General features: G+C 41.9%; 2 protein-coding genes and 1 pseudogene across 2 annotated transcripts; 1 reads left to right on the forward strand and 2 right to left on the reverse strand.

Moving 5' to 3' along the window:
• Window positions 1–3,121: 3,121 nt before the first annotated feature.
• On the forward strand, window positions 3,122–105,055 carry EIF2AK4 (eukaryotic translation initiation factor 2 alpha kinase 4). Its single transcript, XM_045822521.1, has 39 exons — window positions 3,122–3,386; window positions 17,695–17,807; window positions 21,091–21,193; window positions 25,693–25,845; window positions 27,837–27,917; window positions 29,059–29,207; window positions 33,000–33,115; window positions 37,783–37,940; window positions 39,081–39,616; window positions 46,678–46,784; window positions 47,690–47,847; window positions 50,737–51,176; window positions 51,898–51,967; window positions 54,615–54,698; window positions 57,049–57,171; window positions 59,083–59,187; window positions 61,084–61,141; window positions 61,906–61,985; window positions 64,558–64,659; window positions 66,422–66,475; window positions 70,175–70,411; window positions 71,665–71,740; window positions 72,414–72,535; window positions 75,331–75,380; window positions 76,357–76,525; window positions 77,809–77,925; window positions 79,397–79,462; window positions 82,191–82,361; window positions 82,756–82,890; window positions 84,616–84,723; window positions 85,354–85,482; window positions 87,937–88,023; window positions 96,230–96,342; window positions 99,202–99,260; window positions 100,203–100,300; window positions 101,058–101,126; window positions 101,611–101,655; window positions 103,650–103,768; window positions 104,831–105,055. Exons 1-39 carry the CDS (start codon window positions 3,243–3,245, stop codon window positions 104,886–104,888), a joined length of 4,962 nt encoding a protein of 1,653 aa, XP_045678477.1. The 5' UTR covers window positions 3,122–3,242; the 3' UTR covers window positions 104,889–105,055.
• A 440-nt stretch (window positions 105,056–105,495) lies between these two features.
• On the reverse strand, window positions 105,496–108,945 carry SRP14 (signal recognition particle 14). Its single transcript, XM_045822522.1, has 5 exons — window positions 108,850–108,945; window positions 108,634–108,706; window positions 108,007–108,119; window positions 106,614–106,646; window positions 105,496–105,884 (listed from the first exon to the last, which is right to left on the reverse strand). Exons 1-5 carry the CDS (start codon window positions 108,871–108,873, stop codon window positions 105,795–105,797), a joined length of 333 nt encoding a protein of 110 aa, XP_045678478.1. The 5' UTR covers window positions 108,874–108,945; the 3' UTR covers window positions 105,496–105,794.
• A 2,466-nt stretch (window positions 108,946–111,411) lies between these two features.
• Window positions 111,412–112,512, reverse strand: LOC123808604 (annotated as a pseudogene).
• Window positions 112,513–124,364: the final 11,852 nt, after the last annotated feature.

Consider the following 124,364-nt stretch of genomic DNA (forward strand, 5'->3'; position numbering starts at 1 on the left):
GCTTTTTGTAAAATGCTGTTAAGAGAATGGAAAGGCAAGCCACAAACTGGGAGAAAATCTTTACAAATCACACATCTGAAAAAGGAGTTAATACCAGAATATATAAATAATTCTCAAAACTCAATAAGAAAATAAACAACTTAATTTTTAAAATGGCAAAAGATTTGAACAGAAGATATATTAATGGAAAATAAGCACATGAAAAAATGCTCAACATCATTAATTATTAGGGAAATGTAAATTAAGACACAATAAGATACTACTACACACCTATTACAACATTTAAAATATAAAAGACTCCCCTGGCTGGTGTGGTTCAGTGGATTGAGTACTGGCCTGTAAACCAAAGGGTTTTGGGTTCAATTCCCAGTCAGGGCACATGCCTGGGTTTCGGGCCAGGTCCCCAGTTGGGGGCTTGCAAGAGACAACCACACATTGATGTTTCTCTCCCTCTTTTTCACCTTCCTTTGCCCTAAAAATAAATAAATGAAATCTTAAAAAACATAAAATTTAAAAGACTGACAATACCAATTCCCAGCAAGGATGTAGAGTAACTAGAACTTTCATGAACTGGTAGGAATATAAGAACTTTGGAAAACAGTTTGTCAGTTTCTTTTGTTGTGCAATTTTGACTTCGAAATAGTATTAAACTTCATAAAAGTTACAAGAATCATCCAAACAATTCTCATATATCCTTCACCTAAATTCTCCAATGGTTGACATTATACACTTGACTTACCATAATCACTATTATCTGGATCATTTATAAGCTAATTATATATGTAATGTCTATTACACTGAAGGCTACAGTGGAAATTGTCTAATAAGGACAATTTTCTATATGATCACAGCACAATCATAAATTTAATTTCCATTAGGAAATTAAAATGATATAATACTGCCATTTAATCCACAGATCTGTCCTTCCTTCAGATATTGCTGATTGTCTTTATAATGTCCTTTATAGGTCCAGCATCCAGTATAGAGTCTAATTTTAGACAAATGGAGAACTTGGTACTCCAAGTTCTCCATTATAGATTGGGTATTAAATAATACTCAGTAATTGTTACATTTTTAAGCTGTAAGAGTGATATTATGTTATGTTTATAAAAAGTCTTTACCTGTTAGAGATACATACTTAAGTATTTATAGAAAAAAATGATACAGTGTTTGAGATTTTCTTTGAGATTCGCTACCAAGGAAGTGGAAGGAGGGAAAGAAATGAAATAAGACTGGAAAGACACCTAATTATTGAAGCTGAATGATGAATACAGGGTTTATTATAATATTTCCTCTACTTTTATGTATGTTGGAAAATTTCCATAGTTAGAGGTTTTTTTTTAAGATTTTATTTATCCATTTTTTAGAGAGGGAAGGAAGGGAGAAAGAAAGAGAGAGAGAAACATCAATGTGCGGTTGCTGGGGGCCGTGGCCTGCAACCCAGGCATGTGCCCTGACTGGGAATTGAACCTGCGATGCTTTGGTTCGCAGCCCACGCTCAATCCACTAAGCTACGCCAGCCAGGGCCATAGTTAGAGTTTTTAAAGAAATAGACCAATGGGGACATTGGAGGATTTAAAGGATTGGGCTGATATGATCATACATGTGATTTAGAAACATTACTCTGGCTGCAGTAGGAAGCATGGCTTAGATTGGGGCAAGAATGAAGACTGGTTTTCCAGCCACTGAAGTCTTCTAGGGAAGAGGTGATGGCGGCCTGAACTAAGTGGCTATAGGATGGAGTGAATTGGATGCATTGAAGAAATGGTGACCATCTGGATGTGCGAGTTGAGAGAAAGGGAATTCAGGGTCACACTTACCTGGCTTGGGCCAATTTGGGGTGAGTGGTGCCATTTATCTAGACAGGGATCACTGGAAAAAGAATATGTCCATGGAGACAAGAAGACAGTTTGAGGAGGCCTTGAGGCAAACTAGTGCATTTGTGTTATCTGGCCAGAACTGAGTGAATAAATGACAGCAAGATACCCAAATAATCATTAATTAGCAAATAGTATAGGGGTAAGCAAAGCAGACAGAGGAAATGTCACTTAAACCTAACTTGAGGTAATATGATTATTCTACATCACCAATTTTTCAGTACGCTGCAAGAGGCACATGGGTGTGCCTTAAGAATTTTTAAAACTTGCAATACCTGGCTATTTAGTCAGGGCACTGACCTCTTTTCCTTCAAATTGTCGGATAAAAACATGACAACAGCCAACACAATAGCCATCCAGTGTGAATGAATCAAAATTATACCCATTTTTGTCAGATAAGGAAAAAGTTATTTCTTTTTCAGTGTGCCTCAGAATTTTAGTAATTAGTTTATATGTGCCATGAGGATTAAAAGGTTGAAAATGCCTGTTCTAAATGAACATGTAGCCTTATATTAAGTGACTGAAGCTGAGGTGGAATGACAATGTCTAGTAGATAGGTTACTTTATAAACTCAAAAGAGACATGATTAGAGGCAGAATATTACAGAAAGATCCCTAAACTCACATTCAGTAAACTGGGCATGGAACAAAATTGTTTTCATGGGACCGTAGCTCATGAAGATGCCTGAGTAAAAGGACATCTTTCGGGTTGAAAGACAACTTTTCGGTTGAAAAGACATCTTTCAGTTAAAGGTGGTGATGTAGGGACAGAGAACATGCATAGGATGTTGAATCCATGGTTTAAGGGAATGAGTTTGGGGCCACAAAATTGGGGTAAAGGGGGTAGTAGCCCTGACTTTTACTTCTGGTAGACTTGTCGGAAAGTTGGTGAGCCAGTAAGAGACTTGAAAACCCATCCAAGTCTGCCCTTGAAGATTTTCCTCTCAACACCCAAGCCACGGTGAAGGAATTCCAGCAGGCATTTTTGAAGAGACTTATTTCGTGAAAACGATACCATTTGGCGTTATCATTCCATCCTAATTGATTTGATTTCCAACGTTTCTGCAAATTCCTTTCTCCCACATTTCCTGAGCAAAGCGTTCCAAAGCTTCGCTCCCTAGCTCCGGCTTCCGGAGCGGGTAGAACCAGCTCCGGGCACAGCGCCCCGCCCCCAGCACAGCGCCCCGCCCCAGAACCCACCACGCGTGCAGCCCCGCCCACTGACTGCTCCGCCTGGGAGCCGCGTCTCCAGCCCTCCCACCGCGCCGCGCGGCGCCCCGCCTTCGGGCCAGTCCCGAGTCAGGGTCCCGGGTCCGGACCCACTGCAGCCAAAGTAGGCCCCTCTTTCTTGGACCTCCCGGTTGCAATGGCTGGGGGTCGTGGGACTCGCGGGCGCCGGCGGGAGGAGCCGCCGGAGAGCTATCTGCAGCGACAAGACCACGAGCTGCAGGCCCTAGAGTCCATCTATGGCGCCGACTTCCAGGACCTACGGCCGGACGCGTGCGGACCGGTAGGAACGTGGCTCGGGGAGTCCCGTCTGGCTTGCTGCGGCCCAGCCTCCATCGGCTGAACCTCCCTGGGCAGGCCCGTCCCGGCCTTGCCGGAGCCCAGCCGCCCGCCCGCTTTAGGATTCTGCAGTCCCTTCGGCCCTGCCAATTCCACCCACGCTCACTTTTTGTCCTTTCAGCTGCTCAGCGGGTGTCCAGATCCCCCACCTGGAGACCCGAATTCTTCCACAGCCTTTTCTGCAAGTCGGCTCCTCTTACCTAGCACTGTTTCTCATCCCCTCTGACACCCTGTAACATCCCTGCTTCCTTCCAGTCTTCTCCTTTTCCCCTGAAAGTCCTTGAGTTTGATACAACAGCGCATTCAAAGGGATTCATTGCAACTTTGTTCTTGGAACGCTTCTTGGGCGTTTGCACAGACCTTAACTGATGCCCTCAATCAAAATTATCTTCAAGTCTCACCCTCCCGTGTGTTCACAACTGTAAAGCACGTATTCGCCAGTTTACTTCCCAGGCATGCTCGCTGTGTTTTCGGATACGGAGGAATTTTCCTGTACCTTCCTCTAAGGCACTTAGCAAAGAGTATATAATACATTCATCTTAGCTGTAATGGAGAGGCTTCGTGCTGAGTCTAGACCTTTTTAAATGATATTTGGTTTAAAATATTACTTTCCTTTTTGTCTGGAGGTAAGGTAAGGCACACTATAAGCTGCTGATACTAACAGCCCCACCCCACCCCCATCCTTGAGTTATCAAACTATTACGTCTCTGAATATTATTTAAAAGGTAGTTCTTCCTTTGTGTGCTTTCAGTTCTGACATTTCACAACATCTTTCGGCACAACTTTATCTACACATCCAGTATTTCCTCCATAAATAGCATCTTGGTTCAGGGCATTGGGAATACAGCTCCAAACAAAAGACTAAAAACCCTGCCCTCAGGAAACTTACTTTTGTAGTACTTAATTTCAAGACTTATTTTTAATCTGAAATGTAAATATTCCCTTTATCCATGCTTATAATGAAATAGTAACAATTTTCTGGTAATCTGGTAATTTTTGTGTTCCTAGACATTGAGAACCAGGAAGTAGGCCCAGTAAACAGCCAAAACAGGTGTCACACCTGGCCTCACTGCAAAGGCCCTAAAAATTTCCTTCAGAGCTAGTTTGTTTACTTTATGCATGGTTAGTTATCTAGTCCTAAGACTGCAGAAAAACAGAAAGGAGAAAGGAGCTGCCGTAAGCAGGTATGCCAATAATCCCAGAATTGATAGCTCGTGGCCTTCATCACAAGACTAAACAAAGCCAAACAAAAGCTATAAAAGTCAGGCAGAATAATTTGAATAGCTGTCTGTGGCCCATGGTGTACAGGGCAAATAGCCTCAACATTTTTATAGGCCCAACAGGCAAATAATTGATGGTCATAAGTATGAATCAGAGTGTAGTCATTCAGCAAGTGCTTATTATCACCTGCTATTTGCAGTCTTCAGGCAAAGGTTATGCAGCCACAATCCTTTATCCAAAACTTTTGAGACCTGATGGGTTTCACAGTTCAGAAGTAAACTTGCATTCACGTTCACTTGTGCACATTCCATGCCTTATCTAACACTTCCCTCGGTGTGTGGTTCAGCAGCATCCAAAATCAACTAAATGTGCAACCTGGGTAAATAAAGACTGTTAATAATAGCCTTGTGTCATCAGTTCAGGTCAAATCTTCTGCCAGTAAATTCAGGTCAGAATTTACTGACCTGAATAAGCTTAAGTTTTTTTTTTAACTTCTTAAGTTTTTTAAGCTTTTTGGGGAATGTGTTATAATGCAAATTGCAGTTCAGTAGCATATGTATATCATTTATAAATAACTAAATATTTTGGAAGTGAGCGCTAAAAATTATTTTGCATGCTAAAAAAATTTGGATGCCACTAGTTTAAAATATAATTTTCTATCGAGTTGTGCACTTATTATTAATTTAACTATCTTGGCTAATTTTCCATGTCATCAAAGGGTCTGCTCATTTTTAATTTGATAGCTATTGCAAACTTCCAGGAGGTTGCTTCTGTCTTACAGCCCACCAGGCATGTGTGAGAGTAGTTTTTGTACAATTTCAGCAACATTGTAGATGTCAGACTTTTTCATCTTTGCCAGTAAGTAGATGAAACATTTTTATTTCTCAATGATTCATTATGTAGGCTACCTTTGTTTGTAAGCAATGGATTTTTCTTTTTCTATGCACTGTTTTTTCATGTTCTTTGGTTCACTTTTTCCACTGTGTTGTATATTTTCTTATTCATGTGTGAGCTATTTATATGTTAATAAAATTAGCATTTTGGATTATATATTGTACATATTTTTCCCTGATTTTGTGCATTTTGATATTTATGTAATCAATGCAATTTTTTAAAACTTTAATATAGTCAAAATAACCAATTTTTTGTTTTTTGGTACCCGTAGATCTTTTTTCCTAGAAAATATTTTCCTGCTCCACTTTTACCAAAAAATGAATTCTTTCGGGGTTTTTTTCCCTAAAGATTTAATTAATTAATTTATTTTTAGAGAGAGGAGAAGGGAGGAAGAAAGAGAGGGAGAGAAACATCAGTGTGCAGTTGCCTCTTGCAAGCTCCCAACTGGGGACCTGGCCTGCAACCCAGAGATGTGCTCTGACTGGGAATCGAACCAGCGACCCTTTGGTTTACAGGCCAATACTCAATCCACTGAGCCACACCAGTCAGGGCTGAGGTTTTCTTTTAATTTTTTCATGACTTTATTTTTAAACTTTCATCAAATAAGTATAGAAATAGTTTTTTAAAAAAGTTCCTAGGCCCTGGCTGGCTAGCTCAGTCATCCCAACATGCCAAGGTTGCAGTTTTTGTCCCCAGTCAGAGCACATACAAGAAACAACCAATGAATGTACAAATAAGTGGAAAAACAAAGGGATGCTTCTGTCTCTCTCCCTTGCCCACTCTCTTTCTCTCTGTCGCCCTCACCCTCTAAAATCAATCCATTGAAAAATTAGAAAAAAATTTTCTAAAGTTCTTAGCTCTATGTGTGCATTTAGGCCAACTCCTCCCACCACCAACTAGCCAGTTAAACTACACCAATGGGTTGGGTTTTTTGGCTTTTTTAATTTTTTATTTTTTCCCTTACTATAGCCCTCCCCTTACCCAAAGGCAATACATTCCAAAACTCCCAATAGATGCTTGTAACTGTAATACTACCAAACCATATATATACTATGTTTTTTTCTTGTACATTCCTATGATAAAGTTTATTTTATAAATTAGGCACAGTCAGAGATTAATAATAATAACTAATAATAAAATAGAACAGTTATAACAATGTGCTATAGTAAAAGTTATGTGAATGTGGTCTTTATCTCTGGAAATATATGACTGTACTGCACTCACCCTCGTGAGGATGTGAGATGCTAGAATGCCTACATGATGGGATGAAGTGTGCTGAGATGAAGTGAGATGAATGATGCAGCCATTGTGACAGAGCTTCAGGCTACTGTTGCTCTTCTGGTAAGATGTCAGAAGGAGAATCATCCGCTTGGGTGATGCTGGGTCATCAAGCCACGAGGATGTCAATGGTTGAGCATCCTTGATAGTTGGACGGGATCATAGCTGACTGTAGGTCATTGAAACTACGAAAAATGTAACTGCAGATAAGGGGGGGATTGCTGTACTAATCTGACATGCCACCTTCATGTTAATATGGGACTGTGGTAGGATCCATGTGGCTGTTCAAACCTGCATGCCCAGTGCTGGGTAAAAAATGCTCAAAATTCATTATTGAATGAAATAATTCCCAAATGGGTATTTGGGTCTGTTGTTGACTCTCTCTTCTACCCCATTAAGCTATTTAAGCACTGCCACCACTTTGCTTTAATTATTACAAATTTATAATTAGCCTTAGTATTTACTGTGGTCACCCTTTACTTTACAGAATTTTCCTGACTAGTTTTACTTTAGTTTTTCCATAAAAGCTTTGGAATCAACTTGCATCAAACTTGCATCAATTTTCTAAATTGTTCAAAAATCATTTAGCATTTTTATTGGAATGATGTTACATGTATTTAATTTGGGGAGAAATCAGATTCTGAATATTTTTTCTTTAATTTAAAAATTTAAAAATATAATTACATATAATATTATGGTAGTTTTAGATGATTAGGCATTTATATAATTTACAAAGTGATTACCCTGATAAGTCTAGTGCCCATCTGACACCTTACATAGTTATTACAGTATTATTGACTGTAGTGTACTAAGATGTACTTTACATCCCCATGACTATTTTTATTATAGACATTTTATACATCTTAGTCCCTTCTTCTTTTCCAGATTCTGAGTATTCTAATGTTTGTTTAAAATGGAGCCTTAGGTTATTAAACTTTTTAAACAAGCCTATCATTGTTTAAAAATTCTCACCAGCTCGCAATCAGATGGTAAATGAACTTGATGATTTTTACAAGATCAGTTACAGAAAGTATTTTCAGAAAAGGAGATGGGGGTAATCAGTGAATAAAGCATTTAACATAAAAATCAGAGAAAGACAAATATCATATGATCTCTCTTATATGCGAAATCCGAAACAAACAAAATTCATAGATTGAATGACTGGTGGTTGGAGGGTGGGTGAACTATGAGGTTAAATAAGTTAAATTTTAAAAATATAAAATCTAGAGGAATGTTAGCTAATTTCCATTTTCTGAGCTTTTACTATCTATCATTTTTGGTTTTGATATCTTCACAAACTTAAAACCAAAGGTTTGCCCAGTTTACCCAGCGTGCTCATTCCTCCATTTGTTATGCAGTGATCCCTCACCTATCGCCAGAGTTACGTTCCAGAGACCCCTGTGATAGGTGAAAATCCACAAAGTAGTGGCATTATATTTATGTTATTACTTATATATATTTCAAAGCTTTATAAGCCCTTCCCACACTCCTATAAACCTTTCCGACACTCTTATAAACACTTCATATGTTCTTAAACACTTTCTACACTCTTAAACGTACATAATTTTAACAACATATAAAATTCTATATGGGTACTCACCAGGGAAGTATACAGTTGTCCCTCGCTGTATCGCAGTTCACTTATTGTGGCTTGATATAAGTGAACCGCGATATAGCGAGGGATGACTGTGGTTTCATACAGACTAGTTTCTTCCCTGCAGTCGTTACAGAATATGAGATCTGAAGCAGCTGAGAAACAATAGGTCATCTTGTCATCAAAATTTAAGGAAGATATGATTATGATTAGCAGAATCCTATGTAACAATTCTATTCTAGGCCAAACATATAAAAGTGGTTTGAATTGTATAACTTTTAAAATATATATAATTGTGGTAAAGAACACATAAAATTTACCATCTTCACCATTTTTAAGAGTGCATTTTAGTAGTGTTAAGTGTACTTACACTGTGTGCAAGGAAAAATTGTGTTGGTATTTTTAATTTCCCAAACCTCATCCTCACTCTGCTGATTATCTTGTAAACAGGTGAAGTTTAATCACGGGCTGTCATTAACCCTTATACTTTAGCTTTGGAACCAAAAAATTTGCTGCTGTGTGGAATGGCTGATAAAATTCTAAGTTTTTAGTAGTCATATTCTTCATTTCAGTACTTTGAGCAGAAATAGACACATCCTTAAACCAGTCGATTTTGTTGGGCATGAGTGTTAGGAAGTGCCTGAGGAAAGCACAGCCATGCTGAGCAGCAGGGGTGTGGAACAGCATGTGCCCCCACAGAGGGTTGCACTGTGCCAGTGTTCCTGACCTGCTGGGGGTGACGCAAGATCCTTAGGGTTTGTTTCTTGAAGAGCTAATAATGAGTTCCAAATGATCACTACCTCTCTTGTGTTTCAGGACTGAGTTTACATTACTCTTCTACTTTTTATATGCTTGAGGATTTATTGGGCTATTTTATTATTGTTCAGGAGAGTACCAGCTTCATGATCTCATTAAGAAGTGAATTTAGCCCTGGCTGATGTGGCTCAGTGGATGGAGCACCAGCCTGCCAACTAAAGGGTCGAAGGTTTGGTTCTCAGTCGGAGCACGTGCCTGGGTTGCAGGCCAGATCCCCAGTGGAGGGCATTCGAGAAGCAACCACACATTGATGTTTCTCTCCTCCTCTTTCTCTCTCCTTTCTCCTCTCTCTAAAAATAAATAAAATCTTAAAAAAAAGAAGTGAATTTAACTTATATCTCACTGTAGCATGATACGGCCTTCTCTCCATTATTACTTTTTATGTGGCTTGCATGTCATTTGCATTTTCAGTCTTTAAAACTTTTTTCCTCATGTAGGATTTTGTATATTTTGGAGCTGATACATCTACATTGTGTTTTCTTCTCTTTAGGTGCTCCAAAAAATTTTTGATTACTCCTTATTTCGTGTTTATTTGTTTGCACATATTTCAGGAATTATCTTCTTATGCAGGTTAAGTTAAAGATTTTATCAGTACTGACTTCTGATGACTGGTTTTCTTTAAAACATTTTATTGATTATGCTATTACTGTTGTTCCATTTTCTTCCCTTTATTCCCCTCTATACCCCCTTCCACACACATTCTCCCCCATCTAGTTCATGTCCATGTGTCATAAGTTCTTTAGCTTCTACATTTCCCATACTATTCTTACTCTCCCCCTGTCTATTTTCTATCTACCATCTATGCTACTTATTCTCCATACCTTTTCCCCCTCTCTCCTCCTCCCACTCCCCTGTTGTAACCTTCCATGTGATCTCGATTTCTGTGACTCTGTTCCTGTTCTAGTTGTTTACTTAGTTTTTTGTTTGTTTTGTTTTAGGTGTGGTTGTTAATAATTGCTAGTTTGCTGTCCTTTTACTGTATACGTCTTTTATCTTCTTTTTCTTAGATAAGTCCCTTTAACGTTTCATATAATAGGGGCTTGGTGATGATGAACTCCTTTAACTTGACCTTATCTGGGAAGCACTTTATCTGCCCTTCCATTCTAAATGAAAGCTTTGCTGGATAGAGCAATCTTGGATGTAGGTCCTTGCCTTTCATGACTTGGAAGACTTCTTTCCAGCCCCTTCTTGCATGTAAGGTCTCTTTTGAGAAATCAGCTGACAGTCTGATGGGAACTCCTTTGTAGGTAACTCTCTCCTTTTGTCTCGCTGCTTCTAAGATTTTCTCCTTATCTTTATCTTAGGTAATGTAATTATGATATGCCTTGGTGTGTTCCTCCATGGGTCCAACTTCTTTGGGACTCTCTGGGCTTCCTGGACTTCCTGGAAGTATATTTCCTTTGCCAGATTGGGGAAGTTCTCCTTTATTGTTTGTTCAAATAACTTTTCCACTTGTTGCTCTTCCTCTTCTCCTTCTGGCACCCCTATAATTCAGATGTTGGAACGTTTCAAGATGTCCTAGAGGTTCCTAAGCCTCTCCTCATTTTTTTTGAATTCTTGTTTCTTCATTCTTTTCTGGTTGAATGTTTCTTTCTTCCTTCTGGTCCACACTGTTGATTTGAGTCCCATTTTCCTTCCCATCACTATTGGTTCCCTGTACCTTTTCCTTTATTTCACTTAGCATAGCCTTCATTTTTTCATCTAATTTGCAACCAAATTCAACCAATTCTGTGAGCATCCTGATCACCAGTGCTTTGAACTGTGCATCTGATAGGTTGGCTGTCTCTTCATCGCTTAGTTCTATTATTTCTGGAGCTTTGATCTGTTCTTTCATTTGGGCCATTTTTTTTGTCTTGATGTGCCTGTTACGTAGTGAGGGGCGGAGCCTTAGGTGTTCACCTGATTGGGGCAACCCCGTTGCTGGGTTGTGATGCTATATGTGGGGAAAGGGTCTGAGAGGGGACAATGGCGCTTGCTCTGCTCTCTGATGGATTTCAGCCACTTACCCTACTTCCCACAAGCAAACTGGGCCCTTCTGGTGCTGATTCCCATATGGGTGGGTTTGTGTACATTCTAGGATCCTGTGGGTCTCTCCAGTGAACTCTCCTGTGAGACTGGGAGTTTCTCCCGGCACCTCAACCCCCACAGATGTTTTCAGTCAGTGTTTTGAGGCTTTATTTCCCCGTGCTGGGACCCTGGGTTGTGTGGTCTGCCTCACTCCCCAGTTTCACCTGGTTTATCTATGCGTGAATGTGGGACCGCCTGGTCAGCCAGCCACCTTGCGCACTGCACCCCTCCACAGTCCGCCACCTCACTGGGTGTGCCAGCTGCCACCTTGCATGCCTCGGGTCCGCCAGCCACTGCTTTGCTGCGACCCCTCTCTGCCCAGCTGCCCGACTGTGCCCCTCCTACTGGTCTGGAAGAATGTGTCTACTTTAACTCCTTGGTTGTCAGACTTCCCTACAGTTCAATTTTCTGTCAGTACTGATTGTTTTATGTTTCTAAATTGTTGTCCTTCTTTAGGTTGTGCGAGGAGGTACAGTGTGTCTACCTACACCTCCATCTTGGCGGGGAGTCTGATCACTAGTTATCTTCTAAACCCGTGAAGTAGGCCCTGCCCCACCCTGCTCCCCAGCACATCTTGGTTGTTAAATCATTTTTAATCAAGTTATGTTCAACTCCAGGAGTCCTTGACTAATGCTTGGTGTTCTAAACATGTTTTACATAAAAGCTTCTTCACATATTGGGGAGCCTCTCAGTTTGCTTGAGGAAAATCTGACAAATATTCTGTTTATCTCTAACATCAGTGTTCCCTGTTCCCCGCCCCAGGGAGCCTGTATTGCTTAGGATTAAGTTCAGCAACATATGGCAGAAAACTACGAAGTTTGCTTTTTTGCATTTAAAAGTCTGGCATTTTCTAAATTGCTGTTCCACAATCCTTAATGTGCCCTTTATGGTATAAAATGGCTGTCTGAACTCCAACCATCACATCTGTATTCCAGGCACCTGGAAGGAAACAGGAATTAAGAAGTGGCACGTGTTAGTTCATCTTAGTGGCCAGAAATTAACCTAATGGAATGGCTACACTGTAGCTATGCTTAGATCTGATAAACCTATCCAGTTAAAAAATGAGTTCTGTTGATAAGAAACATCAACCAGTGATCGATGATCATTGGAATCAAGTCACTGCCATCAAGAATCTACAATTTGGGGTGTAGTGAAGAAGGAAACTTTTTTCAGTGCAAAATAGCTCAGTTGTGATACAGTACTGCTGTGGAAGCGGCACAGCTATGAGGCAGCCCTGGGGCCAGGGCCCTCTCCAGCTAGGCTGGTCTGCTCTGGTGAGACACCTTGTGAAACACAGCCCACAGTCCTCTGTGGAAAGCAGAAGTATGCTCTCAGAGTTAGCGAGGAGCTGACTTTTACAGACAAAAGTCCCTGCCCCTGGTCCCTGGCTGGTCTGCCCTCATGCAAATGACTCATAGTCCTTGCAACTTGATTGATCCAAAAGACACTTTCCTGATTGCTCAAAATGGAGCTGCTCTGATTGGTCAGTGAAGATGTTGCTGAGACTATAGCTACATAGCCTCAATTGGATTGGGCAAGCCTCAGTCAGTCCTGTTGGTTGAAACAGAATTCCAGAAACTCCTTTATAAGTTCTCACTCAAATGGTAGAAACACTCATAGTTCAGGCATGCAGTTCGGTGCAAACGGGGCTCAGTGCAGTCTTCTTCATGAAGTGCAGTTTGCATGAGATTCCCCTTTGTAGAAATGGCTGCTAGGTTCTGCTTTTTAAAAATTTGAGCCTAGTTAGCCACCAAGAGCCCTTCTTAGATATCTTCTTTCTTAGGATCCACAGAAATAAAGGAAGAAGGAATGGATAGTAGGGAAAACCCTTCCTCTTCCCTAAAAGTTTGACTGGATGTTACCTTGGCTCACCACAGTTATCACTGCTGTCCTGTTGGTGTTGCTCTACTGTGGAAGTAGTTGGAACACTGGGCCTGCCTGGTGTTATATGGCTGGTCCAACCCGGGAGTGTTTGCAGGATTCTAACTGCTTTTGGGGGCCCCAGTGTTCTATGTGCAGTGTTCTCCCTGGTGGTTCCAGGGGCTGGCTGAGAGAGGCCTCCTTCCCTGAGGGCTGCCAGCAATTCTTAACTAGTTTCATGGTGCTTTATTAAGCATTCCCTTTAGTAAAAGTATCTTCAGAATGTGTAGTCCCTGCTTCCTGTTCCAGGGACTCTGACCATAAAGTGAAGTACTCCTGTACCCGGCCTTTACCATTTCTTAAGGAGGTTAGTTACATTCAGATATATTCTTTCTTCACATCCTAAATTAAGACTAAAGAAAATGTTACAATAGATTTATTATCTTATAAGTGCAGAGGTAACTCACTTCCTACGTGTTACAAATTTGTTTCCTTACTGGATCCAAGAAAGATCTATCCTTTGTTTTGCATTAGTAGTTGCTACTTGTACAGCTTGCTGATAATTACAGTTATCCTATTTACATGATTCTTGGTCCTTCCAACTATAGAAGGCTAGCCCAGCTTTGTTGCTTCAAAAACAGAAGAGCTGCCATTTTTCCTAGGTGGTGTGCTTGCATTTTAACATTTTGGCGTACCTCTTTCACATTGGACTTGTCAAGTCTTGAATATTTTACTTTAAGAAGACCCACCTGTATGGCATTCCCCTCATTGTCTTACCTTATTTCTTTTGCCTCTTTTAAGCTACCAGTTGATATAGATTTAGATCAATATTCTCATTTGTTCAGAAGTGAAGTTTTCACTGGTCAGTAGCCAAATGAGAAAATGAAAGGCAGAATAATGTATAAGTGAAGATATATTAGTGTAAGATAAGTTGACCCTTCTTAAGATAAGCCCGAGCTCTACTCTATTTTTGTACTTCCTCCTACTTTTATCTCTAAAATATTCTGTATCTTATAAAGTAAAGCGGGAACAAAAAATATTTTCTTGACAAAATTTAAATTGGCAATCATAATGTATCTCCAAAATTTGTGGCCCATGAAATGAGAAAGCCTGTGAAGATTTGATAGTAAGGAGAAAACACCAATAAAATTTTGGTTGAAGCTGTCTAACTGGCCTTTCTCTCAGCTTTCACATTTCTAAAGTGGAGATATGTGACCTCTCTGCTTCACTGGATTGTTGTTAGAAAATGAATACCAATAACACAGCAAAGACTGTTGGTAGGATTTACTTCAGAATAATCCAAGTGGTGTTTGGAGGTAAGGACAACATATAGGTACACAAGACTGGCCCTAAATGGGTAATTGTTGAAACTGTCTGGTGAGGGGGAGGGGAGTTGCGTGGTGTTCATTATATTGTCATCAGCTTTTGTTTGCAAATTTCCAGAATAAAAAGTTTTTCTTAAAGTGAGGCTATTTAAGGAGACTGGCCAAGGCAATAGTCTTTCCTTTTCTTTATAGCAACTAAAATGCTTCCTATGCTAAAGTCTCCCTAACATATAAAGCAGATAACAGTTGGCCTGCCCTGGTTGGAGGGGGACCAGGAGGCCTGGAGCCCTGTTAGTTTGGTCTCGCCCTTGTCACTTTCAGGTGACTAAGAGGAAACCCCCCAGGCTCTACCTGCCTTTTTTTCTCATGCTCTCCTGCCTTTCCAGAAGAGGAGCTGCATCACCTGTCAAATACCAGAGCCCAGTTTGTCTCTGTCGTGCCCGGCATCCATCACCTTCTGCCCCCTGGACTTTTCCACTTCAGATCCTAATTTTGTCCCTTTTCTACTCTTCATAACATTTCCAACTTCCTCACATGTTCTAGTGTCTCCCATCTTCAAAACAGAGCAAAAGAAATTTCCCCTCTAATTTCACATTCCCCTTGTCTATGGCCCCATTCTCTGTTCCCACTAATGCCTAAACCCAAACCTCCTTGAAGGAGCTGTCTGTCTAGACTTGCCGTGTTCTCTTCCTCACCTAGCGTTTGCTCCTCATCACACTAGGATTTGCATTCAGTGCTCACAGAACCCACACTTGTGATCACCAGCAAATCCCTGTGTTACCCCAGCACTGGATGCTGTCTGTCCTCATCCTGCTCAGCCTGAAGGAGCATCTGTGACAAGACACTTTCCTTTTGTTTTCCTCCCTTGAGGCTTTACCTCAAGTCCACCTTTTTCTCCTTTGCTACCAACATAAGCTGCATTGTTTTAATAGCTTTTGACTTCTTCTCTTACTCTTCCCTGTTTATTCTTTACTCAGCCACCTACGTGATCCTTTAAAATACATGCTAGGTTATATCATTCCCATCTTAAAACCCTAACAAATATTTTACCTGGTTGACAAGGCCCTCTGTGATCTAGCTGTTCCCTATCACACCTGCCTCACCTGGCCTCCCCCATCTCTCCTGTGTTCCAGACACTGGTCTCCTTTTGCTTTCTTGGAATACACCAATCTCTTCCTTGCTTGGAGTCTCTTTACATGCTTTTCTCTTGTCTGGAATGCCTGGTCTCTGGCTTGTCTCAGCTCAAGTGGAGCCATGCAAATAAGTTTTCCTTATGAAGCGTGGGAAGGTCTTCCCACGTCCAAGCATGTTCCCTCCCACCCACCACCAGGAGTTCTGTCTAAGTAGAGTGTAGGGGAGACAAAACTTCACCTCTGTCCTCTTAGGACAGATTGTTACCCATACAAAGGAAGCCCCACAGGAAAATGAAGACCCAAAGAACTGTCTGGGCCTTAAGTGTTTATATAGTAGGCTGAACAAAGAGAGGCAGTTGTGGAAAAGTAACTAAAATATATGGGGAGACTAAAGGCAAAGAAGAGTTATTTTAACAAGGTCTGTTTGTACAGAACTCTCTTGGCCTCAATTCCCTTTCTCTGGTGATAAGAATGTTCCTTCCTTCCTGGTATAAGAGGGCATCTTTCCTGTGGGAGTTTTATCTCCTGCTTTCAGGATGAAAAGAGGAGGTCAGAGTGCACTTCTTGTACCTGCAGGTTTCAAGCACCGTTAGCTCAAGATAATCTTTATGCCAAAGTGGAAATATTTTGGGGTGGTCCATTCTGTCACCCATCAAGGGCTTCACACTATCTCCTCAATAGCACTTTCTAAACTTGTACTTACATATATACTGTTTGGGTTTTCCCACCATGACAACTAGAAGCACGTCTGTCTTTTCTCACCTCTGTGTGTCACTGGTGTCTGACAGAGGCGTGATGGGCAAACGGCGGGTGGAAGGCCTCGCGGGTCATGGACGCTCACCCCTCCCCAGGACCATGCTCGCAGGCCTGTCCTGTCCTGGAGTCTTACCACAGCTTTTATCAAGGATTGTTATAAAGCCATATGAAAACCGAGCTTACCTATTTTGTACACATAGTTGGTGAAAACTTTATCATGTCATTTAGGGCATCACATATAAGATTCATGTTATAAATTTCTGCTACAGTGTAGTGTTGTGAAGTACTTTGTTGCCCCTAAAAGAATTTTTATGCTGTGTGTGTGTGTGTGTGTGTGTGAGAGAGAGAGAGAGAGAGAGAGAGAGAGAGAGAGACATGTGAGATGATGTCACATAGGTCTTTTTGCCCTGGTTGTCTGGACATTCTAAGACAAAGTTAAGACAACAACAGTCACACAAGTCAGGATTGGCCGATGAAGAAAGACACAGGTTTGGGTGTCAAAGCTGAATTTGAATTCCAGCCTTGTTGCTGTGTATCTATAGACAAGAAGCTGAAACTCTCCGAGCCCAAGCTGCCCCCTCTGTAAATGGAGACAGCACAGGGTTGGTAAAGAGCGTGGGCTACACGAGTAGATATTCTTTCCTCAGCCTCCCTCTTCCCATATTATATAGATAATATAAGCCACCTCAAATTTTTTTTTGGAAAAAGTGTACTTACTACATTAAAGAACAAGAGGGTATTTAATTATCTGGTGAAAAGCAGTGGGTTGAAAGAATTTTAGATGAGCTCTCAGATTTACATGTCAAGGTTTTCACTTATTCTCAGTGTTCTCCTCGTAAGTGAAATATCCTCTGACCCACTTGTCTGAACATCTTCTTCTCCCCACCACCGTGTTCCATTACTCTGCCAGATTTTCTTCACAGCACTCACGGCTGTTGGAAAGTGTTCGTGTTATACTTTGTATCATGTAGTTGTATCCGAGGGTGTGTATTAAGTTACCTCCATGCTCCCAGCCTCCAGGACAGCACCCAGACACAGCTGCACTCAGGAACGCTTGAGTGAAAGGAAGCTGCATGGAACATTTTGGTTCAGTCATTAGGTAACTTTGAAAAGGAAAATGCATTCTCTCTGGCACAGGTTTTATTTTAAAACTATGCTTTAGGCAAATATGACCAAACACTATATCAGATATAATTACATGTAATATTTTAAAAAGTAGAACTTCTGAGCTAAGATCATTGTCTTAATTGTTAATGATTGGCTCTCTAGATTTAAACAGTAATAATTTTTTTCTTTTTTTTCTTTTAGGTCAAAGAGCCCCCTGAAATCAATTTAGTTCTGTACCCTCAGGGCCTGGCAGGTGAAGAAGTATATGTAAAAGTGGAATTGAGGGTTAAATGCCCACCAACCTATCCAGATGTGTGAGTACATTGTAAATAGCTGTGATGTGATTTTACTTCTCTGTTTTGACCACATGGAAACAGGTTGAAATCAATGGTATTTTCTCTTTCCTGCCACCAGTCCTTTAAAATTTCATTTCCTATCACTTGTAGTTCATTAGAACTATCAACAGTAGACATTTTCATAAAGCCTATCTCATGTTAAGTCTGCTTCTAGTTGTAGGATAGTCAATACAGATACTAATATTTGCTTAGTAACTGTTTGCTGCTTCTGCTACATTAACTTTCATTTGCTTAATTCTTCATAAAGTGAGAAGAGGAACAATCTAGAAGAAAAGGATAAAGTCATGGTAACTTGTGTGCTTAGTTGTGAAGTATGATCAGCATTAGGAATTGGAGTAGCCTTCTGAGCCCAATGGGACTTTACTCCCTGGAGTAAAGGAGGATTTAGAGTCGCCCTGCAAGGCATGAAGCTTCTCTGGCCCCTCCCCCCTAATGCCAGGAGTATTCTCCCACCAGTGAGAGAACCATAAAACCCACATATGTCCAAACTGCTCCTGAAAGTGATACCACCTCTAGTTGAGAACCACTGATAGAGCAAATGCATTAGCAATTAGGACTCGAGGGTTTTTTTTCTGAGTTATCTTGTACATTTTTTTTAATTTTTAAAAAGATTTTATTTATTTTTAGAGAGGGAAGGGAGGGAGAGAGAAAGAGAGAAACATCAATGTGTGGTTGCTGGGGGTCATGGCCTGCAACCCAGGCATGTACCCTGACTGGGAATCGAACCTGCAACACTTTGGTTCGCAGCCCACACTCAATCCACTGAGCTACACCAGCCAGGGCTTGTCTTGTACATTTCATGTAATCTTTCCCCCAGACATTCCCCATGGAAAGGCAGATTGGCCTGGATGATGTTATTGTGCAGGGTACCAGTGAAGGAAAGTGACAAATAAAATGAAGCACTGCCTTTTACAGAGGGTGGTACTTATAGAATTCGTTATCCTAAGAGGTGATGGAGGATCTGAAAATGTAGATAGATCAAGATGAGCTCCCTGAAATTAGTAACCCTCTTTTGCCCCCAACACAGTACCCACAGTAGATAAGTAGGTGTGCTGAAAGTTAATTAATGAATTGATTAAAGGGCAGTTAAAGTTATGAAAGCATAGGACAAGAATAGGGCAGTGCCTCTCTACGTTTTATTTTTCCTGACACCAAGTAGGTAGGGTCTTCTGACACCAGCTTTGTATCCAGAAATTCATTTCACTTCTGATACAGTTTATTCGTAGTTACCACAGACCCCATGGGTTAAGGCTTAATCCCACAAGGCTTCAAATGCCAGTTGCAGCTACCAATATTTCTGATCAACTGGCTATAAATTTTCAGGTTCCCAGGAACTCCCTACTCAGGTTCAATAATTTCCTAGAACAAGCTCACAGAACTCAGAAAGGAAGTTTACCTACTACTGTCAGTTTATTATAAAGGGTGCAACTTAGGAACAGCCACATAGAGAAGACACATAGGCAAGAAGTGTGGAAGGGGCATGAAGCTTCTCTGTCCTCTGGACATCAACAGATGTTGCCTGGGGGACATAGTCACCCTGATTGAGAACCACTGCACTAGGGAACTATTCAAGCAAATCTTGATGTGTCTGCTTGGTAAAAATATTATGGGATGGTCTTTTTAAAAAGCAACATGGAGTCCTGGCCATGTGGGCTCGGTTGGAGCATTGTCCTGCACACCAAAATGTTGTGAATTCTGTGTGCGGCCGGGGCACACATCTAGGCTGCAAGTTCAGTCTCTGGTCAGGAGGCAACTGATTGATGTTTGTCTCTCGCACTGATGTCTTCCCCCGTCCCTCGCTCTCTTCCTCTCTGAAATCAATAAATATATCCTCAGGTGAGGATTAAAAGGACAACAACATGGGAATGTTCATAAAAAGTAAGAAAATAAACATTATAATATCAGCCACATAAAATTATAAATTATGTGGCAGCAGCATAAAGAGAACGTTGGAGAGTTTTTAAAAAATTTAATTAGTGTTGTGGATGAAGTTTTCACCATTCTGTTAATATTGCTGTATAATGACTGCTTAATTTAGAAAATAGTAATAATTATGTAAGCCTCGACTTGAGGAACACCCCTGTCCTTTCAGACTACATGGTGTAGAAACCTTCCCTTTCTGCAAAAGAGTCGTCGATGCCACTGTGCGAGAACCCTGAGTTAGACAGACCACGCAGAGACTCAAGGCTACATGGTGTTGTTATTCTTTTTCTCATATACACAAAGTACTTCCTCGCAGATTTCCTTCTGTCCCAGTGGATACTGATTGCAGCAACCCATTATAACTGAAGCATTGAGAGAACTCATAGATAAGGAGTACTCAGAATTACTCAGAAATGCTTGGTAGGAGGTAGAGAGTCATTTTCGGTTCAGTAAAATCAAATAAAGCCTACTTAATCTTGGGAGTCTGGTGTTGGATGTCTATTGGTTGGGAATGAAAGGAAGCCTGAGGGCTGGCATGTACTTCCCGTGAGTAAACGGTACGGAGTCTTACTCATGCTCTATAAGGATGAAGAGGAGTATAAGGCAGCCATATTTGGAAGAGGCAGAGTTTGCAGAGTGTGCAGGACTAGATTTACACGTGAGTGAGTGAGTATTTTTCCACCTCATTTACAGTCAGAGTGAGTAACTGGACACAGCCTGTCGTGAGAATATGAGCCAGATCATTGTGGCTCCATGTGGCCCCATTATTCTCATCCTGCTGTATGCCAGAGCTCACAGACTAGAACAAGCACTTGCTCCTTTGCAGGCGAGCTGTCAGAGCTGGGTTCATTGATGTGGGTGCAAGCCAGGGTCAAGCATTACCATGCAAGGTGGTGCGTGCTTACACTACTAGACTGGAGTCACACACAGAACTAGAGTGATTTTTTTTTAAAGGCAGTAAAATAGTAGTCGATGAGAAAATTTTTAGTCAATTTGTAAAGCTGAAATCAGAGATAGAGGAGTTGGGTAGATACAGGGATCAAGCCCCAATAAGTCTGATTATCTTGGGGAGCAAGGCACCTAGGAGGCCACACACCAACAACTGGCCAGCCCACTCGCTCCCTACGGCCTGCAGGTAAATCAGTGATGAGCACTGTGTCAGCTGAGTGTAGCTGAAATCCTTTTGAGATGGGGGAATTGTAGCTGGGCTAACAGAGAGAGGTTTACAAACAAGCCCTGTATGAAATCCCTTGGAATTTAGCAAATGTTAATGCAAAGAGGCTACACTTTCTAAAGTAACTCTTTTTTTCTTTTCCAGAGTGCCTGAAATAGAGTTAAAGAATGCCAAAGGCCTGTCAAATGAAAGTGTTAATTTGTTAAAATCCCGCCTGGATGAGGTGGCCAAAAAGCATTGTGGAGAGGTAAGATTTGTCTGGAATTATAAGAGGACAGTAAAAGTCTCAACACGTTTACCAGTGTTTGCCCTCCTGCCTTTTCTTTGGCTTAAAGGTTTTTCCATTGTACCTTAAATTCAATTTTGACTAGAATGTTTTGTTTCGTATTGATATCTGCAATAGAGAACATTGCTATTTGTATTTCTTTAATTTATAGTATTTATGTACTACAAATTGTAGAATGTATATACATAGTATTATTAATGCTTAAGAATCTGCCCTGGCTGGTGTGGCCCAGTGGATTGAGTGCTGGTCTGTGAACCAAAGGGTCGCCAGTTCAATTCCCAGTCAGGTCACGTGCCTGGGTTGCAGGCCAGGTCCCCAGTGCGGGGTGTGCAAGAGGCAACCACCCATTGATGTTTCTCTCCCTCTCTCTCTCCCTCCCTTCCCCTTTCACTAAAATTAAATAAATAAAATCTTTTAAAAAAATCTTTCTAAAAACAGTTCATATGAATCTGGCCATACTTTTTAAACACTTTGGACCTGGCACCATGACTTGATCTTGATTTGAACCTTTATATTATTGGAGAATGTTTACAGATAAGTGATTTCTAACCAAACTTTGCCACTTCTCCTGTTTCCGTATCAGAAGAACTAATTAATTGTTTCCCTTGTCAATAATTAGCAACATACTTTAATCCTTCAATGTCTCCTCTCCACCCGAGCATTCACACTTGGTTCAGTGCCAGTTATTCCTTAGTCCTCCGCACATCAGGGTCTGCCCGAGGTCTCCCACACACCTCTATGCAGTCATGCATTGATGGACACTCAGCTGTCTCCCTGTCTTTGGGCTCTTGTAAGTAATGCTGCAGTAATGTGGGAGTGTAGATATCTCTTCAAGATTCCATCTTCATTTCCTTTGGATGTATACTGAGAAGTGAGGTTGCTGCCATGATATGGTAGTTCTAGTCTTTTTTTTTTTTTTTTTTTTTCCCCAGAAATCTCTATACTGGTTTCCATAGTGTATAAACTGGTTTACATTCCCACCCACAGTGGACAAGGGTTCCCTTTCTCCACATCCTTGCCAACACTTGTCTTTTTGATTACAGCCCTTCTAAGAGGTGTGAGGTGATAATACATTGAGGTTTTGATTTGTATTTCCCTGATGATTAGTGATGTTGAGCATTTGTTGGCCATTTGTATGTCCTCTTTGGGAAAATGTCTATTGAGTTCCTCTGCCCTTATTATGATTTTCTTGGTTTGGGGGGGTTAGGGGGAGAGAGAGAGAAGAAATATTGATTTGTTGTTCCACTTATTGATGCATTCATTGGTTGATTCTTGTGTGTCCCCTGACTGGGGATTGAACCTGCAGTTTTGGTGGATCAGGATAATGCTCTAACCAACTGAGCCACTTGGCCAGGGCTCCTCTGCCCATTTTTTAAAAATCAGATTATTTGTGTTTTTCTTTTGAGTTGTGTGAGTTTTTTATATATTTTGGATATTAACCCCTATCAGATACATGATTTGCAAATATTTTCTCCTGTCTGCAGGTTGTCTTTTTGTTTTGTTGATAGCTGCTTTTGCTGTGGAGAAGCCTTTTAATTTAATATAGTCCTGCTTGTTTATTTTTGCTTTTGCTGCCTTTTAAAAAATGTATTTTAAATTATACTTTTTATTTTGAGTTTATTGAAGATTCATGTGCAGTTGTAAGAAATAATACCGAGAGACCCCATGTACCCTTTACTTATTTTGCCCAGTGGTAACAGTTTTCAAAACTGTAGTACAGCATCATAATCAAAATACTGGCACTGACATTGAGTGCAGCAGCAGAATAGCCCTGTCACCACAGGGATCCCTCATGTCACCCTTTCATAGCCGCCCCCTACACCCACCTGCACCCTCTCATTGCCACCTGACAACTGCTGATCTGTTCTCAAGTCCTGTAGTTTTCTCATTTCAAGGAAATTATATGAGTACAGTCATACAGTACGTAACCTTTGGGATCAGCTCTGTTCTAACTCAGCATAATTTTCTGTAGATTCATACAGATTGTTGCATGTGTCAGTAGTTCTTCATTTTTGTTCTGAGTAGCATCCTGTGGTGGAGTATTTCATGGCACCGCTAGTCATTTACCATCCACCAGGTGAAAAAAATCTGGACTTCCAGTTTGGGGCTATTGAAAATAAAACTGTTATAAATATTCATGAACAAGTTTTTATGTGAACATAAGTTTATTTTTCTTGAACAAATGCCCAGGAGTGAAATTGTGGGTGTGCATGTTCAGTTTTTTATGAAAATGCCAAGCTTTTCCAGATTGGTGGTACCCCTGTCCAGTCCCACCAGCAATATGTAAGTGGTCCAGTTTCTTTGCATCTTGTCAGTATTTCATGTTGTCATTTTTTAACTGCTCAGAGAGATGTTGTGATGCTTAATACTGTGTGTGAACTTGGCTAGCCCACAGTAACCAGATATTTGGCCAAACATTATTCTATATATTTTTGTGTAGGTATTTTTTTAGATGAGATTAACATTTAAATCTGTAGACTTTGAGTTAAGCTGATTACCCTCTAAAACGTGGGTCATGTCTCACCCAATCAGTTGAGGGCTTAAAGAGAAAAAGACTGGCCTCCCTAGAAGAGGGAATTGTCCAGAGATGGATGGTCTTTGGGCTGGACCTGCAGCATTAACCCTTCACCGCCAGCCTACTTCGCAGATATTAGACTTGCCAGGCTCTATAACTCTATATTCGCATGAACAAATTCCTTAAAAAATCTCTCACCCTGGCTTATGTAGCTCAGTGGATTGAGCACAGGCCTGTGAACCAAAGGGTGACCGGTTCAATTCTTGGTCAGGGCACATGCCTGGGTTGTGGGCCAGGTGCCCACTATGGGGAACGTGAGAGGCAGCCACACATTGATGTTTCTCTCCTTATCTTTCTCCCTCCCTTCCCCTCTTTCTAAAAACAAATAAATAAAATCTTTTAAAAAATCTCTGTCTCCCCCCCCCCTTTAAACAAACACCCGCCACCCCCACCCCATGTGCAGGAGCACACACACAGAGTTTCTCTGTAGAACTCTGACCAATACGGGTGTGTATTGTGAGAGCGAGAGCGGCTATTGTAACTAAGGGCAGGAGAGGCCTCTGATAAGGTGACATTTGAGCAGAAGCTGAGGGAAGTGAGGCAATGAACCATGTAGATGAGGGGGAGGGAGAGGGACAATTGCCAGTTTTGAAAGTGGTTCTTGTTTTTACCTGGTATTATATATTTTATCAGATTTGTTTATGTAGAAAGTGCTAGTAAATTAAACAGATTGGCAAAAGAAAGACCCTCCACCACTTGTCTCCTAGCTCCTTTCTGGTATCGAAATGATTTCTCTTTGACATAATAGGAACTACCTACTTTTCCTAGCTTTTCTTAAAAGAGCTTTTCTTAAAATGACTTGCCTCCTAGATTCTAGACTAGTGTTTCTCAACTGTAAATTGAAGTATATCCAGTGAGTGCCACAGCTTCTGTCATACTAAAAAACATATTAATTTCCCCCAACAATAGCTGTGCTTTCTTTGCATTTACTCCCTGAGAAAAAGGTAAACACTAAGCCAGTTAACTTTATATTCTTGTGTACCATGACTTCTGTCAGTATTTACCACCGTGTTAAGTCCCTTTAGAAAATGCTGTAAACTTACAATGGAAATAAGAATTTTTAAGTTGCTTTTCTGTATGACTGAAGAAAAAGAAATCTCAGTGTGGTGCTCCTCATGTGCAGAAGGAGCTTGGCACTCTCAGCCTCTTCAGGGTTGGGGCGGTCAGTCACTGTGGGGTCCCAGAAACCCCGTTCCACTGATGTCCCAGCCCGGGCGTGACTTAGGACTCCCAGGAGCAGGGGAAGTGGCTTCCTGTGGCCACAGAAAGACTGTCTGAGGGGGGGCCTTGTTCCTTCAGGTACCGTCTGAATGCCTCCCTAAGTGGAAATAAAGTGCTTTCTAGGTATTGATCAGCCTCCTCCTGGCCCATTACTAGCAGGGAGATAATGAGGACTTTAAATATCTGCTTCCGAACCCCCAGTAGAATTACTTTCGGTGTGTGGTATGGACAGATGAAAGCTCTGATGTTAGCAGTGATTATTGCCTGCTCTTGTCTTTATTATTATTGTCTGGGTAGACAGGTTTTCTAGTTATGAAGTTAGCTTTTTACTTTTATTCAGTCTTAAACATTTTATCAAATTATTTGTACAGAAAAATATTTTATCAGATTTATTGTACAGAAAATGCCAATCAGTGGAATAGGACTACAAAAGACAAGTGAAGCTTTTCATTTTGGTGATTTGTCTTGATGGCAATGCAATGAGGTGAGTCCGTGAAAGCCTTTCCTGCTGCGATTGCAGCGCGCACTTCACTCAGAAGTGTCTTATCAAAGTGAATCTCACTATTGCAAGTGGCTGGGTGCCTGCTTGTTTTCTGTAGTCTCTGCTTTGCACCCCGTCTTCCATTGTTTGACCATTGGTGGTTATTTTCATCTACTTGTTTAGGTGATGATATTCGAACTGGCTTACCACGTGCAGTTGTTTCTCAGCGAACATAACAAGCCCCCTCCCAAGTCGTTTCATGAAGAAATGCTGGAAAGGCGGGCTCAGGAGGAGCAGCAGAGGCTGTTAGAGGCCAAGCGGAAAGAAGAGCAGGAGGTGAGACCCTTGTCACCACGGGCGGCCGGCCCAGACAGCTGTGAGCTTCTGTAGGTCGTGACTCTGTCTCTACCTACACATCTCTCTGTATTTCAGTTTTGCTCATATTTGATTGAAGAACTATGGATTCGTAGTGAGAGGACTGGCCCTAAAGTAACTGAGAAATTCTGTGAGCAGTTCCCTCTCAACAAACATCAGTGCTGCCCCTAGACCCCTTAGTCCAGGTCTTTAAATAAAAGAAAAGAAAAAAGAAGACAGTCTACCCAAGCTTCCTGTGATCTGTCTGCACTTTGTAAAGCTGTGCAGGAGCTCACTGAGTTTTAGAGGCTATTTCTTTTCTCTTTTTGGAATAAGAATCTCTTACCCAAATGAGTAGTAAAAGGCAGATATTGAACTTTTTTTATGTTCACTAACCATTTGTAATTTAATTTGCATAATGATGTACATACCTGTTATTTATTTATTTAATGTATTTATTTTTTTTTAATCCTCACCCGAGGATATGTTTATCGATTTTAGAGAGAGAGAAATATCAATGTAAGAGAAACATCAATCTGTTGCCTGCCTTACGTGCCCTGACTAGGAATAAATCCCGCAACATTTCGGTGTATGGGATAACGCTCCAACCAACTAAGGCACCTGGCCAGTGTCATTCCTGTGTTATTTTAAGAATCCTTTAATCAGCCCTGGCTGTTGTGGCTCAGTGGATTGAGTGCTGGCCTGTGAACCACAGGGTCACAGGTTCTATTCCCAGTCAGGGCACATGGCCTGGGTTGTAAGCTAGGTCTCCAGTAGGGGGTATGCGAGAGGCAACCACACATTGATGTTTCTCTCCCTCTCTCTCTCCCTCCCTTCCCCTCTCTCTAAAAATAAAATAAATAAAATCTTTTTGAAAAAATCAATTGATCAGAGTCAATTTATACATCTAAATTTCCTTTTCAATTTTTAACTTGGTGAAGCTTTCCAGTTTTTTTCCCATAGATCTTACAGTTACTTCTAGGATTTTGTTTTTCCTGCTTTTCTTAGGTCTTCCTTCTGGTTCTTTTTTGTTTTTCTTGCTTCATTTTGATCATCCTGTGTTTATATTAACACTCTCTTGGTGAACCCCATTAATTTTGTTACTGCTTATCTCCTATTTCATTGTATAGCCTCATTACCATTTAGAATTTAAAGCTCCTTGTCATCACAGTTTTTTACTAAGGCACATTTTTATTAGAAAATAGTGAATATTTAGCTAATAGTTTTGTTTTAGTGTAATGCTATAGCTACCTATAACTTTTGGGTTTTGTTTTTTTGTGGGTTTTTTTTTTTTCATTTTGTATTATTGCTGTTGCAGTTTTTGGTGAGTGTTTTAATGGTTTTAATATTACAACCTTGAATTTTAGGGGACTCATAAAAACATATTATTTTTCCCTACCTACATTCAGACCCAGCTGAGCAATAGATGCATGAGTCAATGGGATGGAGACCAAAACACCACTTTCAATACTGAGGGCGCTGATTAGAGAATTCAGCCTGATAATCTGTGGCTGTGGTGGTGGCGCCTGTGCCACCCTGGGTCCAGGCACGGAGGACAGCTCGGCCCAGCTCCACCAAGTCGGCCCCGGACCCCAGGGTGCAGAGCAGGCACAAGTGCGTGTTCTCCAGTGACAGGCGGACATCAAACAGGACGGGCTAAGTCAAGTGTGGGGGACGTGGGAGGGCCACAGTGTTGCTGTAGTGAAAGTCCCTCCACGTGGAAACACAAGGAGTGAGGGGCAAACGTCCGTCCCCACACAGTCTTCACACCCATTTAAACGGGAATGCTGCTGCATAGGAACTGTGAGAACACTGACGGAGCTGCAGTTTGTACTAAGGCGCCATAGATTCGGGTCTCTTAGGAAAACACAGGTTGATTTTTTTTTAATTCACAAGAGTTTTTATAATTTCAGAATTTATATGTTGTAGAGGTTTCAAAGACTGGCATTTGATACCACTATGATTTCTTTCAGCAACGTGAAATCCTTCATGAGATTCAGAGAAGGAAAGAAGAGATCAAAGAAGAGAAAAAAAGGAAAGAAATGGCCAAACAGGTACTCTGTCAAGTCTACCATACTAAAATCATTGACATTTTGCTAAACATAAAATCTTTTTTATTGCCATCGATGATATTTTCTTCTCCTGGTGTAACTATCAGTATGAAGCGTAAAATGAAACACTAAAAGAATCCCAAACAGAAAGCAAAACTTAGAATTGTACATTATTTGTAGATGATTTAGGCTTATGTAGCTATGGTAGTTTATCCAGTGAGTTGAGGGAGAGAAGAAATTGAAACTTCGATAATTAACCCAGATGGAATTCTTAACATTTTGAAGATAACCCAATTTTTTCATACTGAAGAGTGAATGGAAACCATAAGGCTCTGCTGGAGATTTCATTCAGTGATGGAAAAGAAGGATTTAACAGAGCAGGCTTAAAAAGCAGTGGCGAAAAAGGATAACATCCTTTTTCCTATGTTTTCCCTGTATTTTTCCTGTGTCCTGCTCCATCAAAAAGCCAGCCATACATGTTGGGAGAAATCGAGAGGAAACTTCACTTGTTCTGTTTTCTGGAATTCGGGCAGTTACCTTACAGGAAACTGTGAGGTGGAGGGGAGGACACACTGATGGAGAGTAAGCAGCACTTGGCTCAAAGCTTCGGCTTTTTTACGGCCAAGTTCTGTGACCTTTAGAGGACAGTCTCTGTGGCTTATTTTCCTCATCCCTTAAAATGGGACTTACAGTGCCTCCCTTTCTGTCTCCCATAATTATTCCCACAGATGAATATACCACCTTCTGAAAGTACACGGCCGTGTACAGATGTAAGATGGTGTCACTGTTTCTGCTGGCTCTCCTGTGTTACGTCTGATCTGCTTTCCCATCTGCCACCCTGCCCTTTGAAAGCCTTCTTCTGTTCATTTCCTCTTGCTCTTCTTTCTAGCTTTTTAATGCATATTCTAAGATTCTAGCATTTTCATTTTAAATTCATATTCTGTTGAAACTTAATCTGACTTCTATTTCCTGACCCAGTCCATATTCAGACATTAAATTTTTAAAAGCTGAGTACAACGTCGTAACACTTGAAAGCATTCAGTTTAAATAAAATGCGTACTCTACTGAACTCATAATTATGTACCTTAACAGTCTTCCATTTATGATGTACATCTAAAGTAGGTTTTACTTTTCTTTTTTCTAGGAACGTTTGGAAATTGCTAGTTTTTCAAACCAAAATCACACCCCCGGGAAGGACCCAGGAGGACACAGAACAGCGGCCATTCTCCACGGAGGCTCTCCCGACTTTGTGGGAAATGGCAGACATCGGGCCGGCTCCTCTGGGAGGTCTAAGTAAGTCCTTGAGATTTCTGATCTGGAAGAATGAAAGATGTAGCAGGAATAAAACAACTTGTAGTGAAATTTTTGAATTTTCAGATAGCTGTTTCAATAACTTTTCAAAGCCTACATAAATATACAAGATGGGGCAAAAGTAGGTTATAGTTGTCCATATGGAAAATAATACAGTAATTAATAAATAATACAAGAATGAACTGTGTTTCACATAGTCACAACTGTAAACCTACTTTTGACCCACCCTGTATTTGTCAGCAGTATGAAACAAAATTTTCATTGGTTTTAACGTTTTCTAAACATCTTTAATTAAACCAGTTTTATTGCTTATTCACTTTTATAACAGACTCTCACATTTCACAGTCTCACCTCTAGTACAGTTTGATCTGACCTTTAATGATCTAACTATTCAATAAGTAATTTAAAATTGTTTCTTCCATCAGTCATCATCCAGTCAAATTTCACACCGTGTTTGTCTTCAGTCCATAACTCTGGGGGCTCCACCGCAGATGTGGGGGATGCCCCAGAGTGGGTGCGGTGTAGAAAGTTCCGCACCTGGGAATGTTGGCCCTGGTTCATTGTCAGGGGTCCCGGGCTTCCTTGTCCTTGCCCGTGGGCTCCTGGTTTGTTCCCGGTCACGAGAAGTCACATGAGAGATACTATGTGCTTCTTTCTCCACATCCTTTTCCACTGAAAAGTTGAGACTTCCCTAAATATCTCCTGTGACCCCTTGTGGATCAGAAGGAAATCTTAGTACAGAATCCACTTACGAGTGGGTCGGTGATTAAGTAGAGTAGGTATGATAATTCACTTCTTTATGTGTTTAAACTTTTGAGAATCTAACCAGCACTTTTAAAACCAACACTTTTCTTCTATGGAAAGTAACATTTTAGGTACCAAACTAAAGACTTACATAAACTTTCAGGTTATAGTTTGTTTATAAGAAGGAACCATTTCAGTTCTTTCCCGAATTACCAACTTTAAGAAAAAAATGAGCCTAGAAATTGTATGGATATTGATGTTTAACCACCCACTGTTAGGGTAAGCCACACTTTCTCTTGAATACTATTTCTGGTAATAATTCTAAAATTATCACTCCTTACACCTATTTAGATTAATTTTTCTATTTGGGTTCCAATAGGCAACATAGTTTGATATTGTCAGAGCATCTTGCTAAGAATTACTTAACAACTTTCTATTGTGTTAGAATCAGTGAAATAAATCAATGCTATGAAAAAGTCTTTTTGGATATATAAAAAACAGTTTTATAAGTTTAAACATTTCCTTTTTTGTGGCTAACTATAAATAATGCATCTAAGATTAGACTTGCTTTTAAGATCCAAGATCATTTTCAGGTTTACTCGGGGGGGTATGGAAAGTTCCCTCCCCCCTTGTCATAGTTAGAACAACTTGTAACGTTATACTTGCAGAGTGATACTTGTATGTCTCGGACAGGAAAACACTCCATTATCATTCCAGAAGGAACATGAAAGAGTTTTCATCTATTGTTTGCCAGAGTATTGCACGTACCTACATGTGTTTCTGCCATTATGTTGACTCTTGGCCTGGTAAAGAATGAAACTTTCTTAAAGTGTAATTCATGTGCTCTATTTGTTAAGAAATAAAATGTCCTTGATACACCAAAGTACCTAATGATATACTCTTGATTTTGTTTCTTTCTGTTAATTGGCCTTTATGGATTAGAAAGTCAAAGGAAATAAGCAAAGTGCTCTATTTTTTTTTTTGTTTATTTTTCTTCTAAAAAGCAAATGCGTACACATCTTACAGGTGAAAACAGGAGACATCAGTGACGTTGGTTTTTATCTCACTATTCCTCCTTTTCAAACTCAGTGCAATTTACTTTGATCCTTCGGGACTGTTCCTGCTGCCAGTCTGTCCTAGGTGGCATGTATGACATTGCTGTTTTCTTGGAACTTTCACTTTTATTTTAATCCTAATAATCCTAAATTGTATCTTTTCTTATTAGCACTCTCAACAGTCTCGTTGTGTTTGCACTTAACAGTCAGACAGAGTGATTAGTATTCTAAAACACCTTGAAAGCAGGCGTTTACACACTGTAAACTAAAGGACGTAAAGATGCCCTAGACTAAAATGACTGTTAGTTGGAGAGGGTAGAGGCTCTTCTGGATAATTTATGTTAATAAGTCTAATTTAAATCGTTGTGTTTATTCTTTTCTCCATAAATTTCAGTGTGCCCCTAGTAGCACAAATAAGTTTAGAAATAGAATGTTTTAGTCATTCTCTGGTGTTCAGAATATGTGGACACATGAAACTCATATCAAAGTAGGTCTTGTCAGCAGTAGTGTGGGGAAAGGGAAGATGTGTAGGATTGGGGGAGGAGAGACCAGTTAGTAATGGAGTATTGCATGTGCCCAGGAAAGAACTGGAGATGACCTCAATAGGGCGGGGAAATGGAGAGGATGGTGTGTGGGGATCAGTTAGATGCAGGAGGTCTAGGAGCCCAGGGAGACTCACATTTTTGACTCGAGACAGAATGGATGGCTACACCATGAACCAAAATAAAAGAACCAAGGGGAAAAGTCAGCTTGAGAGTGGTTGGGAGGGAGGTGGCAGTTTTATTGACATTTCAGTAGTATGAGGAGTAAGTAGAAGGGGCAGAAGTGGAGACAGCTAGTGTGAAAGTATGAAAACAACAAGAGGAGTGGGGTGCAGGGTTGAGGGGGGAGAGTGTAGAGATGAGAGAGATGGATAAGGGAGGGGAAGAAGCTAACCTAGAGGGTGGATTGGACATATAGGAGAGGGGAACAGCCAGTGGACCTAGATCCCAGAGGAGACTGTAGGAAGTGGAGATGAGACCAGCATAGCTGACTTCCTTGAAGTCTGGGAAAAAGAAACAATGGTATAGATTCCAAGTAACATTGTAGGTGGAACAAGAGAAAGGATGGGCTTCATTTCTCATTGCCTCATGTTCTCTGCAAAGGTAGAAGTCAAGACCGTGCTTAGAATGAGAGGGCTGCTTTATGGAGATTTATCCATCTGCCTCATCAGAGCATTTCTTACAAGTGTCCAGTTCTGACCATCAAGGGCGCTCTCCCTGGCCTCTTTCTGCAACCCTTTCCCCTAGTTTATTCATTACTTTTGCTTTATAATCTGGCTTCCCAGCTGTTGATTCCCACCCAGAGGGAAATGAAAAGTAGAAAAGAGAAAGAGAGGAGGAGGAGTTGGGCTTTCAGTATTTTAGGGAAGTAATGGAGGGGAGCGGCAGAGTATCTCTCAAAGAGAAAGAATGAGCATTCAGTGATTGGGTGCCCAGTTGGAGACCAGGAACTTGTAGTGCTCCAAACCGCCCTGTTTTCCACCTTTCTCCAGATGTGCACGTGCATCTGGAGTGAAGAGATGGCGGGGTCAATGTAGATTGAGTGGAATCACTGCAGACCTGCTGTGATGATGGCAATGTTCTATATTGATGCTCTCCAATACGGTAGCTACTAGCCTCTTGTGGCTACTGAGTACCTAAATATGACTGCTGTGGTTGAAGAACTGAATGTTTAATTTAATTTAAATTTAGCTAGCTAAATTTAAATGTGGCTAATGGCTACCATATCAGACAGCACAGATCTAGACTTGGGAGTTTGTAGAATACATGTGGAGAAAACCTCAGTGAGGAGTCAGGGAGTTGAACAACTTACCCATTAGAAACTTAAGCTCAATTTCCAGTAGAGACATATGTTAGGCTGTGAAAAGGCTAGTAAACAGGAGAAAATGGGGGCAAGAAGTTGAAAAAAATAATCGTTCAAATTTACTTTGCAGGCGAGAGCGTCAGTATTCTGTATGTAGTAGCGAAGATTCTCCTGGTTCTTGTGAAGTCCTGTATTTCTCTATGAGCAGTCCTGACCAGCTAATGGTGCACAAAGGAAAATGTATTGGTGAGTAAACTGGCTAAATTCATTTAAATTTTCTAGTGACTGAAGTTGATCGTGAAGGAACACAGCATCTAAACTGTGCGTTCCCAGGAGACCTGTAAGCCAACAGTTGGTCATTCTAGCTCCCATTCCTAATGACCAGAATGAGGAGTTACTCTGACTTCCCCTTCTATAAGATGTAAATTAATGTTATAAAATGTAAATTAATCTAGGTGCTTGGAAATATTGTTAGCAGAAAGATAAAGTTTGTCATCATTGTAATTAGTCGAGCTTTTTGAAACTAAAAATGATTGAAATATTATGAGTAGAATTTTTGCATCATGTGCATTATTCCTGATGAAACACATGTAACAAAATGAGTTCTAATGCCTGTGACCTTTTTAAAAATTTTTTTTCAATTAGATTTGACGTACAATATTATATTAGTTTCACTAATGCCTGTGATCTTTAATGACCAAGTCCTATTAAGCTGATATCCATCTGCTTAGCATTTTCCCACTAGGCATGTTGTATCTGACAAGGAAAACCACTTTATTTTCTAGTGTCTTACTCAGCAGTTTGGTCTACTGATTGACAACTGTCTGGAGTGAAGCTGGTGCAGCAGTTTGGGATTCAGATTGTTTATATGTAAATCAAGTTTTCAGTGTCTACTCTTTTGCCTTAAGCATAGTTCATCTTTTATGAGCCATACAGATATAGCCACTAAGTGGTGTAAGAATTACATGCACATACATAATTAATTTGACAAATAATTTTAATATTTATATATATTTTTTAAACTTTTTTTAAGATTTTATTTATTTATTTTTAGAGAGGGAAGGGAGGGAGGAAGAGAGAGAGAGAGAAACATCAACGTGTGGTTGCTGGGGGTCATGGCCTGCAACCCAGGCATGTATCCCTACTGGGAATCGAACCTGCGACACTTTTGTTTGCAGCCCAAGCTCAATCCACTGAGCTATGCCAGCCAGGAATATTTATATATTTTTTAATTATAAGAAAAATTTTATTTAGAAAGTTACAAAGGTGGCAGAAGTGAGCTAGCTGTCTGTGTAGACTTAGGAATCAAGTTATAGCTCCAAGGGCCCTTGGAGCTTAGGAGAGAGAAAGGCAAAGATAAAACGCCTGGGGGAAGAAGACAGAGAGGGGAAAGGCATGGGCGTTCTTCCCAAGAGGGAGAACACGTCTAATTTTTAATTCCATGAATATTCTTATCAGAGCTAACACATAACCACATTATCTAAATCAAGTTTGCTTTTTTTTTTTTTTCATTGTCTTTTTCCCTTCCTCTTTAAGGAGAGACAAATAAGCAGAGGAGCTGCCATGAAGCAGGCAGCAGGTGGAGGGAGAAGAAACCAAATATCTGAATAGTCTATGAACTAGACATTTAACCTTGGCTGCCTGGATGCAGCCTGGCTGTACAAGATTCTGCACATACACAGAGCCTGCCCTGTTCAGACAAAGCAGCCATTTGGGCAGGTTCAAGACCTTGGTAGAGGTGAATAGCTTTGGTCTTGAGACTGTCCTTGACTTAGGGCAACATAAAACTCACTACTTTTAATAATCTGAGGTGATCAGGAAGGGAAATTAATCTAACTACTTACTACCTTAACTTGATCCTATTGATTCTCATTAGACAGATCCACCTTAGTTAATAGCCTCATCAAGAGACACATTTGAAATCTGAAATTTTTTTTATAAAACAACTATATAAATTACTAGGGTGGGTGCCAAAAAACGTGGAATTATCTTCTGAAGGGCGGGCCCCTTGTAGTACAGGCTTCCGCCACTAGGTGAGTATTCTAGGAACCCATCTGTATCAGTGTACCAGCTGGTGTTGTTGTGAGAGACTACGTTTGGCTTCAGTGAATTTTTTTTGAAGATTCTTTCAACACCTTTGCCCATTTCATGATGGGGGATTCACAAGAGCACCTGCCCACACCATGCTGAGTGTTCAGCAGTTTTTGACAAAAAAAAAAAAAAAAAAGGTGTGACCCCCACACTCCACCCTCCCTTTTCAACATTCACCTGATCTTGCCCCAAGTGACTTTTTTTGTTTCCCTGGATGAAAAAAGTCCTCAAAGGGAAATGTTTTGCCCAATGTGGAAGAAGTGAAACAAAAACCAGCAGAAGCACTAAAAGGCCTCAAAATTTACATGTTCAAAATCTGTTTTGAGCAGTGGAAGAAACGTTTCAATAGGTATATCGCACCGCAGGGAGAGTACTTTGAAGGTAACCAAAGTTTAAACATGTAAATAAATACACAATATTCTATAAATAAATTCCAGGTTTTGGGGGGTCCCCCTTGTATTTATTTTGTTTTTTCACAATAGGTCTAGATTTTAAAATGTCCTAATTTTCTGTGAAATGTTTTTATGAAAGATCAACTAATTAACATTTTTCAGTTCAAAGCAGTTAGAACTTTCTTTTGAATAAAGCACAATAGAGACTATAAGTGATGATCATTGTTAGCATATAATCAAATCAGAGTTCCTTTGGTAAGGTATTTTCCTTCAGCCTCATTGCAGCGTGTTCTTTTGTCTCTTTTATTATCCCCACCATGCAAAAGCAACAGGAAGAGGATGTCAATAATAAAATTATAATACCAGAAAAAAAAACACAGCAATTATGAAATACTCACCTGGTCCCAGTTGGGGAGAGAAATATTGCAAGGCATTGTACTGCATAATGCACATATGTAGTTATGCTTTATGTAAATAAGATCATACTCTATCTCATAAACATTTGATATCTGTCACCTGTGTGTGCTGCTTACATTGTGCATTGCACAGGTTGCCTCCTTTGGTTGAGAAATTTTCAGACATCAAGGTATTTTCCCCTTAGCCTAAAAACATCAGGGTGTTTATAACTAGCATAACAGATCATTTCAATTAAATTTTCTTAAATTGTCAGCATTTCTATGAAGTAAAAGCTGCTTCTCAGATAAAAAGTCTAGATGAGCTAGTTTAGCCACATTTCTCCAAAGTATTTTTTGCTGAGGCCAGTATGTCCTACATGTACAGGTTACTTCACTTTTCATTTTTTTTAGTGGAAAAGAACTATTACTGTTTCTTTGAATAATCTTTTCATTATGAAGACAATGTGGCATCATGGGAAACTATTATTTATATAATAAGAGAAAAAGACAGAACACTGTGTATCAGTGGGATTGATCACTGTGTTCTCAGCTGGGATTGGCCTTGTCCTCTGGGGGACATTGGGTGATGTTGAAGACATTTTTGATGGTTGAGACTAGGGTGGGGGTGCTATTGGCAACTCATGGGTGGAGGTCAGAGGTGCTGCTAAACACCTTGCAGTGCACAAGACAACCTCCCTCTAAAAAGGTTTATCTGGTCCAAAATGTCACTGGTGTCAAAGACGAGAAATCCTGTTATATATGCTACAATTTGGTAAAGCAGGAGGCAGAAAAGAGTAGAGGGAAGTAGAATAAGACAAACTGATGATATTGTGGATGATGTTTTCTTTCATTTCTAATTTTTTGGTAATTTTCTATTATAGTCTTTAATGAAAACATAGATTTTAATGTGTGGCACAGAGCTACAGTCAGTAATATCATAGTAACTCTGCACAGTGGTGGATGGTCACTAGGCTCGTCACGGTGAACACATTGCAGGGTACACAGATGTCTTCATCACTATGCTGTGTGCCCAGAACTAATGTCATATGCCAACTATAGTTTAATTAAGAATGTTTTTTTTTAAAGGTCAAGAGGGGTTTTTTTTTTAGATTTTATTTATTTATTTTTAGAGAGGGGAGGGAGGGAAAGAGGGAAGGAGAGAGAGGGAGAGGGAGAGACAGAGAGACAGAGAGACAGAGAGACAGAGAAACAGAAACAATCAATGTACCGGTTGTTGGGGGCCGTGGCCTGCAACCTAGGCATGTGCCCTGACTGGGAATCAAACCTGTGACACTTTGGTTCGCAGCCCTCATTCAATCCACTGAGCTACACCAGCCAGGTAAGAATTTAAAAAAAAAAAATACAGATTTTTATAAGAAAATCTTTGGTGTTACAGAAATTTAGCTCTCCAGGTGTTATACAAGTGAAAGCCATATGTCTATTACTAAATAAATGTATGTCTCTTTCTAGATTCAAAGTTAAACTATCATTTCTGGTTCCTTCCCTAGAAACTGTTAACCAGTTTTGTATTTACTGAATATATTCAGATTTTGTGTTTAGGAAATCACTGATGTTTTCAAATTTCTGGGTTACTAAGACCTGTTTACACTGTGCAATCTCATGTACGTTGATGGAGCAAGCTGGGTGGAACGTCCTCTTTCCACATTCCTCCTGTCACATTAGCTAGTGTTCAGCTGGGTAAGGGCACACTACCTCACCGAAGGGCCACCATCAGAGGTGACCTGGCTATGAGAGTAACACTATGAATCCTGGCTCCTAGTAGAAAGCATTCGTCAGATACTAAGATCTCACTATTGATTATTGTCCCTTTGTAGTAATTAATATTTGGGGGCTTAGAGTATATTGTTAAATATTAAAACTTAGTTACAAAAGAGCATACGTTATATGAGGTCCTATTTTTTGTAAATAGCACATGGCACCCAATGGTGAATGAATGTGTGTGTGTATCCTCTTTCTTAAATCTGCACAGAAAATGTACCAGTGAGAGTTAATTATATTTTCTTTTAATGTACAGCCTATGACGAACAGCTTGGAAAACTAGTTTACAATGCTTTGGAAACAGCCAGTGGCAGCTTTGTCTTGTTGTATGAGTGGGTCCTTCAGTGGCAGAAAAAAATTGGTCCTTTCCTTACCAGTCAAGAAAAAGAGAAGATTGATAAGTGCAAAAAGCAGGTAGGCATCCAAGAGGGCTCACAGAGCCCTCCCAAGCTTTAGGAGATGACAAACAAACTGCTCTGATGTTTTGATTTGATTGGCTAGTAAAGATGATCAGAACCGTGTGCGGTCTATTTAACCTCAGGGATGGTGGGGGACCAGCGCCTTCCTTACCAGTTTCCTCAGCTTCTTGCTGCTCTTTCAGAGCTTGCACAGTGTGGTCCAGACTTTTGCAGCTGCTTTTTTAACCTCCTTTCTCGGCCTCTGTGATGGCGTTAATAGCCATCTCTCCAACTGGGAGTAAATAGTATGTCATAATCATGGCTTTTGTAACCTTTAGAAATATTGCTTAAAAACTGAATTCCAGGAGAGTGGAGAGTTTTAGAGTTAATTTATAATACTGAGTTTAAGGAGAATATTTACTTGTTACATAATAAAAAATTTTAAAAATAGGTAGGTAGGTAAAACTTTGTGTTTAGATTGTACATGTATTTCTGATAGAAGAGACACTGGAAGTAAATATACTGAAATTGTAACACTTGTCTTTGGGTGGTGACCACATAGATAATTTGTTGTTTCTTTCTTTTGTGAGTTTTTTTTTTCTTTTGTATTAGTACTTACTAAAATTTTGATAGTGAATCTTTATAATCAGAAAGAGTTATTTTAAAATTAATATTTCTTTTTTTCTGGTGGCCTCATTGCAAAATAAATGTTAAAAGCTCTTCACTAATTTTATTGTATTTGTGATTTATTTTTTAATTTTTATTTATTGATTTGAGAGAAAGAGAAAGCCATTAGTTTGTTGTTCCACTTACTCATGCACTCACTGGTTGACTCTTGTTTGCGCCCTGGCTGGACATGGAGCCCGCAACCTTGGCGGATCAGGACAACGCTCTGAACAACTGAGCTGCCCAGCCAAGGCTAATTTTATAGTATTTGCACACTAGGTTTTGAGTTCAGAGAAGATGAGAATTAACTAAATTTTTCCCGTCTTTATGAACTACAAGGTTTACCAAATGGTTTAGGGGAGGGGTCAGTTTAGGGTATATTCCTCCTCTTATCCTTTAAAAGTACATTTTCTATTAAATATTTCACTTTTTGAAGTGCAACACCAGTTAATGCTGATCAACCCAATATTACCATTTTTTTCCTTATCAGATTCAAGGTGCAGAAACAGAATTCAACTCACTGGTAAAACTGAGCCATCCCAATATAGTACGCTACTTTGCAATGAATCTCAAAGAGCAAGACAACTCCATCGTGGTGCACATTTTGGTGGAGCACTTTAATGGGGTCTCCCTTGCTGCACACCTGAGCCACTCGGGCCCCATCCCTGTGCATCAGCTTCGCAGGTATGCCGCTCAGCTCTTGTCAGGCCTCGACTATTTGCACAGCAATTCTGTGGTACACAAGGTTCTCAGTACATCGAATGTCTTGGTGGACACAGAGGGCACAGTCAAGATTACGGACTACAGCATTTCTAAGCGCCTAGCAGACATTTGCAAGGAGGATGTGTTTGAACAAACCCGAGTTCGCTTTAGTGACAGTGCCCTGCCTTATAAAACAGGGAAGAAAGGGGATGTTTGGCATCTTGGCCTTTTGCTGCTCTCCCTCAGCCAAGGACAAGAATGTGGAGAGTACCCTGTGACCATCCCTAATGACTTACCTGCTGACTTTCAAGACTTTCTAAAGAAGTGAGTATCACTGAGAATTTATTAATTGCACTTTACTTTTGTACTTTTATTGTATTTTGATGCTAAACATCCTTTTTTTAAGATTTTATTTATTTATTTTGAGAGAGGGAGGAAGGGGAGGAGAAAGAGAGGGAGAAAAACAACAAACATTGTGTGGTTGCCTCTCCTGTGCCCCCTACTGAGGACCTAGCTCACAACCCAGGCATGTGCCCAGACTTGGAATCGAACCAGTGACCCTTTGGTTTACAGGCTGGCACTCAATCCACTGACCCACACTAGCCAGGGCTAAACATCTTCATATGTATAAGCTAAAGAGTGAGGAACAAGATTAGAATTAATTCTTTGTTCTCCCAATCCCTTCCCAGACACATATGTTCTCTTTTCTTCCTTGTGTTTATTGTTCCCTTAACTCCCACATTCTCCTAAATTCACTTGGGCTCAATAATAGATTTTCAGACTGCATTTTGGGGACTGTCTGTATGCTGTAGGGAGGAAGTGAATAGGGATGGCTTCGTGGGAAATGCCCCAGGTATTCCAAATGGAAGAGCCTCTCTGTCTGCCTTTGATTCTGGTTCCTAATGGGTCAAAGGCAAGGCCTCATGTTTAGAAAACAGCTGTGGGAGAGTAATTCTGCCTGTTCTTCTTAACCATTCTTCTTCATTAGCAATATCTTGTTCAGTCAAGCCCTAGAATACAAATGCTTCCTTTCTCTAGCCAGACGGTTTCCGACACCTGTGAATTACAGGTACACATTTGACCACAGAGCCAAGTTTTATCTACTTTGAGAGAATCCTTGCTGAGAAGTTTTCCTCTGACTTACAGTCTTTGTGAGGTCCTTCCATTCAGTGTTGTCTAGGTTAGCCCTTCCTCTGTTCTCAGTCCAAGTCACACCTAGGTACTCTGTTTCTGGATTAAATGGGAAGTAAGATCCCTTAAGTTGGGTTTTTCTAGATACTCTTCTAGTCCAACTTTCCAGCAAGTTAACCTGCACTGGTTTTGTTCCTTTCTAACAATCTCTCTTACTTCTCTCCTTATTTCTTTTTCCCAACCATTCATTTTAATTCATTTCACTTACCACCTACATTTCTTTCCTTTTACTCTTCACATTTCTTTTCCTATTTCCATCTATCCCAACTGCCATTTGACCTAATCCATGCTGTTATTTCCTGTCACCCATTATTTTACCCATTATAAAGTGAAAATAGCTGCACTTCCCTTTAAATAAGATAGTTTCTGTGTAGTGCAAAATAGAAGTGGTTGTGATGTACGTACAGTTGTGGAAAGGGGCCAGCTTTGATTCTTATGCTGTATTTTCTCCTTAAAGTATATAAACAGCTGAAGATTGCTAAAGAAATCTTTTATGACTTCTATTAAATGCACTAAAACTTTAAAAATATTTATTTAAATGTACCCTGATGATGCAGTTGGCCAAAATTACATCAAAAGAATTGTGGTAATAGAATCACTGACAGAAAGACTCATTTCACTCTTCAAAATGGCAGCTTTAGCTGTCTGTCTTTCTTCATTAGTCAAGAATAATTTAGTGAAGGTTAGCAATAACATCATGTATTTCTAAAAACAACACTGGGAAGTTTAAGTAGAACACACTTTTTACATTAAATGGCAAAAGGACAGACTCAGTAGCTAACTTTCCTAGTTCTTTTCTTAGAGAATAGCTCTACGCACTGTCAGTTTTGAACTTGAGCTCTACACTATTTCTTATTCAGTTAACATGATTGTCCTTTAGAATGTTTTGTACATTTCTCTCTCTTCCTAGAGTGGTTTGATAGACTGCTCAGTTAAGGACAGCACAGTACTTTTTTTTTTTTTTTACCACATTTGCTCTCCAGCCCCCTGTTAACAACAAAAACAACAAAAATTCACAACTCAAGAATATCAACATTTCATTTGTAGTTATATTTTTGCTTATTGGTGAACATCCTTGGGAGAAGAGTTTTGTGTCAGATCAGTCTCTGTGGTAATGTAACCGGAAAAGACACCGGTGTTCGGGCTGCCTGTCACTACCAAATCCAATAAGCAATGACTGTGATTGAATCTTTTGTAGGTGCTTTATTCAGATGGCCGGCGATCCCAGAAGATGGCGGGTTCATACCCTAACAAACCATATTGCTCTTTCTTTCCCAGCCAGATCTTTTATAAGGGGGTTGGGGGAGGGCAAACAAGGTGTCAGCGAAAGCCTTTGAAATTCAACAGTTGCCTCCAAGGGGAAAGGGTAGTGGCTTGCTTCTTCCTGGTACAGACTGTCTCCAAGAGGTCATCTGCTTATTCTCAGGCTCCAGGATAGACCTTATCTGTAGTTACTGAAACAAAAACTTAACATACACATTACTTGCTAGATTTATGACTATTTACCTTAAGCTAAAGTTTCCCAAGTCTTAAGCCCCTATCAGTAGGAAAGAGCCCAGGCTGTGGAAGCAGATGGCTGGGTTCACATCCCACCTCTGCCCCTTGTGGTCTGAGTGACTTAAACGCCCCACCCTACCCTGCCTTCCTCCCTGTAAAATGAGGATAATAGGAAGATTAAATGAACTCACACCTGCAAAGTGCTTCCAGCAGTACCTAGGCCTGGAAGCGGTGCTGAGTCCAGTTTTATCTCCATTCTCAGTAGTGCGAACTATGGACCTAAAGTATCTTTCCAGGCATTTCCTCCCTTTTGATTCAAAGCTTGACCAAGCATTTGCCTCCGCCACTTACGGCTCCTATGAAGCCAAAATTAGTGGCTCAGAGAATTCCATCTTTTTAGCTGAGATCTCAGTGTCTCTAAAAATCAAAGATACAATTATTTCTAGGTAGGCTTTATAATTTTCTTCATTCAGATTTATTGTGATGTCAAACACATTACTATGATAGCTGAATTAGAATTGATAAGGTACTTCAGAAACCCAACAAGGCATGTATAGAGCTGTTCACTGCAGCATTTTTGTACCCATGAAAAATTGGAAATAGTTAAATGTCCAGCAATAAGAGAATGTGTAAATAAGTTCTGGTAAATTCAAAAAGATTTCTAAGTACTGGCTTAGAGAGATCTCTAAGACACATAGTGTGATGTGATTTGTAATGAGAACTATATATTAGGTCTTTGTTTCTGTTTCTGGCTTAGAGCTCCTAAACCCTTAGAATTTAAGTGCGGACAGCAGCAAAGGTGTCTCTTGTTATGTTAATAGCATGGCTTTTGGCAACACCTACTAAGACTAGGCACTGGTTGCTAGGAGAACCAACCAACCACATTATTGGAGGGTTGGAACTTTCAGCTCCACCCACCCCCATCCACCTCCCTGACCTCTGGGAAGGGGTGAGGGGCTGGAGGTTGAGTCCATCACCAGTGGGCAGTTATTTAATCAGTCAGGCCTCTGTAGCGAGCCCTCCACAAAAACCCAGAGGGCTGGACTTCAGAGAACACGTGGAGGTGCTGGAAAAGTGAGAGTGTGGTGTCTGCAGAGGGCGTGGAAGTTCCTCGCCCTTCTGATGTACCCGACCCTGTGCATCTCTTCCATTTGGCTGTTCCTGAGTTATGTCTTCTTGTAATAAACCAGTAGTGTAGTAAGTGAAATGTTTGAGTTCTATAGGCCTCTTTAGCAAATTAAGCAAACCCAGTTAGGTCATTGGAACCTCTGATCTATAGCCGAAAGGTCAGAAGCTCAGGTGACAACGTGGGCTTGTAGTTGACATCTAAAGTACAGTTTGGGGACACAGTCTTATAAGACTGAGCCCTTCATTGCCAGTGAAAATCAGGCTCTTCCTTCCATGGGATCTCGAGAAAAGCATTTCACGGACCCGTGCATGGAGATTGTGGTGTGACAAGGTTTATTCGGGTGGAAAGCGGCCCTGTGACCCATCTCCATCTCTTGCCATGGAAAAAGTCCAGCCGTGTCCGCAGCAAGGCCAAAACAAAGGCCAGTGTCCAGAGTGTCTGGTTCATATTAAAGCTTAGTCCTTTGGAGCCCACGTGGTCTGCTGCGGGCCCCCTGGCTGCTGGACCCACACGGTTATGTGTGCTCTGGGCGAGAGAGAGGTTGCGAGAAAGAACGGGGCCTGTAGGGGTCACCTAGAGACAGAGAACACTTCTTTGTTCCCCTGGGATTATATACCTTGGGCTTGGGAAAGACCAGAAGCTTTTTCAAAATAACCCATCAACTTCCCAAGTTTTCAAGGACTTCTAACTGACAGGCCTGTTACAGTCAAGCACCCCACTCTCTATCTTCCAACAGTCTGGTACCAGAGGGTGGCCAGTGCGCCTGGGGAGATTTCCGGTGCTCCTGGGATAACTCTAACTCTCCTCTCAAAGCAGTCCCCTGCAGGGTGTGAGTGAGTCTGTGATGGCTATAGTTTCCTGGCTAAGCAAGCAGCTTATGCTCCCCAGTTTATTAAGCTCAATATCTAATTCTCTTTGCTCTCTTTCTTATTTATTTTTTTTGGCTTTTAAAAAATATTATTTTTCATCACCATTTATCCTCCCTATACCCTTTCCCACTCCCACCCCTCACCCCTGCAATTTCTCTCTTTCTTATTAATGACTAGTTAACTACCTATGGTAACACTTTAACCTGTGGGATCTGATCCTCTCTCCAGGTAAATAGTGTCAGAGTTGAATATAGGACACCCAGCTAGTGTTGGAGAATTACTTGTTGGTGAGGACACCCCCCCACCACTACTACCTCCACAGTGGAATTGGGTGCAGAATATTTTAGGTGGTCAAAAGATAAAAGCAAATTGAAGAACTATATGTATATAGGATGATGTCATTTAAAAAAATCAAAATCCACAAAACACTATATTTTGTTTGGATAGTTATCAAAGACTTTATCATTATCAGTAATGTTTTCATAGTATTTGCAAGGAGAAGATATTCATGTTTTGCTGACAAAATTAAAAATTAATTTTAAATTTAGGGGAAAATATAGTATCTTACCCAAATGCTTTATCACCATCTTTTTTTCACTTTCAGTCTATTAAATAGGAATGCTTCGAGCCCTGGCTGGCGTAGCTCAGTGGATTGAGTGTGGGCTGGGAACCAAAGTGTCCCAGGTTCGATTCCCAGCCAGGGTACATTCTTGGGTTGCAGGCCATAACCCCCAGCAACCGCACATTGATGTCTCTCCCTCCCTCCCTCTCTCTCTCTCTCTCTCTCCCTCCCTCCCTTCTCTCCCTAAAAATAAATAAAAATCTTTTTAAAAAAATAGGAATGCTTTACTTTTTAGTGCTATGATATAAAAAATAAAATATTACCATTTATGATAGTTGCTGTCACCACTTTATATAGACATAAATTTTAAGTCCAGAATTTAGAATGATAGTTGATTCTTTTAAATGCATTATTTATAATTAGGGTCAAGTGCTACCAAGTGGTGCTACTTGGGTCATTTGTGACAAAAGCCAAGCAGCTGAGATTGGTTAGAGCAGTGGTTCTCAGACTTCATCTGCATCGAAACCACCCAGAGAGCGCGTTGACACACAGATTGCTGCCCAGACTCCCAGCGCTGCTGATCTGCTAGGACTGCCTTAGAGTAGAACTTGTAGTTCTAACCAATTTCCAGGTGATGCTGACACTGATGCTGCTATTCAGCGACCCCAGTTTGAGAACCCCAAGGTTAAAGGTGTGGCTTGTTTTCATTCATCAAGAAACGGAAATAAACAGTAAGTTAATAAGTTCAAGGAATGAGAATTAAAAGAAAGTATGTGATAAAGAGTGGGACTTTTACAAAGTAGTTCTTAAACAGCTTCATACCATGGTGAACAGGCTTTAGGTAAAGTTTACCACATTGGGCCCCAGCCCGACATCAGCTGTCCAGTTTGCTTATCCTTCAGAAAACTGTGTGACTAGGGCCTGGAAAGGCTTGGTTCAGCATGACAAGTCATTGAACTACCAATGGGAGTGAAAATTCATGGTGTACTTATGCTGTCTTGGGTGGTTTAAAACTTGCTCTATGAGGGTAAGTCTTTTTGCCTCTGGAGACTAGAGTAGGGCCCCCTTATTCAAGGGGGATACATTCCAAGACCCCCAAGGAGGCCTGAAACCACAGACAGTACCAAACAAATCCTATGTATACTGTTTTTTCCTATACATACATACTCATGGTAGTTCAATGTATAAATTAGGAGCAGTAAGAGATTAGCAACAATAATTATTAATAACATAGAACAGTTATAACAATATACTGTAATAAAAGTTACGTGAATGAGGTCTTTCTCTCAAAATATCTCATTGTACTGTACTCACCCTTCTTGTCATCATGTGACGTGACAGTTACAGTGCCTACGTGATCAGGTGAAGCGAGGTGAGTGATGTTGGCATAGTGACGCAACAGTAGGCTTCTGTTGTGTTTGGAGGCCACAAGGAAAGAAAATAAGTGTTACTTGAACATAAGCACCATCGGTGTGATAAACAAGATGGATACGAAGTGGCTGACAGGCAGGTGGTGTGTGTGCTGGTCAAAGGGCTGATCCACCGAGCAGAATGCTGAGACATTTTATCATGTTGTTCAGAATGGTGTGCACTTTAAAACTTAAAGTTGTTTATTTCCAGAATTCTTCATTTAATGCTTTCAGACCACAGTTGACCGTGGGTAACTGAAATTGTGGAAAGTAAAATTGTGGATAAGGAGGGGGGCTACTATATTTTTTGTTTTAATTCCCCACTTACACCAGGCCTGGTGCTCAACATGTAAATCCTGCAAGAAAGTTTATTTACTTTTAAAATTTTTTTGTTGATTGATTTAGAGAGAGGGGGAAGGAAGAAGGAAACATCAATTGTTGTTCCACTTATTTATGCATTTATTGGTTGATTCTTGTATGTACCCTGACTAGGGATTGAAGCCACAACCTTTGACATATCAGGAGACACTGTAACCAACTGAGCTACCTGGCCAGGGCCCTGCAGGAAAGTGTATTCATTTAAATTTGCTTCTGAGTACAATTTGGTCCATAAGTAACATGAATTCTCTAATGCATATTTTTTAAAAAATAAACCCATAGTCAAATGCCTTGGATTAACTACCTTAGCATTTATGTGTCGCTGAGATTCTTTCTTTCCTCTCACTGAGGTGTGTGTGCCTGGATGACAAGGAAAGATGGAGTCCTCAGCAGCTGTTGCAACATAGCTTTATAAATCCTCAGCCAAAAATGCCTTTACTGGAACCAAGTCCTGAAGGTGAGTCTTCTACCTTTCTTTCATGATACCCTGCTGGAGATAAATTATTTTGAAAGTACATATAAACTTAAAACTGGAAGGGACTACATGAATCACTTGATTTTACCTGTTTTATGCTGAGCTGTGCACAAATCCATTCATTTAATGTGTCCTGCGTGCCTGGAACTTTTTTCACCATCCTGGCTTTTCCAGCCTCTGCTGATGGAGTATTCACTGGTGTAGCCTCTCTCAGTGTTCATTTACCCTTCTTGTCCTGTCGCCCTTACTACCAGGTAACCGGGTTTCCCTGCTGCTACTTCAGTAGCATCTTGAGGGACATCAGTAGAGATTGGGATGGACCAGAAGACCCGGGTTTGGGTTCTGGCTCTGTTGTCCAGTCATTTCCTTCTCTCTGTCTCAGTTACCTATACCTGTAAACTTGGGCTAATTATATATTTCTTCCTCCATCAAAGAGGACAAGGTGAGAAAAGTATTAAAAGGTCCGCCAGGTAAGAAGTAGACTTTTTCAAACTACTGTTTGGGGCTCCTTCTAGCACTTGAATTGTTGTTGGATATTGCAGCTCTTCCTGTATTTTAATGCCTCATTTGCCTCTTGCCTTTTTTAAAAAATATATATTTTATCGATTATGCTATTACAGTTGTCCCAGTTTTTCCCCCTTTGCCCCCCTCCACCTGGTACCCCAGTTCCCTCCAGCAGTCCCTTTCCTTAGTTCATGTCCATGGGTCATGCATATCATTCTTTGGCTACTCCGTTTCATACACTGTTCTTAACATTCCCCTGTCTGTTTTGTACCTACTGATTTGTACTTCTTAATCCGTACACCTTTTCCCCCATTCCCTCCTAGTTGTGCAAGGAGGCAAATTGTGTCTTGACCAGAAGTCTCTTGCCTTTTGTTTTATCTCAGACTCTGCAGGACAAGATTACGCTGAGACTGTTATTCCTCGAAACCAGCTGCCCAGTGCTGCATTCTTCAGTGAGACACAGAGACAGTTTTCCCGCTATTTCATTGAGTTTGAAGAATTACAACTTCTTGGCAAAGGAGCTTTTGGAGCTGTCATCAAGGTGTGATACAGAGTTGTCCCCAGTACCTTTTAGAGCTTCTACTCTGTTTCATTTCTGCAGATGTGTGGACTTCTATTTTTAGAGCAGGGAGAGAGGTGAATTTGATGATTTGAAACTATGATCATCTTGACCTTCATGGAATTAAAGGCTTTATTTCAAGTTATACTAAGCACATTAAGAACACATCATTCTTGCCCTGGCTGGCATAGCTCAGTGGATTGAGCCCGGGCTGCAAACCAAAGCATCGCAGGTTCGATTCCCAGTCAGGACACATGCCTGGGTTGCAGGCCATGGCCCCCAGCAACCGCACATTGATGTTCCTCTCTCTCTCTTTCTCCCTCCCTTCCCTCTCTAAAAATAAATAAATAAATAATAAAATCTTTTTTAAAAATAAAGTAAAAAAAAAACAACACATCATTCTTCTTCCCATGGTTGATGCAGTGCACTAATGTGAAAACCACATATTGTGACAGCCCAGGTGGAGTTGAGGCCTTTACATGAAGAACATTTTTGTGTGCTTTTGTGCAGAAAGAAAATTTTTCTCTTTTTTTTTTCCATTTCCTCAGAGTTGCTGTAGATAAAAGGGATGCAAGGTTAGAACTAAAATACAATTCCAACTGCGAAATGGCCCCACATGGTCTTGGTAGTTTTTATTTTCCAGCTCTTATTGAGGGAGAAATTAGTGACACATTAAGGTATGCTGTCTTTCCTTCTTCATGCCAGACTGTTTGGGTGACTTCTATTATTATCTGCCCCTTGATAAAGTATTTTCAGCTCTTTCTATATAACTTAAGTATTTTGCTCAAATTTAGGAGACCCAGATTAATATCATAGTATTAAATTCATATAGATATATGTTATCCACACTTAAGGAAGAGTCCACCATCAGTAGGGCTTATGTTTATTTAGTGTTATAAGGAAGCATTACTAGTGTTACTGTGGAAGGTCTTTTACACCAAAAAAAGAATTGAATTAGATTTTCTGTGGTAACCAAGGACAGAAAGACCATCTTAAGCAAATTTTCCAAAAGGGTGTTTCAGTGTAGGAAATTTTCAACTTGAACTTTTCATTCTTGAACTTGTAGATGTTACATTTAGGAAATTAAATAGATACACTGGAGACAGATATTCTGATCAGGTCATCACAGTTATCTTCAAGAGAAGTGAATGATTAAAGCATGTAGTATCCTTCTAGCTCAAACTATATTTTGATGAAATCCTTTAACTTTTTTATATTTTAGATTCTTGGATGCAAAACATGAAACTTCATTCCTCATAAGTACTTAAAAATTATTTGTAAGCTCTCATAACAAAAACATAAGCCCCTAATTTTTTTTCCCTGTAGTTTCTCCCTATGAGAACCCATAGCCCATATGCCCCATTTCTGTTTGCAAGTTAGGGCAGGGCAGTCCGCTCAGTGGTCTGGCATTTTGTTGGCATTTAGACCCATTACCGTTGATGCACTTTCCATTCAAATAAGTGAGTTCCTAGGAGTTTTCTTACAGCAAGCTCCATTCCCTAGTCATTGATTCATAATATATGATGTGTACAGAGATAGGAGGTTGAAAGACAATGCTAAGATTTCCCGCTATGCTCTGTGCTGTTCCTGTGACAGGAAAAGGACAGAGGGCTATGGTTTCTAGAGCACTTTCCTTCTTTCAGGCTGTGTGGCAGGTGGCCTACACACATCTTTTAATCTTGTGACATTCTTATGAGTAGATATTAGTTCCATTTTCCAGATTAGGGAACTGAGGCTCAGAACAGTTATGTAACTTGCTCAAGATAACTTATATCCACTAAAAGATGAAAGCATGTTTATTTTACTTGAAAGCATGTGTTCTTGCAACTGTTCCCACAAAAACAAAAAGAGGTCATCTGAAACTCAATTTTATAGTATTGCTTTCTCATTCTGAGTAGTTTTCCAGTCATCTAATTGTAACTTAGGAGCCAAACACAAGAATGATGTGCTCTTTTGTCTTGTGTAATCAACTAGTTTCTCCCTCTGCCCATGGCCAAATTGTTGCTTTTCATTACCTCAACTGGCCTGCAGGGTTAGATCTAGAATATTCTAGTGAATGGAATTTTATAAAAGGTCCTCTTTTTTTTACTTGTATTTCTCTTATATTTGTATTTTACTGTGTTCCTAATGATATTGTTCTAGTTTCAGTACGTATCAGTGGTAAGTCTTCAGTCTTTATAACAGAGTCAGTGGGCTGCCACAAATGTGTTGATATTTTACCAGCTGCTGTCACTTCCTGAGCACCTCCCTCTGCGCAGCCTTGTTGCAGGTGCTTTGTTCCCCTAGTCTTGTTTAACCTTTACAGTGCCCCTCTGAGGTTAAGGGAAGTGGTGTAGACAGCATTTTGTAGGTGAGAAAATTAAGTTTCAAGGAAATTTAGCGTAAGTTCACACAGCTTTGTAAGTTGAGAATTAGAGTTTTCATTTAGGTCTGTTGAAATTTTGGAGTTTAGTTTGTGTTTAGTGACTTTAAATGTAAAAAAAATAGAGAAACTAAAATCTAATGAAACCTTACACTAACTTCACAAAATAATTTTTTAAAACAAAGTTAAGAAAACAACAGGGTTTACTTAGAAATTTAGATATCAGATGTGATACTGGAAACCCCAGGATGTAATTGTCAACAAAGTTAATGGTTAAAATGGAGATTGTTTTTCCCAGGGGCTCTTAGCAAGTTAAATACATCTAGTTTGGGGTGAGATATTTTCTAAGTTTTTGGCCGTCAAGACTTTTTTCAGCTTAAGAGTCCCACACTGTATCTGTTGGTTTTCACCGAGAATTCCAGGTTCTCCCTGGAGGCGCTGTGGATGCCAGTCTGCAGATGGTTCTGAGCTACTGGCAGTACTAGGGCCCCTCCCCTTCCACACTGCAGGTGCAGAACAAGCTGGACGGCTGCTGCTACGCAGTGAAGCGCATCCCCATCAACCCCGCCAGCAAGCACTTCCGCAGGATCAAGGGCGAGGTGACGCTGCTGTCCCGCCTACACCATGAGAACATCGTGCGCTACTACAATGCCTGGATTGAGAGACACGAGCGGCCGGCAGGCCCAGGCACTTTGCCCAACAACACGGGGCCCCAGGCCCGGGATGGCCGAGCTGTGCCCGGGCTGCAGGTGGGCGATGGTGACACGGACGCCCCCAACAGCGTGGAGGCCGCAGCGCCACCGCCCATCCTCACCAGCTCAGTGGAGTGGAGCACATCGGGCGAGCGCTCAGCCAGCGCCCGCTTCCCCGCCACAGGCCAGGGCTCTAGCAGCGACGAGGACGATGATGAGGAGGATGAGCATGGCGGTGTCTTCTCGCAGTCGTTCCTGTAAGAGCACAGCGCTCAACAGCGTGCTGCCTGGGCCTGCCCCCAAATTAATCACCCCTGAGCCCACCCCAGGGAAGAGGGGATTCAGTAGAAATCCAGTCCAGTGTACCACATTAAAAAACAAAATATCACACCCACTTTTATAGAGTAACCAAATGCATCCCAACAAGTTTCCCCCCATTGCTGTAGTTCCAAAATCCAAGCCCCCAGAGAAAGGAAAAATAGAAATTTCTTCCAATACCTCATCTTAATACATTTAATGGAATTCTTTAAAGGTCATTTTTTTTAGATGAGGGCTTCCAGCTCTGGAATACTGAATAACTAGTTTGGCATCTTGGTAACAGAGCCAACCACAGCCCCAGGAAAGGTTACCACACCAATGATTACGATCTTAAACTATAGTTATCTCAGAATCCACCCCAGTCATTTAATTTCATGACTTTATTTCATTGTATCCAGTTGGATACAGTTTATCATAATTCTTATCTATTAACTTTTTTCAGAAAATTTATTCAGGCCAATTTTTATTTGAATCAAGTGTTCTGTATTTCCTGTATTGAGGAAACACGAATCAGCATTGAATTGTGGACAGAGTCGTGCCTGCAGGGTCACGGCACCATGTCTCTAGCCTCTTTGCTTTCTTGTCATTAACCAGTGTTGATTTTCAAAATTATGAAAGGAATTTTGGTTTCTTTTATATTTTTCTACTTCTCTTTTTAAGACCTGCTTCAGATTCTGAAAGTGATATCATCTTTGACAATGAAGATGAGAACAGTAAAAGCCAGAATCAGGTAAAATGTATAAATAGAAATTACACCACATTTTATTCATCGTGGGGCGGGTAGGTAAGAACAGTAATGTTTGATGTTATAAACTGCAGGTAAAATATTAACACCTTAACCTGATATGCAACTATAGAAAACTTCCACTTAAAAATATTATTTAAAATATATGCTATTCACATGTTTATTTATAGGACTTAATTTATCCATCTAATAAAGCGTGCCTACTTACCCTGACCAGCATGGTTCAATTGGTTGGGCATTGTACCCCAAAGTGAGGAACCGCCAGTTTGATTCCCAGTTGGGGCACCTGCCTGGGCTATAGTTTTGTCCCCGAGGCATGTGCTGGAGGCAGCCGATTGATGTTTCTCTTTCACACTGGTGTTTCTCTCCGTCTCCTTCTCCCTCCCATCCGTTCTCTCTAAAAATAAATTAATAAAGTCTTTAAAAGTAAAAAAAATGCTTTTCATTTATTTTCTTTCTTTTATTTAATTGATTCTAGAGGGAGGGGAAAGGAGGGAGAAAAATGCTGATGTGAGAGAGAAACATCAGTTGGCTGCCTCTTGAGCGTGCCCTAACCGGGGACAGAACCTGCAACCCAGGCATGTGCCCTGATGAGGAATTGGACTGGCACCCTTTCAGTTTGCAGGGCAATAGCCAACCAATGAAAGCCACACTGGCCAGGGTAAAATATGCCTGCTTTTAGAAAAGAGAAGTGAATTGATACCTTGTGTTTAATCTTGATTTCTTATTTTCATAATCCATCTCCTAGAACAGTGTTTTACCACTGAGCCATGATCCTGTAACAGGTTATGAAATGAGTTTCGAGGATCACAACCGGCTTTATTTTATTCTTAATGTTTTAGAGAGGAGTACGGGATACTAAAATTTATCACACTAAGGGTAAATTCTGTGGAACTTTTCTCTCATGAGTATGTGTACTTAGTGTGATATAAAATATGTTTATCTCTTCATGTGGATCGTGGTCCTAAAAGTTTGAAAAACACTACTCTAGTCCTTGAACTCCACTCAGTTCTGTTCTTCCCTCTGCCCAGGCCAGCAGAGCCCCCTGAGGCTGGTGCATGGATGGAGTCCAGAGTGAAGCTTTGTAACCATGGGGCTGTCAGTTGTTGATGCAGAGAAGCATTCTGCATCTGGGGGATGAATGCGATGTTTATTGTCAGAAATAAAAATATAGTCATTAATAATTATAAAGGACATTCATAGTAGATTTTTTAAAGTCTACATGTAGATTCTATTAGATAAGCAGTTAAATTGATTTGAAGGATGTTTTAATGCATTAGCCAATGTTTTTATAAGTACTTTCCTATTAAAATCACCCTTAAAAAATTAAATGAAATTAAAAACAAGCCAGATAGCATATGTTAGATATCAAATGAGAGATAAAGAGGTAATAAAAGAACTCAACAGAGGGAGGAATATGATTTGGGACTTGAATAAAGTATGAAATAAAAATATTACTAAAATATGGTGTCAGATGGGTATGAGATTTATCGAGATAATCACTATTAAGTTATGTAATGCATAATCAGCAGGGTGTACACCTGAAACTAACATAATAATGTATGTCAACTGTAATTGAAAATACAAAATGATTAAAAATACTAATTTTTTAAAAATCACCCTTAAAATCACCCTCTTGATTTAAATTTATAAACTGTAAATATAACCAGGAAAAATCATATAAATGCTCCAAACTGCTAGAGCAAACCTTCTTTGACTTTAGCATCAGTTATGCATTTATTTATTATTAGGGCACCAAATTGACAATCCTGGTTTTGCTCCACTAAAGGCACTATCCCAGGGGCATTCTAATTAATGGGGAGTAATCCCTAGAGTATATAAATGATTCAAAAGCAGGATCTGGTTGTTTCCAGAGCAAAGTTATTTTCCTTTGACAAGGGAAAAGACATTGAAAAATGCTTCCACACACATACAAAAAATTGTACACTAGGAATGGTCAAACGCTGTTTAATGCTTTTTCTATACCTGGGTGTGGAGTGGGGCAGCATTTAAATACATCTATGAGAAAAATGATTTTTTGAAAAAAGGGACATGAGTTAGAAAATGAGTTGTAGGGGACGGACTGGCCATGCGGAAAGTAGTCAAGAGGATCAGTTGCTGTCAGTGGCAATGCTTGTCTGCCAGAGTGGGGCCTAGATGGCAGAATGTTCTTTGGTCATGTGATCCATCTAAATGGTTTTAGCCCAAGATGAATTTCTAATCTTCTGTTTCCAAAGGAAGGTGTTCCAGTAAAACTGAAGTCTTACAGTGTTAGCCCGTACATTCTGCTTTCAGTGGAAAGATATTAATGGTATGAAGGAATTGGCATGGAATCTCTGTACATTGCACACCTTTAATGCCTACCTGTTTTCTGCTTTCCCTATCAGTTTTGTACAGTGACAGACCTAGTGACCATACAGTAGATTCAGATGATAGCAAAATTGCCTTTTGAATGCTGTACACAGCTCAAGGACAGTGGCTGTGCTGTGTTCTGCCCATTGATCTTCCCTCTAAGGCAAAAATAGGAATGGCCTTGTGCTCGGTGGGGCCAGGTGCAAAAGACTTGTTATGATAATGACCTTGTTTAATGTTAGCCCCCATGTTGAGTTCTTGTGTGCTCCTCTTGGTTTAGGATGAAGACTGCAATGGAAACAGCAGTTGCCATGAAAGTGAGCCATCGGCCACCACTGAAGCTGTGCACTACCTCTACATTCAGGTGGGGCACTGGCGTGTGGCTGGGAGACCAGTAGGGGCTGGTGGGCACACTTCAGGAGACTAAAGCACAACAAGGGGCAGAACAGGACACAGTGGCACTACCAAAGATGAATTGTCCGGAGAAGATTGTAGCTGGGAGGCCCTTTCCCTCGGCCTCCCACTGCTGCTTTCCTGGACCATAGCAGGGACGGCATAGGGCTCCAGACTCAGGCTGTCGTTTGTGTTCACATCATGGATCTGCCAGCCACAGCTGTGTGAGCTCGGGCAAGGCTCTCAGCATTCTGCACCTCAGGTTCCCATCTGTAAATTAAATAATAACTATTTGAGTGACTTGTGGAGCTTAAATGAAATCATATATGTGAAGTAATTAAATCACATCTAAGTTCCATAAATACTAGACTGAAGGTAAGAAATCCACTTTATCTAACAAGTTGGATCTGAACAAGTTAGGTATGAGCCCCACACATCCTTGTGTGCAGAAGAACAACTAACATGGCTTTAGGCAAACTGGCTTGTCCTCGAACCTCTGGGGCACAAGAGCCGCAGGCAGATCAGTTGCAATGAAGCATCACTAAAGGGAAGCCTATCAGCTTTGGCCTGCTCCCACACCTGAGGGGCGGCATCCTGGACAGTGGTGAGCTCTGCCAGCAGAGGGACAGCCACAGACCAAAGAGGAAAACTTGCCTCTACCCCAAGCAAGCAGGAATGTGGCTCATTATTAGTATTTTAAGTCACATCTGCAAGTAGGCAGATCTTCTAATGTGAGATAGGTACAGTACTGTGTGGATGATAAGTTTGATAGTTTTCAGACAAGTACAATGTTTCAAGAGAGACTAGCTAGGTGGTTGCTTTCCTGGGATCAGAGCTGGTTTTTGGTATTCCTTAGCAGAAACATCTTTGAGATGCTGCTCACACACACGATAAAGCATTTCTCTCCCAAACCACTAACTACTCAGTAGGCGTCATATGCCATTACTCTCTAAACAATTAGGAGACAGAAGTAGAAGAGATGTGTCTGACGTGTGGCAGGATGGTGGCGTTGGAGTCAGAGGCCCTCGTGAGGCCTGGAGGATGAGTCAGAATTTGTAGATGGTTATTCTGATCGTGAGAGGATAGTCCTCTCATTTAAAATGAGATGTTCCTCTGCCCTGGCTGGTGCAGTTCAGTTGGTTGGAACATCATTCCATACACCAAAAGGTTGGGGGTTTGATTCCTGGGCAGGGCACATGCCTAGGTTGCAGGTTCCATCCCCATTTGGGATGTGCATGGGAAGCATCCAGTCTCTTTCCCTTCTCCTCTCTTGGACATCAATAAACGTATTTTAATTTTTTTTAATATGTTCTTTAAAAAAATAAAAATCCTCCCTCATGAGAAATCTCAACTCTGGCACTCGCTTGAAACATAGTCTACTTTCATACATTGAATGTTACATGTTGATTTAAGATTTAAATGATACTGCATTGTTTTCTGATAAATCCATACACTTAAGGGGTAAAATAGAGCCCTTTCTGGAATATTTTTGTGTTTTATTCTGGACTTGAAGGTCACTGTCATTAATTTACTATACAAATGAGAAAGGCTAATGACATCATTAGGTTAATTAGCTCTTCTGGGTTTTTTTAACATTTTATTTATTGCCTTGCCTGCTGTGGCTCAGTGGATTGGGTGCCATCCTGTGAACTGAAAGGTCTCCAGTTCAATTCCCAGTCAGGGTACATGCCTGGGTCATGAGCCAGGTCCCTGGTTGGAGGCGTGCGAGAGGCAACCAAGAGATATTTCTTTCTCCCCTTTTCTCCCTCCATTCCCCTCTCTCTAAAAATAAATAAAAATCTTTTTTGAAAAAAGATTTATTTTTTAAAACATCAATCAGTTGCTCCTCACATATCCCCAACCAGGGACCTGGCCCACAACCCAGGCATGTGCCCTGACTGGGAATCAAACTGGTAAACTTTCAGTTTGTGGATGGTGCCCAACCCATTGAGCCACACTGGTCAGAAGTAATTAGTCCTTCTTGAAAATTTGGGTTTAGAAACAGTCTTGTACAACAAATAAAATTCTTCTTCTCATTTTATGTATTATTTGTGACAGATTTTTAAATGAGTAAGTTATTTTTTAAATGAACAGTAATATGAAAAATTGGTTATATTAGGATGCTAAGATTATCATACTTTCTTTCCCAATTTTTTTAATACTCTTGGTTTCTTTTTTCAATTAAAAAAAAAAAGCCTTTCCCATAACGATTTGAAATCTATGGTACATGATTTAAAATTAAAGGATTACATTCATTGCAGTCGTCCCCCTTAACTGAAACTCCGTATAATGAAGCCTGCCTGGTTTGCCCTTGTCCGCAGATGGAGTACTGTGAGAAGAGCACTTTACGTGACACCATCGACCAGGGACTGTATCAAGACACCACCAGACTCTGGAGGCTTTTTCGAGAGATTCTGGATGGATTGGCTTATATCCATGAGAAAGTAAACTTTACAGCATTTCTTTAAACTTATCTTTATATAAAATTCAGGACCAATGACAACTGTAATTGAACAATAATAAAATAATTTTTTAAAAATACAAAAAAAATTAGGACTGAAAAAATAATATAAGATTGGAGAAAAACAGGGAAAATTGTGGGTATATTGTAATAATCTATTTTTATAGGAACTAGAACAATGTGTCAAAAGACAAGAAAATAGTACAAAATATTAAAGTTAAAAGGAAATATTGAAGGTTAAAACAAGGATCAGCAAACCATGGCCCACAGGTCAAATCTGGCCCACCTTGTGTACAGCCTGGCCTATGAGCCTAGAGTGACTTTTCACATTTTTAAGTGGTTAGAAAAAATCAAAAGAATAATATTTCACGACACGTGGAAATTCTGTGAAATTCACATTTCACTGCCCATCAGTAAGTGTTACTAAAACAGGGCCATGCTCATTCGTTTACATCTTGCCTGGCTGTTTTTGTGCCACCACTGTGGAGTTGAGGGGTTGCAACAGAGATTCTATGGCCTATAAAGTCTAAAATATTTACTTTCTAGCCCTTTGGGAGAAAAGTTTGCCAGCCCCTGAGTTAGCAGGAAACACGTGAACAAGTGTGGAGTGAGTGAGAGGACGATTCCTAGAGCGGGTCAGAACAACGTGAGGGTGTGATTGACACGTGCCGGGTTATTTGACTCTGACTCCGTGCCAGCCTTCTGGGAATGTGGAGAAACCAGAAAGTCACGTGGTAGGGACAGACACGAGACCTCTTGAGCAAGGATATGGTTATGTGGATAGAGATGAGACTTTTTGAGTAAGATGGTTTGCCACATGTATAAAATGCCATTTTAGAGCTAGAAATTGCTGTTACATGTAAATGCTAATGGGTCTAACTTCAGGGTGAAACATGGCTTACTTTTTAAAAAATGGAATTGTCCATTGCATATTAGCCAGTGTAAATATGTTTTTTCCTTTGCCTCAATTTTCTTTAACCTCAAAATAGTTAAACTGTGCCATATTTTTCTACTAAAAAGCCAGGGCTGTAATTTATACATGTTTACTTTATAAATGATTTTGTGGAAGCAGAATTTGCAAGACTGGAAATAAAAATGAGTTCTAATGAGGCCCACTAGAACTCTGCTACTGTAATATCATCCTGGGTCCTACAGCTGTGCCATGGCTCTCTTCTCCTGATCTAATTTGCTCAGTGCCTCCCAGTCATTTGTTGGGTGTCTAATATTGTGCTACACCCAGAAATACGGAGAGGCATGGGTGTATGACAAGCCCCACACTTGAGAAGGACTTCTTGTATTTTGAGGGAGCCATAATTTACTTTCGAGTAAAGGTAAAAGAGATCACATGATGTGTTTTAATTATCTCTTACACTATAGAACCTGAAACGATACTCACTGTGAGAATGCCATTAGGAAGGGGAGAAAGCACGTTCGTGTAACAAATAATCATTGAGCTCCTTCCTTGTGTGCTGGGGATGGGAAGCTGGATGTTAGAGTTACTGTGGAAGGCTTCATGAATGAGTTGGCACTTGTAAATGTTGGTACAATTCAAGTGGGTGGAGGACAGCCAGAATTTCCCAGCAGGGGAAAGTGTGAAGAAAGGAGTAGAAGAAGGAATGAAACCAGTGTGCGTCTGTCTCCCTGACCAGAGCAGGGATCTTGTGATGCAGCAGAGAGAAATAAAATAGTGAGCCTGGTGGAGAGGGCCTTGCAGGTAAACTGGGAGGTTGTGGCAAGGTCATTGATAGGATAGTGGAGAGACACTGCAGAAGGTGAACAGTGTGGACCAGTACGGTCTGTGGGAGAAGACGCATCCAATTTTGTCACTGGGTTGCCTTTCAAATTAGGGAACAGGTATAACTATAAACTTGATTTCTTTGCTCTCTTCTGTCAGGGAATGATTCACCGGGATTTGAAACCTGTCAACATTTTTTTGGATTCCGACGACCATGTAAAAATAGGTGATTTCGGTTTGGCGACAGACCACCTACCCTTGGCTGTGAGTATTTTTTTAATTAGACTGTGCCTGAAAGTGGACCTGCATGTCTCGATGATCATGAAAGTGTTAGAAGGCAGGACAGGAATGAGTTCACTGAACTCTGCTGTGTGATCCCCAGGAGATGGGACAGGTCGAAAGGGGTGAGCTGCACATGATCTTCTATGCTTTGCAATTGAGAATATATTTTAGTGAGTGCACTCCACTTGAGGGACATAATTTAGGACATAATCATGTTGATATTTAGGTGAAAGGCATATATAATACTTTATGTAATAATTTGTATTTTGGTCTGTCACACAAGTACTGGGCTAGATGCTTTGCACTTGAGGGGCTTAGTTCGTTTATAAAATAAGGCTCCAAAAACAAAACACCACTCCTAGACAACATATAATCCACAGCTATTTCTTCTGCACAGCATTGTAGAGCAGTCCTTTAATATATAAAGCTAGAATAATGTGAAATGAGCAAAATAGTGATGTGAGTAAAAGATGAGAAAATTTACACATGGCTATGAGAATCAAGAAAGGCTCAATTCTATATAAAGAAAACAGCATTTCAAATGTGCCTGAAAGGATGGGTGGGAGTCCAGCAGACCAAGCTTGAGCACACAGCGTGGTGACGCCAGGGTAGGGGGTTCCAGCAAAACAGCATAAGCAAAGGCCCTGGACCGAGCAGACACGACTGTTTGAAGGCCAGTGTGTCGTCTGGTTGGTTGAAACGATGAGGTGTAGGGGAGCAGTGAGAGAGGATGCTGGAAGGTTGGGGGTCTTGTAGGTCGCAGACCTTGAGAGCCAGAGAAGAGTTTTACTTGGCATTGGAAGCCCAAGTTACTAAGTGTCAAAAATCTGTGGTAAATGCCATGAATTCTAAGGGTGGTCAGAGAAAATAAAACAGGATTTGGATGAATGGTAAATAATCCATTTGGATAAATGGTGAATAGAAGCTAAATCCGCAGGAGAGGTTAGAAGGAGCAGAGAGGGAGGATATGAAAGCAGGTCAAGTAAGAACATGCACCTGACCAGAACAGAGCATTCTGAAGAGTGCTAAGACCCAGGAAGGGCTAAGTGATGGGGACCATGATCCCCAAACTAAAGAATTTAACTTGCTTTCTGGGAAGCTTATAAAGTGAGGCCAATAAGAGCGCAGTGCTGGAGGCCCACTGACCTGGGCTAGAATCCTGTCTCTGCCACTTCTCTGTGGTGTGACATTGGGCAAGTTGGTTAACCTCTCAATAACTCACATGTAAAAGTTGCCTAATACTAGTACCTACTTCAGACAGCTGTCAGCAGGATAAAATAAGGACACCGGTCAAGCACCTGGTCAGTGCCTGGCACTGAGAATGTTAAAGCCATTAGTATTGGTGATGGTGCTTGTAATAGCAACCTATGGAGTGATGTCAGCAAAATAGTGATTTAGGGTAATATATGAGTCGGCACTGTGGCAGATATCATGGAAGAAGGTGAGGCTACTTAAGAGGTGTCAGCAGTGATAGTGGAGTAGATTTGGTGACCAGCCTCTAGGAAAGACAAGTAAAAATTGACCCAGGTAAATGGGAAAGTTAGAAAGTGAGGCAGTGGTGGTTGTTAATATATTCTCACTCTTCCTAGTAAATAGGTTGTTTTGGCATTTGCTTCTATATAAGCTGCCAGGGTTTCTGCCACAGAGAAAGAGTTCTATAGTGAATTGCCCTTCTTTTTGATCCTAATGGGTTTTTGGTAAGCTCCGCATTAGTGGGCTTACTAAACAAAAATATTTAAAGATTTAAAAAAAAATCATTATAATTATGCTGGTTTCTGTGTGATATTCTTCATTCAGTCTTCATTTAGAAATGGATAGGACATTCCTATGGAATAATACAACATTTTAATGTGATATTTGGCTTACTTTTATTTTTAGGCTGACGGCAAACAAGATGATGCATCAGGAGATCATTTAATTAAATCAGACCCTTCAGGTAAATCAGTATATTTAATTTGTGTATTAAAAAACAGATCGTGAATTTTTTTTCTCTCATTTTTTTACATATAAAAAGTTATACGCATATAGTGTATGTAGCATGAGGACTTCAGAGAGATATATACACCCATGAAACCGTCACCATCATTTATGTTATAAACATCCATCACCTCCAAAAGTTTTCACTTGCCCTTTTATTTAGAATTATTTTATTATTACTTATTTCTTTATTTAGTTTGTGATAAGAACACTTAACATCTACCCTCTTAAGAAAATTTTAAGTATACAATATAGTATAAAATTTCTTAATCTGAAACCTGTTTTTCATTTGTAAAGATATTATCCTAAAGCAAATTATAATTATTCATTAAATTCACAAAATTGTGAAAATGCTTTAATTATTTCTTCCTTTTCATTGTATCAGTTTTTCTTCAGCAAGCCAGGAAATCAAAGCTTCAGTTAGATTAACTGGCTCCCGGGGCAGTTACACTTTGTCTGACCCCACGTGGTAATGTGAGGCTGCCTCACGACCGGGGCCGGCACGTCCCTGTCTGGCACTGCCTCTCCTCTGGAGAGGGCATGGCCGATGTGGCTTAGTGTTAATCACTGTGTGAAATGCACACTGCTGCTTCCTGTGAATAGTGTGAACAATGAACAGATCATGCCTCACTCTTAAGGAACTTTCTCTTTCTTCTTAATAAAAATTTGCCTTATCCCTGAGCCCTGTCACTGGAAAGCCTTCCCTTGCCTTCTTCCACACAGGTCACCTGACTGGGATGGTCGGCACTGCTCTGTATGTAAGCCCAGAGGTCCAAGGAAGCACCAAATCTGCGTACAACCAGGTAAAGGGCAAGCTTTGAGGGGAGAAGAAAAGGTGTCAAGAGTGAGACAGTAGTAAGAACATCAAGGTCACTGCATTTGAGATTTAGTTCCCAGCTGAAATAGCCATGAACATTTATTCACTTGATATGTATCCATGTGTACATTGAGTGACCACATGGACAGGACATGTGTTGCCCAAGTATGGTGACTAAGCTGGCACAGAGCTGTGGAGAGTTAGTCCCTTCATCCATTCCAAGAGGACTTGAACTAACCTGGGTCCAGCCAGGCCCCAGAAATGCAAGGAGTGAGGTAGTCAAGTAAAAGACAAATGTCTTCTTCCAACCCGCAAGGAGCTTATCCAGTGAGAGGTAAGAAGAAAAGGAGTCCAGTGACCAGAGAACAATAGGGACATCATCTTTAGATTAGACCAGAGAAAGCTTTTCTAAGACAATGACTTTTAGGATAGAAGAGGGAAACGCCATATAAAGTTGGAGTCTGGAGCATGCCTGGGAAGAAAAAAGAGTGAGGCAGAAGGAGCAAGCATGAAGAGAGGACACCTGGTGCTAGCGTGGCACATTTAAGGCAGTCAAAAAGAAGGTCTGTGTGTCTACAGTGTGATGAGCAATGGGAGAGGGGCATGAAGTGAAGCGGGAAAGGAAGGCAGGGGTCGGTCATCCAGGGCCAACTTAACGATGACGAGGAATGTGCACAGGGAGACCCTGAAGGACCCTGAGGAAGGGTTCACTTCAGCTGCTGCTGGAGGCTTTGGAGAAGTCCAGGGGGAGCAGCTGATAGCCGGAAGCAGAGTGGCAGCAAGTGAGGTGGGGAGAAGCAGCAGGTAAGAGATGCATTTGGGGGAATTGACAGGTTTTCCTCATGAAGTGGATTTGGGTGAGGAAAGGGAAGGAAAACAGGACACTGCTCAGGTTTCTGAGCAGCTGAGGGAAGGGAGGATGGATGAGATGAGATGAGGAAACCTGAGAAAAGACATGGGGAGAAGGAGGAAATGATGGCAGGAAAATTTCGTCTGAGACATGTTATGATAAGTTTGAAATGCCTCATGAGAAAGTCAACTGGAGATGTCCAGTAGGTTGTGAGGGACTCAAGGCCGAGAAAGGTCAGAGTCAGGTACAAAATTTGAGTCATCAGCACACAGATGAGATGTAAAACCATGAGACTGGATGAAATCACTGAGGGCAAGAGTGCAGAGCTAAATTTTAAACATATGTTAGGCAGGCAATTCACATCAAAGCATATTTTTAGGTTTGTAGTGGAAACACAAGCCTGGGTTTTGGCTCCAACAGGGAGCGCTGGGCAGCAACAGGAAGGTGGGACAACCCTCAAATACGCATGGGGAGTGAGGGTGTGTGGAGACGCACGTGCACGCACTGGGCGTGGGAAGGGCCTTCAGTGTCATCTTTCTGAGTACAGTGTGGAATAGCGTGAGGAAAGCCTCAAAAGGCCTCCACCCTTTGGCCCAGCAGTTCCACCTTTTGAAATGCACCCGAAGGAAACAGCTGGGGACGGTCCAAAAAGATCGCTATAAGAGGCACTCTCCATAGTATTATTTATAACTGAAAAATGACTGAAGTGCTTAGAAATAGGGCACTGGTTAAATAAATTATGGAACTTCCATATAATTGAATACTGTATGACATTATAATCATATTTTAGAAGCTTGTTTTAGAAAAGTGATACAGTATTTAAAAATATTCTCACCATATTAAGGGAATAGAAGTTACACAGAGCATCACGGTTCTAGTCTCAAGAGTGTGTGCATTTTTGAAAGCACAGAATGGGTGAATCTTAGACGGCACTAGTGACGCTCCTTGAGCAGTCTGATTGCAGCACTTGCTGTTTGCTTTGTGGTGCTTTTTTGTACATTCCACATTTTCTACAGCGAACATGTGTAGGAAATGCCACAGTAAATGTGTGGGTTTTTTTAAGACTTCTGAGGTTACTGGTTATAGACAGGCTCTCCTGCTACTCCTTGAATCCAAATTCATTCCAGAGTTCTTCTGGAAAGTGGCTTCTGTGCCTGGGTGCCGTTGCCATGTGTCGGCTGTGGAGTGTTATCTGCCCCCTGGCAGCTCCCAGTCTGACACTGCACTGACTTGACCTTTCTCTTTTTTACTTGCACTTCAATATTTTGTTAAGGTTTCTCACGTGGTCTTTCTGTTGTGCCATTCCTCTGCCTCGTTGGTATGACTTGGCAATGAATAGTTGATCTTTGCTATTAGCTACAGATTTTGGTCTGTTTCCTTTTTGAGACTAGTAGAAATGCAAAACAAATTCTTACGACAAATCTTGGTTGTCCTTGCTCTTTAGTAATTATTCTCCATGGTTGACCAGTGGCTATCTATGTCTGTTACAATTAATTTTCAAGGAAAATGTTGAGAAGTCATGCCAAATATTTAATCTCATCTGTATTTTATACCTTTACTGCTTTAGAAGAAATTTTTTTCCTATCTAATTAGCTTGTTTTTCAGTTATAAAAACTTTAATTCCAATTAACAGTGCTCGTGAGATAATTCCCTAGTAAATAACACTTCAGATTAAGGCTCTCTAAATACAATTCTTTTTTCTCCCCAGAAAGTGGATCTCTTCAGCCTGGGAATCATCTTCTTTGAGATGTCCTATCACCCCATGGCTACGGCCTCAGAAAGGATCTTTGTTCTCAACCAACTCAGAGATGTATGTATCAGATGCTTTAGTGCATCAGTTTCCAGTAACCTGAATCTTAGCATGGACATCAGAATTCAATGCAGAGTATTTTTCTGGTATTTATAATACAGAAGTGATACTGCTATAATTTTCTATATTTCTAATAAATAGAAATCTATCTCTTACCTCCAGTAATGAGAAGCTCCTCACTTTTGTTTATTTTTAGAAATCCTACTTGGAGAAATTGCTAGGTTATAGTTTGGGGGGCGGTTAACTCTTGAGAAACTTATTTTTTAATTTAACTTTTTAAAAGATTTTATTTATTTTTAGAGAGAGGAAGGGAGAAAGAGAGGGAGAGAAACGTCAATGTGTGACAGAAACATTGATCACGCACACCCAACTGGGGACTGGCCTGCAACCCAGGCATGTGCCCTGACTGAGAATCGAACCAGCGACCTCCTGTTTCACAGGCTGACACTCAGCCACTGAGCCAGCCACACCAGCCAGGGCTATTTCTAATTTTAAAACAAAGGAGGAATCTAAGAATTTGTAAATAAAATCAATACAGTTACATTAGTGAGGATAGGTTATAAGGCTAATGGATATTTAGTTCTAGAAATTAAAGGTTCTGCCTGGTGCCTAAAGAAAACACTGTGTCCAGAAATTAAAAGGGCTCTGGGGAAAATATCAGCCACTTGAACTTTTCCCCAATGAAATTTTCATTTGTGTTCTTGGTATCGATCCTTGCCTCTGTTATTGCCCAAACTAAAAAGGGATATGTTAACAATGTGTGAGGTCAAGGGTACTCATTCAAAAAAACATGAAGATGAAAGTGGAGAGTAAGGTTCGCCTGAGAGTGATTTAGATTTACATAGTTATGGGCAAGAGATATTAAGAGTTTTTTCTCTTCCTTCCTGAGCAGAGCAAAACCGTGTTTTGGAAAACTCTAGAAGAATTTTACTGCCAGTGTAGCATGGACAGCTGTGTTCATAAAGTAGCGGAGTAAATAAAGTGATTGCTGTGCCCTCCCCTTGACTTGAAATGGTCTTAGAGAATTAGGCCTTCGATGAAGTGCCTTTCTTTAGTCAAAATTCATGTTTGTTCCCTCATTTCAAGAACATCTAAACTGTCAAGTTGATGTTATGATTAGGGTCTTATTTATCAGAAGGATGAGAACTTCTGGGGAAGTAGATATTTCAGTTTATGTTTTTCTCTTACTCTGTGTTCATGGTGTGGTGTTTTTGCATTTTTTTCATCTGGAGTTTAATAAAGCTACTTTGCCCTTCTGTGAAACCATTAGATTTTTAAATACTTTGTCCTCAGATAAGGTACTTTCTATCACCTAAGCTGTCATTTAGGAAAAGTTTGCATTAAAATAATATGTATGGCCCTGGCTGGTGTGGCTGAGTGGATTGAGCTCTGGCCTGCAAACCAAAGGGTCACCGGATCGATTCCCAGTCAGGGCACGTGCCTGGGTTGTGGGCCAGGTCCCCAGTAGGGGGTGCGTGACAGGCAACTACACATTGATGTTTCTTTCCCTTTCTTTTTCTTCCCTTCTCCTCTCTCTAAAAATAAATAAATAAAATCTTTTTTTAAATAATTAAAAAATAAAAATAAAAAAATACTATGTATGTACTTGGAAGAATGGGCATTGGGTTTCAAGAGACACCTCAGTCTTCCCCAGTTGGCAGATTTTCATTTCTGTATTTGATTCTTCTTATCTCTAGTGAATAAATGCTTCAACTGTGGCAGTCTGCCAAACACTTGCTGATTGAATGTAATATTTTTTTAGGCCACTCCACCTAAGTTTCCAGAAGACTTCGATGATGGAGAGCATACAAAGCAGGTAATTTTCTGATACTTTAAATACTGTCTTCACTCTTGGGTTTTAATTACTGTTTTTCTTATTTTTTTTCAATTAGTGATCTTCTGCCACTCATTCTCTTGTATCCTGGGAATAACATGGAGAGAAAAAAATCAAAAGATAAAGCACTTAAAATGTTACTAGACTTGAAATACATTATAAAAATGCCAAGGACTGGCACAGTTAACGAACTACAGGGTGCTCTTGTGTGGTTCATTGTGCTTTTGAAGTGCTATTTAGAACCTTGCCACAGCTGTTGAAAAAGATAGAATGCTTATATAGCTTATTGTTTTAGAGAAAGCTTGGGACTTTAAGAAAAGAAAAATAATTTAAAACTATAATATTGTTTCGTTTTGTGGTTCAAGTAGCTCGGATTGTAAAGGGCAGACTGGACAGTCTGAAGTTACAGATTTTTAAAGCAAAATGATTCCTCCTGCATGCTATAAATATCTGAGTATGTGTGCATATGTAATTTGTCATAGGTTCATATTGTCATCCAGTCAATATGAAAGAATAATTAGAAAATTGATGTATTATACTTCTGGCATGTATTTCTTCTTAGTTGGTTGTCTCAGTGAAGCATTCATGGTCACTCACTCTTATCATATGGATGTTTATCCCTTAAACTGACCTTTCTTAACAATTATAATCATGGTAAAATTCCTTCTTTAAGTAACAGTCATGCGTCACGTAACTGTTTGGGTCAGCAAAGGACTACGTATACAACAGCGGTCTCATTAAGACTAATGGAGCTGAAAAATTCCTATCACCTAGTGACATCATAGCCATCTTAACATTGTAGCACTATGCTTTATGTGTTCGTGGTGGAGCTGATGTAAGCAAAACCGCTGCGCTGCCGGTTGTGTGAAAGCACAGCAGTACAGTCACGGTAGTAGGCTACCCCACTGAGGTCTGTGTGAGTGCACTCGGTGAGGTTCTCACAGTTACGAGAGTGCCTAAGGACTCTTTTCTCAGAACGTATCCCTGTCTTTAGCAGTGAATGACTATTAATGTTGAGAACAGAAACCTAGCCAGAAAATGGTATTAATTTGCTATTTCTTGCTTATTGATTATATATCTGGGTGGACAATTCACTTTTCCAGACTTTTATTTTCCTCACCTGAAAAATAAAGGGATTAAATACCCTGTATGTATGTATCAGCACTAACATCCTGTAACTCTTAACATGACATTTATGGCTCGAGAGACCAATTCTGCGTCATCAATTGAATTAGTAAAGAACCATTAGAAAATGCATTGAGTTGGGTTTCTACTTCTTTTGTTAGTTATCATTTTTTGAACTGAGTCATTTCCTGTGTTTCTGGATGTCACAAGAAAATATTCATTTCATAGCCTTTCCCTATAACAAGAGCAGTCTTATTCAGAATTTCCACATGTTGGTAGCTCTGGTGGCTCAGGAACCATATCACACTACAAACAGGAGAGCAACTATCCAAACCAGTTCCCACAACAGAGATTGCCCTCCATCACAGGTATGGACTAGGTAGGTGCCCTTGAGCATCTGCATGTGGACTGTGTAAAGCTGACGACAAAGCCCCCACCACCGCCACCTCCCACATCGCGGGCATCGCCTTTTGTCTGGGATGAGGCAGCACAGAAAGTGCTCACAGATGCGTGTGCCAACGTTCACCACACACAGAAATTAAGCGGGATTTCAGGGTCTGTTTTGCTGAGTAGGCTGTTGTTTCTACCAGTTTAATTTGATGTGCCTTTTCATAAAAGTTGTATCATGTCAGTTCCTTTCTTTGCATGAAAGGTAATGACCAATGTTTTTATTTCAGGCTAAGACTGGGGTAGGAGTTTGGGGGGAGTGTATATTAAACATATAGTTAGAAAATGCTTAATAGAATTAATCTAAAAATTGAGATTTTTCTGATCTCAGATGTTCCTCAAATTCCTTATAAATCCTTATTATAAACAAGAGAATTAAGGAATCACTGAGGAACTCTTAAAGGTTTATATTACCTTCAGATTGTTCCCCCCTTAATGAGATAGTAGCTGTGAAAATACAGAGTAACATAATCAAGAGAATTCCAGGGAATGATATCATATAGATAACATAAACAGTAAAGAAAAAAATAAAAACAAAGTTTTAAGGATCCCAGCAGATCCTACACATTGTAATTTTAACTAAAATTAGACACATAAAGGTATTTGTTTTATATGCTCACATTTTTTTCAGTATATTTTACTGATTATGCTATTATAGTTGTCCCAATTTTTTTCTCCCCTTTTTCTCCCTCTGCCCTGCACTCCCCCCCACCTTCCAGCATGCCCCCACCTTAGTTCATGCCCATGGGTTGTACATGTAAGTTCTTTGACTTCTCCATTTCCTCTGCTATTCCTAACCTCCCCCTGTCTATTCTTTACCTCCCATTTATGCTTCTTATTCCCTGTACCTTTTCCCCCATTCTTTCCCCTCTCTCTCCATGCTGACAACCCTCCATGGGATCTCCATTTCTGTGATTCTGTTCCTGTTCTAGCTGTTGGCTTAATTTTGGGGCTTTTGTTTTTAGGTTCAGTTGTTGATAGTTGTAAGCTTGTTGTCATTTTACTGTTCATAGTTCTTGATCTTCTATTTCTTAGATAAGTCCCTTTAACATTTCATATAATAAGGGCTTGGTGGTGATGAACTCCTTTAGCTTGATCTTCTCTGGGAAGCACTTTATCTGCCCTTACATTCTAAATGAAAGCTTTGCTGGATAGAGTAATCTTGGATGTAGGTCCTTGCCTTTCATGACTTGGAAGACTTCTTTCCAGCCCCTTCTTGCCTGCAAGGTCTCTTTTGAGAAATCAGCTGATAGTCTTATGGGCACTCCTTTGTGGGTAACTGCCTCCTTATCTCTTGCTGCTTCTAGGATTCTCTCCTTATCTTTAATCTTGGGTAACTTAATTACGATGTCTCGGTGTTGTTCCTCCTCTAGTCCAATTTCTTTGGGACTCTGAGTTTCCTGGACTCCCTGGAAGTCTCGTCCTCTTCTCTTCTCTTCTCTTCTCTTCTCTTCTCTTCTCTTCTCTTCTCTTCTCTTCTCTTCTTTCTTTCTGGTTTTATTTATTTATTTTTTAGAGAGAGGGGAAGGGAAGGAGAAAGAGAAGGAGAGAAACATCAATGTGTGGTTGCCTCTCACACATCCCCTAATAGGGACCTGGACCAAAACCCTGACATGTGCCCTGACTGGGAATTGAACCAGCCACCCTTTGGTTTGCAGACCAGCACTCTATCCACTGAGGCACACCAACCAGGGCTGGGCCTCTGTGTTTTAAGAAATACTAATATAACCTATTTTGCTGTGTGTAATACCCACTTTTTGCCAAATTTTTGAGGGAGAAATAAGGATGTGCATTATACATGGGTAAAATGATTATATACCATGGGTATAATAATCCTGTGTATAACACACATGAAAATGTGGGCATGCATTATACATGGGAGCCCATTATACACAGTAAAATACGCAATACATTGTTGCACAATACTATGACCATATTGAAGTGCAGAAGGAAAATGACAAATTCAGAGACTTCAGAAATTAAAATGCACCCACTAAGTGCAAGAAGTGCAGTGTCTTTTCTTTGACTGCAACAACTACTGGCTTGTCAGGAGAATCGTGAGCATCAGCTGTTGCTTCCCATCACCAGTATGCCTGGGTTTTGTTATAGAAATCTGTCATCTCCTGGCTGTTGAACCACGACCCAGCAAAGCGGCCCACAGCCACAGAACTGCTCAAGAGTGAGCTGCTGCCCCCACCCCAGATGGAGGAATCAGAGCTGCACGAGGTGCTGCATCACACCCTGGCCAACGTGGACGGGAAGGCCTATCGCACTATGATGGCCCAGATCTTCTCCCAGCGGATCCCCCCTGCCATCGATTACACCTATGACAGCGACATACTGAAGGTGGGCTTAAGCTGGGCTTCCGTAGAGCGCTTAACCTGGTTCACAGAAGGATCAAGTCAGTTTCTTATTTTTCATAGAGTCCTGTAAGGCCTTCAACACAAATTCTCAGTCTGAGGTCTGTGTGTGCAGAATGTATGCATATGCATTATTCTGGGAAGAACCACACTTTTAATCATTTACTTGAGGGAATTCCCGATCCACCCTCTCTCTACCGACCCAAGAGACTGAAGGAGTGCTTTTAGAGACGGAGCCTTGGCCCTGCTGCCCAGAGCCAAAAGCACCCAGCCAGCTCAGATACAGATCGAACAGTCAACAGCTCCAAGTGCTGGCTGTGCATCAGAACACCTGGGAGGCCCTTTGACAAAACAGATGTCCAGGCCCTGCGTGCGTTCTAGTGACAGAATCTCCAAAGGTGAGGTACTTCAAGAATCTGTGTAAAAGCTCCCAAGGTGGTTTCTGAAGCATAGCCAGGTTTGAGAGCCATCGACGTTTTCTTTATAAAAACAAACAACAACAAAAAATCCATGATATGAAGCAATATAGCAAAATTATAGCAAAATGTTAAAATTTGATTAAGTTGGATGGTAAATAACAGATTTCTTCTATATCATGTATGTTTCTACATGCTCAAAACGTGATATAACTTTAAAGGAGTAGTAGAGGAAGTAGAGATGAGATTCTTGGAAGATCGGTATAGATTTTAGGGGCCAGAGTTTTCTGGCTGGCAGTATTAGAAAGATACCAAATTATGGGTGACTCTTTTGTCTTTTTGCTTCTCTGTTTCTGAATTTTCTCTGGTGAAATGATACTGCTTTTCTAATAAGAAGCAAGTGGAAAGGACAACTACTTACAAAATATCTAAATGCCATTTGTCTTAAAAGGAGCCCACAGTGAGTCACCTTAGCATATGGGAGGGGACCTGCGGCTGTTAGGGTCATGATCACCCTGAGGTTCCCCTGAGCTCCTCAGGGAGAAAGAACAGATTTGAATAGCTCTCTCACTCTCTGAAAGGCAGATATCCGTGTTAGGGGCTTGGACTTTGAACCCAGCTGGCCCTCCTCAAGCAGGATGCATTCATTGTAAGACTTCTGGTTTCTTCTTCCTTGAATGTGTTCAAAAAGGGACTGGCTTATTGAAATCTCTTCTATGATCCTCAGAGTAAGCCGTATGATGCTGACTACAAGCCAAAGATTAATATTTTCGGTGATCCTGCTGATTAGGTTTTGATGACATTTTAATTGGTCGTATTCTAGGGAAGCTTTTCAATCCGTGCAGCCAAGATACAGCAGCATGTCTGTGAAACCATCATCCGCATCTTTAAAAGACATGGTATGTTCTTTTAAAAAATCGTATGTTTTCTCAAAAGATATTTTTTTCAGCATTAAAAAGTACTGTTAAAAAAGCAGTTAATAATAGATTTGGGTGCAATTATATTTTACTTTTAAGTTTAGTTACAAGCAACTGACATCATGTGAAATTTAAGTTTATTTTTACAACTCAGCTTGATGAGGAGAAATGGACTTTTTTATTTATTTTTAATCCTCACCAGAGAATATGCTCATTGATTTTAAAAGATTTTATTTACTTATTTTTAGAGAGAGGGGAAGGGAAGGGAGAAAGAGAGGGAGAGAAACATCAATGTGGGAGACGTGCATCAATCGGTTGCCTCCCATACACACCCCAACTAGGGATTAAACCTGCAGCCTTTTGGTGTACAGTATGATGCTCCAACCAACTGAGCCACCTGGGCAGGATAAACAGATTTTAATATTACAACCTTGCTACTAAAGTACAGCTGGTTTGTGGAGTCAGAAATAGAACTAAATTGACAAAGTTAACCTTAGGTGAGCTGTCCATTGAGAATTGACCACAGACTGATTGATGATGATTTCCACAGTCCCTGCAGCAGGGGATGTCACTGTCAGGTTTGTGTTCATTTGAACTTGCCTCCTAGGAAGAATGAGAACCTGATGATTGGTTATTTTTTTCTAATTTGATGTAGGAGCTGTCCAGTTGTGCACCCCGCTACTACTTCCCCGAAATAGGCAAACGTACGAGCACAACGAAGCTGCCTTATTCATGGACCACAGTGGGATGCTGGTGATGCTTCCTTTTGATCTACGGGTGAGGCTCGCCCTGCTGACAGTTTGGATGCCATGTCTGGTCGCACGGGCAGCACAACTGTTAAAGGAGTACCCTCCACTCATCTTTTTGTTTTGCTTTTTTGGCTGGACTTATGATCTATAAGGTAGATTCTACATGTCACCCTTAGAGAGCATATTTTTAAGGAAGTTATCAGGGTGAGAGCATTCCTGAAATTTAGTAATCGTTTGATCCTATGTTCATCCTCCTTGCTAACCACACAAGTGCCTTTGGCCCTAGAAACCAGAGCCCCACATTGCAGTTGCCATGTCTGTGCCTGGATGTGGAGCTCTGCCAAGTGACCAGACCAAGTTAACCAGGCCAACTGAGACACGTAAGGGGAGTTTTTTCCCTACTTCCTGGGTAGACCTTCGGGAAATTGCTGACATGTTAATGTCTACAACAATCAAATTCTTAGAATAGCAAGTGTCCCTGCTAATTGGGTGCACTGAACTCTGCTCATGCTTGCTGTCTCTGGGTCCCCCGGGCTCCCTCTGACAGCAGCACTCTTACAGTCATTCACTCACATGGTGTTCACTGCCGAGAAGCCCATCTGTAGCACTGTACATGCATAAAGACAGACAAGAGTTTCATACTCCTTGTGTCCCCAAAAGCACGTATAAGTAGAGAAATGAGCAAAGAATATAAGCACGCAATTCTCAAAAAAGAAAATGCACAGACTGATAAACTTCTGAGATGTTCAGCCTCACTAATAATGAGGAAATACCACGCAAAGGTATCTCCACTTCACCCATCAGACTGACAGAAGTATTTAAATGAATATCCAGAGACAACAAGGTCATAGAAAATAGGTACTTTCATATGTTGTTGATGGGAATGTAAATCACCAAACCTTTAGAAAAATAACCTGAAAGTATTTAATAATTTTTTTAATTATGTACAAACTGTGCCCTGTAAACCAGCAGTTCCACTTTGAGGAATTGATTTAATGAAAATAAAAATACGTCGGTGTATGAATATTAAAAGGATGTTTATTATATTGTTGTGGTCAAAAACTGAAAACAGCATGTTTATCTAAGGAAATTGGTTGCATAGTTTCCTATGGAATATTAAAGAGGTATAAGATCAAAATACATATATATCTTTTAGATATATCCATATCTATATTTGATCTTTAGAAATGCCCATGGTATATTGTTAGCTGGGGGAAAAGTATGTATATTTCAAATGAACTCTAATATGATTTCATTGTTATTATAGGAGAGAAACTTATTTTAAAAAACCAACTGTGTGTATGCATAAGGTGCACTATATGTATGCGTCACCTGGCATGTGTCAGGTGTAAACAGACTCTCACATGCGAGTGACCATGAACACCAGCTTGTTTGTGTCACCGTCAAGTTGTGAAGTATCAAAGAACACACTGAACCTTTGACTGTATTTTTCTGAAGAGGGTACTGAATCAGGGCATTTTTCTTTTTCATATTTATGTTGTGTGGCTTATTGCAAGAACAGATTTTGCTCTATGGTTTAAGGAACAAAATCCTTCTTTATTCTTGGCTTGTTTTTCTCTTACAGTAAGTAAAGTGATTTGGGGTTATTCTGAGAAGAGGGGAATACGTAGCATATCAGACGTGAGCTCTGTTAACGAAAGGGTAGAAGTGCAGACATTTATCGAATTTTTCGGACTGTAAGGTGCACATTTCCCCCCAACCCAACCCCCAAGTTTGGGAGGAATAGTGGTTGTTAATGCTGCTGTTGAGTTCTCTTTACATTTACATTGGTGAAATATTATGTTATTTATATTATTAAACATTTTACCACAGTTTTTGCTTCAAAATTTTTTTTTCCTATTTTCCTCCTCTAAAACCTAGGTGCGTCTTATGGTCTGAAAAATACAGTACATGGTGATACTTACACTGGCTGCTGCTTCTCCTGACATGAGGAGACTGAAATGTAGATTCTTGAACATCAGCTCTCTTTCTGTGAGCTGATAGACAATTCCAAAAGATAAAAAGTAATTACTGCCCTGGCTGGCATAGGTCAGTGGATTGAGTGCAGGCTGCAAACCAAAGCATCGCAGGTTTGATTCCCAATCAGGGCACATGCCTGGGTTGCAGGCCATGGCCCCCAGCAACCACACATTGATGTTTCTCTCTCTTCCTTTCTCCCTCCCTTCCCTCTCTAAAAATAAATAAATAAATATCTTTAAAAAAAATTTTAAAAAAGTAATTACCCTTTAGAATTTGACCCATTAGTCAGTGATACTATCAGATCTCTTGGGACAATCTGAAAATGGTTTTATAGGTTGTGATAATTATTAGTGGGTAGTTATTAAGAATTTCTCCTAAAAGATCAATGGGAAAATCAAGAAATTTACCAGAAGAGAGTACCCATTTAAGATTGCATTATCATAAATGACACTTTAAAAAATTCACAGGTAATCAAATAACTTGCACTGATTTTAATTTGGCATAATAAAATCAGCAGAGTATATTTAACTAAAAGTATATTTAACTATATAAGCAGAGTATATTTAACTTGAATTTTTCTCAAACTTAAAAGCCACGACTAAGGTGGGTGGAATATGCAGACGTGGGGTCTGCTGCTCACTGACACACTCAGGAACACGTCAAGGAATGTGAGTGACTAGCAGCACACAGCTCTGTGAATGTACGAAAACCACTGAATTGTACTTTAGAAGGGTGAGCTCTGTGGTATGTGAGTTCTATCTCAATAAAGCTGTTATTTAAAAACCAAAAGAAGTATGCTAGTTGGTACATCTTGACATTGACCTTTGAAACTTTATTTTTCAGGTTCCTTTTGCAAGATATGTGGCAAGAAATAATATACTGAATTTAAAACGGTAAGAAACAATGGGGGTTTCATTTGGTGGATGTGGGAAAGAAACCCAGGAAGAATGTTTTATCTTCTGTGATCCTTACACAGTAAAGAGTTTGGGGTTTAAAGTATTGAGCTTGGAATATGGTCGGAAAGCTCATGCAAAGTAGCCCTTTCTATAAAGGGGTGTCCAACTGACGAGGACAGTTGGACTCCTCTTTACAAGGGAGGTAGCAGTCGGGTAGGTACCCTGAAGCTCTGCAGTCTATTCCGTGACTTCTAAACGTCCCCAAGCAACATAATTAATCACTTTCTCAAATGGTCGCTTAGGGGGAAAAAACATCTGGCTGTTCTTGATCACAGATGGCCCATTTAAAAACTTAATTGGAGGTACAAATGGCCAATGGTCCCTGTGTGAAAACTGCCTACACAGGTAACTGAACAAAAGCTGTGTGCAGGGAAACGGAATGAACCCAGCAGGAGTGCCGAACAATGAGGGGGCCCCAGGCACTTCGCCCTGGGGAAAGGCTTTCTGTACGCATTCATATACCACAGGGAGCTGACACCGAGGTCTCCCTAAACTGGAGCAGTATTGTCAAGTGGGCGCCCTACTCTAAAGATCCTTTCCTCAAAAGAAACCAAAGTTCTTTACCTGTTTTTATTCTCAGCTGCAAGTGAACAATTAATAGTCGTAGGCCTAAGGTGTGGGTATTGCTGTGTAGAAAGCAAGCACTTAAGGTAAAATTATTTTTGTGTGTAATTTCATCTTTATTTCAAATACTTAATGAAAAACAAGCCTCATATTCAATTATGGGAACACTGGGAATTGGAACCTATATCACAAGGCAAGGCTGTTCTGGGCAAATCTTTTCTTTAAGCTTTCTTGGTCATACCACTGATTAATTTTTTCATTTTTGTTACTTTTATCTTGTTCAACAATTTCTTATACATTTTTGATTTCAGGAAGCAATGACCTTAGAAATCTGGGTTTCTCTCTCCAGATACTGCATAGAACGAGTGTTCAGACCTCGAAAGTTAGACCGATTCCATCCCAAAGAACTTCTGGAATGTGCATTTGATATCGTCACCTCGACCACCAACAGCTCTCTGCCCACTGCTGAAATCATCTATACTATCTATGAAATCATCCAGGAGTTTCCAGCCCTTCAGGTTCTTGTCCATATTCTAACGTTCTGAGGTTGTCATCAGACCACCGGAGTCCTTCATCAAGCGCAGGGAGGGGTGACCCACCGCAGAACTGCTCCTCAGTGTGCGCCGACTGTGAATCACATTTTAGTAGAGTGGCAGCGGAGAGTTTGACAGGAACCGGCTTTGTTTCTGTCTGTTTTGTGTTGGGGGAAGGGTGTTGTTTCTCTGCCCATTCTTCCAAAATGCAAAATATTAAGCTAAGATTCCTACGATGGTTTCTTAGCACTTCCATAGCCTCTTCAGAGCCCTGGGTGGCTCCCTCCACCCCCTCTCAACTCCCCAGCTTCACTTTTCCTCTCCCCTGCAGGCTCCTAGCCAGTGGAGACTGCTTCCAGCACAGCGGTTTGCTCTCCTCAGGCCTTCCCTCCCCGCGCCACAAGCCTGAGCTGTTCGTTCCCAGTCAGGGTGTTCCTTTGTGTTGAGAGACTTTTCTCTGGCCCGCCATGGTTTGGGCCTTTCTCCCCTGGAAGCCTTTCTGCTGCCCACTGACAGGCTGGCCGCCTTTTCTCTTCAGCTCTCACAGCACTTGAGATGAGACAGCGCCTGCTTCTTGAGTTGTGCTCCTTGTTAGTTGTTCAGAAGAGCTCTTTTTTCCCCCCGAAATTATAAGAAAAGGTTTACTTAGAAAGTTAGAGGTAGTAGGAGTGAGCCAGCTGGGCTGTGTAGGCCGAGGAAATAAGTTACAGAGGCAGAAGGGCCCTTGGAGCTTAGGTGAGAGAAGGGTAAAGGGAAGGCACAGGTGTGCTCTCAAGGGGGAGAGCTTGCCCAGAATTTGCGCTCTTTCCGGGCGGGACCCATGTGCCTCCTTTTCTACATTCCCCACTGCACCTGGCTGAACGCACAGCTCACAGCTGAACGCTTGCTCAGTAATTGGCTTGTGTGGACAAAAGTAAGGATCACTGTTCGCCCAGCCTGTGCTGCTCAGCGAGTTACCGTTGAACCAAATCCTTTCCTCCTTGAAGTCTGTGTGAATTTGCTCAGGCTTTTCAACACAGCTGAAGACCACAGTATCTTTTGTATGTGTAATGAAGTGTTAAGTTGTGTTATACTCTTTGACTACAATAAATGTAAAAAGAATGTATATGAAAAAATAAACTGGAAAGCAGTATGTTAAAAGGCAATCTTTTCATGTTCGATCCTCCCATGTGTAAGGATGATCAATCGGTGGTAAAATCCTAGGTTTGGTCACATACATGTACTGCTTTTATAATGAAAATAATTTTTTTTTCTTTTGGGTATCCTAGGAAAGAAATTACAATATTTATTTGAACCACACCATGTTATTGAAAGCAATACTCTTACACTGTGGGATCCCAGAAGATAAACTCAATCAAGTCTACATTATTCTGTATGATGCTGTGGTAAGCCTTGAATTACTTTGACTTGATAAGGAAGGATAAAAATAGTCCACGAGCATTTTCGTACTGATGTAACCATAACATTGAATTGAGACTTTTATCTCCTTCCCTCATGGTGAAAGAACCAATTCTGTCTGCTTCAGTTAAGTTTTGGTTGAGCTTTTATTCTGGACTAAGCCTATACTATTGGTGACCTCCAGGGTGTTTTTTAAGGGTAACTTCCGATTTCAAAAGATCAAATTGTCTTATTTCATTTGTAAGACAGTAAAGTTCTTCACTAACCTACTTCTAAAGGCAAAAAATCAGTGCTGATACCTGCCAGTAATGACCTTTACTGAGCACCTAAGCCACATGGCAAGCATGATTCTAATCTCTTCACTAACTCACTCCACCCTCATAAGTGCGGTTATGCTTAATTTCCAGAGTCCAAGAGAGGGAAGTGTTAATATTGAGAATAGAAGCCTTATGCTCTGCTCTTAATTCTTCCAACCTACCTGTGTGTATCAGTAAAGTCACTCGTAGATTTGGATTGGCTGGATTGGGGCAGAGTGGTTTAGTTCGCTGTTGGAGCCTCAGTTAGCACCTCCTTCCTGTGGGGCTGGGGCGGTGGTGCCTCCAGTTACTTCTCCTAATCAGCCACATCTTAATATTCGTTACTCGATAGTGTGTGTGCAGACCCTGGAGGGGAAACTTTGAAAATTTTAAGTAGCGTGGTATTATGAGGCTGGGATGGACGTAAACACTTGCTTATCTTTTCTAATTTCTTTTCAAGTTAAATATTGTTTTCATAATAAGAGGCATCTGAAAGATTCAGTAACAGAACCAAACAGTCTGCGATTAAGGCAGAACAAATAGTGGAAGTCCATAATGGCTTATTGTTCTTTATTCACCAAAAGGCTTAACTAGCTTTTCTCAAGGTGTATCTCGAGGACCCTGGCCTTACTGTTTGTTTCCAGTGGTTCTGTCCTCCCCCCAAAGTGCTGCTGCTCTTTAGCAGTGACGGATACAGTATGATGCCAGTCAAACACTGGAAGAAACCCCAGGGAACTCGTGGAGGGGCTTCAGGTCAGCCGTGTTCATATCCCACAGCCACAGCCAGGCTGCCAGTGCCAGAGGAAGTGCTGAGCCTGTCAGTACGAAGTCTTTGGCAGGGGTCACAGATCAGTGGACGCCCGCCCCACCCAGGCAGAAGCGCCCTGGTTAAGCCTGTCCAACTCTGAGCTGCCGTATCATTCAGCAGATGCAACTTTCCCCTTTTTAATTCTTTCATGTCAGGGCCTTTCAAATTGTAAAACAATGTTAGTTTTATGTGAATTGGAAAAAAAAATTTGTAAATTGCAGAATTATTCCATCCTTCATAATTAGGAGCAGTTTATCCAAAATAAAGACTGTACTTGTCAGAATTAACCTGAAAATTGTATCTTGTTCAGGACCACTTGATCACTCTCACTGTTACCTTTTTCTTCTGCATTAGACAGAAAAGCTGACGAGGAAAGAAGTGGAAGCTAAATTTTGTAATCTCTCTTTGTCTCCTAATAGTGTAAGTACCTCCTAATGGAGTCATTACAGCTCGCGCTCTGAATTTGTGATACCAGGAAACATCTCCGGATTCTTGCTGCAGTAAGGCAGCCACACTTCCTGCTACCACCTCGCAGATGCCATTTTCCCTTGAGTGTTAATAGGTACCATGGCAACCTCTGGGATTAAGGAAAGAGAGAAAAACCAGTGTTGTGATCAAAGAATGCCTCTCCATGCTGCTGCTTAATGTGCTGTAATCATCATGTTCGTTCTCCATCACCAGATGCCTCTCTTTCACACCCTGTGTAGAGGCCGTGGTTGGTAGAGCCTCCTGCTGAGCAGATCTGGTACTCACTGTCCTCTTCTGAAACAAAGTCTATAGGGCCCGAATAAGACACACAGAGCTCTGCAGATTCATTTGGGTATTCATCCATCCCACACCCCACTGATCCCAGCTGGGTCTTGAATTAAAGCTCTTGCTTTTCTGGTACATTTCCTGCTCCTAAAATCTTGCATTTGATCCCACTGGGCATGAGAACTATCTCCTGGGGTAACCAGGTTTGTTGTACTCTCTCCGCAGTCATCAGATTGGGCCCAGATCTTTGGCAGAGTAAACTGTACTTAACTGAGTTGCTGAAAAGCAGAAGACAACAGGGATTTCTTATATTTTCCTGAATATTTATATAAGAGAGATTTTTTAAAAAATCTTTCCAGAACCCTTGTAGCCCTTGGACTGACACACAGTTACATGATCCTGTGGTGATCAGCGGAATTCACATATGGGATAGATTAAAATATGATTATCCACAGGTCAGGCAGAGTCACTCAATCTCTTGGACACTTACAGTGTGGCAGGCAGAGTGCTAGGGATATAACAAGTAGGTTGAGGAGTCCACAGACTGCTTTCAATTCTTAACTAGTATTGGCCTTTAAAAAGCCACGAGGGGATGTAGGCAGCATGTATCTACCCTCCGCTCTTCAAAACAGCTTTCACAGGGCACACGTAAACCACCGTTTAGGAGGTCCCGCAGTCCTGGCTGGTGTGGCTTAGTGGGTTCACCAACCCTGCGAACCAAGGCGGTTCGCTTCCCTGTCAGCACAGGGCACCTGTGCCTGGGTTGTGGGGCCGGTTTCCCCTGTTGGGGACCTGCGAGAGGCAGCTGATCAGTGTTTCTCTCCCTCTCTTCCCCTCCCTCTGAAAAATAAATTTTACATATCTTTTAAAAAAAAAGTCACCCCTACCATTTGCAGGCAGGGAAAGTAAAACAGACACATAGCACAGGGAGTTCTAGAAATTCAGGCTCAATTTCCAATGTTAAATATTGGAGGAGATACTGATGATATGCAAAGAGACCCAATGATATAATATTCTAATACAAAAAACAGTATTTACTTAATACCCTAGACATGTACACAAGACATACCTATGTGCACAAATAGTTTGTATATATAAATAGCATAAAGAATCTACTCAAGAAACTGCCTGATTCAGCATTTCTCTACCTGAAGGTTCAAGCCCAAAAGGTTCTTTGAACTAATGTCACATTTCAAAAAGATTTCCCTCTCACACAGGAAAATGACATTGGTTGCTAAAGTGTCAGCTTCTTTTTGCTGATCTCTACCCACTGGTCATTTGATGATGATGATGATAAGCGTTAATTCAGAGTTATGGTTGGTCAGTTTAAAATGGAACAATTAGTATCTAATAAAGACAGTTGGTATTGTCATTATTTAAAAATGGAACTCCAGGATATATAAAATGGAGTAGAAATATTACAAAACAGTTTCAGATATCTGGGCCAGTCTTCTTATTTTACAGAGGAGGTGCTGAGGCCCAAAGAGATATTGTGGGTTGTCCAAAGTGACATGGAGTTAGTTGGTGACAGGGTGAGGACCCAAACCTGGGGACGCTGACTCAAATGCTTCTGGTTATTTTATTAATGGAGGAATTTAATGTAAAGGTTTATTGAGAAGAAATAATTTTATTAAGAAAAATTAAAATGAGACTATTTAAAAATTAAAATAATTTCTCTTTAGTAAGAGAGTATAGGAGATTTTAACAATTTGGGGGTTTTTTAAAATACAAATGATTAGTGATTATTATATTAAACTATATTAAGCTGACTCTTCATTCAGCTCTTAGTTTCCAGTTGCCAATTTAGAGTTGAACCAGGTTCTGCTTGCCTACAGCCTTGATATAGCTATAATCTTGTTTCTTAATAATTTCCACTGAAGCTCCTGTTAGTTTTCTCTGAGATGCATTCCCCCAGCCACAAATAAGAATCATTCAAGCAAAGGAAGGAGAAGGGATTTTTGACTGACTTGGTGTAGTATTAGAACAAGCCAGACTTTGCCTTCCTGCCCCCACCCCGCACTTGTGTGCCTGTAGTAATGGGAATATATGAGAATGAGGATGGAAAGGGGAACAATGCTGGCTTGAGAATATATAATGGAGGCTCTGCTAGAGCCAGGGTCTGCTCTGCTGGGGTCAGCATTAACTATGAGTAAGTGTGTGACTAAAAATGGACTGTGAAGAGGTGCCTGAAGCGCTTCTGCGAGGTGCTTTAGAGTTGTTGGAAAAGGATAATCCTCATTTGGGATTGTGGTAAAGGCTAAAATAACCAACTACAAAATCCTCCTCTTGGAGATGCAAAGGTTCTGCCAGGTCCCCCCTGAGTGTACAAAACGCAGTGCAAAGTAAGTCTTCCCTGCTGTGGACTGGAAGCTAACTGTGCCTCTTTGCTTTCCAGCTGTGTCGACTCTACAAATTTATTGAGCAGAAGGGAGATTTGCAAGATCTAACACCAGCAATAAATTCATTAATAAAACAGAAAACAGGTGTTGCCCAACTGGTGAAGTATGGCTTAAAAGATCTAGAGGAGGTTGTTGGACTGTTGAAGAAACTTGGCATCAAGTTACAGGTTTGGCAACTGTTTGGTTCTGGCAGTACAGACTTGTAGCATTAATAACAGCACAAGAGGGAAATGGGCTTTGTTTTATTAATGCTAATAATGTTTTATTTTTCCAGAAGAGCTCTGCTTTCTACATTTTGGAACATGATATCTAGTAATAATTCTGGCTTAAGTCAGAATTTCTGTGCAAGCATCACAATTCCTATTGTGCAGCAATTCTTATTATGTCTGCCTCAGAGAAGTGGTTATTCTTGAAGAGGGCAGTTTCTTTGAGTTGGTGGGCTGTAGCGAAACAAACTTTGTGCCAGATCTTACAGAATATTTGGTTTATGCTAATAGGTTGCCCTGATGCTGTTGATAGAAAACAGTGCCTTTGACATGTTTGTGGCGTTTCCCGGGGCAGGTCCTGATCAACTTGGGCTTGGTGTACAAGGTGCAGCAGCACAGCGGGATCATCTTCCAGTTTGTGGCGTTCATCCGACGGAGGCAAAGGGCCGCGTCTGAAATCCTTGCGGCCGGTGGCCGATACGACCTGCTGGTAAGGGCTGGCCCTGGATTTGTGGATCTGTTCCGGCTTCATTTTATTTCTTTCTCAACTTGTTATTTTGAAAATTTTCAGACCTACAGAAAAATTGAACCAGTAGTACAATTATAATTGAACACCCATATATCTTTTATCTGGGAAGAGGGATGGAAATGTCTTGCGGGCCATACTTGTAATGTTTTTGAAGTTTTATTTTAAAATAATTATAGATTTACAGGAAATTGCAAAGATAGTACAGAGAGGCTTGTTTACCTTTACTTCATTTCTTCCCATAGTTAAATCTGGCATAACTGTATTAAAATACCCACACCAGGAAGTGGGCATTGGGTTGCTGAGGGTGTATAACTCTGGGCCATTTGACCCACATGTGGATCCCGTAACCACCATGACGTGTGGAACCCGTGTCTGCCTGTGTGTCCCTTACCCCACCCACCCTGCGATGTGCTGTGCTACACACATTGAGACCCACATCAGACAGTGTTATGTTTATTCCTTTGACTCGGAGAAACTCAAGAGAAGAAGAGAGTCTATTGTATTTCCCCCACATTTCTGGTTTCTGATGAGAAATCTGCTGTTATTGGAATTATTTTTCCCCTATAGGAATGGTGATTCTCACTCGATGGTTTTAAAGAGGTTTTTTTTTTCTTTGTCTTTAGTTGGAAGTTTAGTTATGGTGTTTCTTGGCTGGAACAGGGCAGGTATTGTCTAAGTTTTCTATGCTGCTGGGTTGCTCCTTTTTTGGTCTTTTGGCCAGAAAAAGTAGGGGGTTTGTTTGTTTGTTTAATTTTTTATTTATTTATTCTTAGGGAAGGGAGGGAGAGAGAGAGAGAGAGAGAGAGAGAGAGAGAGAGAGAGAGAGAGAGAGAGACATCAATGTGCGGTTGCTGGGGGTTATGGCCTGCAACCCAGGCATGTACCCTGGCTGGGAATTGAACCTGCGACACTTTGGTTCGCAGCCCGCGCTCAATCCACTGAGCTATGCCAGCCAGGGAAAAATAGGTTTTCATCAGGGCTTTTTTGTTGTTTCTCTTTGGCCTGTCTGGGTTGCAGGTTTCTCCAGCACCCAGTCCAGCATAGGTGGGGTAAAGACCAAACCCAGGGAACTAGCCACACGTCCCATGGTTCCTGGCTCCTTTCTACTTCCGAATCTTTTAATGTTCGTTTTATCTGTAGTGTCCAGGAATTTTCGCTGTACTTAGCAGGAGGAATAGGGAGAAATGTACTCACTCCTCTTTTGGTCCAGAACCTGTATGTTGCATTTTAAATTGACTACTAATATAAAATAGTAAAGAGAAACAGGTGGAATTAATTCTAATAATATGTTTCACTTAATACAGTATATCCAAAATATTATTTCAACATGTAATTAAAACTTTAAAAATTATTAATGAGCTATTTCAGGTTTCCTTTTTTATTCTGAATCTTTGTGACCAGTGTGTATTTTACATACCACACACTTCAGCTCACATTAGCCATATCTCAAGTGCTCAAGCCACATGTGGCTAGCAGCTGCCATAGTGAGCAGTGCACTTTCAGATGTGACATTGTCCTAAATTTGCACACGTGCTTGCTTCTCACTTGTCACATACACACACACGTCTTTTTGTTGAACCCTTTGATGATAAGTTGCTGAGAGTGCATGCCCTCTAAACATTGCTTTGCCCTTAATTACAATTGCTTTTCTATTTCGTGACCAGACCTGTATGTCTTTCTCTGCAGATTCCCCAGTTTAGAGGACCACAGGCTCTGGGGCCAGTTCCCACCGCCATTGGGGTCAGCATAGCTATCGACAAGATATCTGCTGCTGTCCTCAACATGGAAGAACCTGTAAGTTCTGCGTTTTCTTTCCAGTGTGCCTCAAGTTGCCTTTTATTTTGCAGTCATGTACGTGGAACCCCCAGATACAGCAGTGATAGACTAGGATTTGGGAGCTCATCTTTGCCGTGATAGAGAAACCCAAAACCTGGTGTGAATCCTTGCATTTCAGTTCTCAGGCTCTAGCTGGGGGACCTCAGACAATCCACTCCTCCTTTTCTAACCTCACTCCCCTCATCCGCAGTGACCTATATAAGTGGGAAGTGTTATAGTTGTTAACGGACTCATACCAAAGCCCGTTGTTCAGAAATCCTCCTGTAGTCTACAGAACTAAAAATGGTTCTTTTTCCATTGTGTTTCAGGCAAGATTAGTTTTCTCAGAGGAAAAGTATCTTTCTGATTAATGGCTTAGGGTAACTGAAATAACTTCTAAAAACACTAATATTAAAGTTTTTTTACTGTGCTATTTCTTTCTTTTTTTTTTACTATATAATTTTGAAGCAAAGGCTTTTGCACAGATGTTGCTGCACCAGATTTCAAAACCCCTGTCTTCACATGAGCACTGCCTCCTTCCTGGTATTGGTGCCCCCACATGCCTGCAGTCAGGTTCTCCTCCATGTCACCACTCTCTTTCTGACCCAGGTTACAGTGAGCTCTTGTGACCTCCTGGTTGTAAGTGTTGGCCAGATGTCCATGCCCAGGGCCATCAACATCACCCAGAAGCTCTGGACGGCAGGAATCACGGCAGAAATCATGTATGACTGGTCACAGGTAATGAGACAAACGGCACCGCGGAGTGGAGTGCAGTCACGGCTTCCACGGCAGCTCGTCCTCCCCCACCGTGGGTTCTCGAATTCTTGCAGTCACAGTTGCTCCCTATATGCCTTTCTCATGGCCGCAGTAACAAATCACCACACACTTAGCAGTTACAAACAACACGGTTTATTAGTTGAGTACATTTCTGGACTTCAGAAGTCTGAAATCAATAGTAACTGGACTCAACTCAGAGTGTTGATAGGGTTGTTCTTTCTGAAGGCCTTGTGGGTGGAGTCCACTTCCTGGCCTTTTCCAGCTCCTGGAGGCTTCCCCCTGTTGGGAACCACACTGACTGGTATCAGAAGCTGAAACCCCTGCCTAGACTAAGGCTAAGGGAACGCCCTTGGAACCGTAAGCCTGCAAGGAGACAAAAGCTTATCTCCCTGGCAGGAGTGCTGCTTCTGCTGCTTTATTCATAACTGAACTCCAAAAAGCTTGGTCGGTTAGCCAAAGACGGGTAAGATTCCCCACGGGGAGGGGAACGACCTAAGACAGGCACGATCACTTGGGAGGCCCCCCAAAAGAAGGACTTGGGGGGCTGCAGCAAAAGGGGGTGATGGACCCTCGCTCCTCAGCTTTAACATAGCCTGAGTTCTCAGCGTCTGGGAGAAAACCTCCTTGTCTCCTGGTTGCCTTAGTTCCCTTGCTCCACCTAAGCCTGAAACAATGACAGGGTGGTGCAGCTCTGTGCTGAAAAGGGCGGATTCCCGGGTGATCAGGCCTAAGAAAGAATATGTAAATTACTGTGAAACCTTCTTTGTTTAGAATGCTCTCAGTTGAATGAGAGGGGTCCAAGGAGGAAGTTAGTTTGTTCCTCAAAGTCTTACAGCTCTTTGACACCACTCAAAATAGACTGGCAGAGTTCCTTGTTTTCTATGGTTCCTTACTTCCCCCTAATGAGTCCTGTACTTTACCTGAATTATTATGCAAAATGAGCCCAATAAAAGCAGGTATGGACTGTAAATCAGTGCACTCCCCACTAGGGGGGGTGGCCATTTTGTTCCTACTTCTCCACAGAAACTAGTCTGTCTCTGTGCATGTGTTTTTTCTCGAGTGTTTTTCGGCGAGCCATCCGCAGCGTTCCGTGGTCACTGCTGGCCGGAGACCCCCACGCAACATCCCCCGTTCTTTGGCTCCTGCCCCCATCCTCCATCTCAAACTTGGCAGTGTAGCATCGTCCTTCCTCTCTGACCTCTGCTTCTGCCCTTACATCTCTCTAACTCTGACCCTCCTGTTTCTTATTACAAGGACCCTTGCAAGTACACTGGGCCCACCCAGATAACCCAGGATAATCTCTGTATCTCAAGATCCTTAACTTGACCATATCTGCAAAGTCCCTTGTACCACATAAGGTAACAAATTCCTGGGCTCTGGGGATGAGGATGTGGACACCTTTGCCATCCATTATCCTGCCTACCACACTCCCCAGAGGCGTTCTGTGTCTACTGTGTTCCTCAGACTTCCCGTACGTGACTGAACCCCTGGGCAGCCATCAAGTTGTACGCATGTTCAGCCACACTGGGTGCCCCAGAGCCTGAAGAGATAGATGCCTGGGGAGGCAGACCCCCTCTCCCTGTGGCTCTTTTCATATCGCCTGACAAGTTGTTTCTGAAGCTGCCACTGTCCGTTTTTGTGTTACGTAAAAATTCATGTCAGAAGTGGGCTGAGCAATAGTTTTTAATCATTTCAGAGCAGTATCCTCTTCCATATGTTAACTTGCTTCTTAAATAGTTAGAGAAGTGCTGTGTCTTCCAGTAAAATGTAACAGTGACTTCAGTCCTGCCCAGTGACATCCTCTTGCAAGCTTCTCTGCTCCGATGTTCTTTGCTTTATCATTCAATTCTGCTTTTCACCTTCCATTATTTTTTGCCTTTGCTTTCTTCAAAAACCTTTCTTGTGTGTGTATGTTGTATAATTCCTGTATGTTGCACCTCCCATTAAGATTTGAATCTTCTGGAGAGTGAGGGGGACATGGAGCAGGGTACCGGGGGATAAATGGTGATGGAAGGAGACTTGACTTGGGGTGGTGAGCACACAATGGAGTGTAGAGACGATGGGTTGTGAAATTGTGCACCTGAAACCTGTATGATTTTGTTAAGCAGTGTCACCCCAATGAATTCAATAAGAAGAAAAGGAGGGGGAAGATCTGAAGCTTCTGAAAACCTCTTACTATGTTCTGACCACATTGACAGCCCACGGCCCCTTAGAACAGCAGTGAGAGTAATGACAGCAAGAGAGGCCTTACCCTTCCTTCGAATTCTGTACAATGCTTGCTTAATATTTATAATCCCTAAGGTCAGCATGTTCACTTTGAGAATGCAGTTGAACACAGTGTTTTCATTTTTTTTAATTCCTTGAAGCTGCCCCAGGTGCTCCATGTTTATTTCATACACTGTTTGTTTATTTCAGTCCCAGGAGGAATTACAGGAGTACTGCCGACATCACGAAATCACCTATGTGGCCCTCGTCTCAGATAAAGAAGGGAGCCATGTCAAGGTAAAGACCAAAGGAAAGCTTTCCCAGTTCAATAGATTTCCAAAACTTTGTGTTGACTATGGAGTACCCGACTTCCCACTTGTACGTGGGTGGAAGTCCATCACTTTGCTCTCCCTCTGAATTTGCTGGGCTTGTTATTGGAGAGAACATACAATAACAAGGAGAGAATCTGAACATTTCCTTAGAACTTAAGAAAAAACTACCTTATGTTTTTTTCCGTCTAAGAAAATAAAAAGTAATAATTAGAGCTGATACTGGTGACTGACAAATTCCCTGGCTGCTTACTAACCAGTTTTACTGTTGTGTTTAACTAACAGTGCTCAGAATTATACGACCCCATAACCTTTATTTCTGTTTTTAAAGGGAAAAAATCAAAATCAACCTTTTTCTCCTTGTTTTTCTCTTACAATGTCATTGTCTAGTTTTAATGAGTGTAATATTGGCTGCATAAAATGAATTGGACAGTGTTCACTCCTTTTCTGTTTTCTGGAGAATTTTATTTAGAATTGGTGTTATTTCATTCTCATATGTTTGGTAAAGTTCACCAGTAAAGCCACGTGGGCTTAGATACAGTGTTCTTCAGGTCGCCTCTTTCTTCATGAGTGAGTTTTGGTAGTTCATATCTTTCTTAGAACGTTTCCATTTCATAAGAGTTTTCAAATATTCCCTGTTCTCTCACTTCTGTAGGGTCTGTAGTTGTGTCCCTCTTTCATTCCTGAATCGGTAATTCATGTCTTCCATTTTTTTTTTTTTTTTTTCTGATCAGCCTCACTAGAGGTTTATCAATTTTTGTCTTCAGAGAACTAGCTTTTGGTGCTGAGTTTTCTCTGTTTTTTGTGTGTGTGTTTTCTACTTCTTGATTTCCGTCCTTTTTTTTTTTTTTTTAAGATTTTATTTACTTGTTTTTAAAGAGAAGGGAAGGGAGAGAAAAAGAGGGAGAAAAAGAGCGAAAAAGAGCGATGTGTCCTTTGTGAGAGATACATGGATTGGTTGCTTCTCACTTGCCCCCTACTGGGGACCTTGCCCCCACCCCAGGCATGTGCTCTTACTGGGAATCAAACTGATGACCTTTCAGTTCACAGGCCAGAGCTCAATCCACTGAGCCACACCAGCCAGGGTTCTATTCTTTATTATATTTTCTATTGTGCTAATTTTGGATTTGGTTTATTCTTTTTAAGTTTATTCTCAAGACAGAGCTCTAGATCAGGGTTTAACAAACTCCAACCTGCAGGCCAAATCTGGCCTATGGCCTATTTCTTACAACCTGTGAGCTACAAGCCCCTTTTTTGCTCTTTGTGTTTAAAGAAGAAGTGTGAGACAGAAACAAGGTGTGGCCTGCAAAACAGACTTTATTATCTTGTCCTTTACAGAAAAAAAAAAAAACAAAGCTGGCCACCTGGCTTAGATCACAGATTTTCTTCTTTTCTCAGTATAAGCATTTAATGCTATCATTTTCACTCTAAGTACTGCATTAGTTGCATACCACACACTTTTAATATAGTAGTTTTATTTTCACTCATTCAGAATATTTTCTAATTTTCTTGATGATTTCTTCTTTTATCCATAGGTTATTTAGAAGTGTGTGTGTTTTAATTTCCAGATATTTGGGTATTTTTTAGAACATTTCATTAAGGATTTCTAGTTTAATTCCTTTGTGGACAGAGATCATACTCTATGTGATTTCAATACTTTAAATTTTATTGAGACAAGTTATAAAGCCCAAAATATCTGTTATTGTAAATGTTTCATGCACACTTGGAAAGAATGTGTATTCTACATTGTTAGGAGTGTTTAATAAACATCAATTTGGGAGGTTCTGGCCAAAATGGAGGCATAGGTAGAAACACTTCACTTCCTCACACAACTAAAAGAAGAATAAAACCAGTTTAAAAACAAAAAACAACTAGAACTGCCAGAAATTCAAACTGCATGGAAATCTGACAACCAAGGAGTTAAGGAAACATTCATCCAGACTGGTAGGAGGGGCGGAGACAGGCAGCTGGGCAGAGAGGGCGCAAGGCAAGGCAGCAGCTGGCAGACAGGTGGGTCGTACATTCATTCGTGTGCCAGTAAGCCAGGAAGAACCATTGGAGTGTGAGACAGACCATAAAACCCAGGGTTTCAGTGCTGGAAAAACACTCAAAACCTCTGGCTGTAAAAATCTGTGGGGGTTGTGTCAGTGGGAGAAGCTCCCAGTCTCACAGGAGAGTCCATGGGAGAGGCCCACAGGGTCCTAGAATGTGCACAAACCCACCCACCTGTGAATCAGCACCTGAAAGTGCATAATCTGCTTGTAGGAAGTGACAGAAAGTGGGGCCAGAGCTGAGCCAGCTGCATTGTTCCCTCTCGGACCCCTCCCTTGCATATAGAGCCATAATGCAGCAAAGAGGGTTTCCCTGCCCTGGTGAATACCTGAGGTTCTGCCCCTTACTACATAACAGGTGTGCCAAGACAAAGAAATATGGCCCAAATAGAAGAACAGATCAAAACTCCAGAAAAAGAATTAAGCAAGGAAGAGATACACAACCTATCTGATGCAGAGTTTACAACACTGGTAATCAGGATGCTCACAGAACTGATTGAGCTCAGTCACAAAATGAAGGAAGAGATGAAGGCTATACATAGTGAAATAAAGGAAAATATACAGGGAACCAACAGTGAAGGAAAGGAAACTGGTACTCAAACCAATTATTTGAAACAAAAGGAAGAAATAAACATTCAACCAGAACAGAATGAAGAATCAAGAATTCAAAAAATTGAGGAGAGGCTTAGGAACCTCTAGACAACTTTAAATGCTCCAACATCCGAATCATAGGGGTGCCAGAAGGAGAAGAGGAACAGCAAGAAATTGAAAACTTATTTGAGCAAATAATGAAGAAAAACTTCCCCAATATGGCGAAGGAAATAGATTTCCAGGAAGTCCAGGAAGCTCAGAGAGTCCCAAAGAAGTTGGACCCAAGGAGGAACACACCAAGACACATCATCATTAAGTCACCCAAGATTAAAGATAAAGAGAGAATCTTAAAAGCAGCAAGAGAAAAAGAGACAGTTACCTACAAAGGAGTTCCCATAAGGTTATCAGCTGATTTCTCAAAAGAAACCTTACAGGCCAGAAAGGGCTGGAAAGAAGTATTCCAAGTCATGAAAGGCAAGGACATACATGCAAGAATACTCTATCCAACAAAGCTATCATTTAGAATGTAAGGGTAGATAAAGTGCTTCCCAGACAAGGTCAAGTTAAAGGGGTTCATCATCACCCAGCCCTTATTACATGAAATGTTAAAGGGAATTATCTAAGAAAAAGAAGATCAAAAACTATGAACAGTAAAATGATAACAAGCTCACAACTATCAACAAAAGAACCTGAAAAACAAAAACTAAGCAAATAACTAGACCAGAAACAGAACCACAGAAATGAAGATCACATGGAGGGTTATCAGTGGGATGGGGGAAGGGGAGAATGGGCTGGGGGGAGTTATAGAGAATAAGAAGCATAATTGGTAGGCACAAAATAGATGAGGGTAAGTTAAGAAATAGTATAGGGAATGGAGAAGCCAAAGAACTTATATATGTTCAGCCCAAGGACATGAACTAAGTGGGGTGGGCAGGGAGAATGCGGGAGTGTAGGGCATTGCAGGGAGGAGTGGGATAAAAGGAATAAAAAAAATGGGACAATTATAATAGCAAAATCAATAAAATATACTTTAAAAAATAATACATGTCATTCTGTTCATGTTAGTTGCTTAAATCTTCTATATCTTTACTAACTTGTTTTGTCTATATGTTCTGTCAGTTACTGAGGAGCATTAATCTCCAGCTATAATTGTAGATTTATCTGTGTCTCCTTTTAGTTCTATCACTTCTGCTTCGTGTATTTTGAAAACTGTTATTTGGCCCTGGCTGGTGTTGCTCAGTGGACTGACCTGTGGACCAAAAGGCTGCCATTTCGATTCCCAGTCAGAGCACACGCCTGGGTTGTGGGCCAGGTCCCCAGATGGGAGGCATTTGAGAGGCAGCCCATTGATGTTTGTCTCACACATCAATGTTTCTCTCCCTCTTTCTCCATCCCCCTCTAAAAGTAAAATAAAATATTTTTTAAAAATGAAAAGAAACTCTGTTATTTGGTGAATATACATTTAGGACTTTATATCTAATTGATGAGTTGACCTCTTTATCATGGAATGTTCTTTATCCCTGGTTTTATTTCTTGCTCTGAAGTCTTTTGGTTAGTGTTTGCATGGCTTACCTTTCTCCATCCCAGCTGCGTCTTTGTACTTAAAGTGAGTTCTTTAGAGGTGGCACTAGCTGAGTTTTGTTTTTTTTGTTCAGCCTTTTAAAAACTGGAGTGGTTAGGCCATTTCTATGTGATGCAGTTACTAGAATGGTTGAATTTAAATCTATCATTTTACCGTCTATTCTTTTTTCCATTTTTTCTGTTTTCTTGCCCTCTTTTAAGTTCTTACTACTCCATTTTTATCTCTACTATTGGCTTACTGACTATAACTCTTTGTCTTTGGTGGGACTTTTTAGTGACTTCTCTGGGGCTTGTAGGATACATCTCTAATTTATTACATTGTACCTTCAAAAAATATTATATACCTTCACATATATTACAACAGAATACTTCCATTTTCCCTTTCATCCATGGTGCTATTATTACCAAATATTTTTTCTACCTATGTTATAAATCCCATAGTGCATTGTCTATATTTTGGTTTCAATTAGCTATCTTTTAAAGAGTTTTTTAAATAAAGGGGAAATGTCCTTTATACTTACCACACATTTACCATTTCTGAAACTGTTTATTCCCTTGTGTTGAGCCAGATAACATTCTGATTTAATTTAACCTTCTGTCTGAAGAACTTCCTTTACTATTTCTGGTTAGTGTAGGTCTGCTAGTGATAAATTCAGCTGTTATTGGTCTGAAAAATCTTCATTTTACCTTTATTTCTTTTTTTTTAAGATTTTATTTCTGGAGAGAGGGGAAGGGAGGGAGAAGTAGAGGGAGAGAAACATCGATGTATGAGAGAAACATTGATTAGCTGCCTCTTGTAGACAGCCCAGTCGGAGACTGAACAGACATCCTTTTGCCCTGCAGTCCGACACCCAACCAGCTGAGCCACACTGGCTAGGGCATGAGTCATATTTTTGTTTTACCACTTTGCATTCCTAATAATTTTTGATTGGTTGTTGGAAATTATGAAGTTTACATTTTTGGGTGCTGGGTTTTGTTATGCTCTCGTAAACACTGTTGAACTTTGTTTTAGGTTGTAGTTAGGATCCGTGGATTCTGTGTGACCCTTTGAAGGCTTGATTTTAAGTTTTGTTGGGGCATGTTCAGGGCAACCTTTAGTCTTGGCCTAATTTAGTCCCTAGAAAGGCACCCTTTGGAGGATTCTGCCTCATGCCCTATGTATTACGAGCTCTCTCTACTCTGGTAAGGACAGGAACTATTCCCAGTCCTGTCAGTTCCAGAAATTACTATGCCCACTGATTTTGGCAGCTATTTCCTCAGCCTTGGGTGGTTTCCTCTCACCTACGCCAGGTCAGTTCTCTGCCAGAGATGTGAGTGGACTCCTCTGCAGACCTTCAGAAATCCTTCCTCCTCTGTGAGTGCAGCTCTCTCCTCTTTGGTCTTCTGCCCCACCATTTCTAGCCCACTCGGCCTGCCTAAATGTCAGTCCGTCTCCCCAGCCAGCAAGACTCCCGATCTCTGTGTAGGAACCCCTTCCCAGCACTACAGTCTGCAAACTGCCTCACACAATGACCTGGCACTTGTAGGCTCACTTTGTTCCCCTTCTCTCAGGGATAATGGTCCTCCGCTGCTTATTGTCCAATGGTCTAAAAACCATTGTTTATGCTTTAGGTGGTTTTGCAGTTTTATGGCCAGAAGCTAGTTCTTGTAGTGGTTAATCCTCATGGACAGATTTGAAAGTCCCTACTGCTAGCCTGCTTATTAGTCACAAAATCATGAGTGACCCTAAGTCCCACTAATCAGGCCTCTTCCAGAGCAGCGATTGCTCCTGCAGTATTACCAAGAGATGACTGACTAGTCTCTGCTAGATCATTGCAGTGCCATAACGCAGCGCTCTGATGGCTAGCACATTTTGGAAACTGGCATCAGAATCTGCTTCCCAAACTTTACACTCACGGGTCCTGGTTCTACCCTCTGGAGTAGTCAAGGTAACGCATCGAATTTTTCCTCCTTCCCTCAAGTACTTTCGAATAAATTTTAGGAGACAGCTGCCGTGCCACTTTAACTCCTCTTTTCTGGTGTAAACATTCCAGTTACTTAAGCCAATCCGTGTAACATGGTTTCCAGATCTTTGACCCTCTTAACCTCCTCTAGACACACTTAACTTTGTCAGTGTCTGTCTATAAAAGTGATACTAAAGTTCTGCAGAGTGCTCTAAGCACGTTCTGACTAAATGGGAAGGGCCTCTGACCTCCCTCAATCCAGATACCATATTTCTCCTAATACAGCCTGTGAGCGAACTCTTAGCAACCATGTGATTCCTTTGGCTCATGCATACTGAATTCAACTAAAACCCATTAGACTTTTCTTTTTAAAAAAAATTTTTTTCAAAGATTTTCTTTATTTTTTTAGAGAAGGGAAGGGAAGGAGAAAGAAAGGGAAACATCAGTGTGTGGTTGCCTCCCATGCGCCCCCTACTGGGGACCTGGCCCACAACCCAGGCATGTGCCCTGACTGGGAATCGAACCAGTGACCCTTTGGTTCACAAGCTGGCACTCAATCCACAGAGCTACAGCAGCCAGGGCCCCATTAGGCTTTTTACAGTTATTACCATGCCTGACTGGTCTCCTACAATGGAGGCTTTACTTTCAGGAGTTCATCTTTATCTCCATTAAATGTGGCCTTGTTCACTTCAACATCATTCCAGCATGCCCAACTTTTTTCAGTCTTGCTTCTGCCTCTGTTAATGATGGGTAATATCATCATCATCATCATCATCATATTTGAAGGGCAAGGCATCACTTCATTCATCCATTCAGCAGCAAACACATTTAAGCATTCAGTGTGGGAGGGGTTAAATTTAGGTCCATGATGGATACAGAGACATTTAAGCCCCAGGTTCTGCTGTCAAGGATCCTGCAATCTGGTAGGAAACATAAGACATTTGTGTATGATTATGACGTAGAAAATGCTAAATGCCATAAAAATCTTACAGAGAAAGTTCTCCGAGGATTCAACAGCCTAGCAGATTATTTCAGAGCTAGCAAGGATGTCTTCAGAGTGGCGGTGAGATTTATGCTGGATTATCATGGATAGGCAGGATATAGGTATGTGCTGAAAGGGACTCTTAAACTGAAAGAATAGCAAAGGCAATGGTAGTTCTTTCATTAGGTCATCTGAAAGATATAGGCAGGCCAGCAGAGCACTATTCTGGTATTACCCTTAATAGTCAGTTTTGGGTGAAGCAGGAAGATTGTAAAGAAGGGGACTTCCGCCAGAAAGAGTGGTTCTAGCTAGATTGTGGAGAGCCAAAATGTCCAGTCAAGAAATTCGGAGTTTATTTAGTGATTAGCGGGGAGCCACTGTATGTTTTTAACAGAAGGAGAGATCAGAATTGTGTATGAGAAAACTAACTGGCAGGGATTTGTAGTGTGGAATGGAGTGAGGGAAAACCGAAGACAGGGACAGCAGTGGGAGGAATACGGGCCAGCGCAAACCGAGGCGGAGTGCTGGCCAGAGTAGTGGAGATATGAAGGGCAGGCACCATAGAAACAGGAAGACAGCACCTGGGTTTGAAAAGGAGCGGAAGGAGTTGTAGGAACCTTGGCAACGGACCAGAGGATGTTTAGGGGAAAGAATGTGTGAAAGAATGACATGAAATAGGAGCTGGTTTGTCTTTTTTAATTCTGTCACCTGTGATAAGCTATTTTGGTCTAGACTTGCATTTTTCAACAGCCACACTTCGACATCCTGGGCCAGATGACTCTTGGGAAGGCCTCTGTCTTATGCATTACAGGATTGCTAGCAGCGTGCCTAGTTTCTACTCACTGGATGCTCCACAGTCCAGAGCTCTCACAACCAAAAATGTCACTGAACTTGACCAAATGTTCTATGGGAAGTAAGATCGCCCATGGTTAGGACACCAACTTCAACTGTTGCCTTGTCTGACTGTAGTATTCTAATTTAGCCTGTTGGCTTCCAAAATGATGGATCTGTTTCATTCTCTTTAAGGTTAAGTCTTTCGAGAAGGAAAGGCAAACAGAGAAACGCGTGCTGGAGTCTGATCTTGTGGACCACGTTGTGCAGAAACTGAGGACTAAAGTCAGTGATGAAAGGACCCTCAGGTAACCTTAATAAACAAAAGCCCAGAAAATCAGCTGCAACTTCCTGCATAGAACATATGCACATTCACTTTACAAGTCAGCTGGACCCTTTTGGAAATAAAGATCGGTCTGCATTACTCTCAGTGAGCCGTTCTGTTGCTTCTGAGCAGCTCAGCAGTTTAACTGTGTGGTGCCCTGCGTAAGACTGGCCATATCTTATTTTCATCAAGTGTTCTCCAAAACATGTCAAGGATATTTTATCATTTTGAAAGGCCTCAACTGCCAAACTCTATCTGCCATTATCTTATTTGGTCTGTTAATCAGTGAATTTCAGTAGTGTTTTGTCAATTAAAGGTCAATATGTTCTGGGAAGAGATCTCATATACTCATGATAGGAATGTAAATTAGTTCAGCTTTCTACATAAGAATTTAATACACTTTAGCCTTGGCTGGTGTGGCTCAGTGGATTGAGCGCTGGCTTGCAAACCAAAAGGTCACTGGTTGGATTCCTAGTCAGGGCACATGCCTGGGTTGGCAGGCCATGTCCCTAGTTGGGGGCGTGCGAGAGGCAACCACACATTGATGTTTCTCTCACTCTCTTTCTCCTTCCCTTCCCCTCTCTAAAAATAAATAAATAAAATATCTTAAAAAAAAAGAATTTAGTGCACTTTAAAAGCCTTAAAACTAATTAAAAAAAAAGATACAATGACCCCACAATTCCACTTTCAGGAATTTATAGTGAAAATTATTCCACAGAGATAGATAGATACACAGATGTCTATCAAGGCACTGTTTATAGCAGCAGTTCTCAAACTTCTTGGTCTCAGAACCCACATATACCCTTAAAAGTTGAGGACCCTGAAGCGCTTAGTTTATGTGGATTATATCTATCAATTTGTGTTAGAACATAAAATGTAAACATTTTTAAATACTTATTTTAAAATAACAGTAATACACTCATTACATGCTAACCCAAATAACATATTTTTAATGGAAAACAACTGTATTATCCAAAACAAAATGAATTTTGTGCGAAGAGTGGCATTGTTTCACATTTTTGCAAATGTTAATGCATTATTTCACATCTCTTTAACTTCTTTAATGCCTTAATAGAAGAACCTAGATTGTTATACCTGCTTTTGCATTCAGTCTGTTGTGATACCACACATCATGTGGTCTCTGGAAAATTCCATTGCACATTCACGAAAGGATGACAGTGAAAAGGGTAATATTTTAGGATTATTGTGAAAATAATTTTCACCTTGCAAAACCCCCTGTGAAAGGGTCTCAGGGACCTCCAGGGGTCCCTGGACCATACTTTGAGAATCTTTCATGTATAGTAAATATGATACTCATTACTAGAAGACTGTTTGAATTATGATACTGTGAAATACTGTGCAGCCTTTAGTTCTAGTAAAGCCGAGTTTATCGCCATGGAAGGATTTCCACAGATAGGATATACGGTATGATCCCTTTTAAAAAAAAAAATTTATTTATTGATGACAGAGAGAGAAAAAAAGAGATCGAGCTGTCACTCCACCCATTTGTTTTTACTGGTTGCTTCTTGTATGCGCCCTGACCAGGAATCAAATCTGCAGCCTTGGTGAATCAGGACAGTGCTGTGACCCACTGAGCTGCCTGGCCAGGGCCTGATCCTATTTTTATCTCAACCAAAATGCATAACCCATACATATAAAAAAATGTCTGGGATGATGTACCACATTTTTAACTTGTAGTTATTTCTGGTTATTGGGATTACAAGAGGTTTAATTTTCTTTTTTGTGTTCTTATTAAGGTCTTAATTTTCTTAAAGCTGTTCTGTATATTTGTTACTCTTGTATATATATTCATAGTCAGAGAATAATAAATTTTTGGCTTACATCATCATCCTCAACCAGCAGCAGTTGTGCCCTCCGAGACTGTGTTTGCAGGTGTTTTTGGTGGTTACAGCCAGGGGTGCTGTTCGTGTCTAGTAGTGGCCAGGGGTGGTGCTGACCGTTCCACAGTGCACAGGACTCTGTTGGGGGACTGACAGCCCCCCAACAAAGTATTATCTGGCCCAAAATGTCAATAGTGCCAAGACTGAGAAATCCTGGCTTATATAAATGTTTTTTGTTTCTTTACCTTCTCTGGCTCCACCCACTCCAGTCTGCACCCCGCTTGCATAAATTCATCATCAGGCTTTTTCTGAGGTAGTATGTTTCTAAACTAACCAAGTATTAGAGTTGCAGATCCAAATCAAAGACAGTGATTTCAAGAAGACAAAAAGGTCAGTTAATTGTGACTGAGTCCATGAACATTATTAAGACACTTAATAGGCCAGATAGAATTTAATTTTAGAAAGAAAGGTTTAAAATCTTTCCTCTCATATGATTATTTTCCTGTTTTCCCAAGATGGAGTGCGGTTGTGTCTCTCAAAGGCTGTAAATTCACAGTCTTTAAAGAACATTCATTCACAGCTTTTGAAAGGATCTCCTTGTTTACTAAATGGTCTCCTGTGGGTGATCGCCAAGGTTGCTGCCATAATGGAGGCGGGGCCTGCTGATGCTAATGTTTCCTTGTATTGTGAGGGGAACGGAAGGAACCACCCATTATATTTCGATGAAATTAGCTTCTTACGTTGAGCCAGGGTTTCCAACCCAGCTGAATAAACAGAATGTTGTCTTTAGGCATTTGTTAATTTGAAATGACATCCTTACAGTTTTTACCTGCTCTTGACTAAGAGCATAAGTGCAAATTTGTTGTTTTTCTTTCACTAATAACCAATATTTATATGAAATACTTTTACATTTAATAGAAAAAAATGGTTCACTGTAAGTAATTTGTGTTGCTTTTGGCTTATTGACTGTTTTCTAATTGTTTTTGTTTGGTTGTTTTTAGAGAAGCTTCCGATAACCTTGCAGTACAAAATCTGAAGGGGTCATTTTCTAACGCTTCAGGTATAATTACTAATTATAATCTAAATATAATAATGCTTTTGTGTGTCTTTGCTGTAAGCACTTTTGACTGTGGCTAACTCCTTGTTGCATGAAATACATATTTTTAAAATAATATATATATACGGTTAATTGTACCAAATGAAATTTATCCATGTTTTGAAACTCACACCCTAGAAAATGAGAAAATGACAACTGAGCATTTGACTTCTGATCCTGGTCTTCTTTGTTTTACTGTCTTATTTTCATAAGTAGTTCAATCAGTTCAAAATTCAATAAGTACTTCAACATAGTTTATGGTATAGATTAATTAAATGAGGGCCATATTCCTGGAAGTTTCCCCCACTCAGAGGATTGAAGAAAAGTATTTTGAAATCCCTTGAAGAAAGACACTATATACATTTTATTTTCATGAAAGCCAAGCGGGAACAATGGTGCTAGTTATGCCTTCACCTTCATCACATGATCATACTGAAAATGAAATGCCCAAATTACGTCCACGAGAAGATATATTTGGTTCTTAGCAGAATTAGGTCTTTTTGGTTCACTTCTGTTAGCACTGACTCTCTGGCACCTTCAGGTTTCAAATGCTTTGAGGGTTTACAGGAAGTCCTAGAGTTTCAGAGATAATGTTTGATTTTTTTCTAAGGTTCATGAGGTTTTGGTGATTTGTGTTGCCTCCCTATGCTTTTCTCAGCTCCCAGTCCCACCTGAGCAGAGAAGGCTGTTGGTCTTGACAGAAGCATAAAACTGCTGGGTGCTGGGGTCCTGGGTTCTCCCTGGGCAAGTGTGGGCAGTTGCAGAGAGAGGAAACAAGGCCCAGACATAATCTAGTCCATAGAGCCACCCCAGGGTGGGTTCTGTTACATCCCCATCATTTCTGTGGTGTGTTACAGAACATAGGACCAGATAAGGCCATGAATTCTGAAACTCTCTCTGTTCCAGGTCTGTTTGAAATCCACAGCACAGCAGTTGTTCCTACTGTGAGCGTGGTGGCCCCGGAGAAGCTGTCAGCCAGCACTAGGCGGCGATATGAAACTCAGGTACGAGGCAGAGTTTCCCAGGCTTTCTGATGTGAGCCACAAAGGAGGAAGAAAACTGGAATTAAATGTATTTAACGTGAGCGTTAGTAATGTACTGCAGACACATGGGAGAGACAGAGATCAGTGTCTGCCTCACGGAGGTGGTCCCTCAAGGACTGAGACAGGCTGGGAGGCAAGGTTAGGCGTGCGAGCGGGAGGGACGGAGCCGATGAGCACGGTGGACACTGGCCTCGCCTGGGAAGAGAGGAGTGCTGGAGAGTGGCCATTTTTCAGAAATGTAATTTGAGATACGAAAGATCAGATTACCTCATTTTTGTAAGCTCTGCCGTGTCTCAGGATTTTCGTGGCAACTTATTTTTCACAGCTTTCTACCATATTTCAGTCCCATGTTTTCACTGCTGTCGCCTTCCCCTTTCCCAAACCTCGCCTGGCACGGAAATCTCCCTGCTTCCTGGCGCAGGGCCACTGCTCTGGGCCTTTCCTGGGCATCGTCTCAACATTATACAGAAATAAGCAACTACGTGAATTATTAAACAAAGTATAAGGATAAACTATGAAATCTCATTGCCCCTGAGATCATAATAGGATACACATACATCTTTCTGAGGTGGATTAAGAGCAAGTCCTAGGGTAATATTTGGGATCCCTTCTAGGCTTTGGTTTGTCATCTGTAATTATTTCCTGGGATAGAAGATAAAATGACAAGAACAATGGCTTGATCTGACAGGTTCTGAATTCCGACATGATTTCTTGTTAGGTACAAACCCGACTTCAGACGTCCCTTGCCAACTTACATCAGAAAAGCAGTGAAATTGAAATTTTGGCTGTAAGTTGCTTTCTTTAACACTTTGAGGATGGCTTCCGCCCAGACTGTCAAAGTAGCTCCCTCAGAGGTCAGGGCTTTTTCACCCAGTGTCAGCCGCTTTGGGGTGCAAGCCTATTACCACTGATGGGAACCACATGGAATTTAAATCTGTAAAGAACTGGGGAGAAAATGGAAGGTTTTATGTTTGTTTCTCTTACTGTCTTCCTGTGCAAGATGAGGGGGGAGTGAAAACAAAGATCATTTTTTAAACGTTTGAGGCCTTTGGAGCGCGTGTGGTTTGGGAACGAGGAGTGTCGGTTCACCGGGGCTGAGCCCTTGTCCATGCACAGTCCACTGAGTCTGCTTCATGGCTCACACAGTGGCTCCCCAGAATCTGCCAGCCCTGATCATGTTGCTCCCTCGAAGTGATGACATCACCATAAGTCATCATTATGTGCCACTGTGGGTTCCCTGTCAGGTGACATGCATTTTTATGTACTAACAGGTGGATCTCCCCAAAGAAACAATCTTACAGTTTTTATCATTGGAGGTAAGCAAAATGAACTCTTCTGCATTATGGCTTTTAAAGTCCCAAGGCTCTGCCAAAAGAAAACTGAAAATGGCATTATTTTCTCAGTAATATTAGGTATTTCTAATGGCAGTTCCAGAAATTTGGTAACATTGTTCCTTCATGTGACATATAGTTTTCAGACTATAAGACACACTTTCCCCAAAAAATTTAGAAGGGAAAGGGGGTGCATCTTATAGTCCAAATGTAACTTACCTGGCTCGCTGGGGGGTGGGGACGGCCTATGTTATTTATGTTATTAAATATTTTACCACATTTTTCACTTCAAATTTTTTTTTCCTATTTTCCTCCTCTAAAACCTAGGTGTGTCTTTGGTCTGGTGCATCTTACAGTCCAAAAAATTAGGTATATTACTAAATCAGATTGAAGGAATAATACTTTTCTAGTAACTATCTTCTAAATTTCAGAGATTATTTAACAAATACCTAGTGCTTTTATTCAGTGTCAGGCTCAGGCAGGCCTTGTCCTAAGCATTTTATAATTATTAAAATAATTTAATCAAAACAACCTTAAGAGAGAGGTACTGTTGTTATTATCCCCATTTTACAGAAAACAAAAGTAGAAAGGTTAAATATCTTACTCAAAGTCAACCAACTATTAAGTAGCAGAACCAGGATTTGAACCTAGGCAATGTAGTAGCATATAGGTTCTTAAAAATTATACATGCTCTACCCTGGCTAGTGTGACTCAGTGGATTGAACGCTAGCCTGCGAACCAAAGGGTTGCCAGTTCAGTTCCCAGTCAGGGCACATGCCTGGGTTGCAGGCCAGGTCCCCAGTAGGGGGAATGGGAGAGGCAACCACACATTGATGCTTCTCTCCAAAAAAAAGAAAAAAAAACAACTGTACATGCTCTGCTGTTGCAAACCTTCATTCCAACCAGGAAAGCTCATTTATGTAACTATATGGAAGATCTTTTTGTAAAAAGTAAGTTAATTTAATTGTCATATTTTATTTTTTACAGGTACATACCCCAATTATCAAGTAACCAAATAAGAACTTTTAAAAATTTGAATAGTTAAACCTTTGTTATTAAGAATGCTTAGTAACTTTGATTCCCAGTCAGGCCACATGCCTGGGTTGCAGGCCAGGTCCCCAGTGGAGGGCATATGAGAGGCAACCACACATTGATGTTTCTCTCCCTCTCTTTCTCTATCCCTTCCCCTCTCTGCAAAAATAAGTACATAAAAGCTTTAAAAAAAAAAAAAAAAGGAAAGTGTCCTGGCTGGTGTGACTCAGTAGATTGAGTGCAGGCCTGGGAACCAAAGGATCACTGGCTCAATTCCTGGTCTAGGGCACATGCCTGGGTTGTGGGCCAGGTCCCCAGTAGGGGGTGCATGAGAGGCAACCACACATTGATGTTTCTCTCCGTCTCCCACCCTTCCCCTCTGTCTAAAAATAAATTAAAAAAATATTTTTAAAAATTTAAAGAATGCTTAATAGCTTAATCTTAGCTATAGGTGATTTTTGCAACATGTCACTTCAAAGAATACTTTGTCTATCCAGAGTGTTTAGTCACAGATTAAATCAGATGAAAAGTGAACCTTGTCCCAGAAGTAACATTTCATACTGCATTTTCTGTGTTGTCTTGTAAATACCACTATACTGACATTGTATTGCTTTATGAACCATTCAAATGGAATCACATCAGAGGTGGTATGTCCATTTTACACAAAGTAAACAATAGGTAGAAATAACTGGTCTAAAGTCACATCAGCACAGTGTGGCTGCAATATTGTTAACCAGGATCTAATAAGGTAGTCTGTTGTAAAGAAAACTGATGTTTCAAAGGAGGAACCCCATCAGTTGCCCCACCAGTCCTAGTGTCTCCCCCTAGAATGATTTCTTCACTATAGTTAAAGTGGGGAATGGCATTAGCCTTTCATTACTGACCCAAAAACAAGCCAGTTAGTAAACCCTAGTACCTGTTGTTAAGCCTGATCTGTTTTTTCCTAGTGGGATGCTGATGAACAGGCATTTGACACAACCGTGAAGCAGCTGCTGTCACGCCTGCCAAAGCAAAGATACCTGAAATTGGTCTGTGATGAAATTTATAACATCAAAGTAGAAAAAAAGTAAGTTATCACTTAGGCATCACAGATTTCAAAACGGATTAAAACTTAAGGATTTTAAAGTGACATAGTATACAAGGGGGGAACCCCAAAAAACCCCGGAATTATCTTCTGGAGGCGGGCTCCTTGTGGTACAGGTTTCCCCTGCCAGGTGACTGAGTGTTCTGGGAACCCATCTGTATCAGTGTCCCAGCTGGTGGTGGTGTGAGAGGCTGTGCTTGGCTTCAGTGAAGAATTTTTTTGAAGACTCTTGTCAATACATTTGCCCATTTCATTATGGGTGATTCACAAGCTCACCTGCCCACACAGAGTGATATTCAGCAGTTTTTGACCAAAAACATCATGACCCCTATGCCTCACCCTCCCTATTCACCCAATCCCGCCCCAAGTGACTTTTTGTTTACCTGGATGAAAAATGTCCTCAAGGGGAAATGTCCTGCCAGTGTAGACAAGGTGAAACAAAAAACCCCAGAAGCACTAACAGGCATCAAAATCAATGAGTGCAAAACTGAGCAGTGGAAAAGTTGCAGTAGGTGTATTGCATCAAATGGAGAGTACTTTGAAGGTGACTGAAGTTTAAACATGTAATACACAGTTTTTATAAATAAATGTTTTTTGAGTCCCCTCCTCATACTGTCCTGTCCTGTTGAGATTTGGTGGCTGATAAGCTGTTATATTAGAACTGCAATGGTAACCACTTAATCTTCCTCAGAACTGTGTCACAGCCAGTCTTGTCAGTAACAAAACAGGCCCCAGGGAAAACTGTCCCCATTATTAATCACCCAGGTAACTCCTAGAAATGTTTAAATATTTAAAAACAGCTGTGACAGTCTTGCTTTGTCCTCATGTCCCAGGCCACTTGTTCCTGTGATCCTCCCCTAAAGGCAACGGCAGGTGGCCCCTCTCTAAGACCTTTGCTACAGACCCTAGCCAGTTCACAGCCTTTGTGAAACTTGTGTAATGCTTCAGTGCCTAGCCTTCCATCTCTTTTACTCTGAAAATAATTCTTCATTAACCTTGTTCTTCACCCGTTATACTGACCCTGCCTTTTCCTTTCTTTTGCAGGGTGTCTGTGCTGTTCCTGTACAGCTACAGAGATGACTACTACAGAATCTTATTCTGATCCTGAAGGAGTCATTGCATCGTGCAGACAGGAGCTTACACTATAAAATGTTGTACATTCATTGTAACTTTACATTCTTAGATGTTTCACAAAGTGGAGCTTTGTTTTTCATGTGTTATATACATATATAAATTTATCTTTTTGAGTATAATAAATGCTTTCATATATTTGCTGCTTTTTAATTGCAAAGGTATTGACACTAAAGGTTTTGTGGAGCTAGGAGAGGAAAAAAACAGCCTTGTTCTTCTTACCTTAACCCTACTGAGCACATGAAAATGTCCAAACTGAAGGGCACAATCAAATATCATTAACTTACAATCTTTATCCTTAATTTTGTAATATGTTTATCCAAAGGTGCTTAGGCAAATTCTCATTTGACTATGAGAACTCATGCAAATTTACTAAAGGTACTATGATGATTAACCAGTTGGGAAGAATACCCATGAGCTAACACAACTTCTAATGAAATTTTCCGGTTTTAACTCCAATAACCTAGAAGATTGGGGTAAAAGCCTGCTCATAATCATTATCATTCCAGAATCAGTAATTATTGTTAGAAACTACCACCATGGGGAAGGGAAAGGAATAAATAAAAGATAGTCTATGCTGATAAATAGGCAGGTTTAATAATACGTTGCTCTTCACGCAGGTGGCTGCAGAGACTTTAAACATAACCCGGGGGTACACAGCTCTGCAACACAGACTAGTCAGCCAGGCTAAAAGTAAAGTGGCTTCTCACAGCCACACTGTAAACATCACAGCTCTTCTTCCATCCGAATGACCCTAATCTCACATGAAAACAGTTAACGCAGGGGAGTTAGAAACCTAGCTTTGTGGCCAAAAGTAAAAACCAGAGGAAAAATAGCAATTCAGTGGTCAGTTGGTGAAAACAGGGAATCGTACTCTTCACTGTGCTGCTTTGCTCTTCTTACTCTTGCTCTTTTTGTCCCTCTTCTTCAGCCCATCCATGTTAGCTCTCAACAGGTTTGAATAAGCCTAAAAGATACAGAGCACAACCTTAGTGGGAAGAGGTGCAAATTGGTGGAACAGCTGCCCCATTTCCATAATGGATTTAGTGTTGCCAAAAATCAGAGTCTACCTGATAAAGCAGACAGTATCATGGGACTCGTGTACCTGAAGGAAAATGGTATATGAAGAAATACTTTCACATTAGAGCAGTGTCTGCAACACTCACTTGCATTGAGTTGCACGTTTATTTTTAAGCACGAGTGAGTAAATGTGGGCAACTTCTTGTTCAACTTTACTATAGGTAGAGCATATCTGAAGCCTAAGATGGCAAAATCTAGCTTATGAAAACTAAAAAGGAACAGCCCTGGCTGATGTGGCTCAATGAGCTGAGTGCCGGCCTGCAGACCGGAAAGAAAGGGCAACCTGTTTGATTCCCAGTCAGGGCACATGCCTGGGTTATGGGCTGGGTCTCCAGTGCGGGGCGTGCAAGAAGCAACCACACATTGATGTTTCTCTCCCTCTCTTCCTCCCTTCCCCTCTGTCTAAAAATAAATAAAATCTTAAAAACAAAAACTAGAAAGGAAGACAGTACCAGTGTTGAAAGTAAAGTTCATAGCCTCGCAGCTATACGCTCATAAACTACTGGTAAAACATCATAGGAGAGCAGTGAACCTAAATATCGATTTTAACCCAGTGTTCGACATTATGCTGACGCTTGCCCTGGGAAAGGGAACATAGGGAACAACAGAAACTCACCATCTGAAACTTATTCACTTCTTTGGAGCTCACCTGTAAAAGGAGAGGGGAAAGAAGGTCACCCCAAGTATCCATATAGGAATCCCCTGCCTCACCTTAGACAGTAACTCAAAAGCTTCACAAAAACAATATCCCAATTGTTAAAATATTTCTTCCCAACTTCAAGATCATGATACACTAAGGTATTTTTCTACTGCACTTTCCTCTGCCTGGGGAACAAGCAGAGTAGCTCTGGACTCTTTCCCACATGAGAGTTGTACGAAGATGGGAAAGAGGCAGGAGTGGGCACGCTGCTCACCTCCACTGGAATCCCATTCACACAAGGCACTGACTTTTTCTTCCCGGGGTTCTGAGAGGTGTCAGAGGACCAAGTGCCAATCTTTTATGCAAGATATATTTAAACTATTCCCTCTGCATCTTATTCTAAGCCTCCTTCTATTAATTCAGGCCTATTTTAAGCAAAATGCAAGCTACCACAACAAGCAATTCTACCTCTAAAAACTCCTTAGGTTTCTGTATTTCATGATACCCAACTGTATTTTTAAAAACCACTTAAACTTGACTGTAAATGTCCTCTCGAGATAACTGGTAAAGGGAGGCATCAACTAATTACGATCTTCTATCTCACAAACATCCTATACTGATGTGGCTGGAGGGCATTCCACCTCTGCCCAGCAGAATGAAGTAGCACAGCCACACCTCAGAAACATTGGTGAGTTTGGTTTAAGACCATGCAGTAAAGCGAGTATCGCAATAAAGCAAGTTACCACCTTTTCCCTAGTGGACAGTCTTGCCTTCAGTTTGTAAGAAACTCAACACCTGGCAGCATGATAAAGCAATGTGCAATAAAAAGAGGTAAGCCTGTATTTGTTTGGAATTCAGGGAATCTCTTGCTTTGCCATATTCCACCTCCACCTTGAAAGGGAATACTAGAGCTCTTGACTAAATTTATATTCTCACAAGTATCAAGCCTACATATAGCCACGTGTTTACTACATGGACCACAAAGAAAAGGAATAATCAACTTAAAAGCATCATCTGGTGACAAGAAATTGTTCATGTAAGGCCCAGCACAGCAGACTAAGGGTGTAAGTAATTATATACTTATGCCAACTGTTCCTTACAGTTCTACTAAGAGTAAGGAACAATATGCAAATTTTATTTCCAAAAAAAAAACTTAGAACAAGTGTTTGACTTAATTTCACTCTTGAGTTTTCTACTACTAAGGTAATAATAATAATTTTTTTAAAGAGCCCTGATCCCAAAACATCTGGGGAGCTACACAATAAGTAGCCTTTATTTAAGACAAAAACAAAACACGGTTCGGATATGCCACGTGCTAAATTAGTGTTTGTTTAAACTCAAAAACCATAGTGTTAGGAACCCAACTCACCACTGTGCTGATCTTCTTTTTCCCATCAGTAGCTCTTAACAGACACTTGTTGTCTGAGGGCTCAAAGCCCTCCACAGAACCTTTCCTCGGGATGGGTTTAGTTCGGCCATCATCTGCATGAAAAACATCCCGATGAACACAGCCACAGACGTTGTTAATGAGTAGTTCAAATGTGAATAATTAGGGAAGGAAAAAAACAGGACACCTAATCCACCTGCATTGCTCTAGTTCTGTTAAGCACCTCATCCACCACTGTCGACAGTTTGGCCAAAATTTGGGCAACTACTTGCTACTTCCACGACAGGAATACTGTAATATCAAAGCAGATTAAATCCCACTAATAGAGGTTTGGGATCCTTGACAAGGGGAAGAGCCATGACACACTGGGGCCCACGTTAAGCGGAACCGTGTTAAACAGTTAAGTGCTAGGGGCAGCACCCGCCACAGCCCCTAACGTTCTTCGGTCTCTCAGCCCTGACTGTGCCCAGTACAAGGTGGAGAAAAGTAAGGGAAGGCGGGGAGGCGCCGCAGACTCAGCTCCGGGTTTCCAGACTCTGGGCACCCAAGCTGGGGCATCGCTCGGCCTCCCAGCTTCCTTCCGGCCTTGCCGAGTCTACAGCTGCTTACACTTCTTCAGGGTGATGAACACGCTGCCCGACAATCGGCACTTCTGAAAGAGCCTGGTTAGCTCCGTCAGGAACTGAAACACAACAAATCCGGCCCCGTTAGGCAGCCCCAAACCCCCACCTCGCCAGGTCCCAATCCCACCCACCAAGGAAAACAAAGGTCCCGAACTAAACCCGGAACTACATCCCTGCCTCGGCGTGCCAACTCTAACCATACCTGCTCACTCTCCAGCAGAACCATCCCGACTCCGCCGGCCCCACCCCGTCAACCTAAGACCCAAGCAATCGGAGCCGGAAGTTCCGGTCGGGCTGGAGGTGGGACTTCCGTTTTTAGACATCAACTCTATTCCTTCAAACCTACCTTCGCTCCTCCCCGCCCCTCCTGCCATGCGCCTGCGCTCTGGGTTGTCCCGTCCGGTCCAGTGAATGGCCCGATCCTAAGGGCTTTTGGCTGTCGGGGATTTCACCCATCAGAACTCCCCTCAGTCTAGCTTTGGCTGGTGTGGCTCACTTGGTTGGGCGCACTCCCGCAAAGTAAAAGGTCGCCGGTTGGATTCCCTCTCAGCGCGAGCCTGGGTTGTGGTTTAAGTGCGTACATCAGGCAACGATAAATACCTCGAACAATACCTGGCACATAGAAAGTCCAGGCATTAAATGTTACTATTTTTATCATCGATATTATAAATTCTCATAGTTTCTGAATTCTCCCTCTTCTCTGACCAGGCTGAAGGGCCTCTAGCAAGAGGGACCGGAATCCAATCTCAGTGTTACCTCTGAATTCAGTGAGAGACCGGTTGCTGTTTGAGGCCCTGCTATGCCAGTAGCCAACTTGATCCCTAGGTCCTTTGTAAAGTCAAGCATTCTATCGTGCAATGGCCTTTTACTAAGAGCTTCTTAGCCTGTGTTGTAATATACAGCAGAATGCAAGGCAAGCTACATTCCTGGTTTCCTGGAACTTGGATTAAAGAAGAAGTGAAATAAACAACAAAACAAAGTAGGAAGTATAGCTCCAGATAATGAGTACTGTGAAGACAAGTAAACAGGGTGATAAAAATGACAGTAGCGAGGAAACTAACTAGTTTAGGTCAGAAAACTTTGATCTGAATGGGGACGGACAGCAGGGAATGAATGGCTAGAACAAAGGTCCCAAAAGGGAAACAGGCTGTCCTGTTTCCACAAGGCTGGGGCTTGCGGGTGGGAGTGGAGAGGGCACCAGCAAAGAGGAGTGAAGGAGTATGGACAGCTTGGAGGGGGAGTCACATAGGGCCTATGGCCGTGGTAAGTTTGGATTCTCGTTAAGCTTTAAACTAGACAGTGACGATCTTTTTTAAAAGCTCTGCCTGTCTGTGGTGTGGAGAATGCCCTGTAGAGAGACAGAACAGGAAACTGGGAGACCATTAGATGACTGCATTAGCTTTCTTCACCACAAACTTAGAGGCTTAAAACAACATGAGCCGTGGCTGGTGGCTCTGTTTGTTGGAACATCATCCCATCCACCAAAAGGTTGTGGGTTTGACACCATCAGGCCGGGTGCACAGAGGGGGCAGCCGACCTGTGTTTCTCTCTCACATGCATGCTTCTCCTCTTCCTCCCCGCCTCTCCCTCCCACCCTCACTCTCTCTCTAAAATCAGTAAATATATCCTCAGGGGAGGATTAAAAAACACATAAATTTATTCTTTTACAAATCTGGAGGTGAGATATCTAAAGTCAGTGTTTCTGTAGGACTGTGTTCTAGCTGGAATCTCAGAGGAAAAGAGGTCTCCTTGCCCTTGTAGAAGTCACCCATATTCCCTGACTCGTGGCCCCTTCCTCACATCATTAGAACCTCTTGGTTCCATTATCATGTCCACTCCTGACTCTGATTCTCCCACCTCCCTCTTATAAGGGCCTGATGGTTACATTGGGCCCACCTGGAAAGTCCAGAATAATCTTCCTATCTCAAGACCCTTAATTTAATATATTTTCAAAATCTCCTAAACACATTAAGGTAACAAATTCACAAGTTTCAGGTACTAGAACATAGACATCTTGGACAGGGGGTGCCTACCACAGAAGTTATTGCAAAAGTCTAGGTGCTGGTACACGTGAAGTCAGACTTCTTCAACCTTATTTCATTATAAAGTTGATGCCATGTCCTAGGAACTTAACTCTTGTTTGTATAAATTAGCCTGTGCTAAAACTGTTTTCATTATAGGTCATTTTGCTTAAAGTTGCAGAATCTATAGACAGCATTAAATGAAGACACTGTTCTTTGAAGGTAGAGTCGACAGGACTCACATCCCATTGGCTGTGAACACTAGGAGGAAAAGAGAAATCAGGGATGTCGCCTAAGGTTTTGATTGAAGCAACTGGGTGGATGGTGGTGCCTTTGGCTAAGATAAGAAATATTTAGGGCCCTGGCTGGTGTAGCTCAGTGGATTGAGCTCAGGCTGTGAACCAAAGGGTCACCAGTTCAATTCCCAGTCAGGGCACATGTCTGGGTTGCAGGCCAGGTCCCTAGTATGAGGCACATGAGAGGCAACCACACATTGATGTTTCTCTCCCTCTCTTTCTCCCTCCCTTCCCCTCTGTCTAAAAATAAATAAATAAATAAAATCTTTAAAACAAAAGAAATATTTAGGAATTGAAAAGGTTGTTTCTCTTTTCATGAAGAATAAAAAAAGACCTTGATATCCCACCCTTTGAGTTATAGCTGTTATGACAATTGAGAGGGGGCAAGAGTGGGAGGGGGATAAAGACTTAATTAGACGGGGTTTGATGGCTGCAAGTCCCGTCTACTTAGTTTCTGTACTGGAAGGGCTCATCGCCAGTGTCATTGAGAAGACACATGCAGATGAGGACTTCTGTCACCCCATAGGGGTCACAGTTGGCAGAGGGGTACCAGTCTTCAAAGTAACCCTTCTTCTCCTGGCTGACAGCCCAGGGAATGCAATGCCAGTGTTAGAGTTGACCATGCCAGAAGGAAAATTGTCAGAGGTTTTATTGAATCCAGCTAGGTCCCAAGCATTTGTTCCAGCCCCCCTTGGGATCACAGGCTCGGTCGGATGTAGTGCTGGTGCTGCTTGCTCAGCCTCTTGACAGACTATGTTCTGCAGACCGTTCTCTCACACGGTCTTGGTACTGAAGTTGGTATGGCAGCCTGCACCATTCTGGTTCTCAGGAATAGGCTTGGGATCAAAGGTTGCTATCACTCCAAAGTGTTTACACACTCTGTGCAAGACCAGAATGAAATAAGCAACCCAGAGATGATGTCCCACATCAGTTCCTTCACAGGTTCCTCTCAGGAATTGCCAGTGGGCAGGCATGAACTTGGCATTTTCCCCACAGTCTTGATGATGGTGTATAAGCAGCCCCAGTAGTGAGCCTCCACCATATCCTTGCCATAGGCTCTGTGTGCTCCCAGGCCACAGTACTATAGACCTTGGGGATCAGGGAAGTCATTGGAAGGCCAACCAAAAGGGTGTCCATCTGTGCCCATAAAAGTATATTCTTGCTCCATCCCAAACCATGTCCATTATCTGTTTACAGACATTCCTTCAATTGGTCTCTACAGGTTTTCAGTTGTACTTGAAGGCTTCACAGAACACCATCTTACTGAGGTCCTAGTAGAAAGGTTCCCAAAACATGGCAGCAGGGACAAGATCCTTGTCACTGTTGGAGCCTTCATACTGTAAAGTATTAAAGCCATCAAAAGTCCCCTTGGTCAACACTTCTTTGCAGTCGGGCTCACCGTCCAGGGTCCTGGCCTGACATGGCATGAAGTCCTCCTTCAGTACCATCGATCCAGATATACACAGCCTGGACTTCATCACCCTCAGTCAGGGACATGTGCACTCACTTGATGCTGTCATTCAAGTGGGAACTTGCCTAGGTGGCCATGACGGAAAATGTTCTGGGGGACAAGCAGGCAGTAGGGCAGGTAGACCGTGGAGGCGAGGTGCGGTGAGGAGAGGAGACTAGGGGTGCTGCTCAGACACTCTGGGCTCCTGTCCTCAGCTCCACCAAGAAGTAAGAAATTTTGTGAAAAGATGAAAAGTTTTTGTTTAGTCCAGTAACACTTGAGATGCCTGTTATGTATCTAAGTGGAACTATCAAGTAAACAGCTGAATGTACAAGTTTGGAGCTCAGTGACTCAGTAAACATAAATAAAAATCGGAGAATCATCTTCATATGCCACGGGACTTGCACAGACTGGAACAGTCTGGTGAAACCCCTCCTCTGGGGCTGCCAGACCCCTCTGCAATGACCACCACTGTGAATAACCTCTAAAGAGCCCTGGGCCTTGGTGTCCCTAGTTAAGAAGCCGGAGTCCTTGTTGGGAGTCCCAGACTGGCCAACCCTAGGTCATATATTCTTGAATCCAGTTCCTGCGGACGGGTGAGAGACTGACCCCTCTGACCCTTTTATTTTCTTTACCTTTAACCAGGAACCACACAGTGGGGGGTTACAGACAGGTTCAGGTCCTGGGGAACAAAGAGCCAGCATGAGTCTGCTACAGAATGTCGTCAGCCTAGGAAAAGGACTGGACAGAGGGTGCTGAGTGTGTGCAGTCACCAGAAAGCATGTATATTCGAGATACATTACCAGATTGCCAGAGAACATCCGAGCCCACTTGACATTTGTGGCCATGAACTTAAGTGGAACCAGTTGCAGTGCTTGTGTGATCTAAGGGTTGGCCTACATGACGACCATTGCACTCCAAGCTTCTGTGAGTCCTCGAACATTGAGCAGTGTCCTTTGGAGCCATGGAGCTGGTGCGAGGGGCACCAGGGAAAAGGAAACGGCCTGCCGGAGAAGAGAACAGAGCCTGGGGCCAGGGCTCATTGGGGACTTCATCGGGATGAGCCCTCAGTTGGAGATGTTTCAGTGTTGGCCATGGTCTCAGTAATACCTCAATTCTCTTCAAGAATTAACAGCTATGCTGACCCCTACGTCACATCTCAAGGCCATCCATGACAGGATACACCACTCTCATAATAGAACTAGCCAAGTGTGCCAGTTTTAGCTTCATACTTGGCCCAGTACAATTCATCTACTGACAGAGTATTCTTTGGGCTGTTTTTCTGTGGGAAGTGATTGAGAGCACCTGTTCTGAAGTCAAATGATCTACATTCTGATCCCACCTCTGCTACTTATGAATTTTGTGACCTTAGGCAACCTCTGAAAGTCTAAACCTCTTTATCAGCAAAATGACAATAATACTTCATAGATGTTATAAAGATTTTATAAAATACTATCATTGAGACCCTTAGGCTTGCTCTAACATAGTAAGTATGAATACTTAAGTTTAATTAAAATTAAATAAAAGCAAAAATTCAGTTCCTTAGTCTCACTAATCACACTTCAAAGATTCAGAAACCATGTACATCTTGGAAGGTGCAGAGACAGAGTATTTCCGTCGTCAGATTCCACTGGATGGTGCTGCTGTGGACACCATAGCACTGGAGCTGGCACATGGTGAATACTCAGTAACAACAACAAACAGTGTTATTGTTTATGGACCAGCCCCCTTCCGTCATTTGGATGCCACCTTCTTTTTTTTTTTAAGATTTTACTTATTTCTTTCTTAGAGAAGGAAGGGAGGGAGAAAGAGAGAGAGAGAGAAACATCAATGTGCGGTTGCTGGGGGTCATGGCCTGCAACCCAGGCATGTACCCTGACTGGGAATTGAACCTGCGACACTTTGGTCCGCAGTCCGCGCTCAATCCACTGAGCTATGCCAGCCAGGGCTGGATGCCACCTTCTTGAATTTTGCTACCATAATACCATCTGTATTAAAGTTGACTCACTTTGTACTTAAAACAGGTTTATTTAATATAATTATCATAAAAGAAAAACCAGTACCATTTGCCATAAATAAAAAGAATCATAAAAATAAGTACTATGACACCCTGGCTGATGTGGCTCAGTGGACTGAGCACCGACCTGTAAACCAAGAGGTCGTGGGTTCAGTTCTCAGTCAGGGCACATGCCTGAGTTGTGGGCCAGGTCCCTAGTGGCGGGCATGCGAGAAGCAGCCACACATTGATGTTTCTCTCCCTCTCTTTCTCCCTCCCTTCCTCTCTCTCTAAAAATAAATAAATAAAATCTTTAAAAAATAAGTACCATGAAACAAAATGTGACTAAATTTAAATTTTCAAATTTAAAAAATCAAAAACAATGAATAAAGCAATAATGAAGCCAATCAACTTATAAAAATAGAGATCTGAAAATAAATTCCCCACCGAGGAAAAATAGATTAATGATCAGTCAGGAATAAAGTCAATCAATGAACAATGGGACTGAGAGTCTTTGTCAATAAGACATGGTTAGCTCTGGCTTGTGTGGCTTAGTGGATTGAGCATTGGCCTGTGAACCAAAGAGTTGCTGGTTCGACTCCCATTCAGGGCACATGCCTGGGCTGTGAGTTAAGTCCTGTCCCCAGTGCGGGGGGGGCGTGCTCAAGAGGCAACCATACATTGATGTTTCTCTCCCTCTCTCCTTGCCTTCCCCTCTCTCTAAAAATAAATTTAAAAAATAATAAGGCATGATTAAAATTTAATGTTGTTGAGCTCCCCAAATCCTTCCTTGCAGTTAGGTTGGTGGCTTTTGACCCTTAAATCAGAGAAATATGTGAAGCAGAAAGGTGGCCCCTTCTCCCTCACTCACCCTAAGAGAACTGGGAAATGAAAATGTCTCCCAAATTCTCCCCAATCCCTCCCACTTCCCAGGGCCTTCAGCAAAGGCCTAGGCAACACAAAGAGCAACGTGGAGCCCCTCAGCACAGAACACCTGTGTCTGCTGGACCAGCTTTAGCTGCCTCCCCAAGTGCCGAGCTGCTGCAGGAAGACCTGGGAGAGAGCACCCCGCGCTCCTCAGTTCCTCAGTGGCCTGGCATCTAAGGGCCTGCAGAATTGTCCTGCTTCTAAGATCTAAGATCTCTCCAGAATGCTGTGGCACACATGTCCTTTCCTCAGAGCACGATTGAATTCATTAGGTTTTAATTAGGACTAGGGTTTGAATTAGTTTCAAAGGTCTTATTCAGGTGTGGGTTGATTAACTTACAGCTGTGGTTACTCAAATGCAGTTAAGCCTTGCAGGGCCTAAACTGCAGAACAAACACTGATGCTACATCATCCCGGCTGTCTGGGTTTGAATCCAAAGGGCACTTCTCATCTAAGTGACGGGAGGGGAATTACATGGCCTGTATTAAAAGGTCACTTTTTAAAAAGTGAAATGGCTCTTATACATAATTAAGATCTATTTACCTTATTATTAATGAGGGAACCTGGGAGATATTACAATTCATTCAAGGTAAATAAAAAAAAATAGACCATTTATAGATCAGCGGTATTAAAATGAATTTGTAAATAGAAGCAAAACTGAATTTCCCACAAGAGAGGAAGGGTGAACAGAATATTTGCATATTCATAGGTTCTTGCAAACTAGCTCAAAGACAAAAATGGCACAGAAAGGTATGCTCTAAACAGTGCATGGTTTTTCATTGGAAACACCTGCTAATTTTTTAATTCCAAATTTACTTACCCATATTTTTCAGACCATAAGACGCACCCAGGTTTTAGAGGAAAATAGGGGAAAAAATTTTGAAGCAAAAAATGTGGTAAAATATTTAATAACATAAATAACAATATTTCACCAATGTAAATGTAAACGGAACTCAACAGCAGCATTAACAACCATTATTCCTCTCAAATGGGCCGGGGGGTGGGGGGGTGCGTCTTATAGTCCAAAAACCACAGTAAATCCTTCTGTCTCTCAATTTCCTCATCTGTAAAATGGGGACATAATTCAAGTGCTCACCTCACTGTGTTGTGCGGAGGGGTAAGATATGCTTTATTATACCCTGGTCCCTTAGATTGCAGTTGGCTGTTCCCTTTTCTATTTGTCAAGGTGGATTCAGTCTACATAAACAGGTCACCATGATGACAAGCATAGATTAGTGCCCACCTTGCCAGATAGTGTGCTTGCTTCCAGTTTCACTCTGAGGGGCACTGCAGGTTCTGAACGGCCTCATTGTAGCCCCAGGGTGCAGACTTTCAGTGTCAGCTCAGAATGAAGGAAGGAAGGAGGGTGTCATTGAGGCCTAGCAGGCAATGGCACTGGCAGGGTTGGGCTCAGGGTGGCGGGAGCGAGGTCTGAGGCTCGGAGACCTCGTGAGTCTGTGGGAAGTGGTAAGCTCTGGTGGCAGCATCCTAGAGGCCAGAGAGGGGGCTAGAGGGAATTGAGGGTTTGTCCTGGACATCTGGGTGCCCACAGAGAGAGCATAACCTCCCTGTAGCCACGGCAACAAACCCTTTAAACGGAATCCACTTGGACACTTCAAACTACAAATTCCTTTATTCTTTCCATCAGTCAGTCAATCAACAAGTGTTCACTCTGTGTCTTCTTGGGAAAATCAGGGCTCCAGGGACTTCAGCCCCTGCCCCCACTCCCTGGGATGAACTCCCAGGTTTAGGTGCCCGCCCCAGTGCCCTGGAGAGACAGCGGAGAGCACTGATCAGGGAGTCTGGGGCCTGGGTTTGCCACTGGTCTCTGACTTTGTGAGGGACCTTGAGCCAGGTACTTGTCTGCAGTTTCCTCTGCATGGTACCTACCCCAAAGGGTTGTTTCCAGGTTTCATTGAGATAATATATGTAAAGGACTCACAATAAGCACCAAATAGATATTTCTTTTATTTTTCACCATTATATTGAAGAATTAGACTAGATTGCTAAGGTTAATTCCACTTCCAAAATTCTGAGAGCTACTGCTTCTCTGCCCCTGGGCCCTTCTGGGGGCCCTAGGGAAGTTTCCGGAGCTCACGAGTGTCAGTGGTTAGCACTGGCCTTCCCCTCGCTCACGGCAAGATAGGGGAAGTAGAATATGCCACCGTGCCTTCCCTCAAGACGGGCTTCTCAGCGGCGGGAGAGCCCGACGCAGCCCTGCCTGCAGCGCTCCTTGAGACCGGCAGGGGACGCCCTGATCTCGCCGAACCAGCACAGCCGAGGGCAACCCCAGTCTTCCCCGGTCTTTTGTCCCACTACCTTAAGCCATAGCAGTATCCGAGATCGCGATCGTTATTTCTCAATAACGATCTCAAACTTCGGCAGCAGCTAGAAGTTTCTGGGTAACGGATAAATTATCATTCATTCAGTCATTGAAAGAGGACTGGATGAGCACGCACCCGTGTCAGGTGTTCTGCCGGGCTACACGAAGCTAAGATCTGTGCTAGAGAAGTGACTAATTTATTCTCAAATACTAAAAACACGCTTATATTTATTGAGAATTTACTAAGCTCCAGCCTCACTTGTAAGTGCTTTAAATGTAGTCTGTCTTGAGCCGTCACACTAGTTCTGTGAGGTGAGTATTGTTTATGTCCATTTTCTGACCACAGACACTGAGGCACCAGAGCTGAAATGACGACGTGCCTTGGGTCACAAAATTAGTAAGAAGTGAAGTAGAGATTTGAACCTGGGCCCACTGACTTCAGAGACAACCACCATGCGCACTGTCTCTGTGCTGGAAAAGGACAGCAAACTAGCACAGCCTGAGGGAAGCTCAGGCGGGTGTCAGGGCCTTTCACATGTCCACAGAGGTGGCAGGAAGCAGGCAGGAGATGGCGAGAAGTCAGAAAGGAGGCCAGGCCTGCGGAGGGCAGAAGAACCTGGGAGTCCACTCTCCACCTTTCATCTGCCTCTCCCTGCTTGGTGTGGATGCACACCCCAAGCCTGTGTCCACCACCACCCAGGCAAAATCCTGCCTCCTGCATCCTCAGTCCTGGGATTCTCTGAAGGAAAGTCACTTCTTTAATCCCTATGAGCCTCCGTTTCCTCAGCTGTAAAACACGGGTGTCTTCCTCACACTGCTTTGGGGTTGTTGTGAGTGAGAAAGCGTGGTAGAAAGCCAGGTGTCATTGCTATTTTCCCCTCCTACTCAAGCAGTGCCTTGAGCACAAATATTCCAACCTCCAAAACCCCCTCCCCTCCACCCCCACCAAACCCTGGTCTCTCTCTAACCTCAGCGAGCTGCGCAGAGGCAGCCCATCTGGGAGCTACAGCATGCTAACATGTCCGTGACAAACGGTTACATGTGTCACACACACTCCATTTTGGGAGGCAACTCAGGCAATGTTAAACAGAGGGAAGACTCTGAAGGCTTTGGGGAGACTCAAAGGAGCACCCAGTGTCCCATGGACTGTGCCCCATGGACGGCCCAGGCCTCACGTGCTTAGAAGGTCAACTGTGTACAGAATGTGGCGGTGGCTCTCATGAAACGCATGTTATCTGTAACAGATTTGCCCCTGTGGTGATTTCCTTCCTTACCGAACCTGGGGAAGAGGAGGGTCACCATACCCCACATTGTATGAGGGGAAACTGAGACCAAGAAATCCAGGTGTGGTTATTGCTCAAACAGTCTGATCAGGGCTGGAGGTCTGGGACATGAAGAACTTTGTCTTCCTTCCCCCCCGCCAAAAAAGAACTCTGTCCTCTTCCTGCCTTCCTCCTTCCCCCACTTCCATGGGTGGTGAGTGGGAGGAGGGGCCTCTTTATTCACGATGATAGGGGGGTCCCAAAATTTGAAATTTCCTGCCAGGAAGTCAAGGACAGGAAATTATATGGCCAGAGTTTCTGCACAAATTACCCAGGTGTCCTAACTCCCAAAAGTAACATGCTGTTCAGCTCCTGGCCTCTGTCATCATTCGTCCTTGATTGTCCGAGAAAGCCCACTCCACCGCGCTGAGACGGCAGATGCAGAGTGGTGTAGGGAACCTCGACAGACGCAGTGAGCACATTCCCCGTCAGATCAGAGCCCAGCCCTGGTAGTAACATCTACAAATCACTGACTTCAGTGAGTCACAATATCTTTCTAGATCAACCCTTTACCGTCTGGTCACTGACAAGTAAGCAAACCGAGTGAGACCCAAGAGACAAAGCGACTTGCCTGAGATCACGAAGCTTGGTAATGGCAGAGCAGAAGCTGACAGCCCTGAGCCCCAGGCCCATGCATCCCCACCGCCCTTCGCACCTCTTGGAAAGCCCCACAGAACTGAAACAGAGGGCAGAAGGTAAAGCATAGGCCCCTCGTGATTCGCCAAAGGCAGGTCAGGCTGTCTTCTAGCAGGTGGGCTCTAGTCAGCCTCAGCCCTCCCTTGGGAAGGAAAGAGCCTAGGGTCCATCCTCACCCCCTAGGCACCAGGACTCACATGAGAGGCTACAAGAGGCAGCTTCCTGCTTGGCCCTCATCCAAGGCCGTTTCACAATGCTGGGAAGAGCACTGGGCTGAGAGTCTCGGGTTACTGCTCACTCCAACCCTACCCCAGCCCCTCTCAGACCCCCTAGGGAGAATGAGCTAGGCCCTACCTGAGATTTGGGCTGTGCAAGGGAGACCAAGGCTAGGGAGCCCCCATTGTGGGTGCTCTGGGAGTGGTGGGCTGGAGTGGATGTGGGGGAAGCCTTGCGGGTGCCCACCCTCCTTCCCTTTTCCTTGCCATCCACCGGCAAGCACTCACACTCCCAGAACCCTTTGTAGGACAAGACGTGATCCATTCAGACTAGCCCACAGCACTCTCTCTATTAGTCAGAGGTGACCTGGGAGCAAGCTTGGAGAGGGGTAAGGCCTTTGTCAGCTTCCTGTAATGAGGCTGACCTCCAGGCAGAAAATGCTGCAGAGGGAAGCCCCAGGCATCATCTCCTCTTCCCATCATGCCCCAGACTGGCATGACCGAAATTCAGGCAGGAACCAAGACAGAGACATTGGGACGTTCAGCCAGGATTTATTATGCCTTACAATAGGGTCAGTTCCCAGCTCATCTCGATAAGGATCGTCTTTTAAGTAGGAGGCAGTGGTTAGAAACCCAAATTTTCCTGTCTTTAAGTCTTCAAGAGGAGACAAAACAAACCTAGGTGAAATGTCAAACCACAAAACAAGCCAGTGTGAGACTGGGGCCCACGCTCTCATGCCGGACAATCCTGGGGCCGATTGCAAGACTGGGGGGAGAGGGTACGTCACCGAGGACAAGGCTGAAGGGGCCCCAAGGATGGGGAGATGCAGCTCTGCAGAGACAGTAAGCAAGGTCTCCCAGGCAGGGAAGAAAAGGCGAAGCAGTAACAAACATGCACGTTCAGAGGACAGGACCCTGTTTGCACAGCAGTGAGGCTGGGAATGTGCCTAGCCTTCCTCAGCTCTCACTCCTTAATATGGTCTTCCTCTGTGTCCATGGGAAGTCGCTGGCCTGCTGAGGCAGGTGACCACGTGGAAACCTAGAAAGGGGGTGTCAGGGAGCTCAGCTCCTCCGTGGAGGAACCCTCTGACAACAGGAAGCAGCTGCAGCAGACTCCAGGGCTGTGACGGTGTCTGTCACTCTCCTTCTACCCCTGCTGCAACCCCTGCAGAACAAACTGTTCTTCGAGAAGCTCTGGGGACAAAGGGCCCACACCTGCTCCCCAGGTCGGTTTGGACAAGCCCCCCATCAGCTCAGGCAGGGAGCCCAGCAGAGCCATGACAAGGCTCAGCAGCTCCCCTCACCCCCTGCCTCCTCCCACCCCGAGCTCTGCTGCAGTTTACTGAGGCAATGAAGCACAAAACGATATCCTGGAGGGCGGGGGGAGGAGCACAGCAGGGACTGATTCTTCATGAAGACCTCATCCCCAGGCCCTGGCCAGTCGCTCAGTTGTTTTCAGTATCATCCCAATACACCATGGTCACGGGTTCAATCCCTGTCAGGCACATACAAGAATCAACAGATGAATGCTTCCTCCTCTCTCTAAAACCAATCAGGGAAGAAGATCTCATCCCCAGGTCCCAAACTCTGAACAGTGTGGGGATGCTAAGTGGTATGGCTTTGCGGAAACAGCACTGAATTGGAAGTCAAAGCCCTGTGTTCTAGTCTTAATTATGTCCCTAAAAAGCTGTGAGGCCCTGGCTGGTGTGGCTCAGTGGATTGAGAGCTGTCCTGCAAACCAAAGGGTTTCTGGTTCAATTCCCAGTCAGGGTACATGCCTGGGTTGCAGGCCAGGTCCCCAGTAGGGTGCGCATGAGAGGCAACCACACATTGATATTTTTCTCCCCTTCTTTCTCCCTCCCTTCCCTTCTGTCTAAAAATAAATAAATATCTTAAAAAAAAAAAAAGCTGTGTGCCCTTGGACAAGTCATTGCCCACTGGTGGAATTCAGGCTCCACTTCTGTAACGTGGGGAGTTGGAACTGATGCACTCGAGTGTGCCTTCCACTTTAAAAATGTGAGAATCCGATGCTCTGAGGTGGCTTAGGGGTTGCTGAAGTAACTCTCGGAGGCTGGGGTAGCTGGGAGAAAAATGAGGGTGAGCAACTGACTGAGGTCTAGATCAAATGAAATTAGATTCAATGTAGGACCTGAGATGGGTTTTATTTCCTCAGATCCCCATGATAATGAGATATGAGAATACCACAAGGAGATAACTTTATGGTAGAAGATTCCCCAACACTTGGTGAAGAGATAGAATCCTTCCCAAGTTTGAGGTCATTCCTAGTTACAGCCCACGCTCCCAGTGTGGAGTGAATTGGGAGAACGGGCATGAGTGAGAGCAGAGAGCCGGGTGTGGTGAGCCAGGCAGGAAAGATCCCAGCCCTCCCAACACTCCTCCTCATTCAAGATGCTCCCTAACGTTCCTCCAGCTGGGACCAAGCCTTTCATGTGGCAGTTAGAGCTAAAGCTGATGCAACCATTTAAATTCTGTCTTTTTAGGACCCAGGGAGAGGTTTGGAGAGGGGTGGGACTGGAAGAGGCAGGGAAGGTGGAGTTCCAAATATCACAGGAGCCAGTCTTTTTCTGAGGTCAGATCTGGGCCAGGCAGCTCAGACCAGTTCCCTGTGGGCAGTGATATGGCAGAAAGCTGTGGGCTTCCTAAATGCCTTCTGGTCCACTTTCTGAAACCCTCCACATTTGCCTCCCAGGCCCCAGCAGCCCCTGAGAAGAGGAGCCCAGTTTAGCTCCTGTGGATCCAGGACCTGCTCATCTTCCAGTGGGGTGAGAGAGAGGCCGAGCCTCCCACCAGATTACCCATGTGGTTTAGGTGAAATAGACCCTGAGCTGTTTAAAAAGAAGCCCCAACCCTAGGCTCTTGGAGGCAGCTGCAGTACTGGGTGGAGTGTATGGAGTGAAAGGGAGGGTGGGAGTAAGTGGGAGGGGGAAACATGCCCGGCTCCACTGGCTCTCAGTCCAAAGGACTGCGCACTGCCAAGACCAATGCTGGCAAAAAGCTAAGGGAAAGGAAGAACAGGCCAGACCAAGCTTATGTGTGCTGCTTCTCAGCTGCAGCCTAGAGCATGCAGACACGGGCTTGGCATGCTCCCGTGAGTGTGTGTGTGTGTGTGTGTGTGTGTGTACACAAGCGAACATGCACAAGAGAGTGTGTTTGTTGGCCTGAGTGAGCACTGGCAATCACAACAGAGGAGATGCCAAAACTCTGTAATTGCCATCAAGGCCAATGGTGCTGGGAGATGCAGATCCAGAACCCACCTCCCACCCTTGCCCATCCCAAGACACAGCCTCTCACGGCACGCAGAGGAGGAAGAGAGGTGGAGAGGCCTGCAGTAGAGGCTTCATCTTTAAGGAGTGCTCAGCCAGACCAGCAGCCTTCCTCACTCCAATGTAGCCTTCCACTTCTGTTAGTCAAGGAGCATTGAATAAGCAACTCCTTGGCCCAGGGCATTCTCCAAGCACCACATTTTTTTCCTCAAAACATGCTCAGTTGGTTAGAGCATCGTCCTGATACACCAAGGTTGTGGGTTCGATCCCTGGTCAGGGCACAAACAAGAATCAACCAATGAGTGCATCAGTAAGTGGAACAACAAATTAACATTTCTCTCTTTCTCTAAAAATATCAATAAATAAAAATTAAAAAAATAAAACATGCTACCTGGCAGGAGGGGAAGATTTGCATGTAAATCTTGCATGTAAGCAAGAGCTTCAAAGCAGCACAGGAGGTGGACTTTGAAGAAAAGAAAGGATTTGGAGAAACTGAGACTAGTGGACCAGTGGGTACGGAAGCGGAGGAGCATTTCAGGCAGGAGAAGGGGTTAGGCAGGTGATTTATAGGGAAGGGTGGATGGAGCCCTCTTTGACTGCACTCACACGTCACCGGCACCAACTGAGTCAGACCAACTGAACTGGCAGTGCCAGTTCTGACGCTTACCTCCCTGAGTTAGCATCGGATCCCTCAAGGTAAAGGGCAAAGTCCCCAAGAGGAGAGGACTGCCCTTACTCCCGATGCCAGATGCAAATGGAGCCCCCAGGCCACCCGCACTTCTCTCCGACGTGGCTCCCACTAACCCCCTTCCGGTTTGATAATTTGCTAGATGACTCACTAACAGGGCTGTATTTACAATTAGTTCCATTGTAACACACAATTCTGGAACAGAGGAGAGGAAGAGGCAGGTAAGGAAGGTCTGGGGGGAGAGGATGGCAGCTGCCACACCCTCCCCTCAAGGAATCAGGTGTGTGGCCCTCCCAGCACGTCCACGTGCTCCCCAGCCAGGAAGCCCTCCCAGCTTCAGTGCTGTATGGGGTTTCGTTCCATAGGCAAGGCGGATTAAATCATGATCCTGTGACCGAACTCAGTCTCCAGCCTCCCTCCTCCCCTCAGAGGTTGGGAGTGGGGTGGGGGTGAAATCTCCAGCCCTTTAATCACACCTTCCCACAGTCTGCCAGGGTGGCCAGGGTGAAACGAAGGACCCGCCTGAGTCCTGGGACTAACACACACTCAGGCACGGTGC

The sequence above is a fragment of the Phyllostomus hastatus genome, unplaced genomic scaffold (assembly GCF_019186645.2).
Source record: "Phyllostomus hastatus isolate PE091 unplaced genomic scaffold, TTU_PhHast_1.1 phas_scaffold_501, whole genome shotgun sequence".
Classification (NCBI taxonomy): Eukaryota; Metazoa; Chordata; class Mammalia; order Chiroptera; family Phyllostomidae; genus Phyllostomus; species Phyllostomus hastatus.

What these genes read in the sequence shown, in the direction of transcription:
- EIF2AK4 (XM_045822521.1), top strand. Translation starts at nt 3,243, where the DNA reads ATGGCTGGGGGTCGTGGGACTCGCGGGCGCCGGCGGGAGGAGCCGCCG. An exon ending in CCAAATCTGCGTACAACCAG is followed by an intron (nt 61,986 to 64,557) that starts GTAAAGGGCAAG and finishes TTTTCTCCCCAG; the next exon opens with AAAGTGGATCTCTTCAGCCT. An exon ending in GTCATTTTCTAACGCTTCAG is followed by an intron (nt 99,261 to 100,202) that starts GTATAATTACTA and finishes TCTCTGTTCCAG; the next exon opens with GTCTGTTTGAAATCCACAGC.
- SRP14 (XM_045822522.1), bottom strand. Translation starts at nt 108,873, where the DNA reads ATGGTTCTGCTGGAGAGTGAGCAG. An exon ending in TTCTGCTGGAGAGTGAGCAG is followed by an intron (nt 108,707 to 108,849) that starts GTATGGTTAGAG and finishes GTTGTGTTTCAG; the next exon opens with TTCCTGACGGAGCTAACCAG. An exon ending in AAAAGAAGATCAGCACAGTG is followed by an intron (nt 106,647 to 108,006) that starts GTGAGTTGGGTT and finishes CTCCTTTTACAG; the next exon opens with GTGAGCTCCAAAGAAGTGAA.